Genomic DNA, 144,179 nt, shown 5'->3' with positions numbered 1-144,179 from the left:
TGCAGTGCCTGCGCTTCCAGCGACAAATCAAAAATCTTAAGAAAAACACCACTTCAGCCGGTAGAAACCCCCAAACACGTATTGTCAAAGCTGGCCTTAGACATCATGGGCCCTTTTGAAAATCTGGAAACTGAAAAAATATTCATCATCGTGATCGTGGATTACACTTCCAAATGGACCGAATGGGGTGTGGTAGAAACCAGCGGAACCACGAAAAAAGTCATCGACTTCCTAACAGAAACATTCAACAGGGAAGGTGACCCCAGAGACAGTGTCAGACAACGGGTCCCAGTTAACTTCGTTGGAATTCCGTGAATTCCTTGCAAAGAAATGCATCAACCACATCACTACCACCCAATGTCCAACGGATTGGTGGAAAGAATTAACAGACTAATAAAAAGCATCATCCAACAAGCCACAGCCAATGGCATGCCATGGAGAGAAACCCTCAAGGAGGCCCTGCTCGCATATAGAACGCCGCCGCATTCCACCACCAACTCAGAACCCTTCGCCTTGATGTGTGGAAGAACAGCAACCAACCAACTGAGACCAGCATGGATTTTCTTAGATACTGCCGAAGCAAGAATAAAAAGAAGGGAAGGTGGACATGGAACAAATCCATAGAAATATAAAAGAGAAACAAAATTACAAAAATTACTATGACCAGAAGAATGGAACAAGACAATTGACACTAGAGTAAGATGACTGGGTCTGTGTCAGAGAACCCAAGAAGATACTCTAGGGCGAATCGAAATTTAGATCCCCACAAAAAGTCACGCGCTGCCACGGAAAGTCTGTCACTTTAGAGGATGGAAAGAGATGGTTCCACGACAATCTCGTGAAAATAACGAATGACAACTACAGACCGAGCACTTCCAAAAACAACCACATTGGTACCCGGTCAAGAGAAGATGTGAAGAGAACAACCACCGACACCTACAGACCCAGTACTTCCACAGACTCACACGTCGGCACAAGCTGGCACAGTGAACACCGTCCCAACGATGAGGAATCCTCTGCCAGAAGTCTGTCGAGAAGGAACCGCACCATCATCCGGAATTTCAAGAACGATTGTTTATTATTAATCAGCATCTGTTCACCCCGTCCACCCTGCACTTTTTTCCCCCAGTTTTCCCCCTTCCCCTTTTTTTTTCATAGATAAGGAGATATATATATATATATCTATGTTCCTATGCATTCCGTTCCACTCAGAACAGAGAATGTTTGTCTCCTCGTTCCACTACGGAACGTATTGGTCATTCCCTCCCTGACTGCCCCAGCCTCCGGGGGCCGTAAAATAAAGCTCCCACTTACCTCCACAGGTGTCGCAGTTTATTACAGCCTCCTTGTCTTTAACAGAATCAAGACTCCATGCGCTATCATCAGGGGTATTTTCCATAAGACAGAGGCGAGCATTATGCTTGTTCAAACCTTCTTACCACTGACTCAGCTACTGAATGTAAAGGCTAGAATGTTCTAAAAATGGTATCACTGGCCCAATCATCCACTCTTAAAATATCCTGCAATGTCACGCCACGTGCAAGCGCCTTAGAAGCGATTGCGCTCCTAACAGAATGCGCTCCAAACTTGGTCATTTATTCCTGCTAAATGCATCACCTCTCTGACCCATCTTACCATGGTGGCTGTTGCTACGCCCTTGTGTGGCTTTCTACGTGCTATAAGCAATCGCGTTGTCCCCATTGGCCTCGTCTCTGCTGTCCTACACTCACTTTTGTGTAGGCTTCTACACACCATGTAGGGCAGCGGTCTTCAAACTTTTTTGGCCGGGGGCCCCCCTGCGCAAAATTTGGGCACGTCGGGACCCCCCAGAAATGCCAAATGGACAGTATGTATTGCGCGCCGTCACCTGCTCCCATCACAGTCGCTGGGCTCCCTCATCCCACTCCTACCCAGCCCCTGGTCTCTTCCCACCCCATCACACACCCTGTGCTCTCCCCACTCTGCTCCCACCACTATCGCATGGTTCCCGCCCATTGTGCTCCCACCATAGTCCCTGGGTTCCTCCATCCCGTTCCCAACACAGTCTGAGGGCCAGTGGCGGCTGGTGATTTTTTTAAGTGGAGGGGCATAACTATTTCCCCCAAAAATGCCATAGCGACCGAGCATAGTGAGGGAGCCCGAACCAATAAAGGGAGGTTCGGGGGGGGGGGGGGTTCCCCCTGTGAATTCTTTTTAAATAATGGGTTAAAATGTTGCAATGTAGAGCATACTTTTAACAAAAAAATGGGTAAATAGCCAAACAGTTTGCAATTGGTGCTGGGGGGCCCAGGGGGCAGGCATGACATTTTTTACTGGACATCTATGATAGATGTCCAGTAAAAAGATACCATCCCTGCCCCCTAGGCCCCACTGGGCCTAACACAATCAACATGATTATGTGTGAATGCAAGGCGCTGCACATTCATACAGCAATCACTATCATTCACACGAGCATCCATCACCATACACTCACTCATAACATAAGCATACACGCATCATACACATGTTTAAATAAAAACAATGAACATAAACGTACCTTCTGCATTGGCCTGCGTGTGGGTGCTGAAACGCCCTGCTCCACGCTGCTCTGTCCGTATGTGTGAGGAGGCGCAGGAGCTCCCCCTCGGACATACAGACATGCAGTGCCCCAGCCAGCATTTCCAATGAGCTATGCAATGCTGGCGAAGCAAAACGCCCTAGCACTTGCATGGCTCAGTGAGCATGTGCAGCTGGGGAAGTAAACTGAACTGTCAAAGGGAAACATTGTTTCCCTTTGACAGTTCAGCCAGTCCAGGAGCACTCCATCAGCTGGATAAAGCAGCTGTGTGAGTTCTCACTGTTTCACTGGGCTGGCTCCTTAGTTCCTCCATAATGGGTGAGGGACCACTGGGTGGGCGCCCCCTCACCATTATGGATGAGCCGCCAGGCTTGGACTTGCCTATAGGGCAATGCCTGTACCAAAAATGTAAAATGCTAATGTGGGCCAGTCAAAATGGGCCATCATTTTGGCCAATGTGGACCAGTTTGATGAGTTACTTAACTATGCAGTTAGTAATTTTGACCATTGTTGCTGAATATATCGCAATTTACTTACATTTTAACACAAAGCACCCACTTGGGTACTATTGAAACAGTGGGGGCCTCATTACAACCCTGGCGGTAGCTATGCCGGTAAAACCGGCACGGCTGCCACCGGAGTTGCATAAGGGTCCGGCACCCGCGAATGGGCAATTACCCATTTGAGTAATTGAGTAACAGGTGAGTTAGGTGGACCTGATAATTGCCCTTTCGCGGGCGTTGGTACCGGTAGATCCCCATTCCCACTTGAGCCCCATAACAGTGCCGGTGCATCCAACGAGCCCGCAAGCACAACTCGTACTATGGCAGTACGGTAGCAATGGTGCCGGTAGCTTACCGTCACCGTTGTTACCGTACCACCATAGTTGTAATGAGGCCCAGTCTGTGACTAAACGAATGAATATCCATTTACAGCAGCCGGCCACTTTTTCATTGTTGCCTGAGACAGTGTCATGGTTCAGCCCGACCATGTGAGCCACCCCTGCCCATTTCTTCCAATCTAAAAAAAAAACCAAAAAAAAAATGGTTTTAAATATATTTCATGTTGAGCTCTCAGGGCCCCCCAGGGATGCACCCGCGGACCTTTTCTTGCCAGCTTCGCCATGATCAATCAATCCCTTCTCTGGAATCTCTAGTGGTCTTTGCCATGAAGGCCAACATCTTCGGATCAAGCTCTGGTACGTCTCTCACTTTCCCTGGCAGTTCTGGCTTCAGGCATTCCGCCCTCATCCTTTGTCTCACTTTTTCCAGTGCTTTGCACAACCTATTGGTCATGTACTTAGTGACCCGCGGTGATGGCAACCACTTGAGGACTTTGGATTTCGGATGTCCTCCGGGTGGAACATATCCGATGTCTCCTCCTCTATATTGTTGAGCTTACTCAACCTTTTCTTAGGCGGAGGTTGTACTTCCTCTTCTCCATCTTTATTAGCCTACTCTTGCGAGGAACTCTGGGACCCAGTGGGCTCCTCTTCAGGGAATCTTTCTTCTTCGTCACCCATACTATCTTCCCTTGGGTAGGGGGTCTTGAGGCTCGGCACTCCCGACTTAACCATAAATGCGTCTCGCAATATTAAACGTGTCAGTAGCCTCAGGGGGCCTTAGGTCTGCCCCATCTGTCTGGCCCGGGGGGTCAGAAGAGTTCTTGCTCTTCCAGGCCTTCTTACACCCCTGAGGATCCTCTGCAGTGACCCTTGTGGACGTGCTTGCTTTTGATAGGGTGTTTTTCTTCTGGCTCAGGAACAATTCAATTGTTTCCAACCTTTCCTGTAGGGGTTTGACCCCTTTGTCAGTCTAGAAATACGGATACCTCTACTTTGAGCCAGCAAACGCATTTTGGTGGCCATGGACCAACCGCCTCATGCACGATACAACAGAATATAGGCTTTCGAGTTTGCCAATGAACAGCCATTTTGATGTAGCAAGAATCGCCTTTTGTTTTCTAACCATTGCTCATTGCTTTCTGTTCCTATTGCTTCGCAGTATATTTTCCGCTTACACTGCTCGACTGTGGAACCTTGTTCTGTATGTGAAAAGGACAAGGCCGCAGGGCCGTGAGGATAACAAGAGTTTGCTGAAACACAAACGTAGGCAGCGCCAGGAAGAATGCCCGGCTCCCTCCCGAATGTACCCTTGAAACAGAGCTGCAGGGCATTTAATCATTCCACAGCTGCCAGCCAGTCTCGTTATATGGTAGAATATTTTAGAATAATACCGCTAAAGGCTTGAATTATGCTGTTCCAACGGTCCCCCTTTGCTGAGCCCGCTAGAGCATGTCGGCTCCCAGGACACGAGTAGCACCTGATTTATAGCAAGGTCCGGAATGCAACCCCCCCCCCCCCCCCGTATGTAGTTCGCTTCCAAGAACAGAAGCGTTGTGTTCTATTCAATAACCAAAAGATGCCTTCGCACTCACAAATTGCAAATTGTTACTAGAATAGAGGTTTGAAGGTGTCATGGTGGTCTGAGATGTCCATCATCACACCAAGTTCAGAGAAACCCAATAAAAAGGGTGGTATTAAACATGTCATAGCTGATTAATATGCATTTTGTATATATGTAACTGATGTACTTAATTCACTCTTGCGTCCCTCGAGGTCTAAAGAAGACCGAGTTGGCCAACTGAGAGTTTTGCTTTGCAATAAAACCCTAGCTTTGGGAATACAACCTCGTGTCTGGCGTATCTATCGTGTGTGGTGACTCGCCTTGTTTCCATAGACGTCAGGGTCCCCTAGGTGTCCCTTTCACCTTGATCCACTGCCTCAATTAGGGAGTCCCCCAGCACCTCTAATCCTCTGAATAACCAGCCTCTTGCTCCTACTCACTCCATTCATACTCTGCCATCCTGTGCTGCTAAGTGCCTTGTGATACCTTCCCAGGTGTAGTGGCACGCCCACTTAACTCACTTCTTCAGTGTTGAGGCTGCACCCTGGCCTGCCAGGCAGGCGTCTATATAGTGCTCTCTGGCCACCATTTAGCCACAGCTGTGGTTCAAGAGTTTATTCTTTCAAATATTGCGTTGCTGCTTAATCACTTTATTCAGTATGCAACAGTATACCGTCTGCTTCTACTTTCACTCTCCGTATTAATATGCAGCTACTCCTGTGTCACAAGTCAAGCGTTATGCTCAGCTCTCCTCATGGTCACAGGCTCCTCCTCAACCAGGGTGGGGGGCCCTCGCCAATGAGCTTCTCACTTATTTGTGTCTCCTACAGCGTTGGTTTGCATACACTAGTGTTATGCAAACCATCGCAAAGGTGGGGGCATTTCTCTGAGTTGACGTGCGCCTTGGTGTGTGCTACAACGGCTGCTGGCCTCACAAGGCCTACCCCCGCAATGTGGGGGTGGCTCGTCTTCCGTTATTTGTAAAACGAGAGGAGTCTGGCAAGCCTCTACTGTGCTGTCAATGCACCACGGGGCCGCGGACTTCAGCAACTTAATTAGCTATATCAGTATGCAGCGCTCCCGTTATGCTAGCTCTAAACAGACTATACGCTGCACGCTCTGATACATTCTAGGATCGCTCTCATACACAAATAATAGTTATTAATAAACGCAGCTGTCAATAAGGGTACTTATCTCTTGGAGAGCAGGATAGCAGGAAAAGATGAGGGAAAGAACAGGAAGTGGAAGAACTATGGTGACGTGGCCAGGACATTGGGACTACAGTTGTCCTAGGGCATAAGGGAAATCTAGTTTTTAGTTTAAAACAGTTTCTTTAAAAAAAGTTCTCCAGGTGGAAAGTTAAAATGTGTTTGTTGAAACTGCTGGAGAGAGGAAATCAATGAAGATTAAGCATAATGCTCGCCTCCATCTTGACATAGAAGTGCGTCATCAAACCAGCTACAGGTTATACAACAGTCTTCTCCGATCCCTCCTGGGCCGGTCCTCTTTCTCCCCCATCAGCTGGCCTGTCGGTTACTTCGGGACTTAAGTCCGGCTGCTCTAGTTCCATCTCAGCTTCTCTCAGGGGTACAATGTGGGTCCGGATCGGGTTCCCTTGCTGCCACCTGGTCAGGGTCTTAGTGTGCATTTCTCTGCTCTTACTCGCCGTTGAAGCCGATGTCTGCCAAACAAAGCTTACTCATTCCATGTTGCATTGTGACCATTTTGGGTGCAAACTTAGATGGTTTCTCTTTGCACTACCTTAATCAGTCGACTGCATTTGGATCAAGTCACTTGTCTTTGTGCTGTAAGCGGATTACGATTCAATCGCCTTTTAGACTTTGGGTTGCTCTTCGCTGGTCGCTACATTTCTTCATCTGTATCTTGCTGTTCTTAATCCTCCATACTACATCCTCCATATTCACCTCTTCATCATCCCTTGCTACAACCTAATAGTAAGGATAACCCTTTCTTTTCACATGTGCATCACACATCCTCCCGAACCAACCTCCTGGTCTCCCCCAACTCATGACATACGTTGATGAAGTCTTGATAGAAGCTAGAATGTTATCAGACCATGCCCCAGTCCTCTTGAAATCTTGGGTTTTTGACCCATCACCCCGCCCCAAAACTCAGTGGCGCCTCCAGCACCCTATTCTAAATTATATGATACTCAAATGCACTAGCGAACGCTATAGGGAACGCTTTCCAAAAAAACTTGCCCACCTCACCGACTGCTAATACCTGGGACACTATGAAAAGCAGTTGAGAATTCATAGCCCGTGCAGCAGCAGTCCCAATTAGAGGGAGAGTTAAACAAAGCAGTGGGTAAACTTAAACAGTATTGGTCCCCCAAAAATGTTCAGGTAGCGAGGAATAAAATGGAAGCTTTATACGCTGAAGAAACAGCCCAGTCCTTACTAACTACCAAACAAGGATATTATGCTGAAGGGAACAAAGCTAATAGATTCCTGGTCAGGAAGCATACAAAGGCTAAATAACGTAATTTTATAGTTGGACTCCGCGACTACGGCGGAATGGTACAATACGCATAAGGGCGGAAACTTTCAATTAGCCACCAGTCACCTTAGGGATGCAATGATAGCTCATCGGAGACTCAGTCGAAAAAAATATATATTCTGGGGCCCCTCTCCTGGAAGCAGACTACGAGGCCCTAGAAGCCCCAATATCCCCTAAGGAAGTAGATTTTGTTATCAGATCAATGAAATCCAGAGCCCCCAGACCAGATGGCTTTACCTGCAGGTTCTATAAGGTATCGGGCCCAGCTTGTGCCCCCCTTTCACAACTGCGACAAACGGGCTCCATTACCCCCTCCATGCAAATTTCTTAATCTCTTGCTGAAACAGGGAAAGGAACCCATGGATTGTGCCTTCTACAAGAAAATCTCTGCTTAATCTGGATGTAAATATATACTCAAATATGTTGGCCAACCGATTGTCTCGGGTCCTTCCCCATTTTATTAATTCGGAGATCGTTTATCTTGGGTAGGGACAAGGGGATAATATTTGCAGGGTGATCATTTGATCGAGGTAGGCTCTCAAAACCAGGGCAAATGACGGTCCTTGCTCTAAATGCCTAGTAAGCATTTGATAAAGTGGACTGGGCCTTTTTGCAAACCACTGGAGGATTATAGATCAGACCCATGTTCCATACAATGATCTTAGATCACTATAATGCCCTGAAAACGTCATTATGGGTCAACCGTGCCAGACCAACCCTATACTAATAACCTGTGGCAGTAGGCAGGGATGCCCCGCCCCCAATCACCTCCGTTTGCCTCAATTATGGAGACTCTAGCCCAAAATATTACAAGAAACCACAGGTCTGACTCACCATAAAATCTCCAAGTTGACAATGTACTTTTTACTTTAACCCATGTGCAACATCTTTACAACATGTTCTGTTGGAGCTGATCTCCTTTGCACAGATGGCAGGTGTATCAACTATACCAAGTCAACGGCACTAAGGGTGAGCTTAACCGTTTCGGATATCCACTCTTAACAAGCACTCTGCCCCATTCAATGGAACCGGGAGTCAATTCCATATTTAGGGGTCCAAATAGCGGCATCTCCAAGAAGCTCTACTTTCCAACCCTATTAAAAAAAAAAAAAAAAAAATAGAAGCTGACCTAGCAAGATGGTCGTCTCAAGAGATCTCGGGACAAATAGCCTGCAAAATGAATCTGTTAGTGTTTTTTCTATTACTGTGCCACCCTCCTGGTTGAAATTCCACAAAACCCCCTCCCTCCGCTTACAACGGAAAATGTGCTGGGTCATTTGGCAGGGTAAAAGGGCGAGGATCTCACAAAAAGTGCAAGTGAGAAAAGGTCTTTTCAGATCCCCCCGCCCCCTCATTGACATTCCCACGTGAAATGGATCTTGTCTTTACCCAAATGGCGGGAGACGTCCCCACGTTTGTCTGTTCTAATAATTTGGCCTCAACGTAATCACAAAAAAAGGACGGTAAACAAAGCCATCTGGTGAGACGTACAGGCTCCATTTTGTGCCACCCTAAAAAAGCCATCTTTTTCTAGGCCCCGTCAGAATTTCTAAAAAGCCCCCTGTCCAGCGCCGTGCACAGAAAGCCCAGCCTCCACCTCCACGCAGCTCCGCACAGACCCATTTCTCACGGAAGTGCTTTGCCACGTACTGTTGCAAATATTCAGTATCATCTCTTCCTCTAAGCTCATTGCCCTGCGTGCGACCAGAGAAAACCCTGGCCTACATGCTCATCCGTCTCCACAAACGTGCCTGTGCCACCTCGACCCCCACCTTTAGAAGTTACAGCTTACAGGCTCTTTGCCCCTCCACTCTTTGAACACAACTGCTGGAAGATCCCCTCAGCCCCCTTCACCCCCCCACACTCCCCCCAAGACCGCCATAAATTGCCCATCACGTACCTAATCCGGTGCAATCGTATATACTCCTCTAAACTAACATCCATCTATTTGAATCGCGAGGCACCAGGGAGAATAAATCACAGATCAGACCCTGTGGATAAGGCACCTGGGAGAAGGGCCAAAGGTAACCTTGCGCCCATAAATGCATGGGTTACAATGTGCACATATTGGTCCACACGTTATAGCCACCTCCATCTAAGTAATGGTTTCATGTCTAACATTACTCTTTGCACGTCAACGGCCATGGTGTAGTTTAGATTAGTTAGGATCGGGACATTTTCAGAACCAAGCCGGACCTTGACCCTGTGAAGATGAGCCCAGCTGACCCACGTGCCAACTGACCGCCCAGCCACCTACACTCCATATTGTGCAGTGTGGGCCAACCAACAAACTGTTATATTGTACTATAGGTCGTTCATAATGTGCTGCCTGTGTATTGTTTGGCAGAGCGCTCTCAGGCAGCAGAGAGCCCTGCGTGCATATCTGATATAAAACTTTGTTCAACTTGCAATCTATCTCTTGATCACGTTCCCTACTGGGGTGCGTCCTTTTATTTGGTATATTTTTTATCATGTTGGGACCAGGCGTCTTCAAAGTGGTGACCTCCTCCCGACATATTTGATGCCCCCGTACTGCAGCGAGATCCAGGGCTTCCCCGGAAGGGCCAACCGCCACCTACAGCTGACCAGGTTCTACAAAGGCGTATGCTGTACACTCCTAAGCAGGTTCAGTGGATCCCGGCTTTGCGAATACCCAACTGCTCGCCGGTGCCAGGCAGGACCCTCCGTGGGAAGGACCCCACTTGTGGATAAACCGTGAACGGAAGAGGAATGGTTGAGTGGCTGATTAATCAGAGGAAGGGGCAGTGGGAGGAATACCGAAGATCCAGTCGGCGCCTCAAGCAGCGGGAGCAGGAGAAGTATGGGGGAGGAAGGCTTTGTAACAGACTAGGGCGTATGGCATTAGCAAAGAAGGAGTGAAGGTGAGTAGGGAAAAAGTGAGAAAAGTGAGGTCAAAATTGCAGATGCCCCATTATGTCCCTTTGGCACTGATGCGACAAAAATAATTTGTTAAAAGCCCTCCCGCCACTTTTCGGGGGGGCTGGAAAGTGGATATACGTGTTTGAGAAAAATACAGCAGGAGTACCTTTGGCTATAGAGGATGTTAAAAGCCTCCTAGTCTCAGCAGTGGGTGATCAGACGGAGTGTGGGTGAAGGCAGGGTTCCCGGCAGTAACGATGGGCAATGATCGGCATGGCAGGATATCAACAATGTAAGCGCAAATGTATGGGACGCACTGTGGAGAACCTTCCGTGATAGCCCATATTTACACTTATGCAATGCACTATGGGTGAAGAGGAAGAAGCCCTGCAGTTAATTCTTCGGATGCAGGATATGTGGCAGGCGGAGACTGGTACAGCTTGGGACCAATCCACCTCCCTGTTCTATTTTATGATCAGAAAAGGCCTCCCAAAGGAGGTACAGAAGGCTCTTGATAAAACTGCTGGGATATAAACCAAAGGAAGGCCAGACATTCAGATCATCAAAGCACCACTGTAGGAGGATCAGAGAGAAAAAGAAACAAAGCTGGTACAGAGCAAATTAGTGAAGGTCGCAGCGTTATCAGGACCGCCCCAAGAACAACCGGAAGAAGAGGGACCAGTAGCATTACAGGCTAGAATGTCATCTACATAGGCAGACAATGGTCAGGGGCAATGGGGTGGAGAAGAGCAGTACACAGGACCCCAGTGGCAAGAAAGGCCCGCAAGAGGAAGAGCTGGGTACCGAGGGCAGCGTGGAGGAGGATATGGAGAACAAGGACTGAGGGGAGGAGGACAGGGTGCATGTTGGTCGTGGGGCCACTTTGCAAGGGAATGTCATACCCGTCCTATGGCTATCCGGATAATCAAAGATACCAACATGGGCACCCACACCCAGTGAGCCCTTATGGATTGCCTATGGGAGGATATGCACAGGATGAACAGAACACCAGATACACAGCAGGACCCAACGCACCCAGACAGCCGCCGCAAAAAATACAGACACGTCTTCTGCGTCAAAACCCAAACGAGACACGCATGCCAACCCCTTTGTTACTACTGCATATCGTGCACCAGTCCCGTTCCGGGGAGCATGTGTGCTCTGCGACAATGTTTTCTCCTGTCCCAGAAAAGGCACTCACCCCAGACTAGGACAGCCCACAGAGAGCCCTTGCGTGTCCAGTTCTATCAACTACCTTAAGGCCAGACGAGGAACCACTGGTTGGGGCAGAGATAGGAAACAAGCAGTTCATCTTTATGGTGGACTCGGGGGCGGACAAATCAGGTCTATGTCAAGGCAAGTTTCCGCTATCTGGCAAAATTCGAGGGATTCTCTGGGTCTGGTCACGGTTCCTTACACTAAAGATTTGGATGTGAAGATAGGGGTAGAACAGTGACATCACCCCTACTGTACCATGAAGACTCATCTATAAATTTATTGGGAAGGATCTCCTCAGTAAATTCAATATGACCATTGCATTCAGAGGGGCGTGGTATGTTCTACACTTGGCATGTAACCCCTACGGGCGATGTTAATAATACAAACAATAGCAAATGAAACATCAGTGCGAGGAATCCCCACCAATGCAGATATGTTTATTTATGGCATACAGGTATGGGCAAGGGTAGTGCCGGAAATAACACGGAGTTGGTGGAGAGTACCTTCTGATTTCGTTTTCCACCCCGTAGCAACACCCAATCTATTACCTGGTACAGTGCTCTCACTACACTTGCAGGGAGTGCAGATGTCGGCAGAAAGCATTGTGGCGATTGGACTGGACATGCAGAGGAATGAATGGTGAACAGTGTTATGCATAGACCCAAATAAGGCTTTGCGTGAATTGACATGAGTTGTTCACCGGCCATGGAGAAATAATCATGGAAATATGCATGCCTTGTGACATGGTACAAAACTGACGGGTTACAAACCCCATCATGGGTATTGTCAGTGCGCCACCGTCATTTTCCGATACAGGTCTGCAGCAGGTACAGCCAAATTTATGGACAACCAATCCCCATGATGTAGGGTTATTAAAAGAAGTGAGCCATATAAGAATGAAACTGAAGCATGGGTAGTGCCACCCAGGGTAAAATAATACCCTTTGTCCAGAGAAGCAGAGGAGGGAACAAGCGAAACACTACACGCACTACTCCAACAAGGCATCATTGTTCCCTCCAACTCCCCATGAAACAGATTTATCAGATTAAGAAAGCAAAGGGGGTTTTGGGGGGGGGGGGGGGGCGGGTCGGAGAGGATGGTGCAGGACCTTCGCCCACTTAATTACATTGTTCAAAAGGAATTCCCTTTTGTTCTAAACCCGGCGTCCATCTTGTGCAGTATTCCAAAGAAGGCAACCCATTTTGCTGTAGTGGATTTGAAATAGGTCTTTCTCCGTGCCCCTTGATCCAGACTCGCAACACTTGACAGCATTCACACTAGGGGGAGAAGATACAAGCATTGCAGATTGCCTCAGGGGTACTATGAAAGCCTGAGCATTTGCAACAGAATATTACATGAAGAACTCAGCAAGAATGCAGTTTAAAGTACAATAATTGAGTAAGTCTATCTGCTAATATGCAGTGAGGGGGGGAAGAAATGTGTAGGGAGGATACCATTCAATTACTTACTTTATTGGTCCACAAGGGGTACAAGCAGTGCTCCAGATATGATTTTGAGGTGGGAGTATTTTACTCGATTTTTAAACTGAGAGAAAATGATTTTAACCCCTTAAGTGCCAAGGGCTCGGAATCTCGTCCTTGACAGTGGATACGCAGTGCCAAGGACGAGATAGCTTGTCCTTTTCGGCACCTTGTTTTGAGCGATCCCTGCAAAAACTAATCCAACCCCCGGGCTATGTGAGGGGGAGGTCCCCCCTCACTGCCAAGGGGCTGGATTACATTTCAGAGACGTGATACAAATTAATTTTCACTGCAGCAGCCATTTCGGGCTGCTGCAGTGAAAATATAAGTTTAGTCTTCACCTTTCTCCCCCTCAATCTTCGGCTGTATTTCAAGCCGGAGATCGAGGTGGGCATCGTTGGAAAGGGGAGATCTGCCCGTGGATCGGGCGCAGAGTGCTCGATGCGCGGGCAGCAATGCTCACTAGACACCAGGGATGTCTTTGAATGCGGGGGGAGGTGGGGGCTGCTTTCAGTAAGCAGCCCTCTGCCCCCTGGCCTCCAAAGCATGGGGGCACAGATATAAAGACCCCTGAGGGCAGACAGGACATCTGCCCCCAGGGGAGGGGGCATAAAAAAAGAAAATGAAATGAACGGGGATGGGACACAGGATTTTTTTGCCCACCTCTGAAAGGGTGGTGGCCCTCCCCCTCCCACACCAAGTGGAAAGGGGGGCCACCCCTTGTAGCCCTCCCTGGGGCAGATTTCTGCGCAGGAGTACATGAGGTGGCCCCCCATCCATTTGGGGATACAGGGGAGGGCCACCAGGAAGAAGTGTGCAGGCCCCCCCCCCAAAGGATGGGGCCTGCAGGTTATGGGACCCCCTGGGGCAGGTGGCTGATCTGCCCCCAGGGAAGGGGGTAAAAAAAGGGGATTTTGGGTGCGAGTGGGGGCCACTAGCCACCAGGGATACATTTTACAGGAAAGGGGGTGGCCCTCTCCCCTCACCCCAAGGGGAAATGGGGCACCCCTTGTAGCCCTCCCTGGAGGTAGATATCTGCTCCTAGGAAGGGGAATCTGACCCCAGGGAGGGCTGCAAGAGATGCCCCCCTGCATTTGGTGTGGGGGTAGAGGGTCACCCCCCCTCCTGCCGCACCATTACATTAGAAAATTACCTAGCGGTTTAGGGTGCCTCTCAGCCCGCCCTAAAGTGTAGTGTACCCTTTTCATTTTTTTTCTTTGTTTACAAAACTTGCCTTGGCACAGAGTGGCACATTGGTGTGCCTGTCTGGCGCTGGGGTGCCCAAACCTTACTGCCCCACCAACTGGGGCGTCTGTCCCACCATTTCTGGGGGCCCTCTCCTCCCACACCCAAATGGGTGGCGGGGCACCTCATGGAGGCCTTCCTGGGCCTCCTACAAACGGCTGCATGAGGTACACCCCCCTCCATTTGGGGTGGGGGAGAGGGCCCCCAGAAATGGTGCGACAGGCCCCCAGTGGGTGGAGCAGTAAGGTTTGGGCACCCTGGCGCCAGATTGGCACACCAATGTTCCCCTCTGCACCAAGGCAGGTATATTAAACAAAGAAAATAGTTCAAAATGGCAGGCTGTCCCTTTAGCACGGGCAGAGGGGGCCCCCTACACCGCCGTGGAAATTTCTAATGTGAAGAGGGTGCACCTCTCCACCTCCACCGCAATTGGAGGGGCAGCCCATCTCATGTAGCCGTCCCCAGGGGCAGATAAGTTGGGGGGCTGTCCTGCACTCCTCCCTGGGCTCAGGCGTCCCTTCCTAGGAGCAGATATCTGGTTCCAGGGAGGGCTGCATGACATGGCACCCACTCCATTGTGGCTGGTGGAGAAGGGGTCACTACTCCGTCCCATTACAAAATTTCCCTTCCCTTTGGGGTGCCCCACAGCCCCCCCCCCCTAAAATGCATTCCACCATTTTCCAATTTTTCTTTGTTTACGAAGCTTGGCTTGGCACATTGGTGTGCCAATCTGGTGCCGGGGTGCCCAAACCTTACTGCCCCACACACTGGGGGGCCTGTCCCACCATTTATGGGGGCCCTCTCCCCCCGCACCCCAAATGGGTGGCGGGGCACCTCATGCAGGCTTTCCTGGGCCTCCTACAAACGGCTGCGTGAGGTACACCCCCCTCCATTTAGGGTGGGGGAGAGGGCCCCCAAAAATGGTGGGACAGGCCCCCCAGTGGGTGGGGCAGTAAGGTTTGGGCATCCCAGCGCCAGAATGGCACATCAATGTGCCTCTCTGCACCAAGGGGAGTTGGGTTACCAAAGGAAAAAAGTGAAAATGGTGAACGCATTTTAGGGGGGCTGTGGGACACCCCAAAGGGTCTGGGAATTTTCTAGTAGGATGGGGCGTTGAACCCCAGCCGCAATGGGTGCCATGTCATGCAGCCCTCCCTGGGACCAGATATCTGCTCCTAGGAACGGACGCCTTAGCCCAGGGAGGAATGCAGGACAGCCCCCCCCCTTATCTGCCCCTGGGGAGGGCTAGATGAGATGGGTCGCCCCTCCAATTTGGCCATGTGTGGATTCCCAAGGGTGTCCTCTTTTGGGAAAAGCATGGGGTTCCCTGTTTTCCTTGCTGGCTTCGACACCCTAGGTCTAAATCTGTAGGTTGCCCACATGAACAAAATGGGTAGTGGCGAAAGGCTTGGGGTTCCCAGTGGGTTACCCTTTTCCTTTTGCGCCCCCTGTAGGTGCACCCACACATGTGAGGTACTGTTATCAGGACACGTGTGGGGACGCGGAAAGGTAGGCCATGTGTTGGCGGTGTGTTTCGGTGGGTGGCCAGAGCGAAATGTCTGAGAATAGTCTTAATTTCCAGCCAATTTCAGAGACATTTACCTGTGTCCACTCACCGAAACACGTCCCCAACAACCGTCATACCTTCTCGCATTCCTACAGGTGTCCCGACAAAAAAGGTACCTCACATGTGTGGGTGCACCTACTGGGGGTGCAAAAGGGAAATGGTAACCCGCTGGTAACCCCAACCCTTTCGCCACAGCACAATTTGTTCATGTGGGCAACCAACAGATTTGGGCCAAGGGTGTCGAAGCCAGCAAGGAAAACAGGGAACCCCATGCATTTCCCAAAAGAGGACACCCATGGGAATGCACAGAGGTCTGACTTGCGCGAACCAGCCCAGAATTTATTACCCAGAACCCCAGAGAAAGTGAACATTGTGTTTTTTCCCTACCAAATAACACACTTTGTCGGGGATTGTGGCTAATAAAAACTGGGGCAATTTGCGCAAGGCAGACCTCTGGATTCCCACAGGTGTCCTCTTTTGGGAAATGCATGGGGTTCCCTGTTTTCCTTGGTGGCTTGGACACTCGAGGCCTATATCTGTATGGTGTGCCGGTCGGCAGAGAGTCCGAAATTCAGGTCTCCAAACCAACTTGGGGTTACTTGTGTTTTAGGCTTTCCCCTTGGCGCCCAGGTGCGTGCACCCACACATGTGAGGTACCGTTTTCATCGGGACACCTGTGGGACCGCGGGAAGGTATTTGTGTTGTCTTCATAACGTTTTGACCCATTTGCTGGTGCCCTTTGTCACACAACCCTTTCATTTCCCAAATGTGACCTACATTTAGTCGCTGCTTTAGGCACCAAACACTTTTGTAACCTGCACAAGTCACCTACCCTTGAAAAGGTCCGCCTGTGCTCTTTCAAAAAAATGTATGCTTGCCATTCCTCACCACATTGGTTTTCCAGATTTACACATGCTAAGTGCGTCTGTTCAGGCCGTGAGCGTAAAACTCCTGTGTACCATGGCTCAGTGTTTGGCTTGTGGTATTGATTGTTTTGTAAAACACACAAAAAATGTGTGCTTTCCTAACTGCAAGAGTCGGGGGAATGTAGCGGAGCATTGCTTTTCTCAAAATTCATAGAAGCCATTGCCGTACCAAGCCAACTATGTCCAACACAACTTTTTTTCGGTCATTTTCCCGCTTTCCCCCAATCTATGGCATTTTCCCCTACCTAGTGTTTGCCTGACCTACGCAAATCACCCCTTTCTGAACTTGGAATTTTGTCTACTTTTCAGAAATATATGCCTTTCCGTCCTCCAATTCGGCTTTCCTACCCTTTTCTCCCATTCCGTCCATGCATGTCCAATTAGCAAAAATGGCCAAAATCGCCTACCTCTCACAAAACGGTTCATAACCACATCAAAATAAATAATTTTTTTCCGTTTCCACTCAACTTGTTCTTGAAAGCCAGGAAATTGGGGAATTCGGCACAGCAAACCATTTGTTCCGAGCTCTTACAAGGAAAAAGCCACAGGCTTCTTTGTACATCATTTTATTGCCATTTTTTGAAAATCCCCCACATTTTCCACCTTTTTCCTTATTTTCTCTCACCCCCTACAGCAACCTAGGATTCCTGGGTGGTGTTACGACCGCCTACATGTGGGAAAAAAGGAGCCAAATTTGGTTGAGATCTCTCATGTAATAAAAAAGTTACAAGGCTTTGAATGGCCACATACCAAAATCACCAAAAAAGGCCCTGGCACTAGGGGGGCGGGGGGAAGAATACCCATGGCACTTAAAGGGTTGAGAGTAAAAATTATTTTTCTCCTTCGCAAGAGTAAAATGTATGCAACATCCAGCCGACGTGTGAAAAAACTATGGAAATCATTACTATGAGGAAGCTTTCTGCATTGTGACAGAATACACCTTTCATTATTTCTGGCCATTTGATCTCTCCTGTATATATTTAAATGTTGAAATCACAAAAACCTAGCCAATTATATAGTAAAGCATACATGAATTTGTATTGTGTGTCTTGAGATTCGATAGAATTGTCTTTTGATGTTTTTAATAAAGTCCTAATTTCATGGAGCTATTACTATCTAATGGTATGCCAATGTAATGATACAACAAAAGAGGCAAGGACTCCATGCTAAATTGTATATCTAATCTAGTGGTCAAATGGTTATTTATATAGCTCTTTCGGCAAAGCGCTGTACATAGAACATTTTTATCACAATTACCACCAAACCAAAGTCGGTACTCCTTTATCGACCTCGAAAGGATGAAAGGCCGAGTTGGACTTCCCGGGATTCGAACCCACAGCCCACAGATCACGCAGAGATTGCAGCATCGAGTGCTCAACCGGCTGAGCTATCTTACTCGCCAACATCCTTCAGATGTTGGTTATCGACTGAGGTATAATGATCACAGTACCTAGATGTACGACAAACCATTTATGAATACATAAAGTTAAATACCTATCTGGATAATCAACCATCTGGATTATCACAGGGACAGGTTTTGCTGAGTTTCTATTTCAATTACCAATGTAACTTTTTGTTTTTGAACAGCGCTTGCACTTTGAGAGTCAGGTTTTGGATGTTTTATTTGTAGTCAAAGATTTGAGAGGCTAGAACACCTGTGATCAATGTAATGACAATCACTCACCCTTGAGCAAAGACTCTGCTGCCACTGACCATTTATAGTAATGTACCCCATTGACTGCACGGTTGAATGGATGTAAACTAGATTGTGCGTAGTCTTATCATTGTACACACTTTATAATTAGACTAAATTAGAAGTGTAAAAATGATCTGCCTCTGCACGATATGCACACAGCACCGGAACTCTGAAAAATACAGTTGTGCAATACCGGTTTGCTTTCACTGGAAAAAAAAAAGCATAACTTGTTTAAAAAAATATATTTCTCAATTGCAACTTAGTTTTCCATCTTATTAATTATACAATCCTAAAATTCTAGGAAAACATGCACAGTGCTTCTGAAGCTAAATGGAAAGAAACCATCATTTTATCACTGCAGTTTATTTTATTGAAAAGCTTCAGAGAAATACATTCCGTTTCAGAGGTGGCTTGCAATTACATCCGTGTAGATAGAAATCACAAGAAGCCTTCTGGTTTGTTAAGTAACCAGACCTTTGCACTGCCCTCTGCTCTAAACCTGTGTAAATGTACCCAGGAAAATAATAAAGCTGGCGTATTTACAAGATTTTCATGCATAAAAAGACCTGGTGCTCGCCTTATCTGGAGCCCTGGGTACAAGAACAAAAATTCAGTATTGTCTCGCAGAATTACTGTACCTAGGTCAATTAATTTTCAAAGAAGGCATAAGAATTACACCAGACAGGGCTGACAGTGCATGCTACAGTAAGACCTCACAGTGAAAGACATGCAGCAATTCCTTGCCATTTGTAACTATTGCCGAGCATGGATTCTAGATTATGGTGCATACACAAAGCCCTTGCTGCTGGGGCTAAAAGAGGCCCGAAAGGAAAAATAATAACATGGACTCCTGAAATGCACAAAGCATTTAACACGTTGAAGGAAACTATTTGCTCCCAAGTTGGGGAATTGTACTGCTTTGTATTATGTCCTCGGCATATTCTAACTCAAGCCTAAGTAATCTTGTACCTGCTGTGCCCGGCTACCCCTGGGTTTGTGAGCGCATTATCAAATAATAAACAAACATAATCATTGATGTCATTCGCTCCGACAACAGAACGCATTTTGTTAATGACCTATTCAAGGAAGTTACTACACTATTGGGAATAAAACAAAATGTGTTTGATTCATCATCCTCAAGCAAACGGGATTGTTGAGAAAATCAACTGACTCCTTAAGAGAAGATGATCAAAACTGTCACTCAAGAAAAATTGGGTTTATTGCTTGCCCTTGGCACTCTTCCAGCTCCGCACATAGCCCAGCAAAGACCACCACTTGTCCCCACACGAGATAGTGACAGGGAGACAGATGCAGATCCCACTGTCACCAGTAAAACGAGTTCCAGATGACCACAAAACAGCAACAGTATTAGGAGAGGAATTCAAAGAATATTTAACGCAACCAACGCGAGCTGTTAGAAGCATTGCCAAACAAATAGCACCACTCTTCATACAGAATAATGAATCAGACAAGAACACCAGCTGCTGACAACCCCGCAAAGCAATTCATGCCAGGAGAATTAGTGTATGTCCCCTGTTGGGGAGAATTCTCATAAATGGCCGATTTCCCTTACCTAGTCCCTCAGCAGCTTTGCTGGATTTCTAGGGTTTATTTTTTCACCTGGTAAAAGTGAGCCTTTTCCCCCCACTCTTACATGTGTTCTGCTGTGTGTTTTTACAATTTGTATGATCTTGGGCTATGGAGCCTCACCTACTCCATGCGCATCATTTTTTGTGTGTTAGGCAGCACCTTCAGTACAGTGACGCAGGGTTGTCTTTTAGGCTTCCCATTGACTCCATTTTTCTGGGACTGACTGTCTCCCAGAAACATGTAAAGTTACCATTAAATTTAGTCTCTTTAAACCACAGACAAAGTGCACCCCATCTTACATGGAGTACTGGAAAGAGTTAAGTCTTAGCCTTTTTGTCAGTTTCTCTTGGAGCACTGTTTTGCTCCCTTTTCATCAAGACTTGGCAGGTGGCAGTGGTAACTACCCTATTTTACATACCGCGGTCATCTTATATAACCAAGGTATTGTTTTAGGCTATATTAGCCTTGAACATAAACCCGCTTGACCAAATATATTTTATTTCAGCTCTGGCTGAGTTTAGTCGCCATTTCTTTTTGTTAAAGTCTCTCGTGTTTTACTCTGCGCACTAAACCAGGTTTGGTCCCTTTGTCTGCCGTCTTTTGCAGGCTTCTGCACAGAAGCCCTCCTTCAAGGCACCTGAAAGTTTGGGTAGGCAGGATGTGAAGGAGGGTTCTTAAGACCCCTGCCATGGGTTCCCTTAGTAACCCAAGTCGCACTCCTGTTTGATTGGCTGGGTGACTGTCCTTGCCAGGACAGCCACCCTGCTGTGTGAATGGGGGAAAACTGCATAAAAAGCAGGTCTCTAGGACTGGAAAGGCAGAGTCGCCACTGGAACGAAAGAACCAACGAGGAGCTAACAGAAGACCCCTACAACGACTGAACCGCCCAGTGAAGCCCTGCTGCAGGTCTGAATCTTCAAAATCGGACAACAGAAGATCCTCCTGGAAACGTCTTCCCTTGAGCTGGTGGGACCAACCAGTTCGCCCAAACTTCAAGCCAGGACCCCTCCTCTGGTCGAATTCGCTGTATAGAGCTAAAGTGGGCCGGATAGCCAGGAAGGTCGGACCCTGCTTGGGTTTTATGGAGCGCACCTTTTATTCGTTGCTTTGCTCTGCTGCTGGTTTCTTCCCTGGGTTTTGCAGGACCCTCCACAGTCTTCCTACTTCTTGTCAGACAGTCGCTTCTGGAACGTCCGCCTCAGCTACAACCTCCTCTCCATTTTAAGGTACTGTGCAAATCCAGTTGTTCGTTTCTTTCAGCCACGGTGAACGTGTTTGAAATTCTCCAAACTGAGGGCTTGTACTTCTCTTTGAACTAACGTTTCTGCCAACCAACCTCGTCCGGAATACGTGGCATGAACTTTACCGCAAACTACCCTGAACTGTGTGATCTTGAGCAAAATACTTTTGACCCATTGACTTTGGCCCTAAGCCTTTTCTACCTGATTCTATCACTGTAGTTCCTCTTGCTCAATTGCCCCCGAGTACTTACCTCTTGGTGTGGTTCAATTCCTATTAACTTTGTTTTCCCCTCCCTTTTAAATTGCTGGAGTGCCATTTTGCTCCCACTTCATTTTGTGAGCTTAACTTGTCTGGAACATATTGGGAGTGGTGTGGTATATTAAGAGTGTGATTTTTAAACTGCTTATAATAGTTATACAACTGAAGAGTGAAATAAATGTATATTCTTTTACTTGAAAACCTGGAGTCTGTTTTTGCCTGAATCATAGTAATTGCCGTCCTTTGTGTAACTATTTGATACTGCTCACCTATCCTTGAGGTAAGTCTGGCTGCTCAGCCATCACTACCACTTTAACTGTGTAGGGCTTGTACCAAAGGTGAATTTGTACTGTCACTTTGTGTGTGGTGTTCCCAAAGGGTACTGCATATAATTCGGCATAACACCCACAGCTTTGTGAGAAGGTGGCATTCTCCAAGATTTCATGGCCCTTATGAAGTAATATATTGCACTGCTTGAGCAGTGAAGTTAAAGGGCCTGAAATATTGGATCCATCTGTCAGACGCCAGGAAAGCACATGACAGCCTAGCACCACAAACCATAGTGCCAGAAGAAAATCAAATACTGCCTTAACGAAAAAAAATTTAGTTGGGTTGAAGTAACTGACAAAGTACTGAAGTGAATAAAATAATGGGTATATAGAGTACTATCATATGGTTCAATACATCCAATTAGGGAGAAAAAAGAAAAAGCAGTGACTAATGAAAGTATATACTGTATAAATGAACTTTCAAGTATAAATTCGTTTGACAAATGTAAAACATTTTTACAACTACATGCACTTAACCCACTTCATTCCATCCTGTAGGAGCAACAATGACCGAGACAAGACCTCTGAATACAAACAGAAGAGATTTAGATCGCAGTAGGGATAATGTTAGTGCCACTAGAGCCTGCTCATACGATTGTGGTCTGTACTTCGTAGCAATTGTTTTTTTCACTTTTATAATTATGTTTGCGTTTATACTGGAGTTTGTCTTTTATCATTGGGAATGTAAAAGAAGGGGGCAGGGGGAAACTAATACTAGAAGGCACAAAGACAATATGGGGTGGGGTAAAATTGATATTGGACAACAATACCTCTGCAAATCTCACGTTCCATAAGAACCGTACAATTAACCCTTTCCAGCCTGAATGACCTATAACGAATGCTAGTGAAAATGTAATGTATGTAAATGATGACGGACTAAACAAAAACTGACTATTTTTGGGTACTCAAACGGTGTTGCCCAAAATAGTTTTCACACTAAGGAAGACAGTTATGTCGAGTGGGGACGAGTTTTCAGAGCCAGTGGATCTGACTACGCTTTCCAAGTCATCTCTAGTCCACTTGTGTTGTGCTAAAAGACACATGCTCCACCACCTTGGTTTAAGCATGCGTTTGTTGCCGTGTAGATGAAGGTAAAGTTAATTTTAATAGATTTTCTCTGTATTGGCAAGTGCAGATTATGTTTTAAAACAGTGAAGAACTTTCTTCAGCAGGTGTTCTCTCTGGGGGTTATTAACCTCAAACAATAAGGGCCCCTAGGTACTTGGTCTGGGGGTTCTATATCAGAACGGGATAGACCTGTGCGGATAATGCTGGGCACTAGGTTTTGCCGTTCTATAGCCGACCGGTTTCTGTGGGACAGAATTAGTGAGCCACATTCATCAGGGCTAGGCAAGGCATCTGGGTGTGTGCCCGCTGTGGTTTATGTCTGGCACGGTGTCTGCAAATCTTCAAAAACCTCTCCCTGTAGGGGTGACAGGAGGGAGGGGAGAGAGATAGAGCAGGGGTAAATCTCCATTTTGAAACTTTCCTAATAGGTTTTTCTCAAAACACTGCATTGTATGTAAAAAACAGAGGGGAGAAGGCTTACCCGCTCCGTTTGTAAAGGAAGCTCTCCACGGGGGGGTGAGACGGCCCGGAACCTAGGGGCCCAAAGACAATGATTACTGTCAGCTATGATGCACTGGTGCATCTTGTCGGGAAAGCGACAAACAGCAAAATATTGCTAACTATTTTAACCAAATTGGGCGATTTTACTGTAAAAAGCTGCACGCGCACGGCGTTGCAGCTGCAAGTTTAGCAATTGTACACCAAGGACACCCTGTAAAAGCACACCAACCCGCGCGTCTGCCTCTCAGAACCCAGGGTATGGGGGAGTGGCTGACCGCGGGTAACTACAAAAATGGTCGCTTACCTTAGAGCGATCGTCTCAGAAGGTCTAACGGGCCGCGCGCGAGAGGTTTACTTATCCGCGGGCCACGCTCGTCTGTTTATGTTTCCATTGTGTTCTGACCCGCGCGGTCACGTGAGCCTGACTCCAGCATGGCCGCCCCATTTGGAAGAGGTGGCGGCCATTGCGGAGTCAGGCGCCACGCGCAACGAGATATCAATGAGTTATCAGGACCCCACAGCTGAAGGAACCGTAAGTGCAATTGTGCAGCCAACAATCAGGTTGAGAAAGACCTTGCGTACTTTCCTAGTTGAGTGAAAGGCCCGGGGGGAGTGAAGGGATAAACTAATTTTGAATTAAGGAATTTCAATATGGAAAGCAAAATTAGTGAAAAATCACTGACAAATCCCCCAGTCGTACGCACAACACCAATGTGCAAGTCTAGCTGGGATGACTATGGCAGGCACTGTCTCAGCCCATAGGGGCAGAGGATGCATTGCAAGTACCACAGAGGATGTAGTCAATATTCCAAATAGTAGAAAAAATGCATAAGTTACATGATTACATTCAAACATTACATGCAGTGGCTCACAGCTAACCAGACATCAAGGCAATTCAGGAAAAAACATTCGAATGAATGGAGAGAGATTGAGACTTAAAAACACAAAAGACTGCTGCAAGGGTTGTGCAATGGCCAGTTATCAGAATTGGTTATAAAGTGGCCAAGGTTTGCCAACTTGTGGCTTCGTTGAGCCCAGACTTATCTGTCTGGAGACGAAAAATCCAGAGTTGTTCACGTCTGAAAAGCAGGTTGTGTATATTCCCCCCCCCCCTGGTGGGGATAGCCATTTTTTCAATTATTGTCCATGTGAAGTCTGTAGGAGTGTTTTTGAGCCAGAAAATGTTCCACCATGGGTGCCGTGATCATCTTCGTGCGGATGCATGATCTGTGTTCCGCAAGGCGTGTTTTAATTGGACGTGTTGTTATGCCTACATAACGTTTGTTGCAAGGGCATGTAATGATGTAGATCACGTTGCAACTATTGCAGTTCGTGAGGGTTTTCTGGATCCACGGGAAATGCCATCCTATGTCAATCGAGGGGGTACTCTTGGTACTTGAGCAGGCGTTGCATGTGCCACACGGAGTGTGGCCAGTTGCTTGGTTCTATCCCCACAGTGTATTGAGTTTGGGTTCTTTCTCTTTGTATGAGTTCACAAGGGAATCACGTAGGTTCTTCCTTCTTTTCAATGCAAACCTCGGTGTCTCTATACTGTGTGAGCCGACATTCAAGATCGGCCATAGCTTCAGTATTTCTTTCTTGATCTTGTTAATCAATGGGGAGAATCTCAGTACTGCTGTGATGTTAATGTGGGATGCATTCAGCTTGACATGATGTTCCAGGGTAACTTCTCGTGGGATGTTCCTGGCTCATTTTCGTGCCCGTTTGATTATACGTTTGGGGTAACCCCTATTGGTGAGTTTGGTTGCAAGGCCTGCCGACTGCAGATTATAGTCTGGTAGTGTGGTGCAGTTTCTCCGGTATCTCAGGAACTGTCCAAAAGGTAGATTTCTTCTCAAGCTTGTGGGATGGAATCTCTCATAGGTGTGCAATGAGTTTCTATCTGTAGGTTTATTGAAGACTGTGCTGACAATTGTTTCATTACTTATCTCCAGGGTGAGATCTAGAAAATGTGGGTTTCTGAGAACTTTAGAAAGGGGTTCTGGCCATTGAGCCACTCCATGAACATTACGAGGTGAAAATAATGAGCCCAAATACTGCATAGCAGTGTATGATACAGGAGATATAGTGGATAATCTGTGGCATACAACCATTGACGAACCCCACCATCGGGAGGTATGGGTGGACCTGGCTGGGGGGGTTGCACCTATATGACATGTATTCCTGATGAATATGCTAGGAGGGTTGAAAGCTTAAGAAATGTATGCCGTGTGTGGATGCCAATAAAAGGGGCACTCCAGCATGTGATGCAGCGGTAAAGAAAGCAGAAAAACACAGACATACTAGTCAAGGGTATTTGTTACTTTAGTAGTAACAAAAGGGGGGAATGTAAAGGGAGGAAAGGTCTTTTCAGACCCCCCCCTGACATTCCCACGTGAAATGGTTCTTGCGTTTACCCAAATGGCGGGAGACGTCCCCACACTTGTCTGTTCTAATTATTTGGCCTAAACGTAATCTAAAAAAAAAAAAAAGACGATAAACAAAGCCATCTGGTGTGACATACAGACTCCCATTTTGTGCCACCCTAAAATGCCATCTTTTCCTAGGCCCCGTCATGATTTCTAAAAAGCCATCTCTCCCTCTGTCCAGCGCCGGGCACAGAAAGCCCAGTCTCCCCCGCCATCTCCCGGCAGCTCCGCACATACCCATTTCTCACGGAAGCGCTAGGCCATGTATTGTTGCAAATATTCAGTATCCTCTCTTCCTATGAGCTCATTGCCCTACGTGAGCACATCCTGGCCTGCATGCTCATCCATCTCCACAAACCTGCCAGTGCCACCTCAACCCCCACCTTTAGAAGTTACAGCTTACAGACCCTTTGCCCCTCCACTGGAAGACCCTCCTCCCCCAGACCACCCTAAATAACCCACCATATACCTAATCCTGTGTGATCATATAACTTCTTCTAAACTAACATCCATCCATTCATTTGAATCATGAGGTACCAAGGAGAATAAATCGCAGATCGGACCATGTAGATAAGGCACCTGGGAGAAGGGCCAAAAGGTACCCTTGCCTCCAAAAGGCATGGGCTAGAATGTGCATATATTGGTCCACATTTTATAGCCACCTCCATCTAAGTAATTGTTTCATGTCTAACATTACTCTTTGCATGTCAATGGTCATTGTGTAGTTTAGATTAGTTAGGATTATGACACTGAACCAAGCCTGATCTTGACCCTGTGAAGATGAGCCCAGCTGACCCACATGCCAACTGACCGCCCCAGCCACAACAATTGGAGCCTGATATCACCTAACTCCATACTGTGCCGTGTGGGCCAACCAACTGAAACTTATATTGTACTATATGTCGTTACATCACACAATTTTTTTGTTCATAATGTGTTGCCTGTATATTGTTTGGCAGAGTGCTCTCAGGGTAGAGTTCTCTGCGTGCATATCTTTATTGATATCAAAATGTGTTCAACTTGCAATCTCCTGGTCTCATTCCCTATTGGGATTCGTCCTTTTATTTGGTATATTTTGTATCCTGTTGGGACCAGGCGCCTTTAAAGTGATGGCAGGTACACACATTGGGAGGCCTTGAGGTCCCTAATTTACATAAATACTATGTAGCAGCTCAACTGGCCCGCCTTTTAAGGTGGCATGCCTCCTCAGACACGCCGAAAAGGGTTATAATAGAACTGGCAGAGATCCTCCCTCCTATGTTCGCCACTATTTCATAAATGTATCCTTCAATTAGAGAGGGGGCAACGCGCACACTTGGGCCAATAGAACTCACCATGCAAGAAGATTCACAGAGGCAAAATATATTAATGATTAAAGAATGATCTACTGACTACTCGCCCCATTTATATGGCACATTGGGAGGCAGATATCAGCCAAGCATTGGAAGATCAGATGGACAAATCTGCAAAAGGACCCACTCGTCTTCCTGCATAACAAAAAGGGAATGTGCCCTGAAGCTGGTAGTTGGTATTTCCCTCCAGTTCGGCTTCATCATATACAAAGTGCCTTGAACCATATCTGTTGGCAGAAATGTGAGGCACAAGGAATGTACTTCCACATTTGGTGGGATCGCCCCCACGTTAGTGCCTTTTGGAAGAACAGTTGGTTGCATCAAAGATATCATGCACACTGAAGTCTCTGTGCCCAAAGGCGCTCCTGCTTGACCTCTATGGCCAGGGATCTACCCTAGGCCAAGTCAAATGGCTAAACTGATTACTCAACTACTGTTGGCTGCAAAAATTACCATAGCCCGTTCTTGGAAGTCCCCGGAGGGCCCAATCCTTGCCTGGTGGTGGATAAACAATTTGGGTTATTTTAGTAGGAGGGGGAAAAAACGCATTTGGTCCCCACTTTTGGATTATAATTCATGCTTTCCGGCACTGGCTCACAAACCTCGCCTCCCAAGACTGTTCCTACAGGTGAGAACTGGAGTTGTCAGGAGAGGCTATTGGAGGAAGAGAGGGAGGAGCAGGGGACACACTGGGGGGGCAACATTACAGGTGTCAGTGACTTGTATATGTCTATTGTATGATGTAACTCTAGATTACAAAAAATAAGGGAATGCAGTACAGCAAGGCCAAGGACTGGCAAGAGGTGTGCGATTGGTGCCTTTCCAAGCCTTACCTTATGGTAAGCCTGCACATGTTGCAGCGTGTCCCTTGCGCCGGTCTCCTGTCTTTCTTTGCCCGCGCCTATAACTATGGACCCCGGAGGCATTACACGACATGGTAATGGACCCCCAGCTCAGGGCTCATTACCTAAGTAGGTTGAGTCAATACTAGCCAATCGAGGGTATCACGTTTTGTCTTGGTACCTCTTATGGTGGGGAGATTACTGGACGTTTCTCCAACTTAATGGGACAGGAATAACTATCACAAATATCTCAGGGATGTTTCCCCCTGAAAGAAGAGGATCCCCCCTACCCCCTGAAGCGAGGGAGGATCACCAGAGTACAGGGTCTTTGTGTGTATAAACTCCCAAAGACCCTGTACTCTGGTGATCCTCCCTGTCAGATTTTCCTACCCTGTCAAGTGTTCCTACATCTGCATTTTTACATTTTCTCCAGCATTGGATATCGATTCACATGCAGTGAATATTCCCCGTCAGGCTGGGAATCCTCAGTTACCTGAGTTAGAATACATTTCCTAAAGGAGAAATTTACACCTTGAGTGTCCTACCCACAGTTGTGGGCGCTTTTGGTCCCTACCAATGGGACGTCTAGTGTATAGCTCCGGTCCTGCAGCTTCCCCTCAGATTTCAACTGTCTTTGCCGATTGTGATCGTCTGCCCAAAGAAAAATTCTTTTAGCAAAGGTTGTTGTTTTCAAATCAGTTCTCTAAATCTACAGTCCTTCATAGCACATCAGCGACAACTAGGGCCTACGGATCATGCGGTATATAAAAAAAAAGAAGTCTACACAGGGACGGGCACCTAGACTGCATATATTGCCTAAACCCCAACCATTCGTCAGAGGACTGAAATTTGCTAGGGGTTCTCACAGAAAACCCTCAAGGACAGGAAGCGTCTACTCATCTGTTGGCTAAACCAAGGTACCTATCCGGCCTCAATAGTAGGCTCTGCAAGGAGTGGCAGAACTATAACTCAGATTCAGGTCAGAGGAAAGACCTGTCAAAAGGCACAAGACACCGGACACCATCTAAGGATGGTAAAATGAAAAGGGGGGCAGAGTCATCGATGGGACAAACCCAGGTAGTCGGGAGTCTTCATGGCAGGGACCTGGAGGACCGGACGGCTCACTGGCTGCAACCAAACAGTCGACGCTGTCATGGAAAAAAAGACATACGAACAGGCCTGTCCGCAGTCCAGTCGGCAGCGACTAAAAGCACGTCCAGGCCGGGTCGTCAGATCTCCCACCACTAAAGGGCTCCCATCAATCAACAGGATTGTCGGGGACACGGTCGTCAGCATCGAAATCAGACCTGAAAAGCCATAGACTACTGGAACATCAACAAACACTGCTCATCATCAACATAGAACAGCACAGATAGTCGTCTGGACACGAATCATCGAAAAGAAAACAAATACAATGTCTTCCAGCAGAAAAGAGTCCATGGAGGGCTCAGAACACTCCAAACCTATGGATTCTATCCCATCCATGGCACAATCCACTGCACTGGCAACAGAGGACCTCCTTATCAGTCTCCCTTTCAAGAGTAAGTCCCAGATCCTCAAGGGATGCGCACACAAGACCCATAGGGTTATCTCCCATCACGTACCCGAAGTCATGCCAGAGGAGATCCTCCAGCATGAAATCACGGCAGACTGAGGCACCAACGGACTCCCCAGTAGAGAGATTCTGAATCTGGAAACTGCATTGTGGTTCACCCACTGCATACCAAGATAGGGGCCCCAGTCTACCAAAAACAGAACGGAGGGCACCAAGTACTACTACAAGCCCCTCACCCTCAGGCTGGTCCCGCAACAGCTTTTTTGGGGCAGTCTGTGTGGCCCTCAACATAACCCATAATAAACCCACAATATAAACTCACAATCTTTACTGTCTTTAAGACCATGAAAGCGGACTCCGACACTAAACAGTCTCTTACCGCACTACAGGGAAGGAAGTTTTTACCTCACTTTCAGGGTGCTGCCAGCCACGCTAGTCCTCTAAAGGTCACTCCAGGACCAGCTACTACTCCCAGGGCTACAAGCTGAACTGCCGGTTGTTCCAGCGCTCCAGTGATTACCACCAACCACAGCACAAGATAGGCTCAACCACCTCTCAAAGAGGTAGACAAAACAAATCCCAAACATGACAACCCAAGCAGCATGCCAGTTGGGGCGGGAAATGCTATGCATTACATTAACAATTGGCTGGAAACTTACAAGGGACAGATGGATGCTAGATGTCATCCAGCACGGCCACCTGTGAAGTTAAAGGACAATCAAAAACACATGCCCCCCCAAAACACTAGCCCACCCACACCTACGGGTCCCACAACAAATCGGACAAATGCTCACCAAAAAAAAGCTATTGAAAGGAAAAGGAGTGTACTCCAGGTATTTTGTAGTAAATAAACCTGACAGCAAATTGCACCCCATCCAAGAAAGCTACACAAAAACAGATTTACTAGACACAGGAAAGTCGTCCCTGTGGTTCCATGTGTTAATATCCCCGCAAAAATAATCGCCATACAAAAATATCACCATATTTTTGCAGCGATAATATATGGAACCTGCGGGGAGACACCTGCACCTCATGCATTATTTTTAAAGGAGCAGTGTACACCCCGCAACCCCTGCTACCAAAATCCCCAAAAATTAGCACCCCACAAAAATATCGCCTATGGCCGTTCCAGATGACCATATATACAGCAACATTTTTGGTGGGGGTAATATGTAGTGATCCCGTCCCTGTTCAATGACAGACTGCTTAAACATTTTATGAAAAAGCTGTGCTGCTATTTCCCCCTCTCCCCGGGGAATAAAAATAGCACCAGTGTGGAGTTTAGACCTAGTTTCTGTGGTTTTATGCCACCCTTCAAGGCGCTGCCTACAAAACATTTGAAGTTGGCCTTCCTAGTGGCAATAACTTCCTCCAGTAGAGTCCGAGTTACAGGCTCTGGTAGTAGACCCACCATGCTCAAGATTCGCCACAGAAAGTAATCATCTCCCCCAATCCTCACTTTATACCTAAAGTACCAACTGCCCACCTTTTTCCAAAATGCTACTATGGTGGAAACAGCATTACCTTCTTTAGACGGAGGTATTACTTCAACAGCACAAAAGCTTTCAGGACTAACTTAATTGCATTTGGGCCTTCAAATAAAAGGCAAAGCGATCACAAAGCAAGGTATTGCGAGATGGATATCCTCTACCATATCCTTCTGCCATGCTAAAGGCAACGAGCTGCTACAGGCAACACCCAGGGCACACTCCACAAGTGCCACAACGGCTTCAGCAGCGCTATGGCAGGCATGTCCATAAAGGAAACTTCCAGGCGGCTATCTGGGCAGTGCCTCACCTTTAACAAGGCACTAAAACAGCAGCACGTGATAAAAGGCGCCGATGGGAAGAGCAGTCCTGCAGCAGCTGTTCCAATAAGGTAAGCCCCGCAGCTTCAGGGGTCATCTATTGCGTGTGTGCACATAAGGTAAATGCAAAATGTCCCTTTTTTGCCTGACTGACTTCTCTAGTTGGGTCTTATTGCTATAAAATCTATTCACAGCATGTGAATCTATGGAAGATCCAATGCTGGATAAGGGAGTAGTTTCTTACCAGTTACTCCATTTCTCCAACATTGGTATCTTTCATAGATTCACATGCGCCCTCCAGCCTTCCCTGCCAGGCAAATAACTGTGGCAACTGTTTTCTTTCCTACTAGCAGGTTTGGTTAAACTGAGGGGAAGCTGCTGGGGCCGAGCGGGGACCAAAACCCAAAACGATGTGGGTAGGACACTCAATGTGTCAATTTTTCCTCTAGGAAATGTATTATAACATTGGTAACCAGTGATTCCCAGCCTGACTAGGAATATTCACAGCATGTCAATCGGAGAAAGATAGCAACGCTGGAGAAACTGAGTTACTGGTAAGAAACTACTCCCTTCCTGAAGGTAGGAATTTCTGATGGGTAGGAAAAACGGACAGGACTTTTGCTGATAGATTTTCCTACCCTGTCAAATGTTGCTACCTCTACATAGCCTGTCAAATGTGCCTAGTGCCTCCCCATTCAAATGTACTTACACTTGTCTGCTACACAGTCAATTTTGCCATCAGTAGGATTTTCCAACTGGATTTTCTGACATTACATGCCGTCAGATTTTCCTACCCTGTCAAATTGTCCTACCTCTGCATAGCCTGTCAAACGTGCCTACCCATTCAGGTTTACCTACGCTCCTTTCTACTCTGCCAAATTTTGCCACCGGTAGAATTTTCTGGTGGGTAGCAAAAATTACACTGCCGCTCTCACATGATTCCTGTGGAGCATGTCCCGTGAGAACTCAACGCTCCCGATCACCACAAGTGCGTTCTACACCCCTGCCTAAATTTGAGCCTACGTGCACTTCTGCAGGTGCGCACTTGCATTTTCTTAGAGAGAGAGGGAAGCCTTTCCAAAACTGACAGTGTTATAGTTTGTGATGAAAGTGTACTTGAACAGAGTAAAACTTCAAATCTGCTACCTTCAAGAAAGACTTCCATCCCCTCTCTGCATATTGGGCTTTAATCATGTACTATTCGATAGTCGCCACACCTTAAGGGCAGATCAGTGGGTGTGGAACCTGCAAGTGTCCCCACATAATGTAGGTTTTGTTGCACTCCTGCTACGAAGGCATTGTACTTCGTAGTAGAGCTGGCAAAAATGAGTTCCTATCAGGGGGATGGGTACTGCGTGACACCCACTTAGACCCTTGTGCAAGAGACCACAAATAATGAGATAAATTATCCAGGGTAGCCTGCAGCCCTCGCTGAGGCGCACTGCAAACTCACTTGCGCTTAGCGCAAGCACAGACCCTCGCACTAGAGAGACCATGAATGAGACCTTGCTGTCCACAATATGAAGATCTCTACAGCCGAACACCACCAAAGGCTATAGTACGTATACCGTACACCACATCTGTGGACACAGGCCGCAGGCACGGCCAAAAATCCATGCACCATAGAATGCAGCTACGGCTATGTTTTCCGGTGTAGAGGAGGCCTTAAATAAAGCCTGCACTCCTATCGCCCATTTTGAAGTACCAGTAACGTTCACACCAAAATATGTGACGCATGATGAACAAATAAACCAGCAGAGAGCCGCAGTAGGGCTCTGCCCAGTACCCATCAGACGAGCAACACCTATTGAAGTACCAATACCCAGACAACCATGGACAGTAAAGTATCCATTAAGAAAACCCTACCAACAAATGAGATGAAATGAAGATTGCCCAAGTACCGTCCCGGAAGAAACAAAAAAGGAAGATGAATGGTGATGTCACGAGAGCCCGGACGGACTCAGATAGAACAAATGACGAACCAAGAATGACACAAGGAGACGAAACGCCATGAGAAAAGGGATTGAGTTTAAAGTGATAGAAAGCTATCAAAGCGTAAGAAAGTTAAGCTGCAAGCAGGATGAAGATATTCAACCAGCTAACGCCTGTACATATGTTTGATACCGCAAGAAAGCTAAGAAAAACAGCGCAGCTTGATATGGTTAGTAGAAAAATAGCGCAGCAAGCGCCATTGTACATGATCTACCTCAAAATGAAGCACATTATTATAAGTGCGATTCCACTTTACACGAAAAGCAGAATCAACTCAGGTTACTAGAGGCCAAACAAGACAAGATTCATATTCTAGCAAAATGAGAATAGACGGCTGAATCGGAACGCAGCAGATGCAACTCATGCCAAGAGAGTCAAAGTCATAGCAATAGAAGGAACGAACAGTAGCTACTTCTAATTGAAACATAACAGAATAGCCCATCTCTGAAAGGTCAAGATAAGGAAGCGTAGGCAGGTGGCAAGCCAAATAAGAATTAAATGCACAAATTGAGAACCTAGGAAAATTCATGGTGTCTGCATCACGTGACCATCCAAGCGAGGAGAAGCACGATTCACACCTACGCTTGCCATCCGCCCAGAAGGAGATATCGTTACTTTCCCAGACAGAAGATGCAGTTTCGAGGTCAACTACTAACTTAAATGACACGTTGTTGAAGTGATGATTGATTGTAACCTTAATTGGAAGAAGGCCGGGTAGCCAAGGGGGCACCCTGCACCTGGCTGACCATTCTGCGTGCTGCTAAGTAAAGTGGAAATTTATGCATGGGTTGGTGCCAACCCAATCACAATGGACCACACAGTCTAGGGTCCTATAGTAGTAGAACCAATGGGACGTCGTACTTTTAGTGACGTCTACAGTAGTCATTTTGAAGGCTGGGCTTGGACGCCCACCTGACAGTATTTATCCAATCCCCTCACTCTGTTACCATATACAGATATAGCACCTATATTAAAGTTACCTTTTCCGAACCAATAGAAATGCTTATTAACTTTTTAGTGTTACACGTCACTTATGACGAATTTTCAGTATAAATTAGTTTTTTAATGAAGTTCGTTGGAGTTGAAGCGAGACAGACTATCGCATCACTGCTGATTGCCATGACTCTCCGTTTTTTGTACTCTACTGCCTTTGCCAAACCATTTAGTTGTCCTTATGGATTGGTGGCGCAAGGTGCAGCTATCTTGTTAAAGTGCTCTCGGGGCAAACCTCGGCTCTATGGGCCAGCCGGGGGTCTCCTGAGTACACCGGTCTAGCATCATATACAGCCTTAACACTGAAATACCTGACGTGCCTCAACACCTTTGCCACTAGCAGGCAGCGACTGCATACGAAAGGAAATTCAGTATAGCCGGCAACAACCCTCAATAGCACTGTACAGCAACCTCCAACAGGGCCCACCCACGTGCCTGGCCTCTTTCTGGGCTAGCCAGCCAACAAAGTCCTAGACCGGAAAAAAAAGCACACATGCATCTCCGAACCCAAACCTCTTAGAACTCCCCAGCACAGACTATGGTCACCGAGGAGTTCCAACAGGAAAAAGCGCATTGAAGCCACACCAGTGGGGAAAGAGCTATATGAATAACTAAACACAATATGCAAGTACTACGACGGGGAAAATTAAGATTAGGAGTAATAAAGCTACAGCGGGCAAGTAATCAGATATAATATCGTGCTCTTTCAATGCGCATTTCATATACGGTCATATCTTTTAACACTCCATGGATGATAAGACTAAAAGAAAAATTCACGTGCCAGCACCCCTGTGCACGCCTAGAATGTTGCACACGCATCTCATCATGGCTACCGACCCAAACACTCCACTGAAACCGCTCTCACTTATATCCTCAATTCTCTCCTCTCTGCTCGGCATGCCAAGCAATCTTCCATCCTTATTCTCCTTGATCTCTCTGCAGCTTCTGACACTGTCGATCACCCACTCCTCCTACACACTCTCCTCCCTCCTTCGGATTCAAATGCCCTGTCCTGAAATGGCTATCTTCCTACCGCTCTTCTCGTTCCTTTACCGTCTCATGGGGGGCCAGACCTCACCTTCCTTCCCTCTCATATACGGTGTTCCGCAAGGCTCTGTACTTGGTCCTTTCCTCTTCTCTCTTTACACCTCACTCATCGCCCCCGTTATCTCCTCCTTTGATATCTCCCATCACTTCTACTCTGATACTCAACTCTTTCTTTCTCCTCCTTCACACCTGACCTCCATCTCAAACTCTCCTCCTGTCTCACAGCCATCAAGAACTGGATGTCCTCCCGCTTCCTCTCTCAATACTGTTAAAACCAAAGTCCCTTTCTTCCCTTCTAACTCACTTCCTCTTCCCTCTCCTCCCCCTTTCATCCACTTTCCTCCCTCCAACTTCCCTATCTCCCCCCATGCTCGTAATCTAGGCGTTATCAACTCCTCTCTCACCTTTTCACAACACATTTCACTTACCTCTCGCTCCTGCCGTTACCACCTATACAACATTCGCAAAATCCGTCGTCCCTCACATTCCATACAACCAAACTCATCTCCTCATCTTTTCCCGACTATTCTACTGCTCCCCCTTATTCTTTGGACTTCCTGCATCCCAGCTTGCCCCCTTTAAATCCATTTACCACTCCGCTGTTCGTACTCTGTCTCCTTACCTCCGTGATTCCATCTCCTCCTCGCTCTCACCTTCGCTGGCTACCTTTCCACTTACAGTTAAAATTCTGCTTTCTCTACCTTGTTTTCAAATCCCTACATGGTCTTGCTCCTCCCTATCTCTCCTCCCTCACCTTTTACTCCCCCTCTCGCTCACTTCGTTCTGCTGACCCTTTCCTCCTTACTGTACCTCCTTCCCCCCTGTGCTTCCTCCCGGTTCCGCTCCTTCCAACTCCTTGCTCCTCTTCACTGGAACTCACTCCCCCCTCAATCCGCTCTTTCACGGCCCTTCCCTCATTTCGCACTTCCCTTAAATCCCTTCTCCTCCACTCTCCTCCTTGAAGGCCACCCCTGTTCTCACTTCCTCCCCCCTTCCCTCTTCTAACTCCTCTCTCCCCACTCCCATTTCATTCTCCCTCCCTTCTATTCTTCACTCGTTCTATCCTTCTCTGTTCCCCCTCACCAATCCTACTCCCTCTCCACTTCCCCTCCCCCTCAGTTAATTGCTTTTTGCACTATTTTGTTGTCGAATGATTCCTTAGGTAATTTTGCTCCCAATGTTTATTGTTCACTGTACGAGTTGTTCCATTGTACAGTCCCTTGGTGTAAGGCGCTCTATAACTAAACAATATCAATCAACTCTATAAATAAACCAATCAATCAATCATGCCATGAGCCGGACGCACCTGTCCAGATTCCAAACTGCAGCCCAATTAAGAGCTTGCCCCCCCCCCCCCCATTAAACCCCTTTCCCCCTTTCCATCGCGCGTCCCAAATCCATACCTGCATCTATAATCCTAGTCTGAGACTAATCACTCCGCGCTACACGGAATCCGAAAACTGCCATCCCTTCACATTTAGCAGTTCTGTTAACGACTGAGCCAGCGAGACACAAGCACTGCCTGCTCAGAAGTTGCAATAACCCACAGATACGATTGCTTAACCCCCCCCCCCCCGCCTGCCCGCCCGCCTAATATTGCACCCACGTGGCCCAAAGCCCCTTCCGCGTTTATTAATATCAGCACAAATCCCCATTCCAGTCAAGGTGTGCAGTGCACCTATAAATCCGACTCGTGCAAAAACAGCCCGCATGCCTACGACTGGATCCGCTATACACACACGTTGGCTTGAGACAGTGCACGTAATCTATCTGCAGAATTCAGCAAGGCTCCCGACTAGCACCAACAAACACACTCCGTTCTGCCCGTGTACACATCAATTCCAACCGCGGCCATCTGAAAAACTAGAATCCTTTACTTGCCTCCTCACCCGGGTGATGCAGTTGGACTCCGGCTGCCCCTAGACGCACATGGCGAAGGTTGGACCGGCTGCTGTTCCTTTTTTAAAAGCGCGCTGGCCCCTCACAGACACCGTACACACAGAACGGTACTGGCCAATCACATACTCCGCTGGGTGCCTACTGTAACGTGAGTGGAATGAGAGAAAGAGAGCGATTGGCTAGTGCTAAAAAGATCGACCGTTACCCATACTTGTATAATATGTCATAAGCAGCACCAGATAGCTAATGTCTGCCATGTCTTTAGACCCGACTTCCAACCAAGCAGCAAGATGCACACAATTGCGCTCTTTAACGCTACCCGTATAAATGTTAGACCCAGAAAGTAAAAGTATATTCTTAAATCGTAAACCGCCAGGTGTTTTCCGTAACTTAATGCACGTTTATTTTTTTGTGGGAATGCAATTGGTATTGGGATCATTTTTGTTTGTTTGTTTTAATATTTATAATGCCCCCCAGACCTGAGGGTATCAGGGCGCAATAGGCATCAAGAGGGTTGTTCAGCTTCAGTTACATTGCTGTACAAGATCATACATTATACAGTACATTTTATACAAAAATATGTATAGTATGTACAGAAACAGGCATAAGAAAGGCAGGTTACACACTATGGCAAGACACTGTCATACATGCCAACCCTCCCGATTTAGGCGGGAGACGGGCTATTTTTCACTGTCTCCCGCCTGAAATAGCTGTAGCCCCAATGTATTCCTATTGGGAAATGTTGGTCTCCCGATTTCCCTTTGGAAATTTCCCTCCCAGCTGTGTCTGAATGTTGGCATGTATGCACTGTGAACATTATATACAGTATATACAGGTGGGCAGGTGTTGTATTCTAAGTGTCATTCTGTGTCAGAGGTCATTTTCCTTGATCCATTGGATGAGGCTGGACTTAAAGCGTAGATAGGGTAGGTCTTCCATCAAGGTCGGAGTATTGGGCAGCTTTGACCTGGAAGCTGCTTCCTCCTGTCTTTCGTACGTTTAAATCTGGGCACTGAGAGGAGGTTGACGTTGGCTGTTCTCGAGGGACGGCTGGAGGATTGTCTTGTAAATCTGGCTATGTGGTATTGTGGGGCGGCATGGTGGAGACATTTATGTATCAGAAAGGCTGTTTTAAGGAGAATTTTGTCTTTCGTGGAGAGCCAGTTATTAGATCTTCTGAGGTCAGAGATGTGGGCTTTCTTAGGGATGTTTAGGGCTGCTCTCAAGGCATTGTTTTGTAAAATCTGGATCTTATTGGTGATGTATTTGTTGCTCCCTACATATAAGGCATTACAGTAATCCAGTTTCGATGAGACAAGGGCTCTTGCTAGGGTAATGCAGTTGTTAGATGAAAGGAAGGGCTTGGCTGCTCTAATCAGCTTACAAGTATAAGCAGTAGCTGAGGCCATGGAGTTGACTTGTTTTTTGAAGGTCAATGTGGAGTCAAGATAGAATCCAAGGGTTTTGACCTCCTTGGCTACTGTGATGTTGTTATTGTCTATTTTGAAGTTAGAGTAGTTGTGGCCTAGTTTGTTGAGGTTAGCAGAGGTGCTGAGAATGAGGAGTTCCGTTTTGTCATCATTCAGGCATAGACCATGAGATGCCATCCATGCCTGGATGATGAGGTACACTCTATTCACAAAGGCCAAATCCTTGTTATAATCGCCCGTCAACGGGATGAGGATCTGTGTATTATCGGCATAATTAGTGTAGGTGATACCCAGGCTGTCTAGATCATCAAAAAGGGGCTTTGTGAAAATGTTTTACAGGGTAGGGAATACGCAGGAGCCTTGGGGCACACCGCAGCTGATGGGTATGGGGTCAGCTGCTGCTAAGGGTGAGAAGACGCCCATTGTTCTATTGTCAAGGAAGGATTGGATCCAACCCATTGCTTCTTGTGAGAAGTGGGCGGCAGAGTCTAAGTGGTTCCACCGGGTCGAATGCCGCTGAAAGATCAAGTAGCAACAAAAGCACTGTTTTACCATCGTCTCTCAGCATTTCTGTTTGTGCTTTAAGGTCGATAAGCACAGTTTCAGTTCCGTGTTGTGGTCTGAAGCCTGAATGACGTACTCCTAGAAGGTGGTTACATTCCAGATATTGTTGGATTTGCAAGTAAGCCACCTTGTCTAGAATTTTAAGCAGAAACGGGACTGTGGTGATAGGGCAGTAGTTTGTGGGTATTGACGGGTCAAGTGTTTGTTTTTTAAGAAGTAGGAGGATCCAAGATTGTTTCAAATTGTTGGGTATGGTGCCGGTGGAGAAGGAGGCATTTATGAGTTTGGCGATGAATGGGGAGAGGTCACGTGCAGCATCTTTTATGATTTTTGCTGGGCAGGGGTCGCCGTGGCAGTTAGGGGGTTTGAGGGTAAGGATGACTTTTTCGACTTCTAGGATAGATACTTTATTGAAGTTGAAGCGGTGTATAGGTGGAGTGGGTAGAGGCAAGGTGGTCTGGGGCAGAGGCGCAGAAGTTTTATTGAGGTTAGGGGCAAGGAGGAGGGTTTCTTGTTTATTGTTAATCTTAGCCTGGATATCTTGTTGGATAGAGTGCTCTGTATGCTGGTGCACCAGCTTTTCTCCTTGAGACAGGTGTCTGGGGCTTGGATGGGCGTTTCTATCTCTTTAAGGATTGTTAGAGTTGGCGTGTATGCCATGGTGGGTGGGGTGGGAGGATATTGTCTACCATGATGATGGGTCAGGGAAGGCCTTCAATGAAAAGGACAGGGCTATGTTTGTGAGGGCTGCCAAATTATTATTATTTTTTTATTATTGTTTAATTGTGTGATTTGGTTTACAAAACCTTACACATTTGATAAAAAAGGTAAACCATTAATTGATGTAATGTCATGAGACATGCTTCATGGGGAATGCATGTGAAGTAAGGCAGGTCATGTGACACCAGTTTACATGGGTATGGGGTGTGACCCTCCTGTTGTATGTCTCTGCTCACGGAGGACCGTGAGCCCCTCCCCCAGCTGACAAAGGCACACAGACACACTTGCTGCTGGTTCAGGCTCCCCGGTCACACTGCCGTGGCCGGGAACTCACACTTTATTTATAGTGCACATGGCGGAGTGCAACGTCACTCTGCCGCATGCGTGTTCCCTTAAAGGGGCAGCACCACACTCCTCCTTTTTCATAACAAAACAAAGGACAAAGGATGGCTACCTACAAAATATCAAAACACACGACACACCACAATACTGGACCCCTTTAATCACAGCCACCTCCGTCCCGCATGTAAATTCCAATCCACGGGTTGTTCCTGCCAGTTCAGGAGTCCAAAACATAGTCATTCAGGTGGGCAGGCTTCCCCCCCAACCCTCTGGGGATACCTCCTGCCCGCCTCCCGGATCGGGCCCTCCTCCCCTGAGCTCCCCCGAGCCGGGGAACTTGGCTGATGGGCTAGGCCACCGCCCCGATCCGGAATCTCTGTCATGTCCCTTCTCTGCGCTGCTTTAGGCCTGGGTTCTCCCATTCTCTTAAAGAAACTAGCGTTGCGAGTCACAGAAGCAGTTCCATCCGACTCTGTTATCATTGAGCCGTGCACTGCTACCACGTCCAAGAGACCAGGCTCATAGGTCAATGACAGCTTCTCTTGTGGATGACGATTCCTTACCAGCACCTCATCGCCCTGGACAAACTACTGAGGGCGGAGTCCTCTTCGGATGTTCTCCTGCTCAGTCCTTACTTTCCTCTCCCTTTCCACCTGCTCATCGTTTATGACAGCTGGCTCACGTTCGCCCACTTCCAGGATGAGGCCTCTCGGGCACCTTCTAAACATCGCTTCAGCAGGTGCCACACCCGTGGAGGTGTGTGGGGTGGGCCGGTACTCTCGTAGGAGTTTGTACAGGGCCCTCTGCAGACTCTGGCCCTGAGCAATGCGAAAGACCTTGGTCAGGCTCCTCATCATGCGTTCCGCTTCACCATTCACCCTGGGCCACAGCGGCGTGATCTTTCGGTGGCGGACCCCGTACTCCTCCATCATGTGGGAAAAACTCTCCCCTTGCAAGGGCGGACCATTTTCCAAGCATAGTACCTAAGACAGTCTGTGGGTGGAGAAGATCTTCTCAACCGCGACCACCACATTCTCAAAAGCCACCGACTCCACAAATTCTACCTCCAGGTATCTAGACCACTCATCCACGATGACAAGAAAATGAGTGTCTCGGCCCGTGAACCCAAAGAGCGCGTGGACCACTTCCCATGGCTTGGTGCCTCGCTGCATGGTCTCCATGATTGGTTCCCTCTGAGCTGGGGACTCCGCCTGTCAACATGCACAGGCCGCCACATACTCCTCCACCCTCTTCTCCAGGTCCGGGAACCACACCTTCTGGCGGAGGCAGGCCATAGTCTTGGCGGTGGCCTGATGGCCTTGGTGCGCTAGCTCAATCACTTTCGAGATCTTTACCTGTGCAATCTCAATCCGGTCACCCCTGAGCAGCAGTCCGGCTTCGGAGAACGCCAACTCATCGCTGACCCTCCACAGCTGTTCCAACACCACCTTCGCTTCCTGAGTCCTCAGCGCCAACATGTCCATGACAGACCACCACGAGCCCTGTTGCAGGGCCGCTTTCAGGTTGATGAAGCATTCATCCTCTGCTGCTGCTTGTTCCAGTTCACCATTCGGCACTGAGTTAGGTGTGGCCGTCTCCACCACCAGCCGGACATGCTCATCGGCTTCCTCCATACAGATGTTCTGCGGCCCCTCTGGTTCCCCTCTTGGGTGTCTGGATAGGTAGTCAGCCGCATTGTTGTTGCTGGGCCTGTACATGAGGGACACAACGTATTCCAGCAGGGCCAGCATCCACCGCTCAATCCTTGCAAGCGGCTTCAAGGACGACCCTGCTAGTATGGGCAACAGGGGCTTGTGATCGGTGGCCACCATCACTGGCCTCCCCAAGAAGTACAGCCGGAAGTGGCGACAACCCCACAGGATCGCCAGGGCCCCTCTCCCAATCTGCGAGTACCTCTGATTTGTCTCTGTTAGGGCCTTGCTGACGTACACAACCTGCCGGACTTACGAGTTGTCATCGATTTGGGTGAGCACAGCACCCAGTCCAAACAGGCTGGTGTCCAATACAATCTAGGACTGAAGAGACGGATCAAAGAAGGCCATAGTGTCCTCGGCTGTGAGAGCCCCCTGTATTTCCTCAAAAGCGGCCTGCTCCAGCAGACCCCAATGCCAGATATCATCTTTCTTGGTCAGGGCTCGCAGCGGCTCCGACCGAGATGCAAGGTTCTTGATGTACCGGCAACAGAACGTGACCATTACTAGAAAACTTCGAACTTTGCATATGTTCTTTTGGGACGTGCTTCCATAATGTCCTTCACCTTCATAGGGTCTGGTGACACACCTCCTTCCTTGAAGACAAAACCGAAGAATTTGATTTTCGTTTTTAGGAACTCACACTTGTCCCTATGTAGTGTCAGACCAAGACCCTCGAGCCGCTCAACGGTCTTTGCCAGTCTGCCCAGATGCTCTGCCTCCGACTGGGCGAACACCATGATGTCATCACTAATGTTCAGTACCCCGTCAAGGTCAGCAAGGGCACTGCGGATGATATTCTGGAAGGCCGCTGATGACACACCAAAACTCAGACGTTTGTAGTGATAGAGACCACGGTGCGTGGTAAACGTTGTGATATAACGCGACTCAGGGTGCAGCTCCACCTGATGGTATCCAGCTCTCAAGTCCAGTTTTGAGAACAACCCGGCTCTTTGCAGTTCAGTGATGATGTCATCTATGGTAGGGGTCAGATGGTGTTCCCTTTTAATGGCTTTGTTTGGAAGCCTCATGTCCAAACATATCCGCACAGAGTCTGGTTGCTTCGGCTTCCGGACGACAACAATAGGAGTGACCCATGGTGTTGGGCCTTCCACCTTCTCGATGATGTCCAAGGTGGCGAGATTGTCCAACTCTTTGTCAACCAAGTCCTGCAGATGAAACGGGCTTTTACGATGTTTCAACGCAATCTGATGAATGAACTAGTTGATGTGGAGCCTCACTGGGTCACCTGCCATGCACCCAATGCCCTCGAACAGACAGCTGTACTTCGCAAGCAGCTCCTACACATACTCCATGTACACAGAGTAGGCAAAACAGACAATGCCCAGTGCCTCTGCCGCCGCACCTCTCAGCAAGGTATTGCTGCTGACAGTCGTCACGTAGAAACGGGCTCTGATAGATGCTTCAGCATGTTCCACACTGGCCACGAATGCCCCATCCAACGGGATGGGTTGTGCCTCACCGAATGTAAAGATGCAAGCTTTGGGAGTCAATTGCTTTGGCGGACATTCCATGGCGTCATAGTGTTCCTGCGCCATGACATTCAACGAGGCCCCTGTGTCTACCAGCACTGGAACAGATGACCCGTTCACCTTCACCAGGCACTGTGGCTGCCTCCTGGTCTTGGATCGCAACACGCCCAAGCTGGACACGAAGAACATTCTCCTCCTCTTCTTCGTCATTGTCCTCCTGAGGGGCGCCTTCCTCCTGTTGATCAACTTGGGCAACATTGGGTGGGCATTGTTGCCGAAAGAATCCCGCCTTGACGGGCAACGGAGCCCTGCACATTCGAGCGCAATGGTCTAATGCCCCACAGCAGCCACACGATTTCCCCTGCGCCGGGCACTCTGCGGGGTGCGTGAGGTCATATCTGCATTTCAGGCTTGAGTCAATTGTTCTGGTGCCCTGGTCACGTTGGTTACCACCTGGACGCCTAGCGCCTCTACCGCCTTGGCCACTGCCTACTACACACTCCTCTTCCGACTTCCCTGGGCGCACACCCGCCTCCATTCTGGACGCTTTCACCTTCACCTCCGACATTTCCTGACACCGCCCTAGCTCTAAGATGCAAGGCTGCGTGATCCCTGGCTCACACAGCAACTGCCTGCGTAGCGTGCCTGATGCGCACCCTTCGATTAGTTGGTTACAGATTATTGAGTCTGGATTGTCCCACGCACACGGCAGGGCCAGCCGGCGCAGCCTGCCATAGAAAGTGTCCAAGGTCTCATCATCCTTCTGGCGAGTGGAGCCCATGACAAAGCGTTCATAGGCAGTGTTCGCCAGTGGTAAAATGTATTCCTGCAGAGCGGCCTTCACTGCATCATAGGAAGCATTGGGAGGTTGCAATGAATCGAACACCTCATGCACCACAGGCCCTGCAGAATACAGCAGCATTGCCACCTTGCTGTCATCATCTGTCTCCTTTGTGGCTCTAAAGTACATATCCAGCCGGTCAATCCACATCTTCCAGCGTGGCCCCAGACTGGATGGAACGCCTGAGATGTCAAATTCAGGCATGGATTAGAGTGCCCCTTGTTGTCTCATCCCAGGTGATGCCACGGGCACCGGAGCTTGGGGCACCAGAGGTGCCGCTGCTGCTTGATCTGCCTGCATGATGGGGAGCGCACAGGCACCCCACCCAAGTTAGGTGGTGCTGCCACTCACCCCCGAGCACACAGAGGATGAGTCTGTCAGGCAGTGATGACGTTGCCCACACAGGATGAGTGTGACAATGAGAATGAGCCCCTGTTCCTGTGATCTTCAGATGACTCCTTCCACCACCATGCATCCAGCAGGTCTGTGCATCTGGCTATGCACCCCAGAAACGTCCAAAAAGAAGAAAAATGGGGGGCACCAGGCATGCACAATTACCACACATGCACAGGGGGGCAGATGTTGCTGCCAAGGGACCACCTAGCCACTCCAGTGGCTCCAAACATTGAGTAGGGTGAGCCCAGGAGAACAGACAAAGGAACTTGCAGGCTTCTTGTTAGGGAGAATTCTCATTCAATGGCTAATTTCCCTTACCTAGTGAGTCCCCCAGCAGCTTTGCTACATCTCTGGAGTTTATTTTTTCCACTTGGTAATAGTGTACCCCTTTTTCCCACTCTTACTTGTGTTTTGCTATGTGTATTTCATCTGTTTTTGTGATTGTGGACTCTGGAGTACACCACTTCAGTAGCCCCCTTCTTTTGTGTGTTACACAGCATCTTCAGTGCAGTGACACAGGGTTGTCTTTTAGACTTCCCACTGACTCCATTTCTGAGGCTGACTACTGTCCCCCAGAAAAGGGTAAAGTTGCCATTAAGTTTACTTAGTCATTTAAACACAGATCCAGTACACCCCATCTTACATGGAGTACTGGAAAGGGTTAATCCTTAGCCCTTTTTATCTGTACCTCCTAGAGCATTGTTTTGCTCTTTTAACATTTAGACTTGGCTGGTGGCAGTGGTACCTACCCTAACTTTTCTACCGCGATTATACTATATAAACGTGGTATTGTTTTCGGCTTTTATATTAGTCTCGAACTTAAACCCGCTTGACCAAATACTTTTTCTTTTGGCTCCGGTCGGGTTTATACGCCATCTCTTTTTGTTAAAGTCCTTCTTGTGTTTTACTTTGCACGGCAAACCAGGTTTGCCTTCTTTGTTCACTGTCTTTTGGTGGGCTTCTGCCAAGAAGGGACACTATTGGTCCCTAAGGGCACTGCACAGGATTGTGCCTAACACTTCCCCCAGCTCCTCACGTCAAACTCGACGTAGAAACTGAAGAAAATGACTTCATAAGCACAGAATGTGCATTATCAGCTGTTCCGCTAATAGAATGTCCAAAATATCAGCCCAGATGGCGCACATGCACTCCAGCAAAGAGCTGCAACCATCACGAGCGTGTGTTGCAAAATGGCGGCAAAACCGCGTGGCTCTTCCCCTCTGTGCGGCATTTAGAACGTTGAAGTTAAGATCAGAGCATCAGAACAAAGAAAATAGCCTCCCCGTCTTCACCACCGTGCCCGGGTCAAAGATTGCCTGCCTCGTCGCCACTGTTGTATGTCTCCGCTCATGGAGTACCGTGAGCCCCACCCCCAGTTGACATTGGCACACGGACATACTTGCTGCTGTTTCGGGCTCCCCGGTCGCACTGCCGCGGCCGGGAACGCCCACTTTATATATAATGCACACGGCAGGCCATACCTCCCAAGTGTATTGCCCTTTTAAGATGGGTCATGGCGCAACTAATAAAAGGAGCAACTGCAGGCACGTGCAGCAGTACGCTGCAGACTCCAAGAGTGTAAAGACTGGAGTCCTGTCTGATTTAGGCCTGCAGACCCACACTTTGTGAGCAAAGGCCTGCAGGCCATGGTGCTGAGGGGCCATCTTGCCAGTATGGTGGCCAGGGTCTGTGTGATGTCCACGTGATACGTGATGACAGAGTGAGAATACATCACATGAGGTAATAATAAAAGAGTGAGAAAGCCGCCAAGGCAGTCTCCACTCTGACAGCGCAACAGAGCATGTCTGTGTCCGTTATTTCCTTGCTGCGCAGCGTGCCCTGCATGCAGGCCCCGCCTGCTCCTTGGTTATCACACATCACACTGGGGAGAAGGTGGAGAACCAGAGCCCACTCGCGGTGGCCCCCACCTACCCTGGCAATGCAGCATCAGCTGATTCCTGTGCTCCAGGCACCCCAGGGCCCGCAGACTCAAAGCAGAGTCGCGCCCTCCGCCAACACAGTGCCTGGGACACGGCGAACACACCGGAGCACACAATTAAGTCAGGAAAGGCGCCACCTGCACGCGAAAAGCACACCTCTATCTCTTCAGACCAATCCCACGGCAGCAAGCACGGTCTCATGCAGACAGACCACCCAAGGCCCCAGGAAGCAGCACTGCCTCATACCCACAGGCCACCTAGGGCCCCAGGAAGCAGATTCGGCCCACAGACCCTCATAACCAAGCCATTTTCAAGCACTGGTACACCTGAACTTTACCATCTGCCTGCCCACAGGCCACAACACTGTCACAGCAGTGAGCGTCGAACCGTGGCTGCCTGCAAGCCAGCAGCCACAGACAGTGCTGCAACCAGCGCCACCCTCCCCATCAGTGGCCAGGCCCAGCACCTACCCAGCAAGGACATTAAAGGCAGTGCATGCCTAGTGTGTGGACCACACAGATAAGGCTGTCCTCACGGGGAAATTCAAGCCCCAGATAAGCGTGGACTTTGAGCGGTTCAAAATGAGCCAGGCCAGACAACGCCCACAGGAAAGCATCAACAATTTCCATGGTCGGCTGCGAGTGATGGCCATCAGCTGTGACTTCCTGGACAACAAATTTGCAGTCAGACAGCAGGTCACACATGGCCTCTCTTTCCGAGAAGCTCTGGAGATCCATCCTAGCAGAGTCGAAGCTCCCGCTTGACACCATGCTAACTATGGGACGACAACGAGAGAGGACAGACGAACATGTGGCGGAAATGAAACAAATGATTAGCCGTTCCAGTGACAATGATAATCAACACTGGCGCCACAGTGAACATCATGCCGACCACACAGTTCAACAAACTAGAACCCAGGCCATCCCTGCAGCGAAAACCTGTGCCACCATTTGCGTATGGATGCAAAAAGCCCCTCGCCATCGTGGGGTACTACAAAACCACGCTCACACACAACGAGAAGAGCTGCAAGACCTGCATCAATGTGGTTGACGCGAGGATCAAGACACTGCTCAGCTGCCTACCCCTCGATTATCACAGTCTGCACGTGCTGGGTATGGTCCGCTCTGCCCCTACATAAAAACGAATGCTCCCCCCGGCAACCCTGCTGAGGCACTGGCCTCCAACTAAGGTGCTGATGTCCATAGCACCAATGGGACCCGCTTGATGCCATTAGCCGGCCCCCATGATAATGGCGACGGAGAAGAACCCTGCGATGCGCCTCTCCCCCTCCCCCCACTGTCCGCCTTGCTTTTCAGAAAAAAAAAGAAAAGAGGAAAGAAAAGGAAAGATGGGGCTCGTCACCACCGTGGTGTTCCCTGGAAGAAGTGGATGCACACCCTGCCGTCTGCTTCGACGCGGCCCTCAGTCAAGAGGGTGCTCGTGCAGCTGGGGGGAGGCGAGACTGCAGCCCCTGAAGCATACGCAGCTCTTGTGTTGTGCCTGCTCCCGACACCGGAAGAGAAAGTTCCGGCTCAGCAAGCCGAAGTAGAAGGTGAGTGCCCCCATAGGCAGCAGCGCCATCGTGCTGTGCCGCCAGAGTCCCCACTGAGATCCTGGGCCGGCGGTGAATGTTATGTGCTCCTTTCATTGGAGCTATCAATGCGGCTATAAGTGCACCTTCAACAGCGTTTCCCGGGCCGGGCAGTGAGGAAATGGAAATGCTCCAGGTCTGAGCTGCATGAAATGAATGGGGAGGCTGCCCGTGCTCCCTTTGTGAAGCCTGATCGCCCACTGGCGAAAAAGAATAAAAGCGCTGCAAGTCGGCACAATTAAAACAGATGTGTATGGCCCCCTGCAGATCCTGGGCCAGTTGGGCGATGAAGCGGCTGTTCACGCCAACCCCAAACTATGATACCGGGGCTCTGGCGGTAACAGAAAGGAAGCGCTCCATTTTGGAGAAAGTGAGCTGTCCTGCGCTGGCGAAGGAAGCACGGCCTCTGCCGCAACCGTAATTGTATCCTGCAAGATGGGAATAGTGAAGAGTACTTCCACCACCAAGAGAGAAGAAGCGGATGCAGCATGGTCTCCTGTGCTTTAATTGGCAGCACCCTGACGTGCGGGTGACCCGCTACCGCCACAAGTGGCGGATGCTCAGCCCGGCATCAGAGGAGGTGAGTGCCGGGCTCCCAGCACAACGGCAGGGTCGGCATGTGTTTCATCATGCTGCCGGTGTAACGTCACTTTTTGCTATCTGTCAAAAAATCCTATCGGGAGGAAACTCTGACAGGAATTGTAATGTCATTTTTTGCTACCTGTCAGAAAATCCTACCAACAGCAGGCATTGGGCAAGCTCAGAAAATCCTACCGAAAGCAGGCATTGGGCAACCCACCCAGGGGTTGGAAAAAGTGACAGGGTAGGAAAATCTGATAACCTGACCTGTCATTTTTTCCTACCCGTCAGAAAATCCTACCGAGAGCAGGCATTGGGCAAACCACCCAGGGGTAGGAAAAAGTGACGGGGTAGGAAAATCTGACAGCCTGACCTGTTATTTTTTGCTACCCATCAGAAAATCCTACCGACAGCAGGCATTGGGCAATGCACCCAGGGGTAGGAAAAAGTGACGGGGTAGGAAAAATGACAGCCTTACCTGTCATTTTTTCCTACCCGTCAGAAAATCCTACTGACAGCAGGCATTGGGCAAACCACCCAGGGGTAGGAAAAAGTGACGGGGTAGGAACATTTGACAGCCTGGCTTATCATTTTTTCCTACCCGTCGGAAAATCCTACCGAGAGCAGGCATTGGGCAACCCACCCAGGTGTAGGAAAAAGTGACGGGGTAGGAAAATCTGACAGCAAGACCTGTCATTTTTTCCTACCCGTCAGAAAATCCTACCGACAGCAGGTATTGGGCAACCCACCCAGGGGTAGGAAAAAGTGACGGGTAGGAAAATCTGACAGCCAGCCTGACCAGTCATTTTTTCCTACCCATCGGAAAATCCTACCGAGAGCAGGCATTTGCCCCTGTACCAGGAAAGTGGGGTAAGAGGTTATGGAAACAATTCCTCTTTTTTCAGTTTGATGACATACCCAAGTGGATTGAAACCTCTCCCGATGCAAGATCCTCACAGAGCTTGTGGAGGTTTACAAATGCCCAGCCAGCGTGTGTGTGTGCTGAGGGGGCAATGTTCAAGGCGCTTTAGGAAGTAGCAGCCTATAGAGAGATGGGGGCATTGCTTAAAAAGTCGGGGACTGAGACCGTGTGAGTTCCCAGCAGCATGCTGTCACACGTGGGTGGGGTGCAGAGTGCCCTCTTACGGCAGCCCAAACACCAATGTGCTTTCTTCAAAAAGGCATTTTATTTGCAGGTAATTTCTTAATGGGGGCGTGCATGTTAATGGCAAAATGCGGAAAGCAGATTATTGTGTAAATATAGACTGGGGTGTGAGAAAATCGCCCCTCCAACAAAAGGGCCCTGCCTCTCTGACTTTCGATCCTGATGAGACCCCCGGCCCAGCACAGATCCCCCATGAATGAGGGTCTTGTGGAACGCCAGACGCCCTCTCCCTTCTCCCTGACATCAGCATGCTTTTCCCTGCCCGACTCATGTTACTGCTGGCGGAGATGGCTCATCCGGGCAGCACTGAGCCTCGACCACATCAAACAAGTTCTAAGGCGGGGGCACTCCCTCACCCACGCCCTGGGCCGGTGTAAAATGGCTGAGGTGTGTAGACTCTGCCCTAAGCGCCCCCTCCCCTTCCCCTACTGCTTTCCTCTGTACAAAGATGGCTCTGCTATTTCGGCGGCCCTGCCCCCACTATTTAACTATAAGTCATGACTGAGCATGCACTTCACACTTTATTTAATATTCATTTTTGCAGTTACATAGCGCTACAGGCTTCTGAGCGCTGCTCATTACCAACAGAGTATGGTGCTCATTTATCGACCTCATCAGGTTAAACATCAAAGCTTTCTCTGAATACGCAACACGAGGTAAGAAACCTGGGCATGTACTGCAATGGGGGCAGGGAGGGGGGTGAGCGGATGGATGCAAGCACGCTTGCATGTGTGAAAGAGCCCAGGGGGGCATGGAGAAACATCCACAAGGGCTGAGAGGCCAATGTGGGCATGTCTGCATACAGACTGGTGCAGCAGAGGTCCACTAAAGGCAGCGTTCTCTCTGGCCATTTTATGGTCACAGTAAACAGAGCTTCCCGGGGGGCAAGAGGGCCTGGGGGTCGGTGGGGGGACACACAAACATCACAGAGGCAATATGCCCTTGTCTTTCTACAGCAAAATTCCAACCAAGGAAGTCACTTTTGAATAAGTTACCATAAGTAAGCAAAATGGGAAACAAAAGCAAATATAAGTTTTTTAAGAACAAACATACCTGGAAAGGCAGCAGCAGTATTACTCAGGGACTCTACACCTTTCACCGTTCAAGTCAGCAAACAAAGAGGGCTACTATTCCCCAAACCTGCGCTTATAAGCATTTCCCTGCCTCCCACTATCCAGCCTTGCCTCTGGACAGCCCCTCACACCTTGCCCCAGTATTCGGCCAATGTCCTTCTGCCTCCTGCCATCCTCTTCACCCCTTTAGTAACAAAAGGGATAGCCTAAGATCGGGCAGGACGGAAAGGCTTGACTAATACTTTGTACAGGGGGTGGTCCTGTCCTCAAACGTTTATGCTACAATAAATTGTTGTAGTGATGATTCAAACAGACCTCCATATTAGTGCTAATACATCAAAATAAAGTATGTATTATTGGAAGGAGCTGTTGGAGATGTAAAATGTAATTTCAAATATTCAGTGCATATTGAATGAAGTTACATGTTAATGATCAAGAAACCTAAAAATAGGGTAGCCTATTTTTAGGTTTCTTGATCATTAAGCGATACGCTTTGTGTTGTGCAGACGACTGTCTATACTGTTGTAATACGTTGTTTTGTTGGCAAATATGATGTAATACTTTGCCGAATTGTACACAGACAAGACAACGCAGCACATGTAGATACGTGTGTATACAACACACCGCACTAATTTAGTAAATGTACTGCCTTTTTGAACTTCTAGTGCATTTTCAAATGTTACTCTAGTACTCTGGTTTCTAGGGACTTATATAGGCCAGATTCAGTGACCACCACCTGTCATCAATGAACATGTAACTTCATTCAATATGCACTGAATATTTGAAATTATATGTTACCTCTCCAACACCATCTGTATAGTTGGTGACAAGGTTTATTTTCTAATTTTTATGTTTGATTTTGAATGTTTACATATGTGGCCTAAGTAATAAAGGACACTGCAATTGGTTTTCCAGTATTTGGATCAGAACCTTCTTCCAATAATGCATACTTTATTGTGATGTATTAGCACTAATATGGAGGTCTGTTTGAATCATCACTACAACAATTTATTGTAGCATAAACGTTTGAGGACAGGACCACCCCCTGTACAAAATCCTCTTCACCCCAGTATGCCCTCCCTTTTATCACACTCTCCCATTTGCCAGGTGCCCCTTCCCCTTGGAGCTGCCTGCATCCCTTACCCCAAGCCGGTGAATCACCATGGCTGGTGGGGGGCTCACCACTAGGTGTTAGGTGTGGGGGCCACCAAGAGGCCAATGTGGACAGGTCTGAATACAGACTGGTGCAGCAGAGGTCCACTGCACACTTTTAGTATTCATTTCTGCATTTACATAGTGCTACAGGTTTCTGCATTTTGGAGCTCGTAGTATTTATTATACGTCAAATTTAATATGGAAATCCATGTTCCAGGGTGCAACGCGCGGTTGGCTATAATTATAGGATCGTCCTACCATTTCATACACCATGAGGAGAAACTGTACAATTTGGTCACAGAACAAATGTGTTGATAAGTGTCCAGTAATCAAGGTATCTGCAAAAAGAAAGATGTTTTTGGAGGGGACACCATTGTGTTACCTGACTGGCATACTTTTGTGTTCTTCGCTTGTGTTTGAGCTGGGATCATGACCTAATCCCGTTGAATGTTAAATAATGAGCAATGTGCGCATAACTTTTAGTTTCCGCTTCAGGGCAAGATAGCTCTGGGAGCTAATGCACTCCCTACAAGTGATCAGCTAGCAACCACCTGATTGTGCATTCACATCATGTCAGGGTGCACAATGCTCAACTCTTCTTAATTCATTCCAGATACATGTATTACAACTGTTACGATGCCCAGTGCCTGTCACAACAATTCTTAATTAACATCACGCTTCATTACACCCAGAGTTCGCGTTCTATCTATGCTGTGCCCTGTCCACTGGTGCTGAAATTGCTCGCACATCAGTTTCCTGCCTCTGTTTACCGGCCTAAATTCCTTAACCTTGTGCCTTAACCATTGGACAACCTACACCATTCACGACAAGGCGTTTGAGACATGCTTGACTTGCGGTTCGGGAGCCGCTGTGCAATGTTTTATGTGCTCCCTTATGTGGGTACCCCACCAAATGCATTCTGGTATCTGGGGTCCGGAGCTAACTATCGCAGTAAACAGAAGTTGGGTCAGTGCTGTGCTGAGTTGTGCCAGGATTGGTGGAGGCTATGCTGGGATGACCTAGGTGAGTGGGCATTGCGGCGAGTAAGCTGCGGTGGGTCAGTGCTGTGCTGGGGGTGGTTGAGGTGCTGGCTTGATCTGGGGCATGTTGGGTGCCAGGTCTAAGCTAGAGTGGGAGGTAGGAGTGCTTGGAGGCGCTAGGGTTGGTGGAGGAGGTCCTACAGTGACCTGGTTTGGGCGCAGCACTGTGGTGAGTGGGCTGCTGGGCTGTGCTAATGTGGGTGCAAAGGGCCTCATTACATGTTTGATGTTCATTCAGTGGCCCCTATCCTTCATTACCATTACCGCCACTTGGTCCCATGAGTGCACCATGGGATTACAAGTGGTGGTAATGTGGTGTAATTCCCCGTGTGTGTAGTGCACAGGGCTCAATTGAGATTTGTAGTTGATTTACCACCGGCGGATTTGTTGCTGGAGGTAAATCCTCCACTTTATATCCAAATGTATAATTCAGTGGTTTGTGAAAAATGGCAGTAATTCTGCTACCGCCCAAAAAGGTGGCAGTAATGGAATTACCACTTTTTGCCATGCCACTGAACTTGTAATGAGGCCCTTAAAGTGTGCGGCTTTTAGCTCAGTTGGGTGTGTGTTGTGCTCAGCCGAGCTATGGGATGCTTGTGTGTGCTATGGGATACTTGTGCGAGCTATATGATGCTTGTGTGAGCTATATGATGCTTGTGTGAGCTTGGGTTTGCTAGGTTGATGCAGTGGGTGGGCATCAAGAAGATGCAATTTAGGGTAGTGTGCAGGGTCGGACTGGCCCCATCGGCCAATCAGCCCGTGGCCGATAAGAAATCATGTGTGGAGGCCAGGGGGCCGGTTTTTGGCCACGCCTGGGGCTGGTTTTCTTTTGAATATTTTTTTTAATTAAATTAATATAATATAGACTGTGTGTCACACAACTGCCTGCAGTGCAGCCACCCACAGCCTCTCGGGCCGCAGTTTGCAGTCAGAGTCAGTGTGTCAGTGTGTGCCTGGCTGCGGCCGGGATCGGGCGTTCCGCAGCATTAAATTGATCCCATCCCATTCCCCTTGCCCGGGGCGGGCCAAGCCAAAAGGACGGCATCGGCGGATCAACTGCCGGCTGGGGGAGGGGGCGGCTGGGCTGGGGCACAGGGGCAGCATATAAATCATCAAAGCAAGGTAACTGTTACCTTGCTTTGATGATTGAAATTTTGCATGCATGATGTGATGTATGCATCATAAATTATGATGCATGCATCAGGCAGCATGCATGGAAATTAGAGGGGCGGGGGATGAAGGTGCCGCCACTCCAGGGGGCTGGGGCCGCTGTGCGCTGCTCGAGCCGGCTCACTCAAGTGAGTCAGAGTCTCAGAGAGACAGTGTGCAATTTGCAAAATGAACTAACAGCCGGCCCAGCACTGGGCAGGCTGCTGGAGCCTAGAGGCTGACTGCAGGGCAGGGCTGGGCTGGGCGGGGCCTGGCTGGGCCCAGTGGTGCACACATTAAGTTGCTTTCAACTTTGCAGAAAGCAGCAAATTTGTTGCACTTTTGCAAAGTTGAAAAGCAACTTGTGCCTGCCTGGGGGCTGCCAGAAAAACAGGCGGACCATTGGGCCAATGAAAATGCGGCTGCAGGCAGCAGCCAACGAGACTCTGTGCCGCCACCAGCCTCAGTCACGTCACGTGACTGACTATATTTTTCCTGGGCCTCTGACCCGGTCTACCATACTCACTACTCAGACAAGCAAGTCGGACTGGACTGGGGCTGCAAAGAGAGCAGCGCACAGACTAACAGTGACACTAGGAGGACGAGGGCCGTGGGGGTGTCGGAGGCCACTGTACTGTAGTGTCCAGGAGTCAGAAGGAGAAGGACCACAGTAGCAGCCACTCCAGCAGTAGCAGCAAGCTGAGGCCAGGAGCCCAGGGCACACAGGCAGCCAGCCAGCCAGCCTAGCCGGCCGGCCCGGGCAGCTCCCCACAGCCCAGGCCACAGCCACCTAGTAGTACCCTCCCACAAAGCCACAGGCGCGCGCCACAGCTACCTAGCAGCTGAGACTGAGAGAGATGGCCCTGAGCTGAGGTAAGACTCTAAGCTACCATGCAATATGTATACATGGACGATGTAAGATAACTCATTGGATTGAGTTTGTGCCATTCTTATCTCTTATACATGCAAAAAAATGCCCCATTCTAGTTAGATGCCAGTCCCGGTTTTAATTTTGCATTCTGGGACTTGTACTACAATGTGGAAATCCGGGACTACAAATCCCAGAATGCAAAGTTAAACCTGGGACTGGACTAGGTTCTACCGACAGGCATCAGTGCATGGGGCATTTTGGCATGTATGTTGCGTTCAATTTGTAGGCTTTTTGATCAAACTCAGGCTTTCACCCGCCGAGGTGGAGAAAAGTGCACAGTGGAGTGAGAAGCATTATTTACTCTTCAAGAAACATTTCCTTTTTAAGCGTGTACTGTGCAAAAGATTTTTATTGCACACGCGTGAGATTCCGCCCAGCACTTTTCATGAGCCCATAAATCACTGTTAAAAACCAAGTACACCCAGGAAGGCAACAGGTGAGAGTGGCCGGGCACCACCATAAAATACCTTTAAGCCGCTAGTCAGAGGATGTCGCTCGGTAGAATTAGACCGAGAAGGGAAAGTCGGCCCGAAAAGAGGCTTGTCACAACTATGTTCAAGTTTTCATACAGTGCTCCAAAATCTCCATTTCCTGGCTTCCCCGGGCTGAACGATGGTAAGTGGGGGTGCGGAGGTGGGGGCAGGAGCCTTGATGGAGGTTGGCCTTCATTTATTAATCTAGTGAAAAAGCATGCATTTCTTTACCTCACCCTCTATCTATTTATCTGTCTGTCTTTGGTTGTCTATCTATATTATAAACATATGCCTAGTGGAGAATCCAACTTGTATGTGATGTTAGGTATTTTTTTCAAATGTATACCCTTCATGTTTCAATTTACATTGTCTCCAGGGGTTCTGGCGGATCTGAAGGAGAGGGGTAGGGGAGGGTGGGGGAGGGGGAGGGAGTGGGACATGCCAAATTCCTTTGGTGTTGGACCTGGATCTTCTGGAACATTCAAGATTCTTTAAAACATATAAACGTGTTGTTCACATCACTGTCAACCCCCAGGGCATCCAAATGACACAATGGCAGAGCAGATGTTGCAATTCTCCAGAGCAACGAAACTCATTTTAAACACTAGCGCACTCCTGTGAGAGCTTTAACCAGCAGAATCATTTTAGCAGTACTTCAGTGGCTGGGTATTACCAGCTTCCTATAGATAAGTACTTTGAAAAGTGACGCAGAGCGAGCTCTTGGAGGAACACTTGTAAATGCTGCTCAACCTGAAGGGGAAATCTGCACACGCTGCACCCAATACATCGCTGACTCCACCCCACCCCTGCCGGTCTTTCAGAGCTACCAGCCCACCATGTTATCCCAGTGGCTAGCTCTTCCTTACATCAGGTGGCAACATGCCCTGTGTTTCACCCGACTAACACTAAGTTGTGACTAATCCAATGTACATTTGTATCTTGTTTTGTACTTATGGGAACAATTATAAGTCCCAGCATTCACCGGGCTGTTGGTTTAAAATGCAACTATGGTGGCCATTTGACGACTTAGCCCAGTTGACTTCTTAAAGTTTCTGCCCGCGTTGAGGTATCAGTGAATGACTATGCCCAGCCCCACCAGACTTAGTGGAGCAGCAGCCTACTGTGGAACTAAGGACTTGTGACAGGGCTCCGCTAAGAGCTTAGCAGGGTGTTTGGCTGCAAAGCAGCAGCTCCTTTGGGCTTCTTTGCGGCGCTACTAATCTGCTGCTAAAAAGAATATGAAAGTGTAACCTAAATGGGCAGACATCCCCTGGCACCATTTCACGAACAGGGCACAGAAGAAGGCAGACATTTCAGGCAGGGTACACACCTGCCATTCTTTAATAAGGTTCAATTTAATCTGGCTCAAGCACACCATTGCTTCTTTTTCTCAGGTACCTGTTTACAGCCTGGGCCCTGCCAGGGAAGGGCCAGAAAGATCGGCAAACCTGGACTTCAAGAGGCTTTCATTGCATGTATGAGGTAACTAGTGCTGAGAGTATGGGATGTCGTGTGAGTGTGCTGCCTGCTTTCCCTATTTTGCCAAACTCTGAAGCTTGAAAAGAGATGCACGTAGGCTTGACATGCGGCCCACATTTGCACCAGACCTGCAGATGAACTTAACTGGTCTGCTGTTAAATCTCAGTTACCAGTTAAATGGTATCCATTACAGAATAATTGCTAATTTTACTATAGTCGACATGATAGCTCAGTGGGTTGAGCGCTCGCTGCTGCGATGTGTGTGTGATCTGCAGGTTGCAGGTTTGAATCCCAGCAAGGCCATCTCAGCCTTTGATTCTTCTGATAAATGAATACCAACACAGGTTGGGTGATATTGTATGCATATTTGTTCTATAAAAAAGAGCTTAAGCATAAGTGCTATACAATAACATATTATTATTTGGTCTTGGACGTCTGCTTGCATTCACAGTAATCTGACAATATGGATCTAAACACACAGATATTAATGATACATATGGTGATCCATTGTTGTATGAAATGCATATCACATTAGTGAAATCATAACCATATTAGTCTACTTTTGATGCCACTTCCTGTTTTGTCAAGGGGTGAAAGGTTGTGTTTCATTAATGGCACTGATACTGTAGAAACATCTGTGTTTGTGCAGTGAGAAGCGTGGTAGGCGATTCACGGATGATGGTTTAAGGGCCACTTTTTTTGAGGCGCGGGGTGGGCCCCTTTTTTGAGGCATAGGGTGGGCCACTTTTCTTTGGGTGTCCGGGCCTATTTCTTGTCCCAGTCCGACCCTGGTGGTGTGTGATATCTTGAGAGGAGCCTGTACTGGGATGTAAATGGGTGCTTGGCTATACAGCTCGGGTGAGTTTACGTGGGTGCGTGGGCTGCTGTGGTGAGCTAGGCTGGGTGGGTGATGTGCTGGGGTGAGTTACGGTGGGGTGCTTGGATGAGCCACAGTGATGTTGTTATTTGCTCTAGTGTCCTAGGGTGTGTGGGTGATGTGCTGTTATAAGCTATGTAAGCTTGTTCAGAAGCTGGGTGGCTAGGTTAAGTGGCGTGGGTGCTGGTATGAGTTTAGGTCCAGTGGGATGATGAGGTGAATTAGGGTAGGCGGGTGGGCTTGGTGGGAATAGCTGTGGTGGGTGTGGGGCTAGGGTGAACTAGGATGGATGGTTTGCTGGGGTGAATTAGGATTGGCGTGCTAGTCTGTGTCTAGTCTGCAGTGTTTTGCTGGTGTGAGCTACGGTTGGTGGATGTTATACCTGATGAGCTAGGTGGGTGGGTGCTGTGTTGTGGTGAGCTAGTTGAGTGGCTAGGGGCTGAGAGGAGTTAAAATGTGTGCAGTGTTGGGGGAGCATATGGTGGATAGGTTGCTTGGATGATGGGATGCTTTGGTGAGCTTGAGTTGACAGATGGGGTGCTGTACTGATCTTGTGCTGGAGTGATCTAGGGGACAGGAGGTGTTGCTAAGAGCTAGAGGAGGGTAGTTGTACTACACAGGTGAGCTAGGGTGGGTAGATTGTATGCTTGTAAGAGTTAGGGTGAGTGGAATGTTTTTTTTGTGGTGAGCTATGTTGTGAGCTACGGTGGGTGGGTGTTGGGCTGGAGAGAGGAAAGGTCGGGAGTGTACTGATGCAAGCTGGGATTGGTGTGTGGATTGGTTTGCTGAGGCAACTTATGGTGCCCTGGTGAGTTACAATAAGTAAAATAAGTATTGTGCCAGGGCAAGCTAGGCCGGGAGGTTTATGTACTGGAGGGAGCTAGCGTGGATATGTATTGTGCGGGGATTAGTTAGGGTAGATGGGTGGTGTGCTGCGGAGAGCTAGGGTGGGTCAGTGTTATGCTGGGGAGCTAGGGCGGGGTGATGTTGTTGCGTAAGCTTGTGTAGCATGAGGCAAAGTGATTTGTTGAAGTTTGGTGGGGTCTGTGAGGTCGGGTGAGGTGTGAGGGAGGTTGTGTTACTGGGGAGAATGGGGCGCTGGGTGAACTGGGGGGCTTTGGCAGTGCTTGGATAGGTGGGCTGCTGGGATGAGCTATGTTGAATGAGCTGTGCTTGTTTTTATTGCATTTGCATTGGGGTGAATGCTTGGCTGAGCTAGGGTTCCTGGGTGAGGTAGGTTTGCTGGGGTGAGCTAGGGTTTGCTAGGGTCCGCAAGGGTAGTTGGGGTGCTGGGGTGAGCTGCATGTGTTGCAGTGATGTAGCCGGGCTGGGCGTGATCAGGGTGTCATAGGGTATGGGTGGGCTAGGGTATGGGATTGAGCTTGGGTGGGGTCTTAGGGTGTGTATGTTGGTGTGATGCTGCAACCAGCAGGGGGGATTCTAGGTGAGGAAGAGTGGGTAGAGGGTTAAGTGTGATCCTGGGGTAGCAAGTGTGGGTGAGCTATTGAGATGCTTGGGTGGGTGGACTCCTGGGGAGAGCTCGGGGTGGGTTGCTGGGGCACAGTAGGTTGTGTGGGTTGTGTGTTACTTTGAGGTGACCTAGCATGTGTGAGTAGGGTGTTGGGGTGAGCTATGGTGTTCTGGGGCTAGTTATGAAAAATGGGTTGTTGTGCCTGGATGAGCTAGGGTAGGAGGGTATTGTGCTAGGGTAAGCTAGGGTCCTGAAGCGTATGTGCTGTTGTTAGCCTAGGTGGGAGGGATCCTGGGGTCAGTGAGGTGGTGTCAACTCCGGATTCTTTCCTCTCTTCCCTACCCCACTCCTCCTCACCTGCTTCCTCGGAAGAAGACCTCTTCTTCTGTTCTTTCTTCTTGGATGGCTTTTTCTTTGAGTAGAGGTATGGTCGTCCCCGGGGAGAAGCCACCCTGAGGCCCTTAAGAACACAGGGAACCAAGAGACCCCTGGCCGGGAACGCCAAAGGAGAGGAAAAAAGCAATGCTTAAAACAACCTCTCCGCCGGATCAGTATGAGCCTTAACTGGAGGACCCCTCTTCTCCAGCCTGCAGGGGGCTTTGGTCTGTTGCCAATACCACAGAGGTGGCGACCGTCAAGTTTCCCTTGATGGTGAACGGGAGAATATGTTTCTTGGCATAGAAGATAGCGGATACATGATATGGAAGAAAACAGAGTGGGAAGAAAAGAAAGATCAGCAGAGGAACAGCTGGAGACAAACAAAAGGTGCGGAGTACCGGGACTCAAATGTCTAATAGCAGAGTAGAGTAATAAGGTAAGTAGAAGGTCTCGCTATAACAAGACCGAGCAGTACCTGAGAAACAAAGTGGAAGAGAGCCAGAGGGAAAATGTTGCAGCGCCCGTAAGAGGTATGGAGATGGGTGGGGCGAACGAGAGACCCGGAACCAAGGAAGAGGGAACAATATTGCCGGCTGGCTAGGCGAAAGGAAAGCAAAAAGAATAGCCGAAGGAAGTGGCGAGAAAATGCTGTAGAAAATGTTACACTGAGTAGCGAGGAGAGCGTCATCACCCAGAGTGAGAGCGAAGGGGTTGCAACGCGTAAGCCCAAGAGGGGGGCGTGGCTAAATACCGGAAAGAAAAAAAAGAGACAGAAAGACTAGACTGGGAAACAAGGAAGTGGTGATTCGCATGGAACAGTTTAATGGCGGCGGAGTCTCCAAATTCCACACAGCTGCCAAGATGACGTGCGCGAAGGGCGCATGACAGGTGGTAGGGTGATATTATGTTAGATGAGGCGAGCTCATATGATGAGGTTGGGTGAGCAGGTAACATGGTTGGGTGGGTGCTGTAGATGGGGTGATGTGAGGTAGTGGGGGGTTGGTTTGGTTGAGGAGAGGCAGTAGTTGGGTGGAATTAGGTGTTTTAGTGGGGTGATTGTGGGTGGTCTGAGATTTCTAGGTGAGGGTTTAGGATGAGGTGAGGTTGTTGGGACAGGCTGGGTGGATGAAGTGGGGTGGGGTTTGGTGTGGTGTACATTATGCTGGCATGTGCTAGGGTACATGGATGGAGGAAGGGCAAAGCTGAGGCAGGTAAGTTGTTGACCAGAACTACGGTTCCTTAGGGCGTTCAACCTACCAGCACTTTGAGGTCAATAGAGCGCTATATAAATGCCAAGTAACTGGGGGGATCTAGAGTGAGTGGGTTTCAGTGCTAAGGTAAACTAGGCTAGGTGTGTTTCGGGAGTAGGCAGGGTGACAAGACAATCTAAAATGGGATGCTAGGGTGAAGTAGGTGAGCTGGGGTCAACAAGGGTTGGTTGGTGGTTGAGGGGCTAGTGAAAGTTTGGGATTCTGGGTGGGGCGCGGCTGGGTTAATGAGTGGCAGGCCAGGGCATGCTAGGGTGGGTGAGTAAAGGGGGTGCTGTTAGGTTTTACAGCCATTTGGAGTGCTGCAGTGAGGTAGGATGAAGGGGTGGGCGGTAGGGTGAGCTTATACCAGAGGTTGGGCTACTGGGGTAATCTAGTGTGGAAGGATAAGCTGGTGGGGTGATCTAGTGTGGAAGGATGAGCTGCTTTGGTGATCTAGAATGGTTGATGTTGTGCTGGGGCGATCGAGGGTTGCTGGGAGGTATGCTGTGTCAAGCTACGGTGGGAGGCAGTGAGATGGAATGACTATGTCGTGCTGGGGATGAGGTAGGATGAGTCGTTTGATCTGTTCTGGGTTAAGTTCTGTTGGGTGTGCAGGTTGGTGTGTTGAGCCAAACCAGGGTGGGTAGTATGCTGGGACGACCTGACGTGGGTATGTTTGTGTTAGGTAAGGTGAATGGGTGTTGGGCTGTGGTGAGTTAGGGTCTGTGCATGTTGAGTAAAGTGGTGCAGTAAGGATGTGTAGGATGAGGTAAGAGCGAGTTTATCTTTGCTGAGTAGATGGAGTGGGCAAGGTGGTGGGTTAAGGGTGGCTGGGGTGATGTTGGTGAGGTGGTGAGGAAGCAGGCTGAGGTAGCCTGGGTGGGTTATGTGGGTGGTGTAGGGAGGTTGGGTGGCGTGAGCTGCTGTGCTGCGGTGTGATAGGGTTGTGGTGGGTGGCAAGAGTGCATGGATAGTTCATTGCTGAGGTGAGCTTGAGGGTGCGGGTTGTAGAGCTGGAGCAAACCACAGTGGGTGGTGTTCTGTGCTGAGGTGCACGATTGGTGTTTAGGTGGGGTGCTGGAAGATGCTAGGGTGGGGTGGGCATGATTATTAGGGTGGGCGTGTCCTTTAAGCGCTGCTTGCAGGGGAAAGCAAGGCATCAGCTTTCGGCGCACTCCACCCCAGGCCTTCACAGGGGCAGCGTGAGGCCATTTGTTTTGTAGCAACCCAGCAGGGGCTTGTCTTGAAGACCCTGACTGATCTTGGCTTGGCCAGACTTGGCAGATCTGAGGATGAGCACAGTTCTCAGCAGAGAGCACTGAACTCACTGAGCTATCTCATAGATGCATTTACATTATCAATCACACGTTTCAGGAGCAGTACAATGAAGTTCCTTCCCAAACAAGAGGTCCAGATATGATGGTTGTTAAGGTGGTGCAAGGATTAATGTCTCCACCTGCAAAGTGAAATTTCAACACTTCTCCTCCCCTATTACGAGGCTTCATTTGCTGTTTTTATGCATAAATGGTGCCCCAACAAATACATTACGATAACCTGAACCTGGTGATTGTAATGTATTTTCGTTCACTATTTCTTGTGAAATACCATTCATGCTGGTGATTGTAGGCTTCCGTTCAGGATGTGGAAATACAGATAACATACTCTTTTTTTCTCAACATGATACTTTAACGATTGCCTCTGCTATTTCGGCAGCCCTCCCCCCACTGCTTAACTATAAGTCATGACTGAGCATGCGCATGCATGCACAGTCAGCCGGATTTATCACAAATATGTATTTGTATGTGAAATAAGTGCATTATTAACGTGATAATGATGCACTTAGTTCACATACACGTACATATATATTGGTTAAGGATACTTTCATATGTTTTGCACATTTTGTGCTTATTAGAATCCTGGGACTTTATGAAACACAGTGTCCACTGCGTTTATCTTCTTTAGTCCGCTGGGTTCGTGCTGTTTGCGTCCGTTTACGAGTAGCTCTTAACACGGCTTCACTGTGTTCTGTTATTTCAGTGAGCCTGGCTCACATCAAGTTACAAAAACTGCACCCCTGATTCCCCCTCCCTCCCCCCCAAACACAGGCACACCACATTCCTGCTGTCAATAAATCCTATCTGTTAAGTACTGAATGAGCAAGATAGGATTTTCTTACAGATAGGAAAACGTGACGTTACACCGGAGGCCTCATTGAAATCCCAGGCTGCCGGGTGATGTATGCTCCGGTTTGGAGAATAGGAAAGATCCTGCTTGCGCCTACTGGCTCTATGGGGCAGTGCCTGCCAGCACTGTGCTGTTCTGTGTTGGCAGTCCCCTGTGTGGACCCGAGGCCATGGTGGGAACATCGTGAAGCGCTACATGAAGACGCTGAGAATTGGAAAAGGCCCCTGAAGACTTAGAGCATATTGGCAGTGAAAATCAAGGTCCCAGCAATATCCTGTGACAGGAGGCGGCGACCAATTAAGTGCTCCACGTCGGAGCAGGAATTACAATGCGTATGACGTTCGAACGATCCCAGTGCAACCGCGCAGTGAACATCTTCAAGTGCTCTGGTCTGGAGTTTGTGGAAAATGGCCCTGCACAGAAAGATCCCGGGCCGCACATCAGTGAAATCTATTACAGGCCACATCAGAGCTCGAAGGAGAAGGCCTTCCCCTGCAGATACCAGGCAAAGAGATATACAGTACTGTCACCGGAGTGTCAAACAAGCAGAATGCTGCGTACACAGCAAACCTGGCCAACCCAGTACCGCGTGTCTCACAGCTGTACAACATGTCTGCACTGCTGGGTGAGTAGTGGAAAGGAACGTGGCAGTACTGCACTGGCATAGGCCGTCCAGGAAGAACAGAACTGCAGATTAGAACAATGGTTGCAGCTCCAGGGTGAGTGCTTGTTTGCCTTGTGCGCCCTCTGCTACTGGCAACATGTCTGCACAGATCTGTGGCACTAAAGTAAAAAGGAGCACTGCTGGGTGAGTAGTGGAAAGGAACGTGGCAGTACTGCACTGGCATAGGCCAGCCAGGAAGAACAGAACTGCAGATTAGCACAATGGTTGCAGCTCCAGGGTGAATGCTTGTTCGCCTTGTGCGCCCTCTGCTACTGGCAGCGTCCTGCCAACATCTCCTGCCTGGGGGAGCGAAGGAAGTGGCGAGGCCTCAACACCTTGCGGCTAGTGTCCTGCTGCCCGCTCCACCGTCCAGGGATCAGGCTAATCTAGGCCCCGGGTGCAGGTTCCTGCCAGCCCCTGAACCTCGAAATCATTCGCCCAACTATTCCTGCGAGGGGAAGGAGAAGCTAGGACTGGCCATGACTGTTGCCTCATTTACAGCATTGGCTCTTGCCTGGGGGAGAAGGGTGAATGAGTCAACACCCCTCACTGGGGGAGGCCAAAGTAAAAGTGAACATCTCCTGCCTAGGTGGGGAGAGACTGAGAGCGGCCTCCTGCTGCCTTGGATAGAGCTTCAAGTGCAACTGCCTGGCTGAAAAGTGGGCAGCCCATCTGCCATTTAAGTCACTCACCTGGCTGCAGCTCTTAACCCAAGAGAGTGCTTGTGCAGCCGGCGCATGAAGAGTACAGCAAAACCGACCTCTGCCCTGCCAACATCCATGGGCATTCCCGTCTGGGGTAGCCTGAACGTGGTGCAGCTTAGATGTCCTGCCAACAGTATCTCGCTGCCCGCCTTAACATCATGGGACTGAGTTTGAATGTGGTGCAGCCTAGACGCCCCGCTATCCGCGTCTCGCTGTCTGCCCCAACATCAAGGGACTAAACCGATGTGGCCCCTGGTGCTCCTAGGTGCAGTTGTGCCAGCCTCCTCACGGGTCCATGAACTGCTCTTGACCCGTGAGAGCGACTATCCTGAATGGGCACTGATGCAAAGTAAACTGGTATCCTGCAGCCCTGCAAGTGCTCAACGATGACTCGCTAAACATGTGTTTTGATGCTGTAAGCCTGCATGGAAGTTATATATGCTTAAAGTGGCCCCAGTTTAAATGGATGCAAAGCTGTGCTCCCGCAATGTGTAAGCATGCTCTATATGGTGCCATTCAGTGGTTGAAGTTCCACTTACCCCAGGTTAATAAAGGATCTTGGAAGATGGGGTAGAACTGCCAATATACCACCAGCCTAGGGCCAACCCTCCCTGTCATCTGCTCACTATATGTAGAGTCTTGGATATGTGTTATATGTCTGTAGTTACCGGAGTCCTTATGTATGTGTCATTGGTTCATTCCACGATTTGTTTCTGTAATTTCTGTGTGGCCTATGTATTGTCATTCTGGAACTGGGGGAATCAGTTTATGTTTCCGTAACACTTGTTTTGTTTGTTATGAAAAAGGAGGAGTGTGGTGTGTGACCCTCCCAAGTGTATTGCCCTTTAAGAAGGGTAGTGCTAAGTGTGGCTCTCCCAAGTGTATTGCCCTTTTAAGATGGGCCATGACTGTGTCATGGCCTGAGCTAATAAAAGGAGCAACTGCAGGCACATGTGGCAGTACAGCTGCAGACTCCAATAATGGAATGACTGAGTCTGTGTCCCATTTAGGCTTGCAGGACCACACCATGTGAGCACAGGCCTGCAGGCCATGGTGCCGTGGGCCCACTTGCCAGTGCGGTGGCCAGGGTCCTCACATGCTGGGTATGGTCCTCCATGCCCCTACATAAGCCAGAGTGCTCCCTGGCAACCCCCCTGAGGCACTGGGCCTCCAACTAAGGTGCTGATGTCCATAGCACCAATGGGGCCGGCTTGATGCCAATAGCCGGCCCCCATAACAGTGGGGAACGCCGTTGTTGTAATAAAGCTAGTTTTCATGCAGTGCATGCTATGTGATGGTCATCTTCTTTGCCCGCTTGAGTGTCGGCCTGCATGGCAGACACTACATTGGTGACGAGCCCGCACCTGGCATTTAGCAGAGTGGGCTTTAGAGCACAGCGCTCAAATCCCTGTGCAACCCTCGCACCTGACGGGTCACCAAGAATCCAGGTAGCGGGAGAGCTGCTACACCGCTCGTCATCGGTAGCTGTTCAGTGAGGGCATGCAGCTGTGCACTAGCCCCGCTCAGGAGAGTGAGGACCGCCATGCCCGCAAGGAAGGTGCAGTGGGAGGCAGCGTGACGACAACCCGGCAAACGTCCTCTCCCAGCATCCACGACAGAACCTCAAGCCATTGTGCTGAAGGGTACAATAATTATGTTGTGCACCATGCCCGCCCTCTGACGTTTGCCCTTGAGGAACTCGGCAGGGTGACGAAGGAAGACCCGACTCTATCCCTGGTGTCATCATGCATTCGAAACAGGTGGTGTCAGGCTGCAGAACAAGAGGCTGCGCTAAGCCCAACAATGGACTCACGCCTATGGAAAACATTGGCACGATTGAGAGATAAGTTATCAATTCTTCTGACATCATACTGAAAGGGAACCGGAACATCATACCAGGCCCGCTGCATCAGCAAGCCATTGATGTTGCACACAAAGGGCACTGTGGCATTGTGTCCACCACAAGACTACTGAGGCAAACGCTGTGGATCCCTGGACACGGACAGCCTACTTGAAGACACCCTCAAATCCTGCCACGTCTGCCTCAGTCTGCAGCCATGCACTATCCTAGATCCGCTACAGATGTCTCCACTGCCAGAACACGTGTTGGAGGAAGTGGCAATTGACTTTTTGTTGCCACCTTCACTCTGGCATGTACGTCTTGGTGGTGCTGGAAGAACATTCATGATATCTGATGTGCAGCTATTTCAGGCAACAGCAGCCACGGCAGTAATACCAGCACTGGACCACATCTTCTTTATTTATGGCATCCCGAAGGCGATGAAATCCGACAATGAACACCCATTTAGCGGAAGTGACTTCAAGGAGTTTGCCAACTACATGGGATTTACAGATCGAAAGATAAGGCCCGCTATGGCCGCAGGACAATGGGACCGTGGAGCGGTTCATGGCGAACTTGAAGCCCACAGTGCGCATAGCAAGCATCACCCTCCGACCCCTGGAACAAAATCTATATCAACTCCTGCGCAACTACAGGTACACGCCTCATAGCTCTTTGGGGGCATGCCAGGCAGAGCTGATGTTCGGCCGCACAGTGCGTACAAGGCTGCCCCACACACCGGGTCAAATCTGGTCAGTTGACAGTGACGGGGACATGAGAAGAAACAATCACAAGGGGGGCGTGGTCAGCAGCCTTGTGAGGTGGACGTGCCCGTAGTGAGCTCCTGCTGATCCGGCTGATGATCCATATGATTGCTGCATAATTGATACAAATTCCATAAATAAGTATGTGTGAACCTCGCCGCAATAGGGCCGTGACGATAACTGGGCACGAAGGCGCACCGCAGCTGAGACGAGAGCCGTGCATCGTTGTAGGCAGACCCAGGCTGGGCGCAAAATGGCGGACGGGGCAGCATGATACGGAGGTAGCCACGACTCTACGAAGTAAGCATAAGTGCAGAGAGGATTTCCCGAGGGCGGGTCTAGCCCCCGAGTGGAGCTGTCCTGCTGTGCCCGCCCTGGAGACCGAGTAGTACTTGGTGCCAACGGACTGCTCGAGGGCAATTCACTCTGATACAAACCAAGCCGCAGAGACACTGCGGCACATATCCGAGGGAGCGAATGTGAAGCCGGAGCCGAGGCATCTCACGGAGGCGGTGAGCGTGAGAGAGGGGTTGCTGCTTGTCCTGTAGAACCTGACGGCGGACCCGCGGCAAACACCCGGGTGAGTGTACGTGAAGTAGGAGCTGAGGCATCTCACTGAAGCAGTGAGCAATGTTAGGCAGAAACCTGTGCAGTTCCCTTTGGGAGCACTTCAGAAGATTAAGACTACAGGTGAGAGCAATAAATCCCCTTTGGTATCAGTCTGTACCACAAAGATTTAGTTAGTAGCTGTGGCTGAGCACTCAGACTTATCTCAAGAGGGAGATGAGCAGTATTCAGGGTTTACACAATAGGCCTTCAGTACTATGAAACAAGGAAACACTGACCAAAGTTTTGTAATAAAAAGAATATATATATTTATTGTATACACTTCTAGTTAAACACCTCTATCACAGTTCTTAAAGCAAGTTAAATTCGGTCAAAGAAGGTATACACAACTCCCTAGTTAAATTGTAGACAAGTTTGAGCAAGAGTGAAAACTGAGGAAAACGGCACAGTGCAAACCAAACACAAGTGGCACTCTAGCAATTTCTCACAAGGGAGGGAAAGCACAAGTTATACAGAAATATCTTCTTACACACCCTCGCAACACTTCCCATAAGTTTGTGAACCAGTTTAAGCAAGGCAGTGCATCAATATAGAAACTACTTAAATGAAAACTGAGCAAAATGGCATTTCACAAGGTTTAGAAGTGGGGAGGAAAGGGTGGTTATAAGAAGTAGGTGCACCAACACATTTCTAGTTGAGAAGCACTCTAGAGAAGGCAGTTCTAACAAATTTAGCCAGAGTCAGTAGGCCTGTGCCAGAGTCAGTGGTACAGGGCAAGGGCCCAGGAGAAAAATGTTCTTGTAGCTGCAGTCAAGTCTTGGTTAACGATTTTGAAAAGGTGGATGCAGACGGTGAAAGACAATGTTAAGAGAGAGGGGCGGCCAACCCAAAAAGTAGGTAAATGATTTAAAACACCTTTAGCTCTACCACGCAGAAAAGGCGGCCTGGCGGAACAATGTACCTTTAAAATGAAGAAGTGGCTCCTGCGGTGGAGGTTGTTCCTGGTAGTTCCTGCAGTTCGGGGGATCCAGCAGAGGAAGAGAGGCTCTCGTCGTGGAGGAAGGTTCGAGTTTCTGCATTACCCAGGGATGAAACCAGCCGCGGTGCTGCCCGACGAATAAAAGGAACGCTCCTTTAAATCGCGGTCCGGGTGGAAGGGTGCCAGGGACTGGCGATTCGACCAAGGCAGGTCCAGGAATGCGATTGACAAACTGGTTGGCCCCACCAGCTCAAGGTAAGAAGGCTCTTTCAGATGAAGATCTTCTCTCGTCGTGTGGAGAAAAGTGTTGAGACGCTGCAGCAGGGCTTCACCGGTGGTTCAGTCATTGCAGATGTCTTTGGCTTCTCTCCTCTTCGGCTTCTTAGTTCCAGTGGTGACATCTTGCTCTTCCAGTCCTCAGGACCCTGCTTTTATGCAAAAAGATGCCCATTCATACAGCCTAGATGTCAGTCACACAGTGGAGTGGTCATCTTGGCGGGAGACCCTCTAGCCTATCGGGATAGAGTGCGACACGGGTTGCTAAGGCAACCCTGTCCAGGGGTCCTACTCCCCCTCCCACACAATGGACCCACCCCAGACTCAGTGGTGCCGAAAGGAGGGCTTCTCGGCAGAAGCCCGCCAAAAGGACGAACAAAGGATCCCGACCTGGGTTAGGAGTGTAGAGAAAGACACCAGAAAGAAGTTATATTAAAGTTCTGGCAAATAAAACCTACCGGAGTAAGGTTACTATAAAAATGCACCGGCGGTATGTTAGAGGCTGTCAGAAAATGTGGTAGCCTCGAACAATGGGAAAATCCCATAGGAAAATATTTGTGGTCGAATATTTACGGTAGTAACCACTGCCACCAGCCAGAAACGTTTGAGAGAGGGACTGTACGGTGCCCTCCCGAAAATGAACATAAGGGAAAAACTATGAACCCTTTCCAGTACCTCCATAGTAAGATGGGTTGTACTGGTTTAGTTCATAAAAATTGACTAGTAAAGTCAATTGGGGCTTTACCTGACCTGGGAGACAGTAGTCAGTCCCGAGGTATGGAGTCTATGTTTGGGGGTCGCTACGACACCCCTGTGTCACTGCACGGAGGGTGCTGTGTAACACATGTGAATAAAGATGGTTCCTATGGAGGTGAGAAAAACCCCATAGACATTATACACAAAAATAGTCTAGAACACACATAGCAAAAATGCATAAGAATTGGAAAAAGAGTCTCACTCTTAGCAGGAGAAAATGTCACAAACAGAGTCTGGGTATCACAGACTACCATCAGATATACCCCAGCCTCAGAGTATTCGTAAAGGATACAAGGGGTCAATCAAGACCTTAAAAAGGATACGTGATGAGTAGGCTGTATCCCGTTGTCCCCCATACAGTATGCCAGAGAGACTGCTAGAAGATCAATAAGAGACCTTCCAATTGATAAAGCAATCTGTCTACTTGATAAACAGACAGAGTGAATTATCAATGGAAAGGGCCAAAAGAGAACACACCAATCTGTAAAAGAAAAGCACTAAGTATTTATTTATTTATGTATTTATTTATTTATTTATTTATTTATTCACATTTGTTTAGCGCACAGGCAGCCCGGAGGGCATCGTGGCGCTTGTTACAGAAGTAGCAAATGACTTATTGTACATACAGTGAAGTCATTACTTAGTTACAAGAGGAGAAATGTAGTTGCAGAAGAGGAAAAGAGAGTAGACAACTAGAGGGAAGACAGTGTTAGTTAAACAATGTGGTTTTTAGTTTTTTGCAGAAGGCAGAGAGAGAGGTTTCTGCTCTGAGCGTGCTGGGTAGTGCATTCCATAGCTTAGGGGCAATGTAGGGGAAACTAATTCCACCTGCTCTACCTCGTTTGATGCGTGGGACCCTTAGTTGGTTTGTGTGACATTGTGTAGTAGGTCTGGCGGAGTGTGATCTGGCTAATTTATCAGACAAGTATGAGGGGGCTGACAGGTTGATGCATTTATGTGCGGTGGTAAGAATTTTGAAGGTAATGCGCTCTTTGACAGGTAGCCAGTGTGCTGCTTTTCTGGCCTGCGAGATGTGATCCCTTTTTGGTATATTGAGAGCTGCTCTTAGTGCATTGTTCTGTGTTGTTTGGAGTTTATTAAGATTAGAATTGGAGGTGCCGGCCAGTAGCGCATTACAATAATCTAATTTTGCTCCAATGGTGGCTCTGGCAATAGAAAGACAGTTATCCTTGGTAAGGAAAGGTTTGATGGCATTAATAAGCTTAGTGCCCAGGGCGGAGGCAGAAACAATTGAATTGACTTGCTTGTCCATGGAGAGAGAGGCGTCAATGTGGACTCCTAGAGTTTTGACAGAAGGTAGAACTGGGATGACACAATTGTCTGTGCAGAAATTGGTGTAGAGTGAGTCGAGGTTAGTGAGAGTGGATGTTTGACCAAGGATGAGAATTTCGGTCTTATCTCCGTTAAGACATAGACTGTTCGTGGCCATCCATGCTTGGATGGTGGCGTATATCTTCTGGAGGGGGGCTGCGTGCTGATGGTAGATTCCTGTAAGCGGGAGGAGCACTTGGGTATCGTCAGTGTAGTTGGTGTAGGTGATCCCAAGTACGTCCAGTTTATCAAAGAGAGGTTTGGTAAAGAGATTATAGAGGGTAGGAGCCGTACATGAGCCCTGAGGTACCCCATACCTGATTGTGGTAGGCTCTGCGTTTGCTATATTGGAAAACACTTTCATCACTCTTCCTTCGAGGAAGGAGGTGATCCAGTTTGTGGCCTGTTTGGAGAAGTGTGCAGCCTGAGTGAGATGGTTTGTGAGGATGGCATGATCGACCAAGTCAAATGCTGCAGAGAGGTCTAGGAGGAGCAGGAGGGCCGGCATGCCTGGGTGATTTGGTATGCCTAAGGTGGAACAAAACTATAGACCAGATTACATATCTCAAACTAACCTGTGGTGAAGGAACTGCAGATCTGTAGAACAACATAAATCCAATCCAGAGAACAACAGAAATCCAATCCAGAGTCAACGACTAGGAAGAGGTAAGGTTAGTAGGGAAAACTACTCCCGAATGGCACGAGGATCACGCTAGAGTCGGGTTGGTGCAAACCAGGTTAGCGTCCCAAAGTCAGTGCACATTAAATGTAAACAATGTTCATACAAAATTAAAGTATTCCATCCTCTGGTGGCAGTTCCAAAAAAGCCCTGGAAAGTACGGGGTTAACAATGTCCAACTAAGTATATATATTAATTACACAAGTAGTGATATCTTGACAATGCTTACTTGAAGTCTTCTGGCGTGTGGATGAAGACCTTATCATCCGCTTATCACAGGATTCCACCAGCGCAGTTGAACGCTGATAAGCACTTTTGTTGCCCACATGAAACGGATGACAGCGGGAAGGAACGCTGGAAAGCAGGCGTTACTGACTTGAAGGAGAGGCTTTAGTACGGGAGATGTCCTGCTGGGCTGTATTACAGCGGGTGCGTTCCACGTGTAGGAATGGAGCGGGATACGCTCCGCTTGGAGTCCTGGCTGCGGGGAATGTCCTGCTGATCTGATTCAGCGGGATTGGAGCGGGACACGCTCTGTTTGGAATCAGCAGGATTGGAGCCGGACACGCTCTGTTTGGAGTCCGGGTTGCAGGAGACGTGCAGCTGGATGAAAAGCAGCGGGTACGTTCTGAGTGCAGGAATGGAGCGGGATAACCTCTGCTTGGAGTCCTGACCGGGGAAGACGTCCCACTTGAACACGCAGCGGGAACGTGCCGCTTGAAGGAGTAATGCGGGTTGTTGGAAGAAAAAACCTGCACTAGTTGAAAAGCTGTAATAGAGGTGGCGCTTCGGTAGGAACAAACAATCACAATGCCGTCTCAGCGCCATTGATTGCTTATATAAATACGGCATCACGTAACAAATCGCGTGACTACCGTGCACCTCGTCTCTGCTGTCTTAATGAACGGAACAGCTTCCAATGTGTGAAAAACGGTCTAGCTGTTCTATGGGCGTAATGCATATACCCTTGTACTTGACATCCTCTGTGAGGAGGAGGAGCAGAGGCCGCAGGCATGACAGAAATAAACAAACCCTTCAAATCCAGCAAAGCTGCTGGGGGACTCTATAGGTAAGGGAAATTAGCCATAGAATGAGAATTCTCCCTACCACTCGCCCCCCCCCAGACTAAGGGACAGGAGGATCTAATCCACTCCTGGATGAGTCTCTTACCTCTAGTCGGTTATAAACATCGTAGAGAGACCATCAGCATTTCAGTGGTGACATCCTGACCTGTGCTCAATGGTAAAATCAAACCCTTGGAGGCCGATTGACCATCTTAGCAGTTTTGGGTTTTCCCCTTTCATTTGCATCAACCATCTCAAGGGTTGGTGGTCTGTTTGAATGATGAAAGTAGATCCATACAAGTATGGTCTAAACTTCTTCAAAGCCCACACAATGGCAAACCATTCTCTATCTATAGTTGCCCACCTTGTTTCAGGTTCCTTCAGTTTCCTACTGATGAAGCAAATGGGGTGCTCCCTACCTTTCTCATCCAGTTGACTGAGTACTGTACCTATACCTATATTGGAAGCATCTGTTTGTACAATGAAGGGTTGGTGTTAGTCAGGAGCTCTGAGAACTGGAGCTTGACAAAGGACTTTCTTCAGTCTTTCAAAGGCCTGATTGCACTCCTCATTCCATTTCATCTTTTTAGGGAACTTGGGAGAAGAGATTACATTCAGTGGAGAAGCTATGGATCCATAGTTCTCAATGAAATTCCTGTAGGAAGGCTCTCACCTGGGTTTGAGTAGAAGGGGTTGTCCAATTTTGCACAGCTTCAATCTTGCTGAGCAAAGGCTTTATTTCACCACCTCCTACCTCATGCCCAAGGTAGACCACTTAACTCTGACCAATTTGGCATTTACCTGCCTTTATGGTCAGATGGGCCTGTTCAAGTTCCTGCAAAACATATCCTAGGTGGTCAACATGTTCTTTCCAAGTAGGGCTGAACACTGCAATGTCATCCAAGTATGCCATGCAGAAGTCCTCGATTCCATTCAGAACCTGATTAACCATCATTTGGAATGTAGCAGGTGCATTCTTTAATCCAAAAGGCATAACCTTAAACTGGTACAAGCCAACTGGGGTGGAGAATGCAGTTTTCTCCTTGGCATGGACAGTCAGGGCTATTTTCCAATAGCCTGACGTGAGGTCAAATGTGCTGAGGAACTTGGCTGATCCAAGTGTATCCACCAGCTCATCTGTCCTTGGCAAAGGATGGGAATCAGTCTTAGTGACTGCATTTAGAGCTCTGTAGTCCACACAGAGTCTCAACTCCTTGGATCCTGCCTTTGATACTAACACAACTGGGCTAGACCATGGACTAGTAGAGGGCTCTATTACCCAGAGATCAAGCATCTTGTTGACCTCTCCTTTGAGGTGGGTTCGTACACTTTCTGACATCCTGTAACCCCTGCTTTTGACAGGTAAACAGTCACCAGTATGGATATCATGTTGGCCCCAAGGGGTCAAGCCTGGTGCTAGAGAAAACAGAGGGGCAAATTGATTTAACAAAACTTTGCACTCCTCCTGTTGCTCAGGTGTCAGACTAGAAAAAAGATTAACTCCTTCTATTTTCTCATCTAAAGATTTGCCTCTGAGGGGGTCAGGCAGAGGTTCACTCTCCTCCTCCTCTTGAGCTGAAGCTAGAAGCAAAGCTCCCAGTTCTGGTCTCGAGACATAAGCTTTTAGACGGTTGGTGTGAAAGACTCTAGGAGCCTCCTTGCCTAAGTCCACCAGATAGTTCACCTCTCCAGGTTTTCCCACAACCTTGAAGGGTCCCATCCATTTGTCCCGCAAGGCCCTCTGCCTTGTGGGGACCATAACAAGAACTAGCTGGTCTTGAGCGAACTCAACCATGTTGGCCTCTGATCATGCCAATGCTTAACCAGAGCCTGACCTGCTTTCAAGTTATCACTTGCCTCAGTCATCATGTGTTACATTCTCCTCCGGAGTCCTATCACATAGTCAGTGACTCTGACTGGTGTGGGGGAAGGAGCACTCTCCAACCCCTCCTTGATCAGGGCCAATGGACCTCTGATCGGATGGCCATAGAGAAGTTCAAAGGCACTGTAACCCACTTCCTCCTGAGGGACTTCTCTATATGCAAAGAGAAGGCATGGCAGGAGCTTTAGAGGATCCCACTTTTTCATAAGGGGATCCTCTAAAGCTCCTATCATGCTCTTCATGGTTCTGTTAAACCTTTCCACCAATCCATTTGTCTGAGGGTGGTATGCTGTTGAGAACTTGTAGGTAACTCCACAGTTTTTCCACATGGCCTTCATGTAGTGGGACATAAAATTTGACCCCCTGTCGGATATTACCTCCTTAGGAAACCCAACCCTGGTAAAAAATACCAAGGAGGGCCTTAGCTACAGCCTGAGCTGTAACAGTCCTCATAGGAATTGCCTCAGGGTGTCATGAACCATTGGACGTGTCCTTTCTGGACTTCCTGCTCCCTGACCCATAGGGGCTTGCACTCAGCAGTACTCCCAACATGGCCGCCGAACGTGGAATACTGTTTACCAGTTTCCGCGCCATACGCATTACGTTCTATAAAGCGGACTCGCCCCCGTGGCCCTGCGCATCTCAACGCTACCGCTTGCCGTGGCTAGACGTGTGCTGCCGTAGTTTGCTTGTGTTTTTCCTTTGATTCCTGGTTCCCGGTTCTCCTAAATTCCTCCTCCTTCATTCCCCCTCCCTTTGTCCTCCTTGCATCCTGGATCTCCGTGCACTCGTCTTCCGTGTGCACTCTTTGCTGTTTTCCTGGATTTCCTCAGACTTTCCGGACATCTGAACATTCCCAGGACTTGGGACGCTGAACGCACGCTGGAACCCAAGGACCTGCACTCAAGGTTATACAAGACCCGAACTCTACGAAAGAAAACTCCATCAAAGAACTCCCACAAACAACAAAGACAGGTCAGAAGGGGGGGAAACCTGTGACAGATTGAGACGCCAACAAACTGATACAGATACGGACATGGAGGCTGTAGTTCAAGACCTCATGCGCTGCATACAAGAGTTAACCACAGAAGTTCAGAATCTCAAAGCTGAGAATGCCGCATTAAAACAACTAGTCCTGTCACGTGATTCCGCGACCAAGGAAAGTGTATTGCTGGGCGGAGTAGTGGATAAATATGATGGCTCCTCAAAAACCTTTGTGGCTTCCTTGATTCGTTTTTAGTGCACTTTACCTTTAAGCCCTACTATTTTTCCACCCCCAGGGCAAAGGTGGGCTTTATGATTTCGCATCTCTCCGGGAATGCATTAACCTGGGCTACGCCCTTAGTTAATTCTGGAGATGCCCTCCTGGATGATTATGATGGGTTTGTATGGGCTCTAAAGACCATGTTTGACCACCCAGAACAGGTTTACAGTGCCCAAGAACGTCTATCGAGTGGGACGGGTATGCCCAGACGTGGGTCCCGTGCCTGCTGGGCCTAGAGACCCAAGCTACTCCTCACTGATGAGGCGCCAATAAGGCCGAAACATGTTTGGGGATGCTTGTGGTCTCGTGCAGTAGGGATGTGGCCTAGCAGTTCAAGCTGGACTGCCCCTTTTAGGGGTAGGGCCAAGCCTGATTTGCATATGATCTTTCCCGTTCTGTAATGGCTTGGCAGGCAAAGAATGATGGTCTGGAGGGTTGCCCAGAGCAATGGCAATGGGTAAGATTCATTCTAAACCTTCCAGCCATCACCTCTTTGTTTTCACTATAAAAGTGGCCATCTTCCCAGTGTAACCTATACTTCCCAGGCTCTTGCCCTTCAAGCTGAGAAGCTGCTTCATTCCGAAGACCTTCCAGAGTTGGACATTCTCTTTGTCCCCTACTGTAGTCTGCCATGTTGGGGCCACTTTCTGCCAGTAAAGACTGCAGCTCAGGATGGTCCACAGGGTCAAGATCTCCAATGAGTTCCTGGCCTCCTACTAGATCTGAATCTTCAGACTCTAGTTCAACCACACAGGGTTGTACCTCACTCTCAGCCTCAGCTGGAGGAGGAATTACAGGTGTGATCTTTGACAACCTAGGAGATTTCCTGGTTGGCAGCACTGGAGTGCTTTCTGCTGGTTTCTTCTTTAAAGTCTTGGGTTTCCCCTTTGCTTCTGGTTGCTTTGAAATAGCAGTTAGTAACTCCAGTGGAGTATGAGTGATTACTTTTCCTATCATCTCCTCAGGAGAGCCCCTCAAGGTCCTCTCCCTTGAAGGTCTGGTAAGCTCCTGTAATCTCTTACTAGGTGGTCTGGGAGTACTTGACACTACTCCCAGGTCTTTCAGATCATTGCACAACAGCACCCTTCCTGGTACTTCAGATTGTACACTCACAGGTATCCTGACAGTCATTTTGTTGCACTGGATGAGAGCTGGTAATTGGGGAAGCATCTGCACAGGCCCTCCAGCTAACTTGGTCAGGCGTTTGGGTGCCTTGGCAACATCCTCCACCTTGAAAAAATATTTGTCCACCACAGATATGCTGGCCCCAGTGTCTCTAATGTCAGGGGTCTCCTGACCATTGACAAGGACACTATCTTTATAATACTCTTTAGTATTAGGAGGGATCGAATTATACACATCTAAATTCTGTTGTTCCCACAACCCGAGGGATACTAAAGATACACTAGCTGAGACTCCAATGGGGTCTTCAGCTAGTAGTTCAAAGTTTCCACTGGCCATATGTACTTCTTCCTCTGGAGCGAAGGCTAAGGAGACAGTGTGGACCCCTGAAGGTTTATCCTTACACCTGGGATCCCCTTTCACAAGATCAGTAGAGCCACAAACATAACATTTACCAAATGTCTTTATGAATGGTGGCTTGTTCTGACCTTCTTCTGGTCTGGGACCAGAAGGTGCACTAGCCTGATTAGGGTTCCCTTGTGGCCTACCCTTAGAATTCCGTTTGGGGGCCTCTTTGGAATTGGAATTATTTGAATTCTTTTTGTTGTCTTTCTTGGGCTGCTTTCCCTCATCCTTTTTCTGAGTTACCCCTGAATCCTTGTGAGTAGCCCAGTTGGCAACCCACAAGTCAGCAGCCTTAGCTAGCTTCTTAGAATCTAGTTCTTTTGAATCAGCCAAGTGCTGTCTGAGCTCTGGAGAGCAGGCATCATAGATAGACTCCATCATTACAAGATTTCTCATTCCTTCATAAGTGTTAACTCTATAACCCTTAATCCATCCCTCTAAATTCTTCAAACACTCATTAACCCAAGTAGCCCAAGGGGTTCTATCATGCTTTTTGAGGGTCCTAAACCTCTTAAGGTACTGGGAAGGAGTCTTCCCAAATCTAGCTATCAAAGCTAGCTTTACACATTCATAATCCATCCTCTCCACCTCCCCCAACTCCATTACCACATCAGATGCAACAGGGGGGAGCCTAGAAAATAACCAGGGGATCAACTGATTCCCTGTGATATCCTGGAGCCCATGATTGTATTCAAACATAGCTAGCCAATTTAATACATCCAACTTAGGTTCATACATACCCACAATCTCTTTAGGCATCCAGGGTCTTTTTGGACTGGAAGATCTAGAGGATTTGGGGAGAGAAGCATTTTCTAAAGACAATTTCTTCATCTCAAGCTCATTATTGAGCTCCATTTCTTTGAGCCTTAGTTCTTGATGTCTCTGTTCAGTTTGGGCACTAATTCTTTTGAATTCTAGTTCAAGTCTAATTTTTTCTAGAGAGATAAATTCAGGACTTAACGTGGGACCTGGTAAAGGTCCAGTAGCCACAGGGGGTGACATTGTTATCCTCCTCTTCCTCATCTGTTTCAATAATAACATTGTCAACATTATCCTCTTCACTGTTTGCTACATTTGCTGGGGTAGTGGGCACTGTAGCACCACTATCCAGACTTTGTTTCTCTAACAGTCTATCAATCATTTCTAATGTCTTGCCTTTGACAGGAAGACCTTTTTGTCTACACAGAACCCTTAAATAATCAGCAGTATTAGTAAGGAGGGTCTCCTGGTTGTAACTTTCCATATTTTTGACTTTGTTTAAAATAAACTTTTTGTGATAGTTAGCCTTGTGGTTATTTGAACCAAGGTACTAGCAGAACTCTAAAATGTAAATCCAATACTTTTATCCTTACCGCTGTACACCAGTGTTAGGCAGAATCCTGTGCAGTTCCCTTAGGGAGCACTACAGAAGATTAAGTCTACAGGTGAGAGCAATAAATCCCCTTTGTTATCAGTCTGTACAACAAAGATTTAGTTGGTAGCTGTGGCTGAGCATTCAGACCTATCTCAAGAGGGAGATGAGCAGTATTCAGAGTTTACACAATAGGCCTTCAGTAATATGGAACAAGGAAACACTGACTAAAGCTTTGTAATAAAAAATATGTATATATATATATATATATATATATATATTTATTTTATACACTTCTAGTTAAACACATCTATCACAGTTCTTAAAGCAAGTAAAATGTGATCAAAGAAGGTATACCCAACTCCCTAGTTAAATTGTAGACAAGTTTGAGCAAGAGTGAAAACTGAGCAAGACGGCACAGTGAAAACCAAACACAAATGGCACTCTAGCAATTTCTCACAAGGGAGGGAAAGCACAAGTTATACAGACATATCTTCTTACCCTAGCAACACTTCCCATAAGTTTGTGAACCAGTTTAAGCAAGGCAGTGCATCAGTATAGAAACTACTTAAATGAAAACTGAGCAAAATGGCATTTCACAAGCTTTAGAAGTGGGGAGGAAAGGGTGGTTATAAGAAGTAGGTGCATCCACACAGTACTAGTTGAGAAGCAATCTAGAGAAGGCAGTTCTAACAAATTTAGCCAGAGTCAGTACGCCTGTGCCAGAGTCAGTGGTACAGGGCAAGGGCCCAGGAGAAAAATGTTCTTGTAGCTGCAGTCAAGTCTTTGGTTAACGATTTTGAAAAGGTGGATGCAGACGGTGAAAGACAATGTTAAGAGAGAGGGGCGGCCAACCCAACAGGTGGGTAAAGGATTTCAAACACCTTTAGCTCTACCACGTAGAAAGGGCGGCCTGGTGGAACAATGTACCTTTAAAATGAAGAAGTCGCTCCTGCGGTGGCGGTTGTTCCTGGTAGTTCCTGCAGTTCGGGGGATCCAGCAGAGGAAGAGAGGCTCTTGTCGTGGAGGAAGGTTCGAGTTACTGCACTACCCAGGGATGAAACCAGCCGCAGTGCTGCCCGACGAATAAAAGGTATGCTCCTTTAAATCCCAGTCCGGGTGGACGGGTGCCTGGCTATCCGGCCTCCGAGTACAGGGTACTGGCGATTCGACCAAGACAGATCCAGGAATGTGATTGGCAAACTGGTTAGCCCCACCAGCTCAAGGGAAGAAGGCTCTTTCAGATGAAGATCTTCTCTCGTCGTGTGGAGAAAAGTGGTGAGACGCTGCAGCAGGGCTTCACTGGTGGTTCAGTCGTTGCAGATGTCTTTGGCTTCTCTCCTCTTCGGCTTCTTAGTTCCAGTGGTAAAGTCTCGCTCTTCCAGTCCTCAGGAACCTGCTTTTATGTAAACAGATCCCCATTCATACAGCCTAGCTGTCACTCTCACAGTGGAGTGATCATTTTGGCGAGAGACCCTCCAGCCTATCAGAATAGAGTGTGACAGGGGTTGCTAAGGCAACCCTGTCCAGGGGTCCTACTCCTCCTCCCACACAATGGACCCATCCCAGATTCAGTGGCGCCGAAAGGAGGGCTTCTCGGCAGAAGCCTGCCAAAAGGACGAACAAAAGATCCCCGACCTGAGTTAGGAGTGTAGAGAAAGACTCAAGAAAGAAGTTATATTAAAGTTCTGGCAAATAAAACCTACTGGAGTAAAGTTACTATAAAAATGCACCAGCGGTATGTTAGAGGCTGTCAGACAATGTGGTAGCCTTGAATAATGGGAAAATCCCATAGGAAAATATTTGCGGTCGAATGTTTACGGTAATAACCACTGCCACCAGCCAGAAACTTTTGAGAGAGGGACTGTACGGTACCCTCTCGAAAATGAACATAAGGGAAAAACTATTAACCCTTTCCAGTACCTCCATAATAAGATGGGTTGTACTGGTTTAGTTCATAAAAATTGACTAGTATAGTCAATTGGGACTTTACCTGCCCTGGGAGACAGTAGTCAGTCCCGGGGTATGGAGTCTATTTTTGGGGGTCGGTACGACACCCCTGTGTCACTGCACAGAGGGTGCTGTGTAACACATGTGAATAAAGATGGTTCCTATCGAGGTGAGTAAAACCCCATAGACATTAAACACAAAAATAGCCTAGAACACACATAGCAAAAATGCCTAAGAGTGGGAAAAAGAGTCTCATTCTTAGCAGGAGAAAAAAAGAAACCCTTCAAATCCAGCAAAGCGGCTGGGGGATTCTAGAGGCAAGGGAAATTAGCCATAGAATAAGAATTCTCCCTAACAAGCGAGAGAGAGGGATCGCTGCTTGCCCAGAAGACCCTGACGGAGGATCCGAATAGGAGTGCGAGTGGCCAGACAAGGAGAGCTGGGTGAGCGTGCTGGGCGCACAATCGATGGGAGAAACCATGGCTATAGGGCAGGTCAGCAGGACCAGGACCTGGTAACAGATGGGATGGCAAGAGACGCCACGAGCCGGGGACGCAGACGCTGGCTACAGTAAGGAGAGGGGGCGGCCACATTACACTGGGCCTTGGTAGTAGTCAGTGGGATATTGGAGAAGAGCACTGAAGTACCCCCGACGGTCCAATAGAATGGGGGTGGTGCAACATTCGAAGACGCCTTACTGCATCCTGCCTGGCACAGACTGTTTAATACAGGGACAGAGAGGGGGCACGGACACACTCACATACCTTGTGGCACCACAGAACGCAAAGGTTGAGAGGCCGCATTAGCATTCAGAGGTGCTCCGCTGAACATATAACCTAAGAGCCTGTGGGCCTGAGCAGGGCTTTGGGAAGAGGCCGCTAAAGGAATGAAGCCCCAACAGCACATAACACAATGATATAGGCTCAAAGAATGTCACTGAACGCCGCAGTAACGAACAAGGTGAAAGACAGGAGACCCTGAGAGCATAGCACTACTGTGGCAGCCCAGGAGTGGGTAAATGGCTATGGATAATCATTCAACAAGCAGCAATTGAACGGGGGCTGAGGCGGCGGCTAACTGTACCAACACACTCCCACAGTGAATTATAATTAACTTCGAAAAAGGGATGGGGGCCTCCAAGTCACATGTGTGCCTGTACTCAGCCTGGATGGCCTGTTTGAAGAGGCATACTCACCTAGTTTTATAGGTGCACGCTGGCTGTGAATAACACGCTCACCCCAAGCTCACGCTCTGTGGGGGTCTGGACTGGTGGGTGTCGTGCAGGACAACCTCCACTCCTAAAGGGGAGATTATATTGCATGGCCCCGGTTGCATCAGGAAGGATCCTCTGACATTAGGTGTGCTGGCGGCCACTCAAAAAGGTGGGCTCAGGCTTGAACAATCTGGGGGGAGCCCGTAACCTAGCCACAAATGCTGCTACTGACTCCTAAAAATGAGAGATAGCAGACATCAGGTTGCAGGACACCTGTTTAAAGGATCTGGTGAAAGAGGCCCGGAACGTGAGCCATTGACGAGAGGTCACCCATCAAAAAAGCATCCATATCACCTTGTGCCAACCACAAGGGCCAGGAAGCGGAGAACCCAACAAATCATCGACATATCGGCCCTGCTAGACACCGGAATCAGCCACGTAGACAGGCGAGGCACAGTACCCACGGTCAAGATTTTCAGCAAACCACCATGGAGTCCCATGCCACAAGCCACGACGGATTGGGGAAGGACAAGGAGGGTAACGCAGCTACTGGGATGGCGGCAGACCAATCAGACACTGCAAGCCAAGGAAATCAGCAGATATTGAACGCCATTGAAACCCTGCAAGCGACATTAGAAGCTAAGATCGAAGAAGGCAGGGTAGATGTGGGTCTATTAAGACAGGATGTGTGCGGCCTCGCTTAATGTACCAGTAAAATGGAAACACAGGTCAAGGAAAACACTGCAGAGAAAGTGCAAATGGCAGCTGATGTGAGTGTGCTACGGCAGAAAGTCAAACTATTGGAGGACAGGGCGAAAGATGCTGAGGGAAGAGCAAGACGCAACAACTTTAGGATTGTCGGATTGCCTGAAGGAATGGAAGGATCGGACCCAACCAACTATATTGAGAACCTATTGCTCCAGGAACTGGGACCAGAGAACCTGATTTATGGCTTTACTATCGAGAGGGCGCTCTGCTGCCTGGTGAGGAAACCGCTGCCTGGGGCCCCTCCAAAACCCATTATAGCAAAAGTACTCAATTATAAAGACAGGCAGAAAATATTAGCATTCTCCCGCAATGGTGGCAGTGTGCAACCGGCTTCGTCCAAGGTAGCGTTCTTCCCAGACTACACGTTTCAAACGCAAAAGAGGCGTTTCATCACGGCGAAAAGAGAGGCTGCGAAAGGCTGGACTCAATATATGCTGATCTATCCAGCCAGACTCAAGGTACTGCACAACGGGAAGGCCTTGTTCTTCAAATCTCAGATGGAAGTTCAGGACTGGATGGACAGCATTCAGATGGCGGCAACAGACTAAGAATGATGCGACTTGGAATACGCCCTTCCATGAACAAGACAGCGCAGCAGCAACATGAAACTTAGCCCACTGCGGGAGCACCTTGGCCAAATTCGGAAGTCTTGCAGAGGGACTCACCTGGGGCAGGCCAGTTGCTCCCCCATAACTATATTTGAGGGTGCGAGACCGTACCCAACCATTGGGCCCCGGGAGCCCTGCCTGTTGGCGGGAGTTTGTGGAGCGGAAGCAGGGTTTAGTCTAACATGCGAAGCATGACTGCACAATTTGTGTTTTGGGGAGCTATTTTATGTAGGAGGGGGAGTTGGGGGATTGAGGGGAAGGGGGGGGCTGGCGAAAACAGTAGAAGAATGAGTACATTGCTAAGGATTATATCGGTCTGGGATATGGCGTTTATTGAACTCGAGTTGTCGCAGACACAATGGCGGGGGACCTAAAAATTATGACTTGGAATGTAACGGGCCTCGTTAACTATACTAAAAGGCAGAGGATAATCACATACTTACGAAGACACAAGATTAGTATAGCTATGTTACAAGAGACAGATTTAACTGAACAGAAATTGTCGGAGCTGGCCGGTTAATGGGGGGGAGTGGTGACGGGCTCTAATTACTCCACATATGCTAGAGAGGTCCTGATATGGATAGCTCCCTCTATTCCTTTTAAGCTATTGCACACTAAAACGGATAACAAGGGCAGAATGGTGATCGTTCAAGGGCTGCTGGAAAACAGGTTAGTGAACCAATAATGATGTCATGATCTTCTTCAAATCCCTGTACACAAGACTGGCCCCGTATAGAGATGGGATCGTGATATGGGGTGGTGATTTCAATGGTACCCTAAGCCCCACAATAGACAGATCTGACAACAAGTTCAAGAGACCGCCCCCCCCGCAGCCAAAATCCTGAATACACTCCTGTCACAATTTCAACTGGTGGATGTGTGGATGACTCCGCACGCGAATGGAAGAGACTATTCTCATTACTCGGCCCCACACAAAGTATACATCAGGCTAGATTATTTGTTCGTCTCCACAGAACACATAGCCGAATTTGTTGAGATGGCATATTTACCTCGAATACTCACAGATCATGCACCACTCTGGCTCGAATGGGCGATAGCGCCTCCAAGACTTCCGATACCCAACTGGAGGCTCAGGAGTGAGGCACTGCTAGACTCCACATTTCGAGAACACGTCAGACAGTGTACAACAGAGTTTATTGAGATAAATGAAGGAAGTGTGGCACAAATAGGTACAGTTTGGGAAGTGTATAAGGTGGTAATAAGGGGAGGGATGGTAGCTAAGGCAGGGGGTGTCAGGAAATCCATTATCTCTGACCTAGAAAGGACAGAAAGGACAGAAAAGGAAATAGCCGAGTTGGAGAGGAGCAATAGCAGAGGAGGTGAGCACCTGGAAGAGGAGATAGGCCTCAGACAAGCGTGCCCGGCACACTGGGACAGGCTGGGTAAGTTCAGTTACGCTAAGTACTTAGAAAGAGCCCACACATTAGCGGATAAACCCGGTAGAATGCTTGCCTGGTTATATAAGAGCACTGATAGAAGGGCCTCAATATAGTCCATACAGACAGAGGCGGGCGAGGAGGAACATACACAAACAGGAGTGAATTTGACATTTCACAAATACTATAAAAAACTGTATACGGGCACACACCTGGGCAATAACAAGACTATCCTAGATACGTTAGACTTAATATACCTTCCAAATTTAGACGAGGCACAGAAAGAGGGCCTTGAGGAACCCATCACTGCGGAGGAAGTTCTAGCCACTATAAGATCCCCACCTACTGGCAAATCACTGGGAACTGATGTTTTGCCGGGTGAATATTATAAGGAATATTCAAACATTCTTGCACCAATCCTAGCCAAGGTATATAATGAAGCCTTTGAGGCTGGACTCCTCCCGGACAGCATGAGAGAGGCCCTAATCATTCCACTGCTAAAGCCGCATAAAAGCGCCACAGATTGTGGATCTTATAGACCACTGTCGTTACTATCCGAGGATAGCAAGATCCTCACTGCAGTACTGGCAAGCAGACTGAGAATAGTAATACATAAGCTAATAGACCCTGACCAGACAGGTTACGTCCCCGCCAGGAACTTATCCTGGATTTTAAGACAGCTACATCATGTGATATATAGTACAAGGGACAGACAAGAAGACTACGCAGTGGCGTCACTAGACAAAACCAAGGCCTTTGACTCGGTCCACTGGGACTGGTTATATGCTACAATGGTAAAAATAGGGTTTGGCCCTAACTATATGAAGTGGGTGAAATTCGTATATACCGAACCAATGGCTAGGTTCAGGATGGGAACAATTTACTCTGAGAGGTGGCAGCTCCAGAAGGGCACTAGGCAAGGATGCCCACTATCCCCAATGTTGTACATCATTGCAGTTGAACCAATAGCAGCATACCTGAAGCAGGAATATAAAGATAGCAGAATAGAAATAAACGGGGCTGTACACATAGTATCCTTGTACGCAGACAACATGCGCATATACTCTTGAGAGATCCAGAGGTTAACCTAGAGTATGTACTAGAGGTCCTGGATAACTTCGGTAAATTAACGTGGATAAAGATCAATAAGACCAAATCCACCTTATTTCCCTTGGCTCAAATGACTATGGCAGGGAATATGGGCTTGCCCATACTTTCCCTGCCGTGGAGCGTGTCTCACTTTAGATACTTGTGACTGGATATATACCACGACCCCAAGCAGGAGCACAAACTAAATACCATTCGGGCTAAAGAGGGCTTGAGCAGGTCTATGCAATTTTGGAGAAAATGACCCCACTCAATGTTGGGTAGAGCTGCCCTACTTAAAATGGTAGCCCTCCCAAAACTAATCCACTGCTTCGGGAATGTCCCCTATGACATACCCAGGAAGTTTTTCCTCGAGTTGGACAAAGAATGTAGGAATTTTTTGTGGCAGGGAGGAAGGCACAGGGTGGCACTGCATACTTTACCGAGACCCTATGAGATCGGAGGGTTGAGAATACTCAATTTCGAATTATGTTACCTGGCGGCTCAGTTACAATATGTGGTAAACTGGATGGCATATGAACCCACACTTGACACGGCCATCCTACAGCCTGCGTTGAGCAAGCTACACTTGAGGGACCTGCTATGGATGCCTGGGCGGGAACTCAGGGAATACCCATTACTTGTGACCCTGGGCATTAGGCCTGCAGAGTTATGGGCGGCAGTAATGGCTGATAAAGGGAACTGCTGGAGGGAGTCAGGAAATACTGGGAGCCCAGTGGGATAGCAACAGTAGGAAACATATGGGAGGGAGATACGCAGGTGGCTTTTTCGGAATTACAGACATCGACGGGAAAACACAGCAGCCAATTCCGGACGCATTTTACTATTTTAAAAACAATTAAAAAAAGGTGGCCAGAAATAGACGGAGCTCAAATAAATAACGAAGACATGGAAACCATGCTAAACGTCTTGGAGGGAGGGCACGCTATTTCAAGGTTGTATGAAATCCTAATTGGGACCACGCCAAAGGAGGACATGAGATACAGGATGGGTTGGGAGAGAGAGCTAGGTAGGGCTTTTGAGGATAAGGAGTGGGGCAAGATTACAGTATATCACAAAAAGGTTTTCGAGGAAAGCTAGGCTTCAGATGCTCCAATTTTATATAAACCAAAGGGCATACCTTACACTTGAGGTGATAGCCAAATTCAAAGGAGCAGGGAGTCAGAAGTTTCCAAATGTAATAAGGAAAATGCAGGCCTGACACGCATGTTTTGGGAATGTGCCGCTATACAGGAATTTTGGAATAACATATCCACCAAAGTGGCGGTGGGAGGTATTGACCTAGAAGTGCAGTCGCGGGTGGCATGTATCCTGGGGCAGTTTAAAAGAGGTATGAAACAAAAAACAATGGGTAAGATCAAAGACCTTATATATGCATTAGCAAAGCAGAGTATTGCCACGATGTGGAAAGCCAAGGTGGCTCCAAATGTTAACAGGTGGTGGAAAGATTTGAGAAAATGGTCTGCAGCCGAAACTGGAGTATGGGAGAAGACGACGAGGGAGCAAAAACTGGATTGGGGCCAGAGCTCATGCAATGGATAACCCTAACACTAACAATGTTCGGTCAGACCACAGATAATGACTCAGCTCAGATGTGATAGTTTAAAATGATGTTGGATCAACAGACCTGCTGCTAATATCGAATACTGTTGGAAGGCTAGGGGAGGTGGGATAGGGGAGGGTGCGGGGGTATGGTTGTCGGGTGAAAAATTAAGTTGCAAAGTATTGCTACGACAGAAGATTGTTCTAAATGTGATGTTAATTAAAACCAATAAAATATTTAATTTTTTTTAAAATAGGAAAAGACCACAAGGCAAAAGAGAAGAAAGAATATGCAGACCGTTGTTGCAGAGCTCGCTCCTCAGACATTTGAAGGCAAAAGAGTACTAGTATGAAAACACACCACACACAAAGGAGTACCGCCTTTTCACCCACAACCCTTGGTGGTGACACAACAAAAATGATCAATGGGTATGGCTTCCCACCCAGACAAGACAGTGTCGAGGAATGTCTCACTATTCACTAAGTTTGACCCTGGCTCTGGAGGGGAGAGTGCCTAGAATCCAAGTTAGAAAGGGAGCTTTGGGTACTCAGGTGATGAAGATTAGTCAACGGATAAGGGACCCAAACGTGAAGACAGCCAAGAGTGAGAAGAAACCCCAGCTACGGAGGAGAGACCTAGCAGAGTGATAACACGCACCAAGAGTTGGAACAAAGTGATGGGGTGAGACACTATTTATTTTGGTGGGATGATGTAATGTCACAAGACATGCTTAATGGGGAGCGCACATGAAGCAAGACGGGTCAAGTGACACCAGTTTACGTGGGAAACCACGTTGTTGTAATAAAGTTTGTTATCATGCACCGCATCCCCTGTGATGATCGTCTTCTTTACCTGCTCCGCTGGATTGTCGGCCTGCACGGCAGACACTACAATTCATTTAAAAAGTGAATCTAATAATGTAAAATAAGCATTTCAATTTCATGTAATTTCTTGCTATCTACACCCACCTCCTCCCATGTACAGGTACTGTGTAATGACGAGAAGGTGGCAGGTACGTTGAGTATGACTTTAATCTTCAACCTGAACAGCCATGTGACTTCGCAGCTCCCTCCCCGTCTTTTCGCCCCGTTCCCAACCTCTAACGGCTCGGCATGAGCATGGAATTCTAAGTAGAATTCCACGCTCGTGAAGAGAACACAAGCCGGCCCGAGCCATTACAACACTTCTCCCCCGTCAAACACACAAGAAACAGAGCGCGAACATGCCCCAAACACCACACCAAGAAACTGGGGAAGTAAAGAGGGAACACAGGGAAAGGAGGTTGCCTAACCGAAAAGAGGAAAAGGGTGGCCTAAAGGAAAGACATAAATAAAAATCCTCAATCATCAGGAAACTCTTTCTTCATTCTACTTGGGCGGATACTTGTGTCATTGCCAGTCTCCCCAGAAGAAGTAGGCTCGGTAGGCCCCACTTCCCTTGGGAACAGGACAGAATCCTCAGAGCTAGCTTGGGAAACTTCATCAATCCCCCCACTCAGAGGCGCAACACCCTCACACACCGGGGAAGAGACAATCATACTCTCATCGACCCCTGCACCTCCCGGTGCTGGCGCTACCACCCTACTATTGGCCCCCGAGGACCCCCGGAACGGGCGCAATATAACCAGCTGCACCATCACCAGACCTAGCCGTTCCCTCGCCACATCCAGCTGCACCATCACCACTACTGTCATTCGCGGAGCCACACGATTCCTCACAAGGAGCAGCTGTCCAACTCCCATCAAAATTCCTATCCTGACTCCCCGCGTAGGAGGCATCTTCTTCCCGCCAGACGCCGCCAGGCTTTTCCACGGGAACCACACATCTCAAACTCCATCTGGTACCGTCCTGTAACCTTACATAGCCACGACCAACCTTGGTCACCACACATGGCTGCATGAACTTGCTAAAACCCTTGGCCACGAACCTGGGATTCTTCATGACTACATGGTCACCCACTTTCACACGCAAAGGCCTCCTCCGTTTAAGTTGAGTTTACCAAAACATAGCCTGCTTGGCGCGCACTCTATCGAGAACTTCTTGCATGTTCACACGAGTTTGAACACCACCCCCCAAGGCAGCGACCCTCAGCTTGGACCCAGGTTTCCTCCCCCTCATTAGCTCAAACGGAGACAAACCCGTAAGGAACGAAGGGGTAAGCCTATATGCCTTGAGTGCTTCGGACACCACACTGCACCACGGCAACCCATTAGCGATCGCCAACTGAACAGCTCCTTTCACGAACCGATTCATGTGCTCCACTAACCCATTGGTCTCTGGGTTATACAAAGCCACCTTGTGGTGACGAATCCCTAACTTAGAGAAAAATTCTTGCATGGCACTTGATACAAACTGGGGACCATTGTCGGTGACAACTCCCGCAGGTATACCCTCCTGTCAAACACCGATGCCAAAAAATCAATTACCTTTTCCGTAGTCGCGGAAGACAAAGCCGTGGCCTCCACCCACCTGGAGGTGTAGTCAACTAATACCACAAAAAATCTCAACCCACCTCCCAAGGCGTCTATGGGCCCCATGATATCCACCGCTACCTTGGACCATACATCTTGAGGCACCTCCACAGGGTGGATTGGCTGCGCTAAGGTCGTCTTGCTTTTATCACTGACGGAACAGGCTGTGCAGTCTTTAACAACCCTTTCAACTTCCTCATCCATCTTGGGCCACCAATACCCCTCTCTGAGCCTCCTTTTCGTCATAGATGTTCCGATGTGTCCCTTATGCGCCAACTCCACAAGCCTAACCTTTAGAGACTCTGGCGGAACTAACCTAGAACCTCTTGCGATGCCCCATGGACCATCCGACAACTCCGACCACACTTGACCAAATTACTTACTCAAATCTTCCTTGCCCGCACCAGTCTCGAGAGCTAACTTAATGCTGTTCAAAACGGGATCCCGACCACACTCAACACCCCACTCCTGTTCACTGATTGCAGGAAACACCTTGGCCACCAACGTGCACTGGTCCCCTGCTACATCCTGGACTGGATCCCCAACACACGAATCCTGGCGTGGAAAACGAGAGAGACAGTCCGCGACTGCATTTTTCTCACCAGGCACATACTCAACCTTGAAATTATACTCCCCCATGTCAGCCATCCAACGCATCACTCTGGAGGATGCCTGGGACAATCCTTTGGTCGTTAAAACGTGCACTAACGGCTTGTGATCGGTGCGCAAAGTGTATTCCACACCCCATAAAAATGTCCTAAAGTGCTTCGATGACCAGACCGCAGCCAGGGCCTCCCTTTCTATCACGGCGTATCTGCGCTCTGTCTCGCTGAGCACCCTGGAGCAAACACAACGGGGCGGTAAGCCCCGTCAATCCACTTCTCAAGTACGGCACCCACACCGTACTCACTCGCGTCTACGGTCAAAACCGTCCTCCTAGAGGGACAAAAGGAAACTAAAGAAGGAGCTTGGTCGACTAGAGCCTTCAAATTTTCAAACTCGTGCTGGCACAACTCAGACCAGTCAAAACGAACACCCTTTTTGAGTAATGCCTTCAATGCAACAGTCTTGTCAGAGTACGTGGGAATGAACCTGCTGTAATATTCGGCCAAACCTAAGAATGATCTCAGCTGGTCCTTACTGGCGGGAGGCGACACCTCACACAATACCTTCACCAAATCAGCCTTGGGATGTATCCCCTTAGCATCTAAGGTGTGTCCTAGATAAGTGACGCTCTCCACTCCAATCTTACATTTACTCATTTTGACCGTCAAGCCACTCTTCTCCAATATGCCAAGAACTTGCACGAGCCTCTCATCTTGCTCCCTGTGCGACCTGCCCCACACCAAAATATCGTCCTGAAAGTACTCTATGACTTCAACACCAGAGAACAGCTTCTGCATCACTCGTTGGAAAACAGCAGAGGCGGAGGCTAAACCAAAAGGCATTCGCCGTAAACGAAAGGCCCGAAAAGGGGTGATGAATGAGGTGAGGGGGCGCGATTCGACGTGAAGGTCCACCTGGTGATAGGCAGAAGAGAGATCAAGAGTGGAAAAATGAGACGCTCCCCCCACAAGAGAGAGAATTTTGTTGATGTTTGGCAAGGGATGTCTGTCGATCCAGATATTGCAATTCAAATCTCTGAGATCGACACACATCCTCATGCCTCCATCAGATTTGCGCGCCAATACGATAGGAGCCAGCCACTCTGAGGATTCCACCTCCTCAATCACACCAGCCTCCAAGAGCTTGTCCAGTTCTGCCTTGAGTGACTCAGGTGCGACAATGGACACCCGTCTGACCTTATGCACCACCGGGGTAGCGCCCTTCTTCAAAACTATTTTATGGGAAAAACCACGCAACTTGCCCAAAGCGGAGGAGAAAACCGAGGGAAATTTGGCCTGAAGAACATCAGCCGTCAAAAGACTAGCATCCTTCCACTCATCTCCACCTTCCTTGCTCACACACAAAACTGGGACCGCCTTACCCGGGCGAACCTCGATATCAAGAGCTGCCTGTTCATCCCAACCAATAACAGGATCACCCTTGTGTGCCACGTAAAGTTTGCCTCTAGTCTTTCGCCCGTGGAACTCTATGTCAACCCAGTCATAACCAAACACTTTAATGGGGACACGCCCATAAGCACAAGGGTTAATGTCCGGTGGAAACAAGTCGGACACCTTTTTCTGAAACTTAGCCTTGTACAGCTCGGGAGAGACCATGGTATAACGAGAGCCAGTGTCAACTAATACACTAAGGGGAACCCCATTCACACTGAGAGTAGCCCATGCGCTTTTCTTGGTGGGTCCCACACTCAAAAGCGCCCCCTCCTTGGCGCACACACCCGGGACCTGCGAAGGGCTGACATATCCGACAACGGTTACATCCTCATCGGCCCCGTCGGGGTCCACCATGCACATAGTCTCCCTCTGCGGACCACCCCTGCACATGCGGGCGTAATGCCCCCTCCCCTTGCACTTCCTGCACACAACAGCAGAAGCAGGACACTCCTTGGACCCTGCAACATGTCCTCGCCAGCCACACTTCTTGCAAAGGTCTTTGGCGCTAAACGTTCCTCTTTGGTCCTTGTCCTTGGCACGGGTATCCTCTGCCTTGCGTGGCTGAACCATGTGTACCACATCGACTTTTTCAGTCATTTCCTTGACGCTCTTTCTGGACTCCTCCAGGGCGCAGGCTATCTCAATCACTTTATCCAAGGGAGGATCCTTTCCCATCCATAACCTCTCCCTAACCTTCGAATCACTTGTCCTCATCATGATCTGGTCGCGAATGTACTCCTCTATAAGGCCCGTGAACTTGCAGGTCGAAATAAGGGTGCTCAGGGCCATCACGTAGGAGTCAATGCTTTCACCAGGACCTTGCGCCCTCGAGAAAAAGTGATACCTCTCTAACACTACGTTGGCTCTCTTGCCGAAACGGGCCTCCAGTTTCTTGAGAGCAGTTTCATAAACCAACACCACCGCTGGACCCCCTCCCCTTCGCCTTCGACAGTGGGCCATGCCAACACATTATGGCCTGGAAGATGTCTGAAGATCCTTAGGCCCTCCGTGCCGAGACAGTGAAGTAGGGCCGCCTCCTTATCGTCGTCTGACAGCCTGGAACCCCCTGAGGCTCTAAGGTACACTTTGAAAGTGTCCACCCAAAGCTCCCATGCAATGGGAGGCTCACCCTGGTTGGGTAAAAAGGCGGGGGGAGGGCGGGCATTACTATGCTGCATGACTAAACAATGATGTAGAAAAGGCAACCTTGAAAATGAGGAGCTTGACGGGACCCTTACAGGAGAACAGCACAGTAGATAGAACAGATGCGGGCCCAAGAACTCCTGCGTTTAGAACGTGGAGAGTTAGTTCGGAATGGGCCCGTTGGCACTCCTGGGGCCTTAGGGGTTAACTCTAAGCAGAGAAAAGTCAAATCCGCCCCTTTCCAGCCGCACGGGACTGTTTTTCTCCTCCTCTAGGGGCAGGGCGTGTCGAATCGCCTTGACACAGGACACAGTCACGCTGGGAAACCTCCAGGAGAAGCGGCGAGGAAGGGGAACCCACCCGGGCTAAGATCCCCACCAGAGCGTGCGCGGCCTCACCTGCATGGAGAGCTGGAAGCGGTTAACGCCGCGCTCAACCCAGCCTGGGAGCGCGGCGAAAGCAACAACAGTGGTGGCTGGTGTGAGCCGCGCTCGACCACGTCCGGGAGCGCGGCACGGGAGACACCAGCGTCAGGCACAGAAGACCGTCTGCTGCGGAGAGTGCGACAAGGCTGCGGGGTCTGAAAGGAAGCCTCGGAGACGACTGGACACACGGCTTTGTCAGGCGCGTGGGTATCAGGTTGAAGCTCGTCGCCAGTGTAATGACGAGAAGGAGGCAGGTACGTTGAGTATGACTTTAATCTTCAACCTGAACAGCTGTGTGATTTCGCAGCTCCCTCCCCGTCATTTCGCCCCGTTCCCAACCTCTAACGGCTCGGCACGAGCATGGAATTCTAAGTAGAATTCCACGCTCATGAAGAGAATACAAGCCGGCCCGAGCCATTACAACATACTGCTAGAGCCTCAAGGCTTACAGCCCGCGCTTCATGTCATGCTCTCCTCACGCCTGTCTCCTTTGCGTCTGTGGAGCAATTGGCGACTACATTAGAATGTTCCGTCCTCTTTCTGTTACTTCCTGTTTAACGCTCTAGCATTTCTGTCCTCTGCTTGTGGTTCCGTATTCAACCACGCCCATTGTTTCGCTCCAGCGCGTTGCAACCCTTCGCTCTTGGCTCTGGGTACTCGTGCTGTGCTTTTCTGTGATTTTTTGCTAACTTTTGCCTTCCGGCATTACTCCCTTTCTTTCCTGCCTTAATTCCTGGCTGCTTCCTTGCTTTCGCTCTACTGGTGCTTTCCGCTGCCCACTCCAGTTATCCTTCCGTTGGCTCTGGCTGATTACTACAGTCCGTTCTGCTCCTCCCTCTTATTTTTTCGTTGTTCCTTTTCTTTCATTTTCCCCACTTTCCTTTCCTGTGGGTTCCTTACCGCAAGAGGTACCTTCTTCCGCTCTCTTTTTCCGGTCCTCTTGCTTTCATTTCTCTCTCTACTTGCCTTTCTTACCTGTATCCGTCGTTTTCCTCTCTCTCTTTCGCTTGCTGCTATCTTTGCCTCTCCTTTTTGTTCGGCTTACCGCTTGGTGGGCACTATCCACCGCCTGCTCTTTAGTGCTGTTCACCTCGTCCAATTAAGGAAGCTGTGTTGCCTGGGATACCTTCCTGGAGAACTAGCCTATTTTTCATCATTCGCTGGACAAGGGATCCTGACCACATTCCTCTATATCTGACATTGGATTCCTCTTCTGTCATCAAACACCCCACATCAAAGACTGCTTCTATACCATCTAAAGAGAGTTTTTTTTTTAGCATTGCTTTTTTCTTCTCATTGGTGCCTTCGGGAGGGGGTCCTTTGCTTCCCTGTCTCACCAGGGTGACAGAGTGGCTTCCACTTCGAGGAAGGCCATATCTCTACTCAAAAAAGAAATCTCTGAGAAGAAAGGGGCAAAGACACAAATCCTCTTTTGAAGACTTAGGTGAGGAGGAGGGGGATCTGGATGTGAAATTGTCTACTCATGAGAAACCCAGTTTTGGCACATCATCACTACTTGTTCCTTGCTCCATCCCACCACCCAAAAACTACCGCCTTCCACACCTCTGCACATGCAACCCTTCCTTCCATCCCACAACTACCATACCCCAATCTCCACACTTGCAACAACCACTCCTATCCCCACCTCACACCCAATCTCCTGCGCACTCAGCAATGCACGTTCCATCATTGCTCATGCCACAGATATTAGGGACTTCATCATCAACCACAACCTGGACATCCTAGCAGTAACTGAGACTTGGCTACACCCCCTGCAGGCCCAGCCCTCACCATTTTTGTCCCAGCAGGACACACAATCTTGCACTGCGGCCGCCCACTACACAAAGGGGGTGGAGTCCCCCTCTACCATAAAGATACTATGGCATTCAGACCGATCCCCACCACTGCTCCCACCTCCTGTGACCTACTCAGCACCAAGACAACACTATCCCCCACTTTCTCCATAACTATTCATGTAATCTACGGCCCCCCGGGCCTGGCTAAATCCTTTGATGATGACCTTGCACAGCTTCTTAGCACTAGCCTCAAACCCACCTCCAAAGTCTCCTCTTGGGAGACCTAAACTTGGGCTTCAATGGACTATCTGACAAAGACTCCTCCTCACTTGTTAACTCCTTAGCCTCTCTAGGATTCACTGAAAATATTTCAAGTCCAACACAACAATTAGGAAGGTCGCTAGACTGGCTTACAGACCTCAACAGCAACACATCCAACATAGCCATTAACCCTTATCTGTGGTCTGACCACCACACCATCACCTTTATGGTGCCTGTCACATCCGCTCAGACAACTCATACCCCTCCTCTTCCCCCTGCGATCACACGATGCTCCCGTAATCTCACTAAGGAGCGACTCCTCCCTGTCCTCAGCCGCTCTGCCATCGTACCCTTCTGAACTGGTTAGCATCTACAATACTGCCATCCACTCAGCCATTGATGCTATGGCTCCACTCAAACCTCGCAGAACCAAACCAACCATGCACATTAACTCCTGGTTTATATCTTGTTTCCAAGCCATGCAAGCCAAGAAGCCTGCCCTCGAAACTAGCTGGCAAAAATCGCCATCACCAACTAACAAACCGAACTTCCTCAATTTCTGGAAGGAATATAAGCAAGCCATCCTTACAGCCAAAGCAACTGCCCTCTCAAACAGGACCTCCAAACCTCAATCCCAATCATGCAAACTATTCTCTATCCTATGTGAACTTGAATCCCCCATCACACCAATTGCCAAGTAGACCAAAGATGGTGCCAAAATATCCAAGATGCCCTCACCAACAAGATCGCCACCCTTCTGGTAAAAATCGAAAAGAAGAGAGCATCCATCTTTGCAAAATCATACAAGATGGAGCCCTGTCCCTCCTGGAACCCATCCCACACCCCCTCCACTGTCGCCCCCTTCAGCTTCATTCCCATCACAGAAACAGACATTTCTGCTCTCCTCGCTGGTCTGAAGCCTACACGCTGTCAACCGGACACCTGCCTACCTCCCCTTTTCAAGGACTGCGCAAATGCACTGAACCCTATCATTACCACATTTATCAGCTCTTCGTTCGCCAAAAGTTCTATCCCCTATCCCACCCAACCTTAAGGAAGTGTGGATCCCTCCACTCATTAAAAACGTCTCCCTCAACCCCACTATTCCTACCGATCACAGGCCCATTACCACAGTCATTTTCCTTCTAAGAATATTTCTAAAAATACTGCGCTGCCTACATTCAGATACAAGCCTACCTGGAACAACACAAGATCCTTAGCCCATGACAGTCAGGCTTCCGTCCAGGTCATGGCACAGAATCTGCCCTCCTGGACCTCAGAAACCAGCTGTATGACATCTGTGATGCTGGCAACCTTGCCCTCCTCTTACTGCTAGAGCTCTAAGCAGCATTTGACTTAGTTAACCAGCAAACACTCTACTACCACCTTCCTACAGCTGCCAATTTTTCCCCCATGGCCACCAAATGGATCGCCTCATTTCTTGCTGACAGAACAGCCTGTGTCTATGCGGGCAGTAAAGCCATCCACCCACCTCAAGTTCAGTGTGGAGTCCCATAAGTCTCCTGTGTGTCACCAACATTATACAATATATACACCAAACCACTGTTCAACCATCTCAACTCTCTGGGTGTATCATACACCAGCTATGCCGATGATACCCAAATCCCCATCCCCCTCTCAGGCAACTATGAGCAAGACTTCAGTCACCTCAACAGAATCTACGACACTATTCAAACTTGGATGGCCACACACCAGCTTTGTCTTAATGATGACAAGACATAGATGCTGATTGTAGGCCCCCTCATGTCTTACCAAACCTGATCCAGCCTGCTGTGCCTTCACCATCGATGACTGCACCATCCCGATGTCCTCCTCTGTCAAAATTGCTTTGCGTCCATCTAGACTCTAGCCTCAGTATGACCCTCCATGTCAATGCTTTTGCATCATCAGCTGCCCATACCACTAAACTTTTGAATGCAACCAAACAGTTACTTTCCTCACAAGACAGTCTGACTACAGCCAGAGCAGTAATCGGCTTGCAGCTCGACTATTGTAATTCCCTTCTTGCTGGCACGTCAAAGGGGAACTGTAACAAACTCCAAACTATCCAGAACAATGCCATCCAGACATATATGAGCTTATCCAGACGAGAAAAAGAAAAAGGTTCCCTGATAGGTAACTCCCATCCCCTGCACACTATCACAGGCCTAATAATAAAGCCAAACATTAAATATAAATTATTAGTGTGTTCAAGGCTTTTGATATAGGTCAAGTTTCAATATGATGTTAAATAAATAACAATTTAGCATATAAATTCTGACACCACATATGTCACTTGAGGCAATATACGTTCTGTTTAGTATATATTCATTAGGCCCAACGCATTTCGAGAATAACATTTTCTTCATCAGGGGCGAATTTCCAAACAATTCTACAAAATGATACAAATTGCATCTTTTAGAAAGAGGTATAGCTAATTGATAAATTAACATAGTCATCAATTACTTCCTGCCTGCCTGCCTTTCGCCTGCCTGAACTTTATAAACGCGACGAGACCCACAAGAAACTGGGCTGCATTTCACCTGATGACACGCCAGTAATTTATTGGCCGCGCTGAAGAGATGTCGACCTTGCAACGATATACGTGACTAAGTGGTGCAACATGGCAACTTTTTCGCTATGTGCAGTATCGTATTAGAGCTACACATAACGCCATCAACTTAAGATGACTGGAAGCGCTTTTCAGTGGAACCTGTGTAGAGATTTGATAGAGGGCACTTGAACTCGTTCAGCCATCCACCATATACCTTCTTGTGTTGAAGTACTGTGTTAACTATTATATGGTGTCATGTGTCCGTTCCTCGTGAGAGGGCAGTCCAAACTCTACCACAACCACAAGAATCTAACTGTTTTTGTATCGGACGCTACAACAGTTAACCTTTGAAATAATTGCAAACTGTTTAGGTCTAGGTACCTGTGCGAAAGCCAGTGTTCGCGTGGTTCTTAAACACGGTAGTTGGCAGAATAGCAGTGGAACATTAAAAGTTCACTTTGAACTATTCAGGTTGAGAGGCGGTAACTTTAGTTCCGCCGCTCTAAACGACCTATTGAGACATATCGTGCTTTTAAGTATACCCCCCTGATGAATTTCCCTTGACTGTGTGTGTATGAAATGAGTGAGGAATGAAACATGTCGGGTTAAATGGGAGTGAAGTAGTGTGGAAGTTAGTAGTTATTTGAGTTGTATTATTTATTTTTTCTTTAACCCCATTATTGTGGTTAGACTTAGGAGTAATAAGCTGATTTAATTAAAATTTTTGTATGTTAATGTCGTAATCCCTGATTTTGGAGTTCCCTAGGATTATATGTGCACTATTTTTCTCCCGGTGTACTTAAATTGTCACTGATGCGATTTGGTCGTCTTTGTGTGTTTTTTTGCTTTCTCTTTATTGACTTTTTTTCTTTTTTTTATGTACTAAAGTTTTTAAGGATTGTGTTATGATGAATTATGCCATGTTGGCATTTTTATGATGTATATTTACCATTGAAGGTTAAATAAAATGTATATTTACCATTGAAGGTTAAATAAAATTGATAATTGTATAACTGGTCCAATTCCTACTGTGTAAAGCTTAAAATATCAAAGCACTAATGTTTTTAGAGATATGTATACTGTGTTTTCTCTACCCCTATTTCTGCCTTCTAATCAGTGAGGTTGGACATATGACACCGTGATACAACACTGTGGACCATTCTTTAGTTTATATTTTTTAGGGTGTTCCTAAAGATAGGGGGTGTTTTGGTCCACAGTCTAATCCCCCCACCTCTTTTGTGTACTTTGTTGTTCATCAATTACTTCCAACAGTAAGCAACTCATAAAGTGTTAATCTGTTTGTAAGAGACAGAAACCCTCTAATCAACTTAATCACTTAGTAAATGTCAATGTGTATACGAGAATCCTGTAATAAGTAATGACTCACCTCACTGTAAGTTGGCAGAAAGCCTCAACTGGCAGTGAGTGTGTAAACCACTTTCCGTAGGACGTGCTGACTAAGGTCTGCTTACTGTAAGGAAGGCATGGTATCAACAGTAAGACAGACAAAAGTGACCACAGTTCAAGGGTGTTTATTGAACTTGCATAAGGGTGTAATAAACGCCTAAACCGAAATCTACAGATGGGAGCAAGCTACGACCATCACATTATAATAATGCAGTCCTAGTGGAATCTTGTCAAAATAAATTGGCTTATATTAAAATAAACAATTGCCAATCCTTACCACTAATTTAAAAATAATGTGGGATAATGTTCATGAAATAGAAGTGTTCACAAAATAATATGTCAGGATGCTTGGGCCATTGGCCTCCCTTCCCCATGTTTTCAGCCTGGGCCAAGGAGGGTCAGTCGAGCAAAGCACACACTCTGGTTTCTGCGGCACAAGGATACAGTTCCATTTTCCCACTTCAGGACCTTCTGTGTCCAGGTCTCTTTACTTCTTGCAAGTCTCTTGACGCAGAGGGCCTGCTGTACCAAAATCAACACACAAACGCTCTTTTGCTTCTTCACTAGTATTCAACTTGGGTGTTCACCCTGGATACCCCTCTGCCGGGATCAGATCCTTTTCAAAACAAAAGTTCAATGTTGGGTCCCCCTATTTGGGGCTCAGATACCTTTCAAAACAAGGTTCAGATAATAATTTTTCAGGTGACTCTCAGTTCACCCCAGATCTCCCTCTGCGGGCTCAGATTCCTTTCTTTGGTTCAATTATTCTCCCTCAGCCGGGCTCAGACCAATTGTGACGTATATTAAACTATTGAAGACTTTCGAATGTGCACAGGGTTTAGCTTGTGTTACGCTCACCTGGCTCCCACAGAGGCGTCGATCTGGACTAGACTGCTGCGGTCTCCACCAATGTGACGCGTAGGGCCGAGATGATGGACTGGACTGGCCCGCCTAGCTTCGTTTGCTTGGCCCGTAGGAATATTCTTCTGCAAGTGGAGAAAGGGAAGTAACGACCAATGGAGTTGAGCGTAAATCCCCCCACCCCGCTGTTCTCCCCACTGATCACCTTGGATGTTCCTCTTATAGTCTCACCTGATGATTTGAAAAGATTAGGTCTCCATCCTGCATTGAGCGCAGGGGCGCGTAGATAACCAGTTGCTTCACTGGCTCGAAGGAATTGGTGAGTTCCAGGACAATATTGACTCCGATATTCCCAGCAGGACGCCCTAAGTATGTAGTTCATAAGAGTGCCTAACTTTCACTCTTGTCCGATTCCTTGCAGGTTGCAGCTTCACCCTACTGAAGAGTTCTTCGTGGCAACCGGTAATGTTCTGGTAAGGATTTGTATTATCCAACACAGTTCGATAAAATAATGTCCATATGTAACCTGTGCCTTTCTCCCTTATTCAGGTGCTGAGAGAAAGTATGAAGTCTCGGGTAATAATGCCTCCGGCGGTAAAATCAGGTAAGTCTTTTGTGGTGAGGAGGGTTCCCCTCGTTAGTCCCTTGTTTCACCTTGCTGTCCTTTTGTTTCCCCTTAGGGGCCGGGGTTCGGCTAGGATGCAGTGGAAGCTGCGCCGACCCGTGAAGAAGAATAGTACCCCCGGTGGTAAAATCAGGTAAGTCTATGGGGGGTATTCCTCTGTGTATTCCCTTGGTACACCTTGCTGTTCTTGTCTTCTCCTTAGGTGCCGGAGTGCGGCGGTAACATGCAGGAGGATGCAGTGAAATGTGAAGATGCTGTGAAGGCAGGTGAGTTCAGCGCAGCGCTGCAGCAGGCGAGGCGACGCGCATAAAATAACTTCTTTCTTCCAGCTCGAAGGCGCGATAGATCGGGAATTCAGGTAAGGATCAAAGGTATTGCTCTTGTTCTAACCTTTTCTCCTTCTTTCTCCCTGTTTCTAGGAACTCCAAACTCGAGGCGGGCGCGGCAGAAGACTGGATGCAGACTTGCAGGCACAGTGAGCGTTACGCTGCTGGATGCAGAATAACGCGAAGCGTGTGCTGCTCTTCGGGCGTCATTTAAATAGCCTCCAAAGTAGTCCCAGGTAAGTATTCCTCCCCAGCCCCACCCTAGTAAAAAAATAGTCCCTAGGTAAAATAGTCCCTTCCAAGCCTCGTTTGGCTTGGAGCTCTTGAAGCATGGTCTGCATCAGGTAAGTTTGCAGCATGGTCTGCATCAGGTAAATTTTAATCTATGAGCCTGGCGCCTATGGCGCCAGGACTGACTCTCCATATGAGCCTGGTGCTATAGGCGCCAGGACTGCACCCAAATAGCCCCTAGCGGAGTTGTTGGGCTTTCTTGGGGTAACTTGATGCCTGCTTCCGGGGTTGCTGGACTTGGTCTGGGTCCCCGGGGGTAGGCATCATGACAGCACTCCCCCCAAGGCCCCTCCTAAAGTCATTCTTCCCTGTGGTTTCGGTTTGTCTGGGAAATTTCGGTGGAATTTTTTCACCAATCGGGGTGCATGAACATGGTCACTAGGTTCCCATGACCTTTCCTGTTGTCCGTAACCTTTCCAGTCGATTAAATAAAAAAGTTTTGACTTTATCAGCTTGGAGTCCAGGATGTTCTTAACTTCAAATTCGTGTTCTTCGTCTACAAGGATGGGGTCTGGTGGCTTGGTTAGTCTTGTCCCTGTTTGTACTGGCTTCAAAAGTGACACATGAAAGACGGGATGAATTTGCATACTAGCAGGTAAGTTCAACTTGACAGCCACCGGGTTGATAATGGCCTTAATAGAGTAAGGTCCCAAATATCTGGGGTTAAAGGTCCGTGTTCCCTTTAGAGGTATATGTTTTGTGGCTAACCATACTTGGTCCCCTATTTGGTATTGTGGGGAATCACTTCTATGCCGATCAGCATCTTTCTTGTATTTTTCTTTCGCCTGTTTTAAATGTGTAGTTGCTTCCTTAAAGGCTTGTGTAATCGTAGCGTGCAGATGGTCCACTGCAGGCATTTCTAAGTCTTGGGGTGAGTCAAGGTCTGAGGTTCGAGGATGGTGCCCATATAAGGTATAAAAGGGGCTTCGTCCAGTTCCAGAGTGTACTGAATTATTGTATGCATATTCGGCGATCCAAAGAATGTCTTTCCAATTACTCTCTGTCTGATGTAACATACAACGCAGATATTGTTCGAGAGTCTGGTGGGTCCTCTCCATTTGACCATCAGTCTGGGGGTGGTGACTGGTCGATAACCTCACATCGATTTGCGCCAATTGACAGCATTTTTACCAAAAATGTGAAATGAATTGACTGCCCGGGGGGCGTGGCCAACTGGCCATGGAATAGGACGTGCTGCGCGAGGAGCTCCTGATGATCCGACTCTATTTTTGCTAAAGTTACCCGTTGAAACTGTAACGAGCGCCTAGAACTTTGGGGATCAGGTGTCGGAAGCCACATGCCAAGTGAAATTCGCAGGAGAAGTTCATAGTCCCCGGGAATTGTGAAATATACACATTTTTGTTGGCGCGACTGTGCGCCCGCTTCGGCACCAAGATGACGGCTAACAAAAGAGAGGCCTCCGTGGAGAAACAACACTGATTCCGCGGAACTGTGGGACATGGCTGTGGTAAATTGCCTGGAGGAATAGTACGACAGAGAGATATGTCGGAGTATTCGAATTAACACCATGGGAGCGCCCAGCCTGGCATGCACTAATGGAGCCTCGGCAAACTGACCGCAGGAGGAGATAACATTGGATGCTTGGGCGACGAGGCCTACGGAACTTGAATGGGGAGTGTGAGGCCATAGCCCATTCGTAAGACAATTCGAAGTGCCATCTCGAATGTGAATTAGGATACTTGGGTGCCAGACCTTTGTCGGACCGAGGACAGTGCAATAGCTGCACTAAGGCGGAGGTGTACAAGAGTGGGGGGCAGCGCCATGTCGGCGAAAGGGTTGAGAACCAAGACTAAGCAACCCACGATGGAGACTTTCACGAAAAACGTAACAGACTGCCTCAACATCGCTGCAGAGCATGGTCGTGACCCCTGCGGAAGACGCCCCTGAAGGAGACAAGCACCAGATCCTGGAGGCTATAACGGGCCTGAGCGCAAAATGGGACTTGGCAATGGCGGACCTGTGCACAGCTCTAGAGAATAAGATCGAAGCTGTAGGTACGGAACTCACCCTGCTGCGTCAAGATGTTAGAGCACTTGCAGAAAGGACCAGCGGTCTGGAAAGTGGGGTGAAGATTAATACCGACGTTAGCACGAGCAATGCGAAGGAGATTCATGTCTTAAAACAACAGGTCGCCAATCTGGAAAATCGTGTGGAAGAGGCGGAAGGAAGAGCGAGGAGGAAGAACATTCACGTGGTTGGCCTTCTGGAGGGGGAAGATCGCCAAGACCCTACAAACTATGTCGAAAACATGATCCTACAAGGGATCGGAGCCGGGAATCTTTCGCAGGGATTTACGGTGGAGAGGGCGCACCGCGCCCTAATGAGGAAACCCTGGCCGGGGGCCCCGTCAAGACCGATCATAGCGAGCATCCTGAACTACAGGGATAGAGAAAAGATCCTCGAATTTTTTCGGAAGGGCGGCACGATAGAAAGAGCATCCACCAACATCACAGCATATCCGGACCATACGATACTGGTGCAAAGACAGAGGTATAGTTACGTCGCCGTCAAAAGAAGACTGAGGGCGGCGGGAGTCAAATATATGCTGTTGTATCCGGCACGATTGAAAGTGCTACACAAGAACAACGCGCTATTTTTTGATACCCCTGAGGATGTTGTCACATGGCTGGACCTGCAGGGCTGCCCGGAACAAGAAGCGGATCGTGACCGGCAGGATCATACCGAATGAAGATTTCGTAAGGAGGAAGATCCTGATGGTACAGAGAAACTGTAACTAACCGAACTTTGTACGCAATCTGAGCCTGGTGCTCGATTTGGACTGGAATATAGTGAGTGTAACTGTAACTGGTAACGGTTTGGCAACTGTATGCGTAATGTTTTTTGAAAGGAGCAACAGAACGTGGACGACCTACCCCAATAGATTACTAGTTTCAGCGGCCATTAGGGCGGCTTAACCCTACTGAGCCCTGAGTAGAAGCTTGTTCTAGGCAGGGCTAGATGTGGGGGTACCTGAGATCCAGGAATGGAGCTGGGCAACGGTTGGGGAGGGTATTGTTGGGGGAGGGGTGGGTGGGAGGAAGGTGGGGAGATGGGAAGTTGAGTGTGTGTGTGGTTATGGGGAGTTAAGTTTTGTTTCGAGCCTATTTGGAAGAATCAGCATGGTGTACTTGCGGTGCATGAAGGGGCGTAATCGGCGGAGGATTGAGAGGGTGCTTATTAATGACCTATGGGGGACCTCAGGATAATAACGTGGAACGTCAGGGGCCTTAACAGCTATCTGAAAAGAAACAAAATCATGATGTACCTGAAAAGGCAGAAAATAGATATCGCACTACTACAGAAGACGTACTTGACGCGAGAGAAGTTGGACCTGGTTAAGAGAAAGTGGAGAGGGACCGTAGTGGGCTCGCCATACTCTGCATATGGCCGGGGTGGTGTTAATCTGGGTGGCACCGCATGTCCCGTTGAAATCGATACAAGAGGTAGTTGAAACTGATGGAAGGATGGCCATATTGCGAGGGCTGGTGGAGAGCAGGGAGGTATGCATAGTAAAGACGTATGCCCCCAACCAAAACACAGCAGCATATTTCAGAGCCTTGTGTACCAATCTTAGTACGTGTATAGGGAGCGCGGTGATCTGGGGTGGAGACTTTAATTGTGTGTTGGATCCTGTGGTGGACAGATCTGATGGCAGGGCGGGTAAGCCTAGCCCAGCGGCGAGAGCGTTGCAGATGCTGTTAACTGATTTTGGCTTCACAGATGCGTGGAGGATGAAACACCCCACTGAGAGGCAATATTCGCACTATTCAGCCCCGCACCAGCTGCATACTAGGCTCTATTACGTCTTTGCCACAGCAGATGTGATGTCTGAGATCACTCAAATCGAATATAAGGCCAGGGTCCTCTCGGATCATTCGCCCCTGATCCTCAGATGGCAATATTGCTCCCCGAGGGCGAAGATCCCTACATGGCGCCTCCGAGCGGAGGCGCTCAAAGATCCAGTCTTTAGAGAAGATATAAGGGAAGAGATTACTAACTTCTTTGAAGAGAATACTGGGAGTGTTGATTCTGCGGGCACATTATGGGAAGCTTTTAAGGTGGTGATGCGGGGGGCGGCCATTGCTAAGTCAAGACGGTTACAAGGGGGGGTCTTGGCTGACCTGCAGAGGGTGGAAACTGAGCTAGAAATAGCATTGAAGAAAGGTGATGTAGACACAGAGCTGGTACTCCAACTACAGCAACAATGTGCAGGGCATTGGGAAAGACTCTGCAATCTCAATTATAAGTAATATGTTGAGAGGCAGCACGCGGGGGGAGACAAGACAGGCCGCCTTTTTGCCTGGCTATACAAAAGCGAAACCCCTAGGCCTCCGATCAGGACTATTATTAGGGAGGACGGAGATGAGGTGGCCACACAAGAGGGGGTTAACAAAGAATTTGTGGAATATTACAAAGTGCTGTACGGAGACGATGAGATGGGTGACCAGCGCAAGATAATCGAAACGTTAGAAGACATAGGGTTGCCCAAGATAAGTGAAGAAGAGAGAGAGGAGTTAGATGAGCCAATCACGTTGGAGGAGTTAGAAGAGGTTGTGAAGCAGCTGCCTACCTGTAAGACCCCAGGAGCAGATGGGTTCCCCAGCGAATTTTATAAAGTATACAGAGAGGAAATCCTCCCCCCAATGTTAGACATGCTTAATGAAGCGTTTGAGATAGGACGGTTGCCTGAGTCACTCAGAGAGGCGATCATAATACCGCTGCCCAAGCCCAATAAACCGGAGCACAGATGTGGTTCCTACAGGCCTCTGTCGATGCTGAAACAGGACAGCAAGATTCTCACGGCTGTCCTAGCAAATCGATTGTAGAAAGTGATTGGTAGACTCATACATCCTGACCAAACGGGTTGTGTCCCGAGCAGAAACATAACACATAATCATAGGCGGCTTCACCGGGTGGTCGAATGGGGTAGTAAGAACGAGGGTGAGATGGCGATAGTGTCTCTAGATGCAGTTAAAGCTTTTGACTCAGTCAAGTGGTCATGGCTATTGGCTGCTTTGGAAGGGTATGGAATGGGGCCGGGCTATATCAGGTGGGCCAAGATGTTGTATAGCGAGCCGCTTGCCAGTGTCCGAACTGGAGCGGTGATATCCGAGAGATGGCAACTTAGCAGAGGCACCAGACAAGGGTGCCCCTGGTCCCCGATGCTTTATATCTTGGCCCTGGAGCCTCTGGCAATATGCCTTAGGGCACAGTATGATGCGATTGGCATTGAGGTAGGAGGGGAACGACACTTGATATCCTTGTACGCGGACGATCTGTTACTGTACTTGCAATACCCAGAAGAAAGTCTCTTATACATACTTGAAGTGATGGAAAGGTACTCAGAGCTGTCGGACATCTCGGTGAACCCCCAAAAGTCTGTCATATTCCCCTGGGTAGCTATAAGGGGACCCTTGTAGAAGGACTACCGGTGCTACAGGTACCATGGGCAACTAGCTCTTTTCGCTATTTGGGCGTAGATGTATATCACACGGTGCAAGAAGAACACAGACACAATACGGAAGTAGCTGTCGAGAAAATTAGAAACAGCATGCAGTTCTGGGCAAGATTGCCCTGGGCGATGATGGGGCGGGGGGCCATGCTTAAGATGGTAGTTCGGCCCAGGCTCCGGCACTACTTCAGTAATATCCCATACATAATACCCAAGAAGTTTTTCAGCAAATTGAATAGCATGTGTAGGGACTTCCTGTGGCACGGTACCCGAAATAGAGTGGCGTTTTGGAAACTGCAGAACTTTTATGAAAAAGGAGGTATCGGACTGCCTCATTTTGAGGTTTATTACTTGGCGGACAGTTACAGTATGTGGCCAAGTGGCTTTCTGATGAAGTGACCCCTGAGCATTGGGTGCTTGGACAGGACTGCGCCCCGTTTTATTTGAAAGAAATGATTTGGCTGTCCGAAACTGAAATGAGGGGGCGTCCTGCGATGTTGAGGCTTGGATGGAAAATTTGGCGTAGGGCTTGTCGTTTGATGGAAGTCCAGTGCCCGTGTCTCCCGCAGATACCGCTGGTTGCTCTGACAGGAGGGGATGATCAGTTGAGGGCGATTGTTAGGACCTACTGGGAATCAGTGGGGCTGGCAACGCTAGGCGATGTTTGGCAAGAGGGATCCATTAAGTAGTTTATAGAACTCAACGAAGAAGCGGGGCTACACACGGGCCAATATGTCACGTACATTAGATTAGTACGGATGATTAAGAATACCTGGCCAGAGACAGTTTTGATAGAAGAACCAGATGCAGTTTTGGAAACAATATATGATATGTCCGAAGGGGGTCATGAGATCTCGAGACTGTATGAGATGGTGATGGCTAAGGCGGGGAAAGATTTAACACATCTGAGGCTGGACTGGGAGGTGGAAGTGGGGACCCCGATGGAGGACGTGGTATGGGAGCGTGCCCTGGGTTACCACAAAAAAGTGTCTAGAAATGCCAGATTAAAGCAAATACAGCTGTATGTAACGCATAGGGCATACATGACCCCCTTGAGGATAACCAAGTTCCGAAATGCTGGAATACAAGTGTGTCCTAAATGTAACCTAGAAAACGCTGACATGACACATATGTTTTGGTCGTGCCCGATTATCAGGTGCTACTGGGGAGAAGTAGCACAGAAACTGGCTGATAAAGGAGTTACTCTTGTCACAGACACGGCCTGGGCCTGCTTGCTGGGCGGGTTCCCTAGGCCACGGAAGCTCAAGCATATTGAGAAACTAAGAAATCTGGCGTATGTGCTTGCGAAAAGCAGGATCGCCATGGGGTGGAAGAAATGCCACAAACCTAAGGTGGATGTATGGTGGAAGGACTTGCAGAAATGGGCGGAGGCTGAAACGGTGGCATGGCAAGAAGCGAGTAGCCGGGCTGATGAAGGGGAGGTGGGTACCCTGTTGGCTTGGAAAACGCTAATAACAGAATTGTTTGCAGTAATACCAGATCCAACAGACTCCGAAGAGAACTAAACCCGGCTGCATGTGCCAAACATTGAAAGGGATTGACAAATAGGCTCACGGGGGGAGGGAGGGATAATGGGAGCAGTGCTTACGATAACTTGATGTGTAACTGAACTATTATGATTATGCTGCTTGTTTGGTTTTTGTTGTTTTTGTTTGCATAAAATCAATAAAAGAAATTAAAAAAAAAAATGAATTGACTGCCCCGGTCAGAGACCAACACGGACAGAAATCCATGTATGCGAACAATGTTTTCGAGGGATTCTTTGGCTAGGATTGAGGCTGAAGGTAGTCCTTTTAAAGGAATAAAGTGGGCCATCTTGGAAAAAAGATCCACAATAACTAGAATGGTGTTAAACCCATTACAAGGAGGTAGATCGGTAATAAAGTCTAACGATAAGATGTGCCATGGTGTAGGCGGAATGTCTAAAGGTTGTAAGAGTCCAGCTGTTTTTTTCTTTTGACTTTTGTTTTGGGCGCAAATGCCAAAAGACATCATAAATGATTTAATATCCTTTCACCAGGTGGGCCACCAGAATTGTCTTTTAATTTTAGCTTCAGTTTTTGCAATACCTGGGTGCCCCTCCATTAGGGTATCATGATAACGGGAAATGACTAGCACTTGTAGTTCCTTGTGTGGCAGAAAAAGCCGCCCTTGGTAATAAGGCAGACCATTGGTGACAGAGTAGTCCGTGCCTTTCTTTACCCAGTCCTGCAGGGCTGTAGGATCAAAGAGTTGCTGGATCTGAATGTCCTCTAGTGTCTGTAGAGTAGTCATGCCAAGAATCCTTTGTTCGGAAATTATAGGTACTGGTTCTGGGTTCACTTCTGCCTCTCCCATCCCTATTCGGGATAAGGCGTCTGCTTTACCATTCTTACAACCTGGTCGATAGGTTATTACGAAATCGAACTCGACAAAGAACAATGCCCAACGGAGTTGACGTGACGATTGGGCCTTGGCTGTTTTTAAATACTGTACGTTCCGGTGATGGGTGATCACAGTAATGGTATGCCTGGCACCGAGAAGATAGTGCCGCCAAGCCTTGAAGGCAGATTTAATGGCTAATAACTCCTTGTTGGTAACTGCATAGTTTAACTTGGGTGCCGAGAACCTTCTGGACCAAAATGCTACTGGGTAAAGCTGGCCAGTTTCAGGGTCCTTTTGAGACAGGACAGCTCCCATGGCTAGACTGGATGCATCAGTTTCCACTATGTATGGAAGTTCAGGGCGCGGGTGCTTTAACACAGGTGCAGACATGAATTTCGCTTTCCGCTCTTGGAAGGCATTTTCAGCTTCTTCAGTCCACATAAAGCGTTTATTTTTTCGCAAGAGTGCTGTGATGGGATGTACGACATGTGAAAAATCTGGGCTGAATCTGCGGTAGAAATTGGCAAAGCTGATCATGCTTTGTACTCCTTTAACTGAACTTGGTGATGGCCACTTAAAGATTGTGTCCACCTTTCGTAAGTCCATTCGGACTCCCTTTGGGGTCAGGATAAACCCAAGGAATTCAACTTCTGTGGCATGAAAAACGCATTTTTCTAGTTTAGTTTTGCATATAGTTTGTGCTGGCGCAATTTCTCAAGGACTGCACGGACGTGCTTCACATGGTCAGATACTGAAGAGGAGTATACTAGAATATCATCGATATACACGACAACACAAACGTCAATGAGTTCACGAAGGACATCGTTCATGAAGTATTGGAAGGCTGCTGGTGCATTGTACAACCCGAAAGGCATCACCTGGTATTCGAATAACCCATACTTAGTGCGGAAAGCAGTCTTCCATTCGTCGCCCTCTTTTACACGTACCAGATGCTATGCCCCCCGGAGATCTAATTTAGTGTATATACAAGCGTCCTTCACTTGGTCTAGTAGTTCTGGGATCAGAGGCAACGGGTATCGGTTCTTAACAGTTATCTGGTTCTATGCACGATAGTCTATGCACGTTCTGAGGTCACCTTCCTTTTTGGGTACGAAGAACAAAGCTGAAGATGCAAGGGACTTGGATGGGCGAATAAAGCCATTGGCAAGGTATTGCTCTAAGTATTGTTGTAGGTAAAGGTTCTCAGGTTCCGTAAGGGCATGGATCCCGCTACAAGGGGGTTGTGCACCTGGTATGAGATCGATTTGACAATCGTACGATCTGTGAGGAGGTAAGGTGTTTGCCTGTTCCTTTTGGAAGACATCCTGGAATTCTTGGTATTCTGGAGGTAGTTGCATGACTGCTGTGGTTACTGTGGCCAGGCCTGCGTTCTGATTTTTCTTTGGGTAACAGGTTTGTGCACAATCCGGGAAGGTTATTCTCTTCTCTCGCCAATCAATACAAGGATTATGTGTTTCCAACCAAGGTATCCCCAGTATTATTTGGAACTGTGGGGCTTTGATTAGATCAAACACAATAGTCTCTCAATGCCCATCCTGACCCAATAGTGTCATCTCTGCGGTGGAATGAGTTACAGGCCCAGAGGCAATTTCAGTTCCATCGACTGTGGTGATGACATCTGGGGTGGTTTTTCAGCAGAGAAGTAGATTCATCCTGGAAGCCAATTCATAGTCCACATAGTTTCCTATGGCCCCGCTATCAATGTATGCCCTTACTGTGTGCATACGCAATGGCTGCCCTGGATCTACGAGGACCATTGGTATGATGAAATGCGAGGTCTGAGTATCCGTCTTCAAGCTCGGCAAGCGAACCTCTACGCTTGTCGGGCGTGGTCGTTTCCCGGGTCTGACTCCATATGGCTTTTATCAGCAGCTCCTACCACCTTCTTGGGTGGTTTTACAGGGCAATCCCGTAGAAAATGTCCAGAAGTTCCACAATATAGACACAATTGCATTTGCCGTCTCCTTTCTCTTTCCTTCTGGGTTAAGGGTCCTTTAACCCCTCCGATTTGCATGGGTTCTGAAGCATCTGCTCCTTTGGGGTTAGTGTGGGTTTTGACCAACACCCGATTCTCAAACTTGGCTCGATCAGCCTTTCTGTTCTGAAGTCTGTGATCTAACTGGACTACTAAGTCTATATATTCAGCGCAGTCTTGAGGTGGGTTCACGACTTGAGCCAAGACATCCTTGAGTTCTCCTCGAAGCCCTCGATGAAATAACCTGATTCGTTTTACCTCAGGCCATCCAGTTTCCACTATTAACCTATTAAAGGTTCCGATGTAGGATAGAAGGTCCTGGTTACCCTGTCGTAGGGACAAAAGTTCGTTATCCAGGGCCTGTCCTTGGGAGTGCCGGGCAAATAGTCTTTCCATGCTAGTTTGAAAGCCCTGAAAATCCCAAAGAATTGGGTCATCCTGAGTAACTAGTGGAATTGACCAATCAGCTGCACTGCCGCTGAGATATGACACACAAAGGCTACCTTGCCTTGATTGTTTGGGAAGGCTCCAGGTCTGCATAAAAAGTGCAGGCGGCATTGGTTCATAAACACGGCGAACCTTTTGGGATCTCCGGCAAAGCGTTCGGGTGGGGCTAATGGAATATGTCCTGGTAGGTTTATTTGCACAGGGTTACTCGATAACACAGGAGCTGGATTTCCCCCGGAACCAGGTAGGGGTGCTTGTCCAGCCTGGCTTTGCAATAGTTGCCTAGCAAGATCATCAGTTTGCTCCTTTGACACAATCAGTTCTCTCCTAAGAGCATTGGTTTCTTGACGGGCGGAATGCACTTCAGCCCTCAGTTCCCCTAGTAATTGGGCAATTGGTCAGTCTCTGAGGTATCCATAACGCCCGGGTAGGAATTTGTGGGTAGGCTTTGCATTCTGTTACACTCACCTGGCTCCCACAGAGGCGTCGATCTGGACTGGACTGCTGCGGTCTCCACCAATGTGACGCGTAGGGCCGAGATGACGGAATAGACTGGCCCACCTAGCTTCGTTTCCTTGGCCTGTAGGAATATTCTTCTGCAAGTGAAGAAAGGGAATTAACCACCCGTGGAGTTGAGGGTAAATCCCCCCCCCCACCTCGCTGTTCTCCCCACTGATCACCTTGGATGTTTCCTCTTATAGTCTCACCTGATGATTTGAAAAGATGAGCTCTCCATCCTGCATTAAGGGCAGGGGCGCGTAGATAACCAGTTGCTTCACTGGCTCGAAGGAATTGGTGAGTTCCAGGACAATATTGACTCCGATATTCCCGGCAAGATGCCGTAAGTATGTAGTTCATAAGAGTTCAAATGCCTGACTTTCACTCTTGTCCGATTCCTTGCAGGTTGCAGCTTGACCCTACTGAAGAGTTCCTCGTGGCAACCGGTAATGTTCTGGTAAGGATTTGTATTATCCAACACAGTTCGATAAAATAATGTCCATATGTAACCTGTTGCTTTCTCCCTTATTCAGGCGCTGAGGGAAAGTATGAAGTCTCAGGGAATAATGCCTCCGGCGGTAAAATCAGGTAAGTCTTTTGTTGTGAGGAGGGTTCCCCTCGTTAGTCCCTTGCTTCACCTTGCTGTCCTTTTGTTTCCCCTTAGGGGCCGGGGTTCGGCAAGGATGCAGTGGAAGCTGCACCGACCCGTGAAGAAGAATAGTACCCCCGGTGGTAAAATCAGGTAAGTCTATGGGGCTTACCTTGCTGTTCTTGTCTTCTCCTTAGGTGCCAGAGTGCACCGGTAACATGCAGGAGGATGCGGTGAAATGTGAAGATGCTGCTAAGGCCGGTGAGTTCCGCGCAGCGCTGCAGCAGGCGAGGCAACGCGCATAAAATAACTTCTTTCTTCCAGCTTGAAGGCGCGATGAATCGGGAATTCAGGTAAGGATCAAAGGTATTGCTCTTGTTCTAACCTTTTCTCCTTCTTTCTCCCTTTTTCTAGGAGCTCCAAACTCGAGGCGGGCGTGGCAGAAGACTGGATGCAGACTGGCAGGCATGGTGAGCGTTACGCTGCTGGATGCAGAATAACGCGAAGCGTGTGCTGCTCTTCGGGCGTGGTTTAAATAGCCTCAAAGTAGTCCCAGGTAAGTATTCCTCCCCAGCCCCACCCGAGTAAAAAAATAGTCCCTAGGTAAAATAGTCCCTTCCAAGCCTCGTTTGGCTTGGAGCTCTTGCAGCATGGTCTGCATCAGGTAAGTTTTAATCTATGAGCCTGGCGCCTATGGCACCAGGACTGACTCTCCATATGAGCCTGGCACCATAGGTGCCAGGACTGCACCCAAATAGCCCCTAGCGGGGGTTGTTGGGCTTGATTGGGGTAACTTGATGCCTGCTTCAGGGGTTGCTGGACTTGGTCTGGGTCCCCGGGGGTAGGCATCATGACAGCTTGACCCGTTGCATGGCCACTTCAATCTCAATATTTCTTTCTCTCACACTCAGCATCAGTTTGAAACCTAAGAGAGACTTTCGAATGAGCACCCCCATGGCACCAGAGCACTCTGTGTATGGTATCTTTTCTTGGCCTCCCAAAGTTCAGTTACAAAGTTAAACTATTTCCTTTGGCTTCCAATTGTATTTTCGTCACCCATCCCAAACACCTCACACACTGTTCTCTTTATATAATGTTGCCGCTTGCAACCTTTCGATGCCGCACTCAAAGAGTACAAGAAACACTGTCCCCTACCTGATTAAGACCCACCCAACATCTTCCTCTCTCCACCTGCCCCTTCGTACCTGTGGATGGTGCTCATTCCCTCCCTTGCCTCTGCTCCCTTGTCTCCCCTGCGAAAAAATAGCCAAAGAAAATATAAAACACAAAAAATACTAAAAAAGGTCTTCTCAGAGCCACCTTTCACAGTTGAAAAATAGAAGCATCCAAAAAGGTTACAGGCCCCTGTGGAGTCCGCAGACAGTGCAGTAGTCCGCAGACATCAAAAAATGTGTGTGGGTGGTGGCATCAAAAACATTTCACTCTTTTGCATGGGAAAGTGGTGGCTCTGAAAATAACCTTTTTTGTATTTTTTGTTTTTAAAAGTTTTTTTCAATTTTTAAAGTAAACTAAGCAACATTCTACTGAACTGAACTTTTTCTTTAAATTTGCAAAAAAAATAGGCATTTTGTTTTCCCTGTGTTTCCATGTATTTTTTTCACCTACTGAAAAATGCTTTCTATATTTACAAAAAGTGTTTCAAAGCATTTTGAATGTTTTGCAGAAAAAGCTGATTACCGGGATCGGTAAGATGTACTCCATCCCTGGCGAGAATATTGGCAATGTCAAATTTATATTTTCACTATGGAAAGATGTCATGCCAGCATCCCCCAAAAATGCACACACAGCTTTGTTGACATTGCGCCTCGCTTTCTCCATTTGTGGACCAAATGAACTTGAGCGCATCCAAATTTGTCTCTGGACAATGCGAGAAAAAATGAGTCTTGAATTTGAGAACATTTCCTTTAATTTGCCAAATGTCTCCTTCATTGCAAACTGCAGTGAAATTCCAGTGACATACCCTAAACTGTTCCCTCCAGAATGAACAATGATAATGTCCGGATGTTGCAATGTGACCAAATTTACACAAAATGGGAGCAAGTCCATCCACTTCATGTCACGCACTCCATACCATTGCACATGAACATCATGAAATCCAAGATTTTCACCCACTCCACACTGCTCTGCATACACCTTCAGCCAATGGATCCACGAGTGCCCCGAAATCCATACACCCTGCCTCCTGAAAGACATAGCCATAGCCATCTGCACTCCTCTCAACCAACATACCTTCTGCCAGATTCTCTCCTTGCATACCACACCCAGGAAACCTGATTGGCTAATCCCCTGGGCTGCACAGTCCCATTTCCATGCCTGGCATCCGCAGACTACTGCAGTGTCCATGGACTGATCGTCCAAATGAAGGGGATCTGGAGAGAAATGAAATGCAATGTAAGTTATTTACTCTTTAGTGGAGTTTCTTTTTCCTATAACTGTTCACATGAACTCTACATCATTTTCACAATAACTTTCTGAGTGTATTTTGAATGTTGTAGGAAAGATTGCATTACCACAAGCAGTAAACGTCATGCTGTCACTGAACAAATTATGTCCACCATGCAGCAGAATGTTCTCATTTGGGAAGGCTGTCATCCCAACACCATTCAATAATGAACGTACCCCTTTGTTCACAAGGCACCTTCCTGCGTCTTGTTCAGGACAAAACACATGGTGCATTTCCATGGTGCCCTAGGAGGTATGTGTGAAAGATTATCTTTCCACGTGGAAATAGTTCCATCAGTGCTTTCAGCATATGTTTCATTGCAATCTGCAAAGATATTGCACTGATGGAACCCAAACTATGTCCTCCACAATGGACAACAATGATATCTGGACATTGGAAATATGAAATGTTTTTACAATGTGCAAATAAAGTCTCCCCGTTTTGGCCAGGCACACCATACCATGAAACCTCAACTTCCTCCAATGCAATGTTAGCAGAAATGCCACATATTTCTGTATACCTTTTCTGATTCACCATCCAAGAATCTCCCACCATCCACATGTATACCTTTTCTGATTCACCATCCAAGAATCTCCCACCATCCACACAGTAAGCCTTCTCATCTCAACAACCACAGCCATCTTCCCTACACACAGCAATGAAAAGAACTTCTACCCTCTCTTCCTATAAACCACAACCAGTAGACCTCATTGGCTAATCCCCACAGTCCCCTTTCCATGCCAGGCATCCTTAAAAGACCTGGATGTGGCACCTCCTGTCTGCGGACTACCATGCTGTCCATGGTCCCCGTAAAACAGAGCAGTCCTTTGTCATGCGCTCTCCCTCCTGGTGCATCTGGGACCGTTGGCGTGCTCTCTGCCATTGATTGTTCCCACATGTTTATTGACGTGCACAGCATACGCTCCTGGTGACTGGTGTCTTGCAACTGTGAGTTTTTTCTCCCTTTGGTTCATTGCTGCTATTATTTCCCTTCGGCTATGCTGTGCCCTCTCTCCTGTTCTCTGCTGCGTTCTCGCTCTCCCTCTCACCTTCTCTTTTTCGGCTGCTTTCCTGGTGCTTGTCCCGCTCGGAACGCCCCTCTCTCTTGTGTCCTGGCTCCCACCTTGGTCCTTCAGCACCCTCTTTTCCTTCCCGCTGCTTCTGACCATACCTCCCCTCATCTTCCCGGTTACCTGCTACTTATCCTTACCGGAATTCGCTTCAGCACACGGCTCTCTGCTCTCATTATTCCGGCCAGCAGGTGCTGTCCTCTACTAGAGCCAGTGTCTGTTCTCTGCTAAGGCTACTCACGCTGGGGATTCCACCTTTTGACACTGATACCTTTGGAGTCCTCTTCCTGGGAAGGATCCTGCAAATCCCTTATCAGCCAGTCAATCCAGCATTTTTTTGTGCCTCACTAGGCTTTTTCCCCTCACTGGTTATCGCGAGGCCGGGGTCACTGGTCAGCTTGTCTTCCAAGCAACCCTTGTGGCGTCGTCCCGCGGTAGACTATATCTCCATCAAAAAAAGGACTACCGGAGTTGTGGGAGAAAGAAGGCACTCACGAACAACTCCAGCAGCTCAGGTGAGGAGCTGCTTCCCTTTCCACTTTTCCACTTTTATTTTCCACTCCCTCATTGGCTACTTTCAAGCAGTCACACACCCATCCACCAATCACATCCAAAAACTCTACATCTAACTCAATCATCTGAGTTCAACACTTCAGATGTACTGTTGAACTCTCAGAGTACATGTCTCCTGTTACTCACAAGCACCTGCATCAAAAACTACTAAACAAATCTCCAAGATTTCTATTTGCAGATTCAACCACATCTGCATCTATTAACACAAAGTACAGGTATGCTTATATTTTTTAAATTATATTTCCTACTATTTTTTTTCAACCGTATATTATATTAAGCATTTTCAAGTTATGGTTACCATGACATCATATCAGCTTCTTCATCATGTATACATCACAACACGTTCTTTAAAGGTGGGTCGCTTTACAATGTCCATTGCTGAGGTCGTAGTCTGTCTGTACTCTCCCGGGACCATCGATGGGGGTTTGCTCTTTTCCCCTTCATCAGGTCATCATTGGAGCCATCGTGTCAGTGGGGGTATCCTGATTATTCCTGGGTATTTCTCTGCATAGTCCATAAACGGTGCCCATGTGTTTCAGAATGCGTTCAGGTTCCCTGATTGGATCGCAGATATTTTTCTGCCACCACAATTTCCCAACATTTGGACCACCAGATCGGTTTTGAGATCCCCTCTATGTTCTTCCATAGCAGGGCCAGTGCCATTTTGGCCGCCGTTAGTAAGTGTGTACACAGGCAGGCCATCTGCCCAGGGAGCGGGTATTCTCCCCCCACCCCCGGTTTCTTCCAGCAGTAAAATTCTTGGGTCCCATGGGATCGATAGTCCCGTAATCCCCTTAATCTGTTCCAGCACCTCCCTCCAGTAGGCCCCAGCTTTTGGGCAGGCCCATAGTAAGTGGAACAAAGTGCCCCTGTCTGGACAGCCCCTCCAACACCCCGGTGGGATGTCTTGATTGGATTTCTTTACCTGTTCCGGGGTAACATAGTACCTATAGCAGACTTTGTATCCCCCCTCTCTGTTTGTGATGAATTGGATGCTTTTATGTATTCTGGTCCAGATTTTACCCCACTCTTCTATGTCTATTGCGTGCCCCAAGTCTCTTTCCCAGCTAAGCATATATTTTTCTTTTATGGTTGGGTCTGTTTTGTCTAATAGGCGGTAAAGTGTATAGATCTTCCCCCGCGGGGTTGCTGATGTTAAAGTTTGCTCTAGTGCTGTCAGGTTCCTCGCTCCCCTTTCCCTGACTACTTTCTGTGATATCTAGTGTCGGAGCTGGGCGTAGTGAAACCGCTCCGCCTCTGTCACCATGAATTTGGCTTTGCATTCTTCAAATGTGAGGGGGATTCCCCTTTCTAAGAAATCTAGGATCTTCTGCAAGCCCCACTCCCTCCAGGGCGTGAAACTCTGGGGGTGAAGTCCCGGAGAGAACTCTGGATTATTTCAGATTGGCGTGAATGGGCCTAGAGTACCTGTACCACCCCATTTGTGGGCTGCTTGCTTCGAATTTACCAACATGTTTTTCATTGCCGTGAGGGGCTCTAGATTTGTCTGGGGTTTTGTGGATGGAATATGTGGGAGGTCAGCCAGAAGGGGGGAGACCCATGCTTCTTCTATCTGTTTCCAGTAGGGCTGGTCTGTGTTCTGTGCCCATGTGAATGCATGTGACAGTTGCGCTGCCCTCTTGTATCTGGTCACATCAGGGACTCCCAGACCCCCTAAACTCCATCCGCGGAGCATGCTTTTCTTAGCTATGCGGGATTTCTTCCCTCCCCATATGAATTTAACTATGTTTTTCTGCAGGGAGGTTATTTCGTTTTCTGGGATCTCTACCGGGAGTGTGGTGCACTGATAGATCAGTCAGGGAATTAAGTTCATTTTTACTGCAGCTATTTTTCAGAGCCAGGGGATCTCTTGTTTTTTCCAGTCCTCTAAGTCTATCCGGAATTCACTGAACAACTGAGGGAAATTGCTCTGGTAGATTTTTGAGGTGCTTTTGGGTATCTGTACCCCCAGGTATCTGATCGTGCTCATAGCCCCTGGGACCGGGAAAAGGAGATCAAGGTCTGCCCTTCGGGTCTTTGAAAGGTTGATCGCTAGCGCTGAGGATTTATCATAATTTACAGTAAATCCTGAGACCCTGCCAAATGCCTCGATTTCTCCCCACAGGGGGCCCAGAGACGTGTTTGGGTGGGATATTGTTAGAAGCACGTCACCTGCATATAGTGCAGCTTTATACTCCCCCTACCGTTAGTCCCCTTATCTTGGGGTTTTGTCATAGCTTCTCTGCAAATGGCTCCAAAGATAAAGCAAAGACTAGGGGGGACAGGGGGCAGCCCTACCATGTTCCTCTCGTGATATTTATTCTCCCCGATCTGATCCCATTTGCCCGGAGTTGCGTTGATGGGGTTTTATAGTTGCCCATCGTCCAGGTCATAAAGTTGGGGCCTAACCCTAAGTGTTTGAGGGTGTTCCTAATATATCCCCAGTCTACCAGATCAAATGCCTTATGGGCATCTAACGAGATTACCGGCATTTTTTCCCCCACCCTTTCAGCACATTCTATGAGATCGATTGTGCGGTTGATGTTATCATGCGTCCTCCTGCTTGGGATGAATCCTGCCTGATCACGGTCTTTCATGTCTAGGAGGTACTGTTTCAATCTGGATGCCAGCACTTTCGAGAATATTTTCCCATTGTTGTTCATCAACGTTATTGGTCTGTATGAGGCAGTCTGTTCCGGGTCTTTCCCTGGTTTGTGGGCCAGTGATTCACCCATTGTTTTTGTGACACTCCCCGTGGTCACGAAGGAGTTAAACAGTGTGATGAGGTGTGGGGTTAGGATGTGTGACTAGGTTTTGTAAAATGTTGTCGTTAATCCGTCCGTGCCTGGGGCTGTGTTCTTCAAGGATTTTATAGCCTCCACTGTTTCTTCCACTGTGGTTGGGGTTTCTAGGGATTTTAACTGGTCTCGCCTGGTGTTGGCAGCAATAGGTCTCAGGTACTGTGTTTAGGATTCGGAAGAAATTGGGGGTCCTGCCATTATTCCTCTATGGTGTGCTTCTAGGGCTTCCATTCTTCCTTTGTCCGTGTATAGTGCTTTGCCATCCTCTCCTATCAGTTTCAATATGTTGTTTCTCCTGTGCACCTTTTGTAGCTTATATGCCAATATGCAGTTCGCTTTATTACTTTTGCTATAGTAAAATAGTTTTGTGTACGCATTCTTGGGTGCATGGCCATACATGTCCATACATGACCATGCACCCAGGAATCTAGCCACTGGCCACAACCACCACAGCATAATACGGCCATGCACCCAAGAATCTGGCCACTGGCCACAACCATTACAATAAAATGTCTACAGAAATTGAATCCGGCCATTGGATACAATCATTACAATAATATGTGTACAGTAATTATAAATAGTGTGTGAGCAGTATATAGTATTTGTAATATGGCGACACAATAAATTGAAGTGCAAATAGTACTTATGATTGCTGTACCATTGGGGGTTTCAGGTTGAGTTTGTTGTACATGGTAATGAAGGAGAGATCTTTGCTTCTTTTTCTGTGGAAAAAACGTGGTGTAATATATTAGGTAGAATAGTTTACAATGTCACATTGCATACAATCTCACATATTCATGTACTTTTTAGACCTTCATAACCAGTACAGTCTAAGCACTATGTTTGAAACTTTAATGTTTGTTTGCACAGTTGCTGTTTCTGTTTGCATAATCATTGGGTCAATGGGAAAAAAATTCCACACAGGATTAAAATAACCCTACTACATGTATTTGGCGTTAAGTGTCACAGTTTGTTTGTTTGAAGTGTTCAGTACTTAAGGGAATGTTTAAGGTGCACACATAAGTGTATTTGTTGTTACAAGCAGTGCTGCAGTGGAAGATTCATAATGGTGTGTTTGCAATGAAGTGTAATAAAGGGTGTTTTGCTTTTCAAAAGTGCTATTGTACTCTTTTTTAAAAGGTTTTTTTGAAGTACTTAGATACCTGTTGGCATATTGATACTGTTTTGCATTTCAAAAGCAGCATTACAGTACTATAGATGTAGTTAGATACCAGTTGACGTATTCTAACTGTTGATATTTTTATAGTTCTGAAGGGTATTATTTGAAGCAGTAAGATACCTATCAGTGTATTCTAACTATTTTGCTATTCAAAAGTAACATTGCAGTATTATGGATGCAGTTAGATACCAGTTGGCGTACTCTGTTAATAGTTTTATAGTTCTCAAGGGTATTATTAGAAGCAGTTAGATACCAGTTGTCATATTCTAACTGTTGATAGTCCTACAGGTTAGTGACTAAACTTTGTAGACCCTCATAATCAGTACATTCTAGGTACTATGTTTCACACATTACTGTGTGATCTGCACAGTTGTTGTTTCTTTTTGCATAATCATTGGGTCATTGGGAAAAAATTGTATACAGCATTAAAAGAATGACTACATTTATGTGAGTGTAACTTTGACAGTATGTTTGTTTGAAGTGGACAGTACTTAAGGGAATGTTTAAAGTGCAATAACTGTTGACAGTTGCACAGGCCAGTGACTACATTTAGCTTTAAGGAATATTAAGTAGGCATTTGTTAGATTTGCTGGTAATCTCTGTTTTAGAGTAATGGAAGTGTTGCTGCATTCAAACCAGCCAAATCTTTTTTAAATGTATGCAGTATAGTGACTTGCAGTGGTTGTGACATTAGGGTGGTAGATTATGCCACTGTTGTGAAGGTTTTCTTGCCCAGAGGTACTTGCCTGTGTGTGAAGTTAGTAAGCTTGCAGTTGTTTTTGGTACCATTTGCGTTGTACTTTAAAAGCATTATTATTGCATATTGGCTATGTGAGTTTATGTGCAAGGTGGAACGATTGTCTGAATTGCAAAAAGTGCATAATATGGCATGATTTGCATTTTGCAACAGCTGATGAAATGGAATGGATTCACAATTTGGTATAGATACATACACAAATCGTTCAATAGGGATGTGTTCTTGTGCAACATGGTTGCAGAGACTGCATGTATTTTTCCACGTTTATGACATCTGGAAGATTTCATTTATAAGTATGTTTTTGGTTTCCAGATCTTGCACTAAACATTAGAAATTCCTTTGGATCTTCCTGTGTTTTTATGGTGAATTTTACCACAGTAGTCCAATTCTTGTCTTATTCCTGAGACACTGTAAGCATTGTCAGGATTATTTGTGGCATTTTCTATGAAGGACAAGCATTTGTAAACATAACTGGTCTGAGCCGTTCAAGTAAATGATTTGAACAATTGGTGGCAATTGGAACAGAAGATTTATTGCTACATTTGTATAGCAATTTACACCAGTTGTGTTGGAAAATGTTAATGGACCAGAGAATTCTGTCTCTGTGTCATTTGCTGGACCTCCACTTGTTTTTTTAGAATAAACATTTCTCTTTATATCTGTTAATGGATGTGCAGTTGTGTTTGCACTAGATAATTTTGTGGTTGTACTACTTGATGGAGTAGCAGTTGTTTTGGTGGTATTGTTGGGAGATATTTTATATGTTCTGTTTGCATTAATTTTATTTTCAAAACTTTCCCTTTTTTCATGAACAGGGTACGTATCAAGATGGGGTGTGCAGAGTGCACGTAGTCTGTTGTACTCTAGGATGCAAAGAATGTCAGCATTTGTTTGCATCAAAATTGACTAGAAATAGTCCTTCGAGTGTATGTAGACTTCAAAGTGCGACATAACTCATACCTTCTTTAAAGACTGTCTGCCAATGTCAATCAATGCCTGATCTAGGGTTAGACCTTGCGATTTGTGAATAGGGACTGCATTTTCAAGAGACAGAGAGAATTATTCTCTGCGTAGAAGGAATCGTGCTGTTGAGCATCCTATCCTTTTAACTACTGAAAGTTTGTCAAAGTGAATGTTGACAAACTGAAAGTTGTTGTCATGTGGATACGTTTGAAAGCCGACAACTGTACCAATTATTCCATTAACTAAACCTTGCTCCCTCCACGTCAAGGTTACGTTTCAGAATTACTCTGCAGTTTAAATACAACATTAACATTTTCTCCAAACCAGCTGTGTTGGAGATACATTTTTCTAAACTATTTAGTCGTGCTCTTGCTTGTTGACACATAGTGAGTGTCATGCCGTGCACTTCCAGTTTGTCTGTGGAGGTAATATGCAGGGGAATGGTGGGCTAGGCTCATGAGTAGAGAGAAACCCAGCTGGGTGATCGCAGTAGTCAACTTTTTTTCAGAGAATTGGCCCAGAAAGGCCCCCAACAGGCTCAGAAGAAACAACAAACTCAGTGCAATCACACAACCAGGTCTCACAGACTTTGGCCCTGCTTACCAAAGGGTTTTTATGCATGAAAATAAAAGGCAATCTTGTAAGAATTGTTTTTCAATTAAAGTATAATCAAATTTTAAAAATAAAAATATGCACTATTGGTTGCATTTCTTTTTTTCACATTGTCTGATTGAATTGAGTACAGCTTGCTATGGTTGACATTAAGGGCATACATTTGACGTTTTTTTGTGCTATTTGTTCCATGACATCAGGAACAGATGTGTCATGCCCATATAGTTCATGGATGAGTCCACTATTTATGATGGATTGTGCATCTTTAGAAAGAAGGCCAGTTCTAATGCTTTTTAAAATGTTAGCATGGGTGAGGTCTGTAGACTGATGCAGGGTTTGAGTTAGTTCTCTGCATTGGAAATGCTGCCAGAGATTTATATTTCCTATGCTGCCAAGTGTGTTGCGGCACTGTTTGTGTCCTATGGTTTTATAAATAGGTTCACCTTTCACTGGTGTTAATTGTAGGAGATCTCCAAAAACAATAACGTGCTTTCCTCCAAAAAGTTGTTCATAGTTCGTTTTAAGGACTTCTTGCAATCTGAGGTGAATTAAAGCCAACATTAGGTTGGAAACCATACTTACCTCAACTATTAGGAGCATTTTCATTTGTTTCAGAACTCTGCGTACTTCAGTAGCAGCTTCTGTTGATAGTTTTTAGTACTCTAATTTGTTTTAGTGTTCTACTTGAAAGAGCAGTAGTTGGTGAAAAGTAACACCTCCTATGTTGTAGGCAACTAAACCTGTGGGGCTGTTACAACAGCTGAAAGGTTGTAGTTTGTTAACTTTTATAGGAATTTGCTGATGATTTTAATTAACAATGTTTTTCCAGAACCAGCTTCACCACTTACTTAGAGGAGTAGAGGTTTATGATTTTCACAGCTACAAGTTTTACTTTCATGCTTCAAACCATGTTCAATTTCTTTAGTCACTTATAGGTAAATGCTAAGTTGCTCCTCATTTAGCTGTGATTTCAGCACTGTCAAGTTTTCCACTGATCGTTCATATTGATAATTTAAAAAAAAAACATTTTATTAAACATATAACAAACCTTACAAACCAAACTTGCATTGGATACAATAACATTTCACATATACACTATTCAACCATGTTCACTGCTCCCCTTTTCCCACCCCCCATTCAGAGCCTGCACCTGTTAATGTTCAGTTCCTGCATCCTGTGGTGAGGTTTCCCCATCCGTTATGTCCAAAGGATCTTGAATTGACCCAAATAGTTCCGCTATGAGCAGTTTCCAGGCCATAAGAGTCTCCGTTTCTTTCTCCCTCCGTGCTGTGCGGCCTGCTTCCTGCCATACCATGGTTTCAGCCTCCGCCCATTTCTGCAGATCCTTCCACCACAACTCCAGTCATGGTTTGTGGCCTGCCTTCCACCCCATAGCAATTCTCCGCTTTGCAAGCGCATATGCCAGATCTTTCAATTTACCTAAGTGCCTAAGTTTTCTCGGCCTAGGGAACAGTCCCAACAGGCAGGCCCACACAGTGTCCACCACTAGCCTGATATCCTTAGCTTCGAGTTTGCGTGCAACCTCACCCCAAAAGCACTCAATAACTGGGCATGACCAGAACATATGCACCATTCCCACATTCTCCTCATCACTCTTAGGGCATGCCTGCCATCCCATGTTCTTAAACTTGGCCATCTTTTGGGGAGTCAAGTACGCCCTATGCGTAATATACAATTGCATCTGTTGGAGTCTTACGTTTCTCGACACTTTCTTGTGGTACCCCTGAACTCGTTCCCACATCCCATCCTCTATCGAAGTACCCACTTCCTCCTCCCATTCCAGTCTCAATTGCACCAGCTCCTTTCCCACTCTAGACATCATCAACTCGTATATCCTAGATATTTCGTGTCCCCCCTCTGCTATATCATATATTGCATCCATGCAAATATCTGGTTCTTCCTCAAGCACCAACTCAGACCACGTTCTCTTAAGCACCCTCACCAGTCTATCGTACGTGATGTACTGACCAGTGTGCAACCCAGTTTCTGCTCCCAACACCGAAAAGGCTGTTATGGCCCCTTCTTGCCCGATATCTCCCAATATCACTATCCCAGCCGGCTCCCAGTAGTTTCTAATTGTCATCCTTAGTTGCTCATCTCTACCTGGCAGTGCAACTAACGGTAAATGAGGGGAGCGCGGGCATGGGTTCCCCATCAGCTGACACGCCCTTCTCCACATCTTCCAACCTAGTACCAACATCCTGGGCCGCCCGTCCATTGCAGAAAGGGGCAGCCACATTATCTCTCTCAGGTAAAATGGGGCACAGTCCCGTTGGAACAACCTGGTTTCGGTAGTCGCATCCTCCGAGAGCCATTTAGCCACATATTGCAGCTGGCTCGCAACATAATAGACTTCATAATTAGGCAGTTTTATACCCCCCTTCTCGTAAGAATTCTGTAGCTTCCAGAGGGCCATTCAATTCCGTGTACCTTGCCACAGGAAGTCCCAACACATACTAGCCAATCTGCTAAAAACTTCTTAGGTATCGAATACGGGATATTCCCGAAGTAGTGCAGAAGCCTAGGCAAGACCACCATCTTCAACATTGCAGTAAGTCCCATCATTGCCAGGGGCAATTTTACCCAGAACCGCATGCAGTTTTCTATTTTCGTGATAGCCACTTTCGTGTTGCGTTTATGTTCTTCCTCTACTGTATGGTAGATATCTATTCCTAGATAACGAAATGTACTGGCAGCCCAGGGCACCTGTAGCACCGGTAGATGCTCTAAAGGGATCCCTTTATACCCACCCAGCAGAAACATGCTAGACTTCTGGGGGTTCACAGCTATACCTGACATTTCCGCATATCTCCCCATCACCTCCAGCACATATTGGAGGTTCTCCTCCGGATACCGCAAATACAGTAATATATCGTCTGCATACAATGATATCAGGTGTCGTTCATCGCCCACAGGGATGCCAATCATATCATACTGTTGCCTTAAATAGATCGCTAGGGGTTCTAAAGCCAGTATGTAGAGCAGAGGGGACCATGGGCAGCCCTGTCTGGTTTCTCTGCGGAGATCCCACCTGTCCGATATTACTGACCCCGTTTTAACCCTGGCCAGCGGTTCACTATAGAGCATTTTGGCCCACCGTAGGTATCCCAGACCCATCCTATATCCAGCTAGGGCTGCCATCAGCCAACGCCATTTGACCGAGTCAAAGGCCTTTATCGCATCCAGTGACACAATCGTCAGTTCATCTTCATTCTCGTTTCCGTACTCAATGACTCTATGGAGCCTTCTAAGATTATGAGATATGTTCCTATTAGGGACATAGCCCGTCTGATCTGGGTGTATTAATTTACTTATAACTTTCCTCAATCTATTTGCCAGGATAGCAGTCAAGATTTTACTATCCTGATTTAACATCGACAGGGGTCTATAGGAACTTCAGCTATGCCCTGGCTTATTAGGCTTGGGGAGCGGTATTATGATCACTTCTCTAATTGATTCTGGCAGTCTGCCCCGCTCATACGCCTCATTCAGCATATCCAGCAGTGGGGGGAGCACCTCATCTTTAAATGCTTTATAAAACTTGCTTGGGAGTCCATCAGCCCCTGGGGTCTTACTAGTCGGCCACTGCCTTACCACCTCTCCAATGTAATCGGTGCGTCCATTTCCTCACTTTCCTCTGCACTAATCTGCGGCAGTCCTATGTCCTCCAATATTTCCTCTATCATCTCGCGATTATCCTTCCCATCATCTCCGTACAGCAGCTCATAATATTTCGCAAACTCATGATTTACTCCCTCCTGAGTGTCCACCACCTCCCCATCTTCCCTCTCTATAGATCTAATCGGGGGTCTAGGGGTTTCACTCTTATATAGCCATGCCAAAATCCTACCTGACTTGTCACCTCCCGCATGTTGCCTCTCTATGTACTTCTTGTAGTTAAGGTTACATAGTCTTTCCCAGTGCCCTGCACATTTTTGCTGCAATCTCAGTATTAGCTCACTGTCTTGGTTGTCATTGTTACCCCCTCTCTGCGCTTCTTCCAATTCTCTTTCAGCTTCTTGTAGTTCCGCTAGGATCCCCCTGCAGTCCTTTAGATTTCGCTATAGCCACTCCTCTCATCACAACTTTGAAGGCCTCCCACAAAGTGCCCGCTGAATCTATACTGCCCGTATTAATCTCAAAATAACTAACAATTTCCTCCCTCATGTCCTCCCTAAAGAGGGGGTCTCTGAGTGCCTCTGCACTGAGGTGCCATATCGGGATTCTCGCCCTAGGGGGACAACATTGCCAACGAAGGATCAGGGGCGAGTGGTCCAAGAGGACCCTTGCTTTATATTCAATTTGCGTGATTTCAGACAATATCCCTGGAGTGGCAAAGACGTAGTCCAACCTCGTGTGCAGTTGCTGCGGGGCATAGTAATGCGAATACTGCCTCCTCTGTGGATGGTGCACCCTCCATACGTCCGCTAACCCAAAATCATTCAAAAGCGTCTGTAACGCCTTCCATCTGACCTGTCCCCCTTAGGGTTCATAACACAATTAAAGTCCCCTCCCCAAATCACCGCCCCCCCTGCACACATGCTCAGGTTGCAACATAGCGTTCTGAAATATGCCGCAGTATTTTGGTTCGGGGCATACGTGTTCACCAAACTTATTTCCTTGTTTTCCACCAATCCCTTCACCACAACCATCCTCCCATCTGTCTCCGCCTGCATCTGCAGCAGCTGAAACGGGACATGTGGTGCTACCCAAATGATCACTCCCCTGGCATAAGCCGAATATGGAGAACCCACCATCGTCCCCTTCCATTTCCTCTTGATCATTTCCAACTTATCTCACGTCAGATGAGTCTCCTGCAGCAAGGCGATATCAATTTTCTGTCTTCGTAAATATAGCATCACCTTATTCCTCTTCAGATAACTATTAAGCCCCCTAGCATTCCAAGTAATTATTCTAAGATCCCCCATGGCATGACAGAGTCCTTCCCCTCCCCCACCCATGCAGGCCAAATTCAATTGTTCAACTCTCCTATGTAGGCTCGTATCCCCGTTTAAACTCCCCTGAACCATAGACACAACAAACTCTCCCGCTTCCCTCCCTCCCACCTCCCTGCCCTTACCCAACAACACCCTCCCCAACTGTTGCCCAGCTCCATCCCTGGATCTCAGGCACCCCACATCTAGCCCTTTCTGGCAAAAGCCTATACTCGCGGCTCAGTAGGGTGAAGTCGCCCTAATGGCCACTTAACTACTAATTGTAAGGGGTAGGTTGCTTTCATCCCTTTGCTCCTACTTTCCATTTTACTACTCTTAATATTAATGCTACCCAGCGCACACATGCGTTTTATTCACTATATTCCAGTCCAGCTGAGGCGTAAGGTCCAAAGGGTGCAAAATGTTAATCAAATCTCCTTTTCCGCTATGACAGGACCCCCTCCCACTTATCTCCTCAGTGTCCATGACACAGACTCCTCACTTGTCGTGCTCTTGGCAATTTTGTTCCGGCTCCTGCTCCGGACAGCCCTGCAAGTCCAACCACAACGCCGCCTCCTCTGGGGTGTCAAAGAAAAGCGCTCTGCTTGTGTGCAAAACCTTTAGTTTCTCTGGGTACAGAAGCATATACTTGATTCGAGCCGTGCACAGCCTCCTCTTGACAGCCACATAGCTATACCTCTGCCTCTGCACCAGCATCGTGTAATCAGGGTACACCGTGATGTTGGTGGATGCTCTCTCTATTGTTCCACCCTTACGAAAATACTCCAGGATCTTCTCCCTGTCTTTATAGTTCAGAATTCTTGCAATTATCGGCCTCGGAGGGGGCCCAGGTCGAGGTTTCCTCATCAGGGCCCGATGCGCTCGCTCAACAGTGAACCCCTGCAAGTGCTTGTCTGCCCTTATCTCCTGAAGGATCATGTTCTCCACATAGTCCGTGGGGTCTTGGCCCTCTTCTCCCACCGGCAGGCCGACCACCCTTATGTTGTTCCTTCTCGCCCTTCCTTCCGCTTCTTCCACACGATTCTTGAGGTTGGCAACCTGCTGTTTTAACACGTGGACCTCTTTTGCATTGTTTGCGCTGACATCTGTTTTGATCTTCACCGTGTTTTCTAGGCCACTTGTTCTTTCTGCCAGCGCCCTAACGTCTTGACGGAGCAGGGTGACTTCGATTCCCACTGCATCAATTGTGTTCTCTAGGGCCGTTTGCAAGTCTGCCATTGCTGCACCCCATTTCGTGCTCAACTCTGTTATAGCAGCTAGGACCTGATGGTTATCTCCTTCTGTGGCGCCTTCTGCAGGGGTCACCACCTTGCTCTGTGCCGGTGTTGTGGGTGTCCACTGTGCCTTCGCAAAAGACTCCATCGTGGGTTGTTTATTCTTTGTTCTTGCTACCATAACTGACATTGCGCAATCCTTCTCGTGCGTCTGGGTCTAGCTATTCAATGTTGTTATGGCGATTCCAGATCTGTCAGGCACTGGGGTGTCTACCTCAGCAGGTTGCGTCGTGCTATGGCACGTAAAATTGCGTTTTAGGTGGACTGTGTCCTCCCCCGTATATTCTCTGTCTACAATAGTCCGTGCGCCATCGACATGTTTCTGAGGGTCCTTCAGTTCGCCCTATTTGCCACCACCACTGTGTCTCAGGCCCCAGGAAGTCTAGTGCTTTATATCCACTCTAAAGGGAGCTTCCCCCGGGCATCTGTGCTTGGCCCGGTCCGTTCTTGCATCTTGTGCTATGGTCCTCTAGCAATCATTTAGGCCAATCCGGTTGCCACTCCCCATTTTCTATTTTTCTACCAGTGTCTCACAATCCATTGTGCCACTTCTCCTGCTGTGTTCTCTCACACCCTCGTGGGTCCCCATCAACACAGCCGTGCTGCCATCTTGCCTTCGTTTAGCCTTCGTTAAGCAAGCCCCCGTCCTCCCACAGAGTGCCAGCTCCGTCTAGCGCTTGGGTTCGTCAGCCCAGAAGCGCTCGCTTGCTAACACACATTTGTTTTTATCCCTTTTTCCCGTTGTCAGCTTGCCTGGTCACATACAATTTTGCAGAGTTTGGTTGTGCTCTTGTAATAGTATATTGCACGCATTCACTCGTACGCAATCAGTTCACCATCATAACCCTCACTGTACCGCATCAGGGGGCCCGATAGCGCTTCACTTCCCAGGCCGCTACTAACCCGCAGGGTCAAGTATGTTTTATGCTGTATCCCGTGCCGGCTTTTCAAGATGCGCTCCAGCAGGGTATCTGCTCGCGCACCGCTCTTCCCTCGGCTCACTCTGGTGTCCTAAGCACTTGCCAGCAAGCCGATCAGTATCCAATGTAGTGGCGATCCGTTTGGGGTCGGATGATCTTGTTACAGTGTTTGCGTCCTGCAACTTCAGACCCAGGCGTTCACGGCCCGCTCCACGGGTTACACCGGTGATTTACTACAAAGGCGGCCCTTTGCTCTGCGGGGCCCAGCCGTTGCTTTTGCCTCCAATGCCGCACTATATACATGCAATCCTAGCCCTGTGCACTCTCGCCAACGGGCTCAGTTGTGCCAGGTCGTCGGGGCACTTCTTACCGCATGAAGGGTTTCAACAGGCAGTCGCAGTCAGCGTACCTCTTCCATTCACCATGGTCCACAGTTATGCTGGCAGGGGGCCCTCGCTCTCTGCAGCCGCCCGACTCGATCAGCATGTCATTTCGTGTATTTCGTGTATTTCGATCCGCTACTGTAGCCATCCACCGAAGATAGCTACTCTATTACAGGGGTGCGCCCCTTGGAGTCTCTTTGTTCTCGGCCGCCGCCATTTTGATGTCCCTCTCACGGCCAGCTCTGAGAAACAAAGTATCCATCTGCCTGTTTCACAGCCTTAAACGTGCAGCCAGCCTGTTCATACTCTGCTCAGCACCTTCCCACGCATTTCCATGTGTTGTGAAGCTGCAGTTGGTTCAAATAATATGCGTTTTCTGTCGGATCAAGTAATCGGATCGCAGAGCCACGGGAATCACAGGCTATACAATGGCTGCCAAGCCACGCCCCCCCTCATATTGATACATGGTGTTCTCTACTTCGGTCATGGCTATTTCTGCTTCATTTACAATGAGTGCTTCTCCAAGTGGTTCTTGGCTTCCTCTAACAGAAGGTTATTGATATTGGTATTGACGTTGATATTTTATTTCTATCGCGCTCGTACACACGAGCCTTCAGGACTGTCTTAATTTATTTATGCTTGAATTTCTTTCTCTTATTGGTGTTCATTGTCCCACATGTGTTTGTATTGCTTGAAATTGACATTTGTTATACTGCTTTCATTTGTATTGAATGCAGCTTCAAATGAGTCATAGTTACCTAATAAATCCTCTTATTTTCTCCATGGTTTAAAAAGTTGCAGTAGGGTCATGTAGTAAAGTTCTCTATGTTGAGGAGTTTTAAATTATCATTTTATATGATTAATTAGGCTGGGTTCTGGTAAGTTTTATGCCAAGCTGTACAATTTTTGTGACAGTGTTTTGTCAGATGATATGTCATCCCAAAGGTCTTTTAGCTCTGTTTTCTCAGCTTTGGTTAGGTAGGCTGTGACATATCTTGCAACAGCAGTGGAATTGTCTGCAATATATTGTATATATATATTTGCATTCCACAAGAGGGCAATGATTGCATTGTAATCATTGATGTTCTTTGAAGCTTTGTTTCTTTTAATGATGTATGTGTTTTTAGGCGATTTGCCTTTCACACTGTGTCTAACAGAAGACATGAAGCTGTTTACTTGTCCTTTTGCTGAAACTGGTCTAGGGAAACCAAAGCGGCATTGGCTGTAGTATTTGACTTTGTTTTTATATCTGCCTTGGCAGTATTTGCCACACATGTTTTTGGAAGCATAAAATGTGTATACGTAGCTCAGTATGTGTGGTTGCTGAAGGGATGTCGCAGGATATGTATTTGTGAATAAACTGCAAAACAGTGGCATCGCTGTCATGACCAAATTTAGGAGCATCTTTTATCTACAAAAGCATGTGGATTGTGGTGATCTTCTGGATTGATATTCTTTTCTCCAAACGACGTGTTCCACTTCTCCGAGGGGAGGGATATTTTTATTACAGATGAAGTGCTGCATGGTAATAAAGCGGTGGTGAAAGTATCTTTATACATTGACAAGGTCAAGAGAACAGAGTTCTCCTGGTGTTTTTATGTCTATTCCTTCTTTGTTTTCGTTTGCTATGCGTAGGAAGTCGTGCAAGTCATCCCGTGAATATTCTACTCAACTTAGGGCAGGTGCCCAAGGGCATGGGCCAGCACCAACGGTCCTCCTCGAGCTCCGGCCAAGCCGCCTTAGAGCTTCTCTGCCACATTGGAGCTTTCCCTCTGGGGAGGGATGGGGACCTCACCGGGGTGCCCCAGGGCTGCTGCCGTGCTTTGGGTGACGGTCGACCCAGACGTGAGACAGGCACCCAAGGCCGGAGGCCAGCAACCCCCACCCAGCCCCGCTGGAGCTTTAGCAAGGTCCCTTTAGAATTGTTTCCCTCTGGGGAGGGACAGGGACCCTGCCGGGCGTGGGTTCCTTTTAATACCCCCAGGTGCCCAAGGCCGGGTTGGGCACCTACCTGGAGCTCTGTCACGGGCCACCATAGGGCTTCCCCCTCAACATTACAGCTTTTACTTATGGGGAGGGATGGGGGATGGTCGACAGCTGCTCAAGGCCGGCGTTTTAGCAACCCGGAGCTGTGCCCGAGGCAGCCTTAGAGCTTCCTCCCGCCACATTAGAGCTTTTCCCTGTAGCTTGGGGACTGTTAACCCACTCGTGAGGCAGGCACACAATGCCAGGGGCCAGCACCTCTAGCTGCGCTGGGGCTTCAGCGTGGCCCCTTTAGAACTTTTCCCTGTGGGGAGCGATGGGGAGCCAGCCGGGGCTCCCCGCGACCACCACTGGGCCCGGGACCTTCGAGACAGGCACCCAAGGCCGGGGGGCAGCAGCCCCAGCCACCCTGGAGCTCTGGCCGGGCCCCCTTAGAGCTTCTCCCTCCACACTAGAGCCTTGCCCTCCGGGACTAACCCACAAACACTGTGGAACTCAGGTCCGGCCACTACGAGTGCCCCATGACACACGCACCCCGTTTTGGACTTGACCGCACACAGGAAGCACTGGACGGAGGACTGGGACCAACCCACAAACGTGATTGGAACTCAAGGCCGGACACTATAAGCGGTTATAGCCCCGTGGAGGGAAGGGGCCCGCTCAGGGCGCCACCTTGACACAAGCACCTCCCGTTTTGGACTAGACCGAGGACCAGGAGCAGCCCATGAACGCCATGGAACCGAGGCCGGTAACAGCGCAACCGCTACCTTGGAGGCCACAGGGTGGCACTTCCACGCCGATTATGAAACCCCCACACAGTGGGGGCTTATGGAACCTGACCCGAGACAAAGGTAGGATCCGGCCGCAACTCGGGCCACCGTCCGGGGGCACGGGCTTAAGGTTCCACCCCCGTGCTCCGGGGTGGGTGTTTAAGCCGCTGCCTCTCTTCCCCGACTCTGCCCTGGGTTTAAGGTACCAGCGCATAAAGGCCTGGGCCTGGGAGACACTTCCACGCCGACTATTAAGCCCCCACGCAGAGGGATCTTAAGGAACCCGACCGGAGGAGACAAGTGCAGGAGCCAGCCGCACCAGCTGCAACTCAGGCCATCTGGTCTGCCGACCACGACTCAGGCCATCTGGTCCTACTCCCCGGGCTGTTTGGACACTTCCATGCTGACTATTATGCCCCCACGCAATGAGGGGCTAAAGGAACCTAACCGGAGGAGACAAGTCCGGGGGCATGGGGCTTAAGGAAGATTCCAAACCCCCCCGTCCACCCTGTGGTGCCTTGCAGCCTCTCTTCTGCTGCCCTGTCCAGGGGCTTAAGGCATCACCTCAACACCGGCCCGGGGCCGAGGCCATCTGGTCGGCCGGGCTGACCGGGAAAGGTGAGAAGAGTGCTCCCTGCCCAACCCGCACACCCCCACGGGTGTGAACCTAGGGTGGGAGTTTCTTGTGCACCCCACAGCGCGGGGGGAGGACGGATGGAGACCCTTGGAGGGCATTGTGACAAAAGCTTGGCTCAGAGGATGGTATGATATGATATGATAGTTTATTTATATAGCGCCTATACACAATGTGTTTCAAAGCGCTTCAAGGCAAGGGAGGGAACAAGGGAAAATACAGCAACATTCTTACAGGCCATGAACAGTAAGGATGTGAAGTTAACGATCGTACTCAGCCTGACAACATTTCAGATAGTGCAAGTGCTAATACATATATAAGGAAGGAAGGGGGAGAGTGGGAAGGAAATGGAAACAGACAGGCGACTACCGTACTAGGCCTGACGACATTTCTGGTAGAGCCGGAGGAAAACAAAAGGTGAGGGAGAGGGGTGCAGAAAGGTAGGGGAGGAACAAAACAAGCAACTATCGTACTAGGCCTGACAACGTGTCAGATAGTGCTGGAGCGAGGGGGGGGGGTCAGTAAGGGGATGGGGGAACGACAGACGAGGTTGCTATCATACTAGGTCCAGGGACAATTCTGATAGAGTAAGTGCACAGATAAAGTAAGGGGAGGAGGGGAGGAGATAGGAAAAGGGAGAGGGGGGTATAGAACAGAGAGTAAGCAGTCAAAAAGAGTGGAGAAGCAAGAGGGGAGAGCAAATACAATTGCAGAAGTCAGTAGTAACACATAATGTTGCATGTCTGGATACAAGATGAACATGGGAACAGCATGATTCAGGGCCCCCATGAGTACAAGATGCAAAGGAAGTCCAGCATGAGAGTTGATAAAGGGTGAAGCACCGTGTATCAATGAACTCCATAAAAGTCAAATCCAGCATTTTCCACAAGATGGTGATGGTGAAACCAGAATGTATCAGGACAGACTCCTGCGTGCAGGAAGGGGGGGGCACAAGGGAACAACACGGGGGGACCATAGAGGTTGGGGATGGCCTGTGGGAATAGAAGGTGTAAACACATGTTGGTGCATGCTTACCTGCTGTCTTAGCAGGGGTTCGGGTCCTGGGTCCTCCTGGTCCAAACAGGTCCAAACAGGAATTGCCCTTTTCTTTGACTGCCCTTCACTTTGGACGCGGGTGAGAGACGCCCTTGATCTAAGAGTTAAGAGCAGGAAGGAAGAGGCAGTGCTAAGAAGGTGGGTGGTGCTCAGGCCAGGTGACCTAGATCCACTTACACCTGCTCCCCAGCTGCAAAGGAAAAGAGGCTGGAGGGCTTCTTAAGTAGGGAAAAGAGCGGCAAGCAGGAAGGCACAAGGTGGGCAGGGCTTGCTAAGTGGTGAAAAGGAGCGGCAACCAGGAAGGCACCAGGTGGGCAGGGCTTGCTAAGTGGTGAAAAGGAGCGGCAACCAGGAAGGCACCAGGTGGGCGCGGCTTGCTAAGTGGTGAAAAAGAGCAGCAACCAGGAAGGCACCAAGTGGCCGGGGCTTAGGCCAGGTGACCTGGATCCACTCACACCTGCTCCCCAGCTGCAAAGGAAAAGAGGCTGGAGGGCTCCTTTGGTAGGGAAAAGAGCCGCAAGCAGGAAGGCACCAGGTGGGCAGGGCTTGCTAAGTGGCGAAAAGGAGCGGCAACCAGGAATTCACCAGGTGGGCGGGGCTTGCTAAGTGGTGAAAAAGAACAGCAACCAGGAAGGTACCAAGTGGGTGGGGCTTAGGCCAGGTGACCTAGATCCACTCACACCTGCTCCCCAGCTGCAAAGGAAAAGAGGCTGGAGGGCTCCTTAAGTAGGGAAAAGAGCGGCAACCAGGAAAGCACCAGGTGGGCCGGACTTGCTAAGTGGTGAAAAGGAGCGGCAACCAGGAAGGCACCAGGTGGGCGGGGCTTGCTAAGTGGTGAAAAAGGGCAGCAACCAGGAAAGCACCAGGTGGGCGGGGCTTCGGCCAGGTGACCTAGATCCACTTGCACCTGCTCCCCAGCTGCAAAGGAAAAGAGGCTGGAGGGCTCCTTAAGTAGAGAAAAGAGCTGCAAGCAGGAAGGCACCAGGTGGGCGGGGCTTGCTAAGTGGTGAAAAGGAACGGCATCCAGGAAGGCACCAGGTGGGCGGGGCTTGCTAAGTGGTAAAAAAGAGCAGCAACCAGGAAGGCACCAAGTGGCCGGGGCTTAGGCCAGATGACCTGGATCCACTCACACCTGCTCCCCAGCTGCCAATAGATCGCAGCAAGGTAGCTGCTCTGCTACTTACGAAACCCTGACCCAGAATCAAGTTGTCTACGAATGATTTAGCACCAGGCTCCCAACGAACATGCGGTGCACTACGGGCGAGAGAAGTGGCCCCTTTCTGTTCACCCTCGAGTCCCGATGCTAGCGGCTCTACACACCGGCCCAGAGGTTGGCTATCCTAGGCCAACCGAGGCTCCACAGCACTGCAGTATCGTTACGGTTTAGTGGGGATTCTGATTTGGAGGCGTTCAGTGATAATCCCACAGATGGTAGCTTCGCCCTATTAGCTCCTCAGCCAAGCACATAAACCAAATGTCTGAAAGATTTCATAATTGTTTGTAATTTTCCCTCCATGTGTCAACCCCCAAACTTTTTGCTGCTGTTTAAACACCATTGACTGACTTTGCCAGAGGAGCACAGCCTTCAGCTGCAGTCCTCTGGGCTTTTGCTCACTTTTTATGGGGAAACTGGCATCCCGTTAAGACAGTCAGTACTGGCAGACTTTGTTTTGGACTTTTTATGAACTGTGCAGATGTGTCATGGACAGGACTGGTGGCAGCTATCCTTTCACATTCTTTCTACCCCTTTCCTGCCATGTTAACCGCGTTAACCGCGTTTGGCACGAATAGATGTCCAGGCGCCAAAATGGCCATGCCATGAGGTTCTTTGTCCTGTCCTTTGGCCATCTTGCCCCTTCACCTTCCCCAGGTCGCGTCGACCCAGGCCAGTCCTTATTTGAAAGAAAAAGTAACAAAAGCTCAATTACCCCTCTTTTAGTCCAACTTGCAAAGGGGTCAGGGACCAAGGGATTTTTTGATAGATATCTTTGTCATCTATCTAGGGGTCGCATAGAGACATATCATTGTTCAGAGAGCATTCAAAGTAAAAAACATAATATTTTAATAGATTGAATTACACACTTCTATAAATGGTCGGTGCTTTCCACAAGGCACCTCCAGACTTTAGAAACAAATTAGAACACATAAAATTTTAAAGTCCAGCACAAACACACACATATTCTATTCGTGGTGTCTAGGGTTAGTAAAGTGACAGTTTTTATGAAACACCTTTCCAAATCAATTGTTTAAGTTTCTGATTCTGTTTGGGCAAACCAAGGCATTAAATGCGCAGCATGAGAATTTTAACGCTGCAACAAAAGGCACATCTATTTTTGTGTCAGGATGTCTACATATGTTTCGGCAATAATTTGCATCAACACCATCCCTGGTGTTCTGCTGCTCTAGTTGTGGCCCTCTTCAGGACAGGATGCTGTTTTTAGGTTGATATAAATTCAGAAAACCCCAGGTATTCACTTTATTTTCCAATGCTGAAAAGAATGGAAATATGGAATTCGTGTTAGTGCTTGGTCTGGAATACAGTGTAAAAACTCTTCTGGTAAAAGTTCATGCGAAATGGATACTCTATTTTCCACATTTCCAATTGGCACTGACCTTTATATGCTTTTGTGGTCGGCTCAAGTTTTTGATTTTTGTTGTAAAAAGCACAGTGAAGTCACTCCTTATTTTCTGTGTATCTTCATGCAATGAATTCCTTCTTTAGTATTTCAGCTGCAAACCAATTTTAGTCTTTACGTCGAGATACTTCAAACTTTAGACCTAAAACAAGTTTCATATATTGGTTTTTGGTATAACATTATTCACATGTTTTTCTTCCAGAGTGCATAGTTAACTGCATTCTTTACTGACCTGGTAGTTTAATATCTAGGTCCTCTGATTTCGATTACGTGCTGAATCTTGTGATCGCTGCACGTTTCCGCTATGAATGGTATTTGAAAAGGTATCGTCTATTTCCTTTGTTTAGTTAACCTGTGGAGACAGACCCAACGTTGTTTTAGCCATGTACTCCATGTTGACTACAGTATCTTGATTTTCGTTTGCTCGTGGAATTCCGCGGTTGTTTCTTTAAAGTGGAGAGAGCAGCGGGTCGCGGGAGAGCGATTTATTTACCTTATGAGGGATTCTGCAGGTCAGTCTACCTTGTTCATCGTGCAGCTCCTCTCAGTATTCGCGCGGGGAGCCAGCTCAATCGAGGTTGGTACCGCGGGGGAGGGGATTGTGTTTTTTCCGTGTTCGCGTGTCATGTGACTACCACGTGCGGATACTGGACGTCTACTCATTTTTGCTTGGTAACGCTGGTGGCCATCTTGGAGCGTGTGTCACAAAGCTCATTTTTGTTTTGTTCTTACGCAGGACCATTTTGTACTTTGTTGATTGTAATCCGTTGTGGTAATTTAAATACTGGATTTCAAATGTAAATGTTCCAAACCGCATTATGAATATTCACAGGGTGCCTCCCCTGTACTTGTTATAATGCACAATGCTTTTTTTTGGAAAAACCTTTTTGACTTGAACTGATCGGCAGGGAACAACTTTTTTCACTCAAAAGAAAATACCCCACTCGACTGATGAATTTAAGCCATTTTTCACAGTGTCTAGATCAAAAATCCACTTTTGTTCGCATTTGCGCAAGGCCAGGTCGCGGTCTCCTCCTCTTTTCGAAATCTGGACTGTTTGAATGATAAACCAGAATATTTCGCATGGTTTATGTTTTAAAAGGAGATAATGAGCAACAAGAGGTTTGTTAGGTGTTTGATTTCTTATATTGGTCCGATGTTCTCCAATGCGTATTTTGATGTGTCTTTTTGTTTTCCCAATATACAGAAGTTGGCATGGGCATTTGATCGCATATACTACCCTCTGGGAACTACAGTTTGTAAATGATTTAAGGTGCCACATTCTTTCTTTTAGTTTGACACTCTTCATATTTTTTGTGAGTGAACAGACCGAGCACATGCCACATTTAAAGTGTCCTGTTACCAATGGGAGGTCCCAAAGGGTTTTCTGTGGTTCTGCTTTTTTTACTCGAGGGTATGTATGAACCAAGTTATCCTTTAGATTTTTCTGTCTTTTAAACGCAAATCTCGGGGGTGCTGGATTGAAATCTTCAGTTTTTATGATATGCCAGTTCTTTAGAACTAATTTGCGTAGTCTATGGCTGATTGGAGTGAAAGTTGTAACACATGTAATTTTTTCCACAGTTGTTTTGTCTGGTGGATTGAGGCATGTCTCTCGATTTTTATTTTTCACATTTTTGTATGCCACATTTACTTGTTTTTTTGGATATCCTCTTTGTTCCAGGCGTTTTTTAAGCTGTTTCCCATGGATCTTGTAGTGATCTATGTTTGTGCAATTCCGGCGTACTCTTAGAAATTGCCCTATTGGAAGGTTGGCCTTCAGACTGGCTGGATGATAGCTCTGATACTCCAGGAGTGTATTCTTGTCCGTCTTTTTTCTATATAGGTTTGTGGTTAAGGAGCCGTTTATCCCTATTTTAATTTCCAAATCTAAGAAAGGGATACTCTTAGTGTTGTCGCACATGGTGAACTTGATGTTTGTGTTAGATTGATTTAACCATCCTTGGAAGTCTAGTAGGAGTGAAGTAGAACCTCTCCATATTAAGAAACAATCGTCAATGTATCTATGCCATGCAATAATATTTGTTTTGAAAGGATTATCGATATGATAGATGGACTTGGTCTCTACAGAATCCATGTATAAATTTGCAATGTCTGGGGCAAATGTTGCACCCTTGCTGGTCCCGTGTCTTTGGTTGTAAAAGACGTGTCCGCAGATGAAATAGTTCTCCATAAGTGCCAATCTTGCACATTCAAGGATGAATGCCAAATTTAAAGGAAAATTCAGTGGTGTGGGTAATAAATGCTCAAGGGACTGGCTTATTCTAATTATTGACATCGCTCAAGAAGAAGCCAAAGAACAACAAACCGAAATTGATATTCTAGAAGAAAAAATAAAATCAGACCAAGTCATCACCGAGATAAAACAAAAATTGGAAAAAATTGAAGAAGAAATGGCTAAATTCAAAAAAAATAACCATCAATAAGAAAATTTGGAAACTCAAAAAAGACATTGAAATGTATAAAGAAACGAAGACCTATCGGTATCTCGTGGACACATACTACAAGAATATCAACAAAACAGGCCCACCAAGAGGAAGAAACGGATACCAAAGAAAACGATATGTCACCTTTTCAAATACCACCAACAGTACCACAAGTAGCGATTCCGATAATAGCACTAACACCAACGCGCCAAGAGGAGGAAAAAAACAAAGACAACAGTTTTTTCAAGGGAGGGCACAAGGAGGCTGCAATCAATCCCAAGCACCTCAAAGGATGCAGACAAGGAATTGGAACGGACCAGTGCAGAATTGGTAATTCCTATTTTCAACCTCTCTACTCATGTTCTCACGGAAGGAGAGATAAAAGTATTAAGTCGTGGACTAAGCTTTGTACCTGTAAAAAAGGCAGAAAATTTCCAAACAGAGATTGAATTGCAAAAATTCTTCCGAACAATTCGACTAAAATACTTCTTCCGAAATCCCAGTGAAGGTGACAGAGAAAAAGAAAAGAACACTACAGGTCTGAAACCACCTTTGACCTTTTACCCTGCAAACAACATGATAAGTCCAGCTACAGCTGCTTTTGAAAACAAAATAATCGAGGAAACTAAAAAACTGTTATCTACAAAAAAGTTCTCCAAAGACAACCTCTGTCCGAGTGAGAGACAGGCATTAAAAGATCTACAAACAAATAACCTCTTCATAATAAAACCTGCAGATAAAGGAGGAGGAATAGTCCTATGGAATACAAATGCATACAACGAGGAAATTAAATCACATCTACAAGACCAGAAATTCTATAAACCAATACAGGGCGACCCGACATCGCGACTAAAGGAGGAAATATCGAGCCTGATGTCACATGCAGAAGCCGTAGGGAGGATAGACTATGATGAGAAATGTTTTCTAACTAACATCAATCCAACTATCCCAGCTTTCTACCTCCTCCCTAAAGTACACAAGAACAGCACAAAACCTCCATGGAGACCGATCGTGTCGGCCATAAACTCGATCCTTGAACCCTTGTCGATGTATGTGGATTGGTTCCTCAGACCCTTTGTATCACGCATGAAATCGTATGTGAAAGACACGCCGAGCATGATAAAGATCGTAGAAAGTACAAATACAGAACAAGGAGACATCCTAGCAACACTAGACGTTGTTGCTTTGTACAAAAGTATTCCACAGCTCGAATGTATACAAGTTTTGGAACAATATCTGAACCAACGAAACATGAACAACAAGACAGTTCCTACCTCCTTCATCCTTGAATGTGCAAGATTGGCACTTATGGAGAACTATTTCATCTGCGGAGACGTCTTTTACAACCAAAGACACGGGACCAGCATGGGTGCAACATTTGCCCCAGACATTGCAAATTTATACATGGATTCTGTAGAGACCAAGTCCATCTATCATATCAATAATCCTTTCAAAACAAATATTATTGCATGGCATAGATACATTGACGATTGTTTCTTAATATGGAGAGGTTCTACTTCACTCCTACTAGACTTGCAAGGATGGTTAAATCAATGTAACACAAACATCAAGTTCACCATGTGCCACAACACTAAGAGTATCCCTTTCTTAGATTTTGAAATTAAAATAGGGATAAATAGCTCCTTAACCACAAACCTATATAGAAAAAAGACGGACACGAATACAATCCTGGAGTATCAGAGCTATCGTCCAGCCAGTCTGAAGGCCAACCTTCCAATAGGGCAATTTCTAAGAGTACGCCGGAATTGCACAAACATAGATGACTACAAGATCCATGGGAAACAGCTTAAAAAACGCCTGGAACAAAGAGGATATCCAAAAAAAACAAGTAAATGTGGCATACAAAAATGCAAAAAATAAAAATCGAGAAACATGCCTCAATCCACCAGACAAAACAACTGTGGAAAAAATGACATGTGTTACAACTTTCACTCCAATCAGCCATAGACTACGCAAATTAGTTCTAAAGAACTGGCATATCATAAAAACTGAAGATTTCAATCCAGCACCCCCGAGATTTGCGTTTAAAAGACAGAAAAATCTAAAGGATAACTTGGTTCATACATACCCTCGAATAAAAAAAGCAGAACCACAGAAAACCCTTTGGGACCTCCCATTGGTAACAGGACACTTTAAATGTGGCATGTGCTCGGTCTGTTCACTCACAAAAAATATGAAGAGTGTCAAACTAAAAGAAAGAATGTGGCACCTTAAATCATTTACAAACTGTAGTTCCCAGTGGGTAGTATATGCGATCAAATGCCCATGCCAACTTCTGTATATTGGGAAAACAAAAAGACACATCAAAATACGCATTGGAGAACATCGGACCAATATAAGAAATCAAACACCTAACAAACCTCTTGTCGCTCATTATCTCCTTTTAAAACATAAACCATGCGAAATATTCTGGTTTATCATTCAAACAGTCCAGATTTCAAAAAGAGGAGGAGACCGCGACCTGGCCTTGCGCAAATGCGAACAAAAGTGGATTTTTGATCTAGACACTGTGAAAAATGGCTTAAATTCATCAGTCGAGTGGGGTGTTTTCTTTTGAGTGAAAAAAAGTTGTTCCCTGCCGATCAGGTCAAGTCAAAAAAGTTTTTCCAAAAAAAAAGCGTTGTGCATTATAACAAGTACAGGGGTAGCACCCTGTGAATATTCATAATGCGGTTTGGAACATTTACATTTGAAATCCAGTATTTAAATTACCACAACGGATTACAATCAACAAAGTACAAAATGGTCCTGAGTAAGAACAAAACAAAAAGGAGCTTTGTGACACACGCTCCAAGATGGCCGCCAGCATTACCAAGCAAAAATGAGTAGACGTCCAGTATCCGCACGTGGTACTCACATGACACGCGAACACGGAAAAAACACAATCCCCTCCCCCGCGGTACCAACCTCGATTGAGCTGGCTCCCCGAGCGAATACTGAGAGGAGCTGCACGATGAACAAGGAAGACTGACCTGCAGAATACCTCATAAGGTAAATAAATCGCTCTCCCGCGACCCGCTGCTCTCTCCACTTTAAAGAAACAACCGCGGAATTCTGCGAGCAAACGAAAATCAAGATACTGTAGTCAACATGGAGTACATGGCTAAAACAACGTTGGGTCTGTCTCCACAGGTTAACTAAACAAAGGAAATAGACGATACCTTTTCAAATACCATTCATAGCGG

This window comes from Ambystoma mexicanum, chromosome 2p (genome assembly GCF_040938575.1).
Source record: "Ambystoma mexicanum isolate Mex_15411 chromosome 2p, UKY_AmexF1_1, whole genome shotgun sequence".
NCBI classification, from domain to species: Eukaryota; Metazoa; Chordata; class Amphibia; order Caudata; family Ambystomatidae; genus Ambystoma; species Ambystoma mexicanum.
This window is presented reverse-complemented; position numbering follows the sequence as displayed.